Below are 121073 nucleotides of genomic sequence, written 5' to 3'. Positions count from 1 at the left end.
TTTCTGATAACCTACCCACTATCAGCTTTTGTATCAGAAAAAGGGTGTGTATAACCCTTGTGTGTGTAGAAAGTATTCTACACAGGGAATAGTTGAATCACCACGTGTAAGGTGATTGCAAGTGTAGAGGGTGTTCTACACGAATCCTTTGTAGCGGTGTTGTTCAAAGGTGTAATAGGTTTCTATCTCCACCTGAAGGAGGTTGAATAGTGAATTTGGGAATCCTCAAGGGGTAGCTTGAGGCGAGGACGTAGGCAGTGGGGCCGAACCTCGTTAACATACTGAGTTTGCTTCTCTCTTACCCTTACTCTTTATATTTATTGTTATTTCATATTTTGTTTATATTTTATATTATATATTTGATTTATAATTGTTATTTTTTTAATACAACTCAATTCACCCCCCCTCTTGTGTTAGTCATCTGGGCAACAATTGGTATCAGAGCTAAGAGCTCTATTATAAGATTAACTATCTTTTGAGTTAAGATCTTATGGCTAACATTGCAGCTTCATTTGGTGAAGGTCAATCTAGTAGTCGGCCTCCACTCTTTTGTGGAGATAATTACTCATTCTGGAAAGTTAGAATGAGAATATTTCTTCAAGCTCAAGGTAGAGAAATATGGAAATGTATTGTAAATGGACCTTATATTCCAACAAAAGTTGTTGGTGGAGTAAAGGTCAAAAAGGAAGAAGAAGAGTTTGATCGTGAAGACGATAGACTTTATACTTTAAATTTAACTGCTATGAATTTATTATATAATGCTCTTAATGGAAATGAGTTTAATAGAATAATGAATTGCGCTATGGCAAAGGAAATTTGGGATAACTTGGAAGTAACCTATGAAGGAACTTCGCAAGTCAAGGAATCAAAAATTTATATTCTTACTCATGAATATGAAATGTTTAAGATGAATGATGATGAATCTATTTCTAGTATGCATACTCGTTTTACTAACATCATAAACAGCTTGACAGCTCTTGGCAAAGTTTATTCCAAGGTGGAGATAGTAAGAAAAATTCTCAACTCTTTACCAAAACGTTGGGAATCAAAAGTTACAGCGATTCTTGAAGCTAGAGACCTCAAGAAGCTCGAAGTCAATGAACTCATCGGGTCACTTATCACCCATGAGTACACATTGAAAAGAGGAGAAGAAGAAGGAAAACCAAAGAAGAGCTTAGCACTTAAAGCTGTTCCTCATGAAAGTGAAAGTGATGAAGATGAGGACAATGACGATAAAGATGAAGAAGTTGCGATGATAACAAGAAGAATTCAGAGGTTCTTGAAGAAAAATAGAACTCCTCCGAGGAAATCTTTCAAAAAGTTTTCCAAGAAAGATTCAGGTAAAAACGACACTTTAATTTGTTATAAATGCAATAAACCTGGTCATATCAAGCCAGATTGTCCTCTGCTAAAGAAAGATCGAAACAAGGGCAAGAAAGCAATGAAAGCTACATGGGATGATGATTCAAGTAGCTCAGATAGTGAAGCAAGCAATGAGGAATCAGCAAATCTTTGTCTTATGGCTAAAGATGACATTGAGGTAACAAATCTTGATAATATTGAAAATCCTTCATATGAAGAATTGCAAAATGTTTTAGAAGAGATTTATGAGGAATTTGAAAAATTGGGTATCAAGTATACTGCTTTGAAAAAGAAAAATTCTTCTTTAACAAACGAAATTGAAATTTTAAGAAAAGAAAGTATCATTTTGAAAGATGAAAATCTTGAATTGAATAAGAAGAAAACCGATTTAGAAAATATTATTGAAAACTTTACGAATGGAAAAAGAAATTTTGAAAAACTTCTTGGTAGTCAAAGATGTGTTTTTGACAAGGCAGGTTTGGGATATATGCCAAAACAAAAATACAAACCTTATAAAAATTTCTTTGATAATCATTCTACCTCAAAGACTAATATTCAAAATTCTTTTCATAAAAATAATTTTGTCAAAAAAGGATATTATTATAATCATTCAAGTTTTTCATATATGTCACATGCTATTTGTAATTTTTGTAATAGAAATGGTCATAATTATCATACTTGTCCTATTAGAAGAAATCATACAATGACTATTAGGGCCATATGGGTACCTAAAAATCTTGTTTCTTCTAATACTAATAAATAAAGGACCCAAAGAACTTGGGTACCAAGAAAAATCATTTTAATTGTTTTTATAGGTATGCATGAAGTCATCCACAAGCAAAAATAAGTGGTTTTTAGATAGTGGATGTTCAAGACACATGACGGGAGACAAGACTAAGTTCTTTGATCTTAGATCTAAAGAAGAAGGACACGTGACATTTGGAGACAACTCGAAAGGGAAGATCGTGGGAATAGGTAAAATTGGTAATGAATCTTCTCTCATAATTGAAGATGTTCTACTTGTTGAAGGTTTAAAACATAATCTTTTGAGCATAAGTCAATTATGTGATAAAGGATTTACAGTTACTTTTAAAATGGATAAATGCATTATTTTGAATGATCATGATTGTAATATTTGTTTTATTGCTTTTAGAAACAATAATGTTTATACAATTGATTTTGAAGAAATTACCTCACAAGATGCTATTTGCTTGTCAGCTCAAAATGAAACTAGTTGGTTATGGCATAGAAGATTAGGTCATGCCAACATGGAACTTATTTCCAAACTTTCAAAAAATGATCTTGTGAGAGGTTTACCAAAAACATATTTTCTTAAAGACAAAATTTGTGATGCATGTCAATTTGGTAAACAAACAAAAACTTCTTTTAAAACTAAGAAACATATTTCCACTACTAGACCATTGCAACTGATACACATGGATCTTTTTGGACCAAATAGAGTTGCAAGTCTAGGAGGAAAATATTATGCATTTGTTATTGTTGATGATTTCTCTAGATATACTTGGGTCATCTTTCTTGCTCATAAAGATGAGGCACATAATGCCTTTACCAAGTTATGCAAGAGAATTCAAAATGAAAAGGGCTATACTATTTCAAGTATCCGAAGTGATAGGGGAAAAGAGTTTGTTAATAAAAATATTGAAACATTTTGTGATGAAAACGGTTTTATTCATAATTTTTCTGCTCCTCGAACTCCTCAACAAAATGGGGTAGTAGAGAGGAAAAATAGATCTCTTCAAGAGATGGCAAGAACAATGCTCAATGAGAACAACTTGCCTAGTTATTTTTGGGCCGAAGCGGTAAGTACTGCATGTTATGTTATAAATAGAGTTATGTTAAGGTCTAAATTAGATAAAACCCCCTATGAGCTTTGGAATGAGAAAAAGCCCAACATTGGTTACTTTCATGTATTTGGATGCAAATGTTTTATTTTGAGTGACAGAGATAATTTAGGCAAGTTTGATGCAAAATCTGATGAAGGTATTTTTCTCGGGTATTCTACTAATAGTAAAGCTTATAGAGTATTCAACAAAAAGACTTTAACTGTACAAGAATCTATGCATGTAGTATTTGATGAATCTAATTCTCCACTCTCCAAGAAATCTATTGATGAAGAAACAGAAGGTATAAATAACACAGAAAGTCTCAATCTCAACAAAGAGAAAGCAATAGAGGAAGTTCAACATGGAGCCATCAGGAAAGATCATCAAAATTTAATACAAGATGCAACCAAACAGTGGAAATTTGTGAAAGATCATCCAGTTGAACAAATTTTGGGAGAACCTTCACAAGGTGTAAGTACTCGATCATCTCTTAGAAATATTTGTAATCATACTGCTTTTCTATCTCAAATTGAACCCAAAAATATTGATGACGCACTTCTTGATGAATCTTGGATTCTAGCTATGCAAGAAGAGTTGAATCAATTTGAAAGAAATGATGTTTGGACACTTGTTCCTAGACCCAAAAATTATACTATTATTGGAACAAAATGGGTTTTTAGAAACAAGAAAGATGAGTCTGGAGTCATTACTAGAAATAAGGCTCGACTTGTAGCCCAAGGTTTTAATCAAGAAGAAGGAATCGATTATGATGAGACATATGCACCTGTCGCAAGATTAGAAGCTATTCGAATGCTACTTGCATATGCTTGTTATAAAGATTTCAAACTTTTTCAAATGGATGTTAAAAGTGCTTTCTTAAATGGTTTTATAAATGAAGAGGTATATGTTGAGCAACCTCCAGGTTTTGAAAATCATATTTCCCCAAATCATGTTTTCAAACTCACAAAAGCACTATATGGACTTAAACAAGCTCCTAGAGCTTGGTACGAGAGACTCAGTGGTTTCTTGATTGAAAAAGGTTTTTCAAGAGGAAAAATCGACACAACTCTTTTCATTAAATATGAAAATGATGATATTCTTTTGATTCAGATTTATGTTGATGATATAATATTCGGTGCTACTAATGAAAATATGTGTCAAGTTTTTGCTAAGACTATGCAGGAAGAATTTGAGATGAGCATGATGGGTGAACTTACATTCTTTCTCGGATTGCAAATTAAGCAAACAAAAAGTGGGACATTCATCAATCAATCAAAATATATTAAGGAATTACTGAAGAAGTTTGGGATGGAAAATGCTAAGGAAATTGGAACACCAATGAGCCCATCAACTAAACTTGATAAAGATGAATCCGGTAAGCCAGTTGACTCGAAGATATATCGAGATATGATTGGTAGCTTATTATATTTAACAGCCAGTAGACCAGATATTATGTTTAGTGTGTGCTTATGTGCACGTTTTCAATCATCTCCAAAAGAATCACATTTAATTGCAGTTAAGCGCATTCTTAGATATCTTAGTGGTACAATTAACCTAGGGTTATGGTACCCTAAGCACACATCTTTCGATCTAATCAGCTACACAGATGCAGATTATGCTGGCTGTAAAATAGATCGAAAAAGCACTAGTGGAGCATGCCATTTCTTAGGTCATGCATTAGTTTCCTGGTTTAGTAAAAAACAAAATTCTGTTGCACTATCTACTGCTGAGGCAGAATATGTTGCTGCGGGTAGTTGTTGTGCTCAAGTTCTCTACATGAAGCAACAACTTGAAGATTTTAAACTCATATATAATCACATTCCAATCAAATGTGATAATACAAGTGCTATAAATCTTTCAAAGAACCCAATACAACATTCTAGAACTAAGCATATTGAAATAAGGTATCATTTTCTTCGAGATCATGTGCAAAAAGGTGATATAATGTTAGAGTTCACAAACACACACGATCAGTTAGCAGATATTTTCACAAAACCTTTACCAGAAGATAGATTATGTATGATCAGAAGAGAAATAGGTATGATGCATGCTATGAATATCTCTTAAAAGATAGACCAGAGTCAATAAAAATAGAGATAGATTTTTTTTTAATACTTTTACATAAATTTGAGATTCTTAGCCTCATGTTTGAGACGCTCATTCTCTTCATACAATATCATGTCATTCTTATTCATGGGAACCGGCAAGCGGAATGAAGAATCTAATAAAGATTTCAACTGTTTATTCTTCTGCCGAATGATTCCTTCCCTTGTGTGAGACTCTTGAACAATTTGTTGAAGTACAACAATTTGTTCTTTGAGCTTTTCAACTTCGTGATTTTTGGCTTGTAGCCGCTGAGAAAAAGCCACAATAGAGGAAGAGTAGCGAGTCCCAAGACTCACCAAGTCATAAATAGCATCAGAATCTGACTTATTAGTCAGATTATTATTTTCTTGCTGCAACATGGCACCAATGGTAGCTGCAGAAAGAACAGGAGGTTGAGATGTAGAATGCCTCATGGATGGATCTAGAGAAATGTTAGAAGAATGAGCCATTGAGAAAAGAATAGAAGGCTTAAAACGAGAATGCTGAAGGAATCCAGATGAGTTATAGAGATGAGATGAAAACTTGATGCGGATTAGATGAACTTCAGGACTGATTTTATAGAGATAGCATAAAGAATAAGACAAACTATTTTATCTTCAAATCTTATTTAGTCAAAAGAAATACAAGATATGCTGGACACACATTGTCAAAAGTTTTCTTACTAAGCCAGCGAGATTAACAGTAGATTGTCCCTATTTTTCTAGTAAACGATGAACCTCTGCTGTTATCTGCCGATGTTGACCTTGTATCTGAACCCTTTCTCGTTCCAGCTCTTCTATTCGTGGTTGCAGATCATGAGCATACCAATCTGCAAATTTTTTCAACTCTTGGTTTTCTTGCTTTAGCCTTTTATTCTCACTATCCTTATTAGCAAGCTTCTGTCGTAACTCAGATATTTGCATGTTAAGATGATCAATCTCACTCACCCTCGCCATTAACCTTCGAGACATGATCGTAACAGAGGCAGCATATTGATTACTGAGCATTCTTGATTCTGCAATAATCTCAGAATCAGCCTTACTAGAAAAACGGTTCACTGCTCCTATCATGGTATTGACGGCCTCAGGAGAGAAGATTGATGATTGATGCGTCAAGGGTTCCTGATTCAGGTCTGGAACATTAGTGGAAGAGAATTGCTCAGCCATTCTATCGTTGTGGAAAAACAGAACTCAGGTCAAGAAGTGATTATTTTTTTGGCATCCGATAGATGAAAATGATCATTTTTTTTATAGAAACTCGGAGCCTTCAATCCCGTTTGTCAACAACATCAGGCGATTGTTTAAATCTTCAGCCGTATTAAACTCATAGAGTTAGGCCTCGAGGCTTTGCAGCACTTGTCGGGTCACGGACGGCTCCATTTTTCAACTATCTACAGTGACTATTAAACGCATCGTTTTCTTCAGTCCATTTACTTGTTGCGGATCCTTTTTAATGATGCCAAAAGGGGGAGAAGTGTTAGACTAGAACATTAACATTGTTTAAATTGCTAAACTTGTTATATATGCTTGGAATTATATTTATACTTTTGCTTGAAAAACTAACGCATATTTTCAGGGGGAGCTTAAGTATTAATATAGGTTTCAAGTTCTATCAAATATTTGTCATCATCAAAAAGGGGGAGATTGTTGAACTCAAGGTTTCAAGTTTCATGTGATTATAAATCTACACATGGATTTTGATGATAACAAATGAATTCAAAGAATAAAGAAGTCTCAAGCTCAAGTTGTCTACACAATGGAGTCAAGCACATCAAGGAAACAAGCATGAGCAAGAAGGGAACAAGTTCACATTAAACTTATAGAGTAATGTTGTAAATCTCTTCAAAATTCGAAATTAGGATTAATGCTCAAAATTAATATTTTATCATAAAGCATTAAAATACATTTTCCACATGTGCATGAATATTTTTGAAAATTAAATTTGAAAATTTTGAAAGATGATTGATTGTCATCTTTTGCATATGCATGCCTTGATTAAAGGGTTGAACTTTGAAAATATTAAAGATTATTGATTGTCATCTTTCACATGTGCATGTTTTATTTGAATATTTTCAAAAGTGATTGATGCTTTTTTAGACTTATACAAAAAGTAAAAGATTAGGTTTGAATTTTTTGAAAATGAAAGTGTGCTCATTTTGTCATATGCCAAAAGTAAAAGATTAGGTTTGATTTTTTTGAAAAAGTGAATGATGTTGTCTTTGACAATTGATAAAGAAGAACCTTTTATTTGAATTCTTTGAAAAAGTGAATGATGTTGTCTTTGACAATTGAAAAAGAAGAACCTTTTATTTGAATTCTTTGAAAAAGTGAATGATGTTGTCTTTGACAATTGAAAAAGAAGAACCTTTTATTTGAATTTTTTGAAAAAGTGAATGATGTTGTCTTTGACATGTGAATCTTTTTAAATTTGAATATGAAGTCTCATATGCCTATAAATAGATCATTTGAGAGCTTCACATTTACAACACCAAGAGCATACAACATTCATTCAAAGCTTTCATTCTCTCTTCTCTAAACATTGAGCCTTAATCCTTGTTCATTTTGAGAGATATAGCTTGCGCTGTATTGTTCTTATTTCACTCGTTGAGGAGTGTTTTCTGATAACCTACCCACTATCAGCTTTTGTATCAGAAAAAGGGTGTGTATAACCCTTGTGTGTGTAGAAAGTATTCTACACAGGGAATAGTTGAATCACCACGTGTAAGGTGATTGCAAGTGTAGAGGGTGTTCTACACGAATCCTTTGTAGCGGTATTGTTCAAAGGTGTAATAGGTTTCTATCTCCACCTGAAGGAGGTTGAATAGTGAATTTGGGAATCCTCAAGGGGTAGCTTGAGGCGAGGACGTAGGCAGTGGGGCCGAACCTCGTTAACATACTGAGTTTGCTTCTCTCTTACCCTTACTCTTTATATTTATTGTTATTTCATATTTTGTTTATATTTTATATTATATATTTGATTTATAATTGTTATTTTTTTAATACAACTCAATTCACCCCCCCTCTTGTGTTAGTCATCTGGGCAACACTTCCTCTTGAGCAATATTCATCCCATCACCCAGTCTAGCATCCATTTCTTCTTCGCTCAAATGAGAGTCTACCCCCCCAATTATAGCCTCTTCAACAATGGAGTCAAAACAAAGGGTGACCACAACATCAGCACTCAGTTCATCATCCCCTACCAGATTTTCAAGCACAAGGAACTCAAAAACAGGACTAGACGCCAAGATAGGAACCTGGTGAGGAATTTCAAACTCAAATGTTGCAGCCAAGGTGGAGAGGGCTTGGCTTGCTAAACCCTCGGCATTGCTAAGGCCTTGGGTAGTTGTGCAGGCAGGCAACTTGTTGAATGTAGATGGTGGAGTGCTGAACAAAGGAGTAGTGTGGGAAGAGCTGTTGACTCCCTTCTCAGAAGCTTTCTTCTTTTAGCTGGAGAGGAGGCATCTTTGGAGCAAGTAGATTTCTTCGAAACTTTTTTCAAAGCTTGGTCCAATGAAAGGGGTGGCACCATAGCCTTGGTCAGGAATAGACGACCTTTGACGTGTGAAGGGTCTGGTGCTGTCAAGAAGCGGTCTATGTGCGCAGGAGTTAATAGGTGTTCAATCCAAAGATTGTATGGGTGGCTCTTTGCCCAGGCGCGAACCGTTTTAATTCGGGCCAATTCCCGTTCGGACAAGGGTTCTAGGGCTGCCAACAAGCCTTTCTCCTCAGGAATTTTGCCCTAATTGGCCCTAATGGGAAAATCTCATTGAAGAGTCTCCAAACTCAGGAAATCCCTTACCAAAAATAAAGAAAATTTCCCCGTCCAAATCTAAGCGTTCAAGTGGCGGGTCTCGAATCGGGCTAAGGTTTGTCCTTTGTCTTCCTTCCGGAAGCTCAGAACGTTTCCCATAGCAGACAGTCGCAGATGGTAAAAGGCCAAGAACTCCCTAGCAGTTAGATAGAGGTATTCTTCCCCAATGGATTCAAGAGCCATGTGAAATACAATGTATGCACAGAGAAGAGCCATCCATGCAAAAGAATGAAGTTAGGCAAGGGCAATGCGAAGAAGGTCTAGAACATTGCGTATGGGGCAACAGAATGAGAGCCTTAGCCCATGTGTCAAAGCACAAACAGTTAGGGCAACCTTACCACTAAAACCTTCTTCGTCTACACAACCGCGATCAAGAATATCCAGGAAAGCCGTGTCTAGGATGCCAAAATCTTCACACAGATTTTTCAGATCACGAGGCCTGAGAGAAGATCGCCACCCATACCCTTCAAAGGTTGGGACATCCAGGAAAAGTGAAGATTTAACATCAATTAGGGGTGCTACTCGCACCATACGGTGCGAGGTAGACCCCTCCCCGTCCCACACCCCCAGTGTGCGGAGGCGGGGTACCCCGTCCAACATAACAGGGTGCATATTGGGGGGGCAATTCGTCTGCCCCCCCTCCCCCTCCCTCCGGCACCCCTACTAGGCCTTGGGCCCAGAAGCAGTTTCTGGGCCATTTTTTGCCATGAAACCACTGAAATGGGCCTAAAATGGCCCACAAGCTTTTCTTTTAAGCCCAAAAAAGCTTCTAGCCCATCTTCAGCCCATAAAATTATAAGTAAAAAGAAAAAAAATTTAAAAACCAGATTAAAAAAAAAGTTACATGAATAAAAATTGATTTTATTGCTAATAATTACTAGTCAATCTAGTCTACTAAAAAAAAAAGTTACATGAATAAAAGTTACTAGTCTAATACCTAATAAACTAATAATAATAACTAAGCTATTACAAAATTGAAAGGCTAAACAATTACAAAATTACAAACATAAAAGTGTCCAAGGGACATTGTATCAACATTACAAATCATTTAATACAAAATATGAACAAATTATTCAAATTTTGAATATTCTAAAGAGAGAGCTATGGCTTATCTTTGATTGTGACACTTGGGGAGGCCCGGGCTTGAGCACATATTCATATTGCAGTGGAGCTAGACGTCGTCTCAAGTGTTGCTACAAGAATTAACACTAAAATTAATACCGATGAAATCGAAATGAATATAAATAAATCAAAATAATAAAATAAAAACAATTACCAGGTGGTCCAAATCCAAATTTATCAACACCCTCCTCCTCATCAGTCTCCTTAAAATCTAAAACATCCGGAACATGAATATCATTTCCTATCGTCCAACTCTGTGTGCATATCAATGCCTCCACAGTTATAGGAGATAATGAACTACGGAAAGGATCCAATATGCGACCTCTGGTACTAAAGGCTGACCCTAAGGCAACGGTGCTAATAGGGATAGCCAAAATACAGTAGGCAATCTCAAAAAGGATGGGATATTTCTTTGCTGCATTCTTCCAATATCATAATATATCGAAATTATCATCATCATCTTAGACCATATCCGCTGACAAATAGTTGTCTAACTCCGAAACCACCTCCATAGATTGATGGACTAGTGTGGGATTCTGTGCGAGGATCTTAGTCCACGGCATGCTACTCTTTTTTGTAGGAGGCCCGGTTAAGGTGTCTATAGAAGGCGTTGGGGTAGGTGTATGTGTCTTGGATGCAGTATCACCCTTAATTGCATTAAACTCATCATACAAGTTAGTCAGGGTAACTCGAGCCATTTCACCAATAAGATCAGCCCATGCCTGATCGTGAGAAAGTCCCAAACCATATAACATGCCTGAAACTTTCAGACGGGGATCAAGAATAATAGCCACATATAACAAAATATTCATTCTACTCAAATCTCCCTAATACTTGTTATATTTTATTATCATGGTCACTGCCATCCCCCTTATCCTTTCATTGGAACTCCTACACATATCTTCTAATTCTTCTTTCACCCTACATATTTGTTGAAAAAGCCCATGGGATGTAGGGTACAAAAAACCAGATATATTCAATGTGACATTGTAAAAAAGTCTGAAAAAATCAACAAAAGTATAAACTACCACCCAATCATCATCATTAGGCTTTCCTAATCCCCCGTGCTCATCAAATTATTTGACATATTGGATTTTTTCATCACCCAATAATTGAAAGGCTACCTTATATTCTTGGGCCACTCCAACATCAAGAATATTGAGTTCTATCTGGTAGGAATGTCAGTACAAAGACCCTTCTTCGATGTTATGCCTGCAGCCTTTGCAGCAACTTTGAATTTCTCCAATCTAGAAGGAGAAGACCTCACAAATTTCACAGCCATTCTAACTCGTGCAACCGAGTCATCAACATCCTCCAACCCCTCAGTCACAATTAAATTCAAAATATATGCAACACATCTAACATGCAAATATTCACCACCCAAGAATGTCTTATTTGCCTCTTTAAGATAATTCTTTAGATATCCCAAGGCAACATCATTAGACAACACATTATCAATCGAAACAATCAAAACCTGTGCCAACCCCCACTCTTTTATTGCGGCCTCCAATGCCTTCTCAATCATGTCACCCTTATGATCAGTTATTTGACAAAATTTAATAATCTTTTTGTGAAGAACCCAATCAGAATCAACAAAATGCACAATCAACAACACGTAATTCATATTTTGGATAGAAGTCCAAGTATCGAAAGTGAAACAAACTACCAAACCTGCCAATTGGCCCCTCAAAATATCTTTATCTTTTTTGTACATATTTTTAATATCCTTTGCCACAGTGTGGCGAGAAGGAAACGTAAATCTCGATTCCAACTCTTGGACAAATTCTTGGAACCCTTTACCCTCCACAAACTGAAAAGGTAGCTCATCCATGACAATCATACAAGCTAACTTCCTTCTACACTTATTGGAATTATACTTCGTATACCCCTTCAATGTTGGACCCCCGGCCCCACTACTCCCATCTGCCATTTGTCTTGATCCAATATCTAGTCTAGATTGACCCTTCTCTACTAAGGATTTTAATATTGGGCTCTTCTTGCATTATTCCTCTAAATGGACCTTCAGCTGGGATGTATCATGTTTCCTATAGTGACATCCATATACTTTCCCACAGTGATTACATTTAGCTTGTGGGATGTTGGGGTCACCACCCTATAGTTTGGTACAGTGAGACCAAACTGTGGACACAGGTTTCTTGCCCTGTGTGGACTTGGGGGCAGGGCAAGGTGTACTCCCTGTAGGGGTAGGAGTAGGGTTAGGTTTTAGAGTAGGGGTATTAGTTGGGGCAAGAGAGCTATCACTGAAATCTGGATCCATTTGAGAAGACATTCCTGATTCCCTAACAAAATAAAAAATTTTCAAAAAGCAATCAAACACAAGACCCAAAAAAAAATGTAATAATACACCAAACAATAAACAAGGCAAAGTGCAATGATTGAAACTAGGGGTGTAACCGGTCCGGTTCGGTCCGGTTTTGGACAAAATCTAGAACCGAACCGGTAGGCACCGGTTTTAAATTTTTCAAAACCGATTACGTACCGGTTACCCTCCTAAACCGGTACTCCGGTTTTATCGGTTTCCGGTCCGATTCGGTCTAATTTTTCGGTTTTAATAAAATACATATTTATCATTAAAAAAAAAATTGCTATGTCAAAAATTCTACTATAAAAAACTGCTATATAAAAAAATTGTTATGTACAAAAAAAATCTGCTATGTAAAAAAATTATGCTATTAGTATAACTTTAGTATAGCTTTATATAAATTATATGCTAATATATATAATTTATATTTATCTACTAATGTCTTATGTACTTATTAGAAAAAATATAAAGAGTTTTAAGTGTATTAGGCCATCAAAATTTAGTAATAATATTTGAGTGATTTTATTTCTTTTTTGGTTCTATAAATCTATGATAAAATGTTATTAATAAATAATATATACTTATAATATTATATATTTAAAGCATATGATCAACTAAATTTTCATGTTTAAGATTAAACTTTTATTTTATAAATTATAATAACATTATCTTATATATAATTATAATTTATATTATTATATATTATATATAATATAAAATATATAATATATAACATTAAATAAATAAATAATATATTAAATAGTACCAGTCCGGTCTGGTCCTGGCCGGTCTAAAAATGACCGGAACCGAAACCGGACCGGTTCCGGCCGGTTTTCCATTTTATGAAACCGGTTCCGGACTGAACCGATACAAAACCGGCACAACCGATCCGGTCCGGGCCGGTTTTCCGGTTAAAATTTACAACCCTAATTGAAACCAATTTAAAAAAGTTCATAATATTATTAAGCAACATTTTCTTAATCACCAAATTTAAAAACTAAAAAAAATAATTGTAACTGTAAGTATTATAAATTCAAAGGGTAAAATTAAAAATGCATAAATATTTGTTTATTTAAATCGGCTTTTTTATTTATTTAACTATTAGAATCATTGATTTAAGCACACGAAACTTAGCATAATTGTGCTAATATAAACTTTCAATAAAATGGCTAACACATTAAACTGTAGGATGACAAAAACAAAAAAGGTAGTGTCATGAGACTTGGATATTTAAAATATAACAAGACTATATTTTTGTACAAATTTTAGTGTCATGAGACTTGGACATTTAAAATGCAATTTAGGGTTTCTAATCACTAAATAAAATTAGGATTTTAGATCGGAACCCTAAATTAATTTAAGGTTTCCAATCATTGAAACCCCTAAAAACAATTAGGGTTTAATCCGGAACCCTAAATTCCCTAAATTAATTTAGGGTTCCAATCCAAAACCCTGATTGATTTAGGAGTTTCATCAATCAATTTAGAGTTTCCAATCATTGAAACTCCTAAAAAAAATTAGGGTTTCGGATTGGAATCCTAAATTAATTTAGGGAGGGTTCCAATCCGAAACCCTAGATTGATTTAGGGGTTTCAATCAATGAAACCCCTAAATCATTTTAGGGTTTCCGAAACAATAAAAACTACAAAAATAAAAATCAAACAAATTCACAAAATCAATCACAATCACAAATACAATACAGTGAATACACATGCACAATCCACGAATCTAGAGCACATAAATTCACAAATTCCCATCCTCCATCTTCGATTCAACCCATCCTTTCTCCAATCTCAAATCAAAACTCAAAAAAAGAAAAACAATGGAGAAACTGAAACTGGGTTGCGGAGTGACTTACCTCTGCGACGAAGAGAGTGGAACTACGGAAGTTGGATAACGTGCGTCCAGCGTCGTATGAGAGAGAGGAGAGAACGAGAGTGAGAGAGAGGAGAGAACGAGAGTGCGACTGAGAGAGAGACAGAGAGATAGAGAGGAGTCTGAGAGTGAAAGGAGAGTGTTCGAGAAGAAACCAGAAAGGAGAAGGGGGCGAGGGGGGGAACTGGAAGGGAATTAAACATTTAATGAAACGGAGCCGTTTTGTCACAAGAAGAAATGTCATGTTCAACCATTGAGAATCGAAAAGGATGTGGGATGAAAAATGCGGAAAGAATAAAAAATAGCAAGAAAGAAGCAGCTAGGGGTGTAAAAATTAACTGAGAAACTAGAAAACCAGATCGGCCTAAACGGGTGGAATAGTCCAATTTTGGACCAGTCCGGTCCGAGACCAGTTCCCTTAGTTCCAAAACTAGCCAGTTCCAATTTTGTACTTTTTAGGACCGGACCGGTTCGCTATATTATATATTTTAATTTAATTTTTTAAATATTATATATAATATTTTTTATATTATATATAATATAAATTATAATTATATATAAGATAATGTTATTATAATTTATAACATAAAATTTTAATCTTAAATATAAAAATTTATTTGATCATATGCTTTAATCATAGAATATATCTATATATATATATATATATATATATATTAATAATGATATAGTTATACTAATACTGTCACTATCAATGATATAGTTATAATAAATTAAAATCCCTATAACAAATATTAATATATTGTTAATCTAATCACTATAACCAATACTAATATATATACTAATACTATTAAAACTGAAAAATTGAACCAAATTGGACTGGAACCGGTAAAACTAAAGGTACCAGTTTAGTAGAGTAACTGGTGCATGCATAATCGATTTTCAAAAATACGAAATCGGTACATATCAATTCAGTCCCAAATTTTGTCTAAAAATGTACTAAACTAGACCAGTTACACCCGTAGAAGCAGCAAAAAAGGAGAAAATAGAAAGGAGAAGCAAATGAAAGGCAAATGGGGAAAAGAGAGTAGTGTGCAAACTGAATGGGAAATACGAGGGGACAATAGCTCCCGAATTATGGCCTGAAAACGGGATGCGAGAGAAGAGGAATGATTGTACATTACCCAGTAACCGTTGCCACATCTTGATTCTTGAAATCCCATTTCTTGATTCTTGAAATGTGAAATTGGTGGGATAAAATACTTAAGGAGCCAGTGGGGTGGCCCATCAGGTTCAGCCAAAAAGGCTAGTGGGGTAATTAAAAAGCCCAAAGTCCAATTCGAGTCGCAGACAGCCCAAGAAGTAATTTGGTGACTTTGGAATAAGTGAACACAGTTGTAAGGATGCATTAGCTAATAGTGAATTCCCCACGCCTATGAGTGAAGGCAATTAGTGGGGTAACTAAAGGGTCCAATAGTGCCTCAGCCCGACCATAAATTATGATGATGAATATGGCCCAAACCAAAGGCTAAAGACTCTTGAAGACCTGATATTCTGATGTTTCGTAGACTGGATAAGCACTAGTATGGCGAGCAGATCACTCCTATTATTTAGGGATAAGCTGCACGGCTAGATATCATATGAAAGTAATCTAGTCACAATGTTGATCCAATATATCCCTATGCCTATATATAGGTATCAGGTAACCCTAAACTGACTTTGGATGATATATTCAAGTCGTTATACACTACGCCTTCCTGACTCAAGCATCAGAGTGGCCACAGGTATCCAACACCATCAATCTTTGATTTGTAGGCTAACGATTACGTTCGATGGTGGGACACATCCTTGACCGTAGTCTTTATAACATATTTTAAAGAATTTATTATGTCCAAATGATTGAAAGAATATTCACCGATGCATACATTTCAATAATAAGTTAGTGTCTAGCCTTCACCAATACCTAACCCGGAATTCCTAACCACTTCTAGATTTCGAGCAGTTTGTTATCCTATAACCATTTCCCATTATTGATCATGGCACTACGAGGCTTGTTATTAGCAACAAGAGAATGAGCGTCTAGCATGAAAAGTGCAGAACTTAATAGGAGAAAAACAAGGAAGAAGTTGAGAGACTTGAAGAGTTTGGCTTTGATTCTTGCTTAAAATTAGAGCATTAAATATTAAATAGAGTACAGTGTAGACTTTAAACTTAGACCTTTTTGGTACTATATGAAATCATCAACTATTAAATATTAAATGGAGCATTAAAAGCCCTTTTTTTTTTCTTTTTTAAGATTTAGACTTGCTTTTTTTAATATTTTGGCTCTACTAGGGTTTTGGGTATACAAAGCTAGGGTTTGTGGGCTGCGTGGCAGCAGACGTAGAGGCAGGTTGACGTCCTTACATTGATGTCGTCTCGGCGGTGCCTTAACCAATCTCGGAGATGTCCGTGTCTCATCGTGGGCCTAAGTATGTAGATGGCGAACTGTGTTTTATATTTTCTAAGAAGAAGCTTGCTCGATCCGCTGAACCTTTCCATTTCTCCATTGTTCTAAAGTTCCTACGGCAGAGGCCTTCTCTGGACGCTATAAGTTTTTACATTCACAATCGTTGGGGTCTATCATGCTTACCAGTTGTTTCAATGATGAGCCATCCTAGAAATGTGTTTGTCCGTGTGTCAAATGAATCTGAGTTTTGGAAAGCTCTTTCGCGTGAAGACTGTGAGGTGAATGGTGTCCAATACGTTGTGTTTCACTGGAAACCTAATTTCAATAAAGATGAAGAACCCTCATTGGTCCCTGTTTGGATTGTGTGCCCGGGCTCCCCCCCAACTTTTATCAAGAATCCTTTTTAAAAATTTTCACTGCACCGATAGGTAGTTATATTTGCAACCCGATAGTTTGTGCAACTCGTACGAATGGTGCACATCTGTGTCTGGAGATGGATGCAGCAAAGGAGCTAATTCCTTATTTTTGGATCGGGTTGCCGGGGATTGGTCACAAACAGGAAGTGATCTATGAGAACTTACTAGCTTTTTGTTCTCAGTGCAAGATCCAAGGGCATAATGTGCGTACCTGTAGAATGAAGACCCTGCAGAATGGTGAAAACATTTGGGAGAGGAAGAGGAGATTGGAGATTGAAACCTTGAAGGAAGTTAAAGATGCTCCCCTGCTGGATGACATTGGAAAAGGAAAAGGTACACTGGTTATTTCAAACTCTGATATTGGTAACACTAGTAAAAACTTGCCTCCCCAAGTTGTGGATTTGGTGGAACCAATCCATACTCAGGAGGAGAATATGTCTAACGGTGGAATGCAGGTTTCTTGTAATATTTCAATGGAGGAAACCAACGTTGATGATAAGCCGGCGGAAGAGAATTTTCCTAAAGAGGGTACACAGCAGATTGAGAGGGTTGAAAATATTTATGAGGTTGTAAGAGAGGGACTTCTGGCAACCAGTGGTGATGATGATGCTAATGTGCCAGCTGTTGCAACCTTTACATTGGAAGACTTTGTTTCTGAACCCAACTTGGAACTCGACACTGAGATCTTTGCTAAACATAAAGATTATGCCACTGAAAATGAAGACAAGGAATTTAAATAGAAAGGAGCTCAGAAGATGTTTGCAAATGTTCAGAGATCGTCTCAGGTGTTAGCAAGACCCAATAAACTTTCTCTATAATTGGTCCAATTTTATCATGGAACATTCGAGGTCTAGGCACCTCGAGATGGAGATTAAAGAAGTTGATTGTTAAAATGAAACTTAAGATTGTTGCTTTGATGGAACCTTTTACATTGTCTGAGAAATCTCAGGGTCTGTTGCATCTCTTACAATGGATCAGTTTATTACTAATGAAGGGGTTGCAGGGAAAGTTTGGGTGTTTTGGCAAGATGATATCTTAGTTCAATTGGTTTTAAGTAGTGAGCAATTTATTTTACTTCATGTTGGCGATGGTCTCAGTAATTTCCTTTGTGGCTTTGTTTATGCCAAATGCACTATGATTGATAGAAGAGCCTTATGGGAGCAGTTAAATAGCCAAGTCCTAGGCTATGAGACATGTCTTATTGCAAGAGATTTTAATATCATAAGGGAGGATTCTGAACGTCGGGGTGGGAAACCTCGTCCGAGAGCAGCAATTGAAGATTTTAATTCTTAGATTCACCATAGTGGTCTTATTGAAATGAAGTCTGTGGGAATGAGGTTCTCTTAGTATAATGAGCAAAGTGGTTTATTGAGGAGTTGGGCGAAACTAGATAGATGTTTCTTGAATGCTAGTTGTCTAACCAAAGTGCCGAATTCAACCAACAATTATTTACCGAGATCAACATCAGATCATTCTTTGATGCTAATGGAGTTTCAATTTGATCCTTTCTCTTATGGCCCTTCTCCCTTTTGTTTCTAGCAAATGTGGACTAAGCATGCAAGTTTTTATTCTTTTGTGGCTACTTTTTGGCAAAAGGGCGTAGGTGGTACAAGGTCTTTTGAAGCTAGCCCTTAAACTTAAAAAGTTGAGAGGGGGCTCCAAGAGATTGGAATACGTGCATCTTTGGTAGAACTGATTTGCATATTCAGGATCTTGAAGAGCAGGTCGATGTTTTGGAGTCAACCTTGCTAAATGAATGGGACCTTGGGATTGAACATGAGATGTTGCAGAACAAATGGAGTTGGCTTAATGGAGGCATCGCAAAGAGATTAGATTGGCTCAAATGTCGAAATTTAAGCGGCAACTTGAAGGAGACCAAAATTCTAAATTTTTCCATGCCTATTTATCATATCAAAGGAATAAATGAGTTTTGAATATGAGACTTCAAGATGGTACCTATTTGGGTTCCCCAAAGGAAATTCATGTAGCTATTGTTAATTATTTTTTAGAATTTTTGCAATAGGCTGTCAGATTTAACTAATCTCATTTCGCCGATTATATCTATGGCCGATAGTGATGCTATTTGTGCTCTTCCTTCTAGTGTAGAAGTTCATCAAGCTTTGGTTTCTATCCTTTCTAATAGTGCACGGGGCCTGGATGAATTTGGATCAGGATTCTTTAAGAGATGTTGGGATATTATTCAACCTGACATTATGGCCGCAATCTCAAAATTTTTTTGAGGTAAGTTGTCCAGATTTTATACCTCTTCTTATGTGGTTTTAATCCCAAAGATTGATATTCCTACATGGTTTGATAAATTTAAACCCATAAGTCTTTATACAGTGTTCTATAAAATCTATTCAAAGGTGATAGTGAATCGTTTGACTCCTCTTCTCTCTAAAATGATATCTCTGAAACAAGGTGCATTCACCCCTAGCAGAAGTATCTTTGAGAACATCAATCTTACTTAGGAAACGGTTCATTCTATTCACAAGAAGGTTCATGGGGGGGAGGTTCTTCACTCTTTTGGATATGGCGAAGGCATATGACTGCGTTAGTTAGGCCTTCCTGTCTGAGGTTCTTAGCTCTTTTGGTTTTTCTCCTCAAGTCTGTTAGTTGATCAGTGAATGTATTTCTACTTCTTGATTTTCTATCATGATGAATGGAACTACTAAAGGTTTTTTCAATGGTAGTCACAGATTGAAAGTCCCCTTACTTGTTTATTTTTTAGTAGGAAGTCTTATCTAGACTTATTAAGCAGAAAGTGGATGAGAAGAGACTTGGCCAATTTTCTCAACCTTGAGGCACTTGTTTGATATCCCACCTTATGTATGCAGATGACGTGGTTATTTTCACTAATGGTGGTCAGAACTCTATCCGTTGTCTTTTGTAAATTTTGGCTACATATGAGGAGCGGTCTGGTCAATCAATTAGTAAAGAAAAAACTGCTATTTTTTTCCAAATAAAATCTCCATCGCTCGTAAATGTCGTCTAAAGAGAATTACTGGTTTTTTTTAGGGTATTTTTCCTTTCAAATATTTGGGAGTCCCCATAGTTTTGGGGAGGCTAAAAATTGTAGATTTGGAGGAACTTGTAAACAAAGTTAGCAAGAAAATTAGCGGTTTGAAAATGAAATTATTGTCCGCAGGTGGGAGATTAATTTTACTGAGACATGTCCTTACTAGTTTGGCATTGCATTCTTTTGCAATTTTGTAGGTTCCCAAAGCCATTATTTATTCTTTAAATTGTTTATTGAGCTCTTTTTTTTTTTTTTTGGGAGAAAGTGAAGGAAGAGGCAAGCAAAAATGGGTTGCTTGGAATCAAATCTATTGTTCTACTGCAGAAGGGGGTTTGGGAATTAGAAACTTGGATGATATGGATAAGCCCTCCATTTAAAATTTGGATGGAAAGTGATGCACAAGGATTCTCTCTGGGCTAACTTTTTCCACTCCAAAGACATTGGGAATAGACCTTTGTTGCTATTAGGCCCTCAAAAAGGTACTAGATTTTGACATATGATCAGTAATTGTCTTCCCCTCATTTTGAATAACTCCAAATGGAAGATTAATGATGTTAATGTTTTCTTTTGGTATGATAAGTGGTTGGATCAGGGGACTCTTGCTGAAAATTTTCCTGTGGGTGAGCAACCTCTTTTACAAGTGAAGGATTGTTGTCTTGACAATGGATGGAATATAGATTCATTTGATAGGATGGTGGGAATGGAAACAGCTGATAATGTCCTCAATGTGTTTGCCAAATGTAAAGAAGGAGCAGATGTGTTAATTTGGACTAAATTTGAGAGTGGTATGTTTACTACTAAATCGGCTTAGGACTGTATTCGGGTTAGAGGTTCTGTTTTGGAGGGGCATAAATGGATTTGGTACAAATTGCTTCCAAAAAAAATTTCAGTCCTAATGTTGAAGGCCTGGCAAGTTGCTCTGGCTGTGGATGATAGAATTAGAAGAATTTGGATTCCTCTGACTTTGAAATGTGACTGGTGCCAACAAGGTAGGTATGAAGATCAAAATCATGTCCTCTTCACTGGGGAGATTGCGGCTGAGGTATGGAAGAAATGTGGTTCTTTATTGGGCTTGCTAATTGGTAGAACATGGTGTGAAACAACTCTTAGTTGGTTTCGGCGTGCGTCCAATTCATCTCAGATGGGGATTATTCTAGGTTTGTTGCCTTCAATCATATCATGGAAACTATGAGAGTGAAGGTGCTTAGCATATATGGAAGGCATTTTAGATTCGGCTTAGGCAGTATGGCATTCTATCAAACATTGGATTGGCGTGATTAGTCATGGCATTTCATGGGTACAGAAGTTTACTCAAGCTGATAGATACATTTTAGATAGTTTAAAAATTCCTCCAATTCCACCTTAACAACATCAACTTCAATTCATTTCATGGACAAAGCCTTTTCAGGATCGAGTAAAACTCAACACTGATGGTAGTAGTCTTGGAAACCCAAGATCTTTGGGGGCAGGAGGTGTTATTCGGGATATGCATGGATCCGTGCTGCTAACCTTCTCTATTAATCTTGGCTATGGCTCTAGTACCCATGCTGAACTGATGGCCTTGTTGGAGGGTGTCAAGCACTGCAAGCAAAGGCATTTTCGTGTGATAGGCATTGAAATTGACTCCAAGATGATCCTTTCTTGGTTGCAACGTGATCGATGAGGCATCTGGTACTTAGAGGACTACTGGGAGGAGCTTAAAACTTGCTTCCTGAGATGAACTTCACAGTCTCTCATATTTACAGGGAATGTAATGAAACTGCCAATTGGTTAGCTAGATTTGGTGCAAGGGAAGATGATACTGAATGGCCTCACATGACAGACATGCATCTTCCGTTGTGTGGTTTGCTTAGAGTGGATAGATGTAGTTTCCCAATGATTCGGTGCAAGGGTCCAATGTAGTGGTGACTGGCGATAGTGCAGTCCTCGGTTTTTATTCTGTCTCAATTTGTTTTGCTTTGCTTTATTATCTTGTTTGCACAAACTCTGTTTTGCAGGTACTTCGTTGCAAGTTCTTCTGTTATATTTCTGTTTGTTGCTTCTAGCCCTAGTTTTTGTTTTCGGGTTTTGGTTTTAGTATTTTGACTCCGGGTTTGAGTCTTATTGAATATTGTTTGTAACCTCCAGGAGTCTATGATTGTATCACGGTTTTCCTCCGTCACAAGTTAGAGTAATTAATAAAATTAGGAAAAGGTCACTTGTAGACATGGGGCCCTAACTCTTATAAATAAAAATTAAAAAAATTAAAAACTATTACTCCAAAAGCTTAAACTTATAAAAATAAATCAATTTAATTATTTATATTATATTTTTAACAGGTCGAGATGTACTTTTGGGACTAATGTTTGACAGGAGAAAGAAAAAGGGCACTGACCCATTCAAACATGTGGGTGGTTCATTCTGAGAACGTTGCCGCAATCTCTACCTATATATTCTACAAAGAATGAGGAACAGAGAAGGAATTTCATGGGTAGAAAGGGAGAAGGCAAAGGAGAAAAAAGCTTAAAAAGTAGTTCGGTGTGAAGTGACTAAAAACGAATTATGCAGAAAAACAAATGTCTAAATTTGTTCTCTTTACGTAATTGTTCTTGTGCTTGGGTGTGGGATTCAGAGCTTGAACTAGGAATTTCGCTTCAATTCTCTTCGTTTTCATGATGTGATTTGAATAGAAGCATGGCTCTTATAAAGTATGGAGAAATTAGAAAACCAAAAGGAATGATGTGTAAATTTAAGCTTAATAAGTGGGTGGAAGGACCATTGCATGAAAATATTATTTTTTATAAAGAAATTGAGATTTCTATATAATTTAATTTTAAACTTTGCATAATTGCCGTTCATTTTACACAAAGTTATTAAATAAATAACTGATGTTGAGTAAAACTAGATATAATTATAAGGTATGCAAGCTTTTCACACTCCATTTAAAAAAAAAAATCCGCCATTAAAAATAATTTTTTTCATATAAAGCTTATATTTATCCCCTTTTTTTTTAATGGGTGTGTGAGTTTTACACATTCTAAAATTACAAATATTATTTTTTTTAATCATTATGGCAATAGTTATTGGGAGTTTGTTGGGACTCCATACCCTTCTTAGTTCTTATACATGTATCTTTAATTTATTTGTAATATTATCATGTTTTAGGGGAAAAAAATGCAATTGAGGCCCATATAAGATTGAATTAGACTGGGCTAGTTGAGTTGGGTCAAGTAGTTGATGAAGAATCGAGGGCCCTTTGCTATGTTGTGGGTTTCACCCTGTGAGTCCATACAATCGTGGATGAATTGCAACAAAAGCGAAACTTGTCACACACTTCCAAAACAAAATGGATCATAAAAATTACCCATTCGGTATAAGGGAAATAGAAATAAAGTGTAATAATAATAGGTAGATACGAGAGATCACAAGAAATACAAGAGAAGTACTAAAGATAATCAAAACTCTATCTAATCTAATCTAATAAGCTCGTGCACTCCAATATGATATGTGTAGGCCTAAGAGGTAAAAATCCCGTGTAATTCTTTTGAAAAAAATAAGACCCACTTAAAAATATCTGTTTTTGTAAGATGGATCTCATATTTTTTCAATGAACTCGGCGGAAATGTCTGCATAGGGTGAAGTGTGGAGATCGACCACAACCCCTAAGCTCAACCTAAATAAGTCCTAACAACTAACAAACATGTAGTTTTATCTGCCACATTCTGCATATCCTTTCGGAATAGAAAGCATGATTGTCAAAGCACTACACACACAGCATGCAAGCCATGCAAGAAGTGACGAATAGACCCTGCAGCAGACCATGCAAAGGATCACGTCCTTCATGCAAACCATGCAGACATACACAGTGCAGACTCTGCCCAAGCCATCCTGCAGAGCAAAACAACATCCTCCAGAGGAATTCCACCCACAAGAATGCTGTCAACAAACCACCCGTTATAGCATCATTTCATTTTGTTTGTATTAGCTGTATTGAGGGAATTATATTGGACCTGTGCATTCTTGAACGTGTATATATATTTGTTTCATTTCACTGTAAAAGCAAGGAAGTAAATATATAGAGGAATTATCCGAGTTTTACGGAGTCTTTAGAATTCTAGCAATTATCAACCTAACAGAAGCACCAACCGTGTCAAGATATATTCAACGAAAATGGGAAAGCGAAAATTAGTCTGACCCTGCTAGGCAATGGTGGAGAACAAAATGCCTTAGATATCAACTAACGGGTTTGGCTTGCATCCAGTGCAAAAAGAACAGGACATTTCCTGTTAAAGAATTCCGGTTTGGATTCAAGAGTGAAATGAGATGAGATAATTTTAAATGAGTTGAATAAAATATTATTATTATTATTATTTTGAGATTTGAAAAAGTTGAATTATTTATTATATTTTATATAGGAATTTGGGAAGTTGTAATGATAGATGAGATGAGATAAGATGAGATGAGTTCAAAAGGTTTCCAAATCCAAACTTGATAAGCCAGCCACTTAATAATTTTCAACTCTTACATGTCCAACACATTTCATCCCCTCCAAATATTTATTTATCAAACATATTTATTCATTAATTATAATAACTTGTATCAAATATATTTATATCTTTTAATTTTATAATATTTATAATAAATAATATATTATATACCAACACGTAATAAATAACCTAACAAATACAAGTACATTCTCATTGGTATCTTTAAACTCATTCTTAAGAAAATTTTGACAAAATATTTATATGACTAATGCTAGGTATATTTTAGAGTGTATAAATTTCGCATATTCCTTTAAAAAAAACAAGTTTTAATATTAAAAATGTAATTTTTTAAATAAATCTCAAATTTTTTTTTTTTTTTAAGAAAATGAAAGATTTACACATCCCAAAAATTAAAACCGCAAATATCATTTTTAAAGTTAGAGGGGGGTGAAACGTGTTGGGCACTTCTGAGATAAAATTTATTAAGTGACAATATAAAAGATTTTGATTTGACTGAAATGAAAGTGCACATGAGAGGAAAAAAAAAAAAAAAAAAAACAAACTTTGGAAGGCTAGGATTGCTTGTTGGTAACCAATCCTAGCCACTAATTCTTTAACAGGAGATTTCCTGTTCTTTTTGCACAGGAAGCAAGCCAGACCCTTAACTATAATACCTATAAAAAAAAAAGAAAAGATATTAACCATAATCAAGGTAATCTCTTTAGCCTTCTTTTCTCTAGAGAAGCAGTAAGGCGGTGTATCCTTGTTTGAGCCAAGGCGATTTCGTTAATTCAAACCAAGGGTTTAGTCTCTTTTGATGAGAGTATAGTGCAGAAATCAATGGCATTGATAGAGGAAGAACTGTCGAAACACTAGGAAAAATTGAATCTGACGAATGAAGAAAACTCAACTTACCATGTTGCTCATACAAAGGAACTTGGAGTGCATGGACAACACTGCATAACTGGTAAAATCCTCTCTGAAAAAGGTCTCAACAATGAAGCCTTTAGGAAAACTATGGCCTTAGTATGAAAGCTGAAGGGATGGGTGAGATTTAAGAAACTGGGGGATCAGAAATTCTTAATTGAATTCCAAAACATAGCTGATAAAAAGAAGATTCTTAGTGGGAGACCTTGGTTTTTTGACAGAAATCTCTTGACCCTTCAAGAAGTGGATGAATCGGATGCTCTTAACACACTTCAATTTAGATATGAACATTTTTGGGTAAAATTCCATAATATGACCCTAGCAGCTATGACTAAAGAGATGGGAAATCAATTTGGAGGAGGCCTTGGACATGTTATCAAGGTCGATGCAGAATCAGATGGCTCAGCTTGGGGTAGATGCCTAAGAGTAAGTGTTGTTATAAACATTCACAAACCTCTACTAAGAGGGAGATGGCTAAACTTTCAAGGAAAAAAATATTGGATATACTTTAAATATGAAAGACTACAATCATTCTGCTTTCATTGTGGAATTCTTTTCCACCAAGGGAAGGGATATAACAGACAAAGAACTGATCAAAGGGGAGAAAGGGAAAAGATCCAACAGTTTGGACCTTGGCTTCAAACTCAACCTATGAATACAAATATATTTGACTGCAAGAAGTATGGGGATGCAACTGAACAGGACCAAAACCAAGAGAAGTAGGGGACAAAGAAAAGGAGTTCTAGTCACGAGGAATCTAAGGCAGAAGAGAGGAAAACACCACAAGAACATAAAGTTACAAAGGAAAACCAAGATAAAAAAGGAAACAATCACATACTGAGAATAAGGATAGTATGGACATAGAAGAAAAGAATCATGAGTCTATTGCCACAGAAAAGACTGCATAAGTGAAAGGGAAGTCAAAAATAAAAGTAGAGACAGAAGGTATAAACAAAGAAAGTAAAGAGGGAAGGATGGAACTGGAATATCACGTGGCAGAAATGGAATACAACTCAAAAACTGATGGCTTGACCCAACTCACCTTAACTAGCCATAAAGAGGAGTCAGTGGTATTAAATACAGCAGAACTGGACATGAAAGAGACCAAACCTACAGGAAACACATGGAAAAGAAGGACAAGAGAAGCAAACCGCAAATCTCAAACAATTTTTGAAAATGAGACCCAAAGTCATAAAAAGAGAGAAGGGGACAATATAAGAGGAGAGAAGAATCAAAGTGGCAAGAAACAGAAAACAAAAAAGGAAAAGGAACAAGGCAATTGTGAGACTGGGTTGGTGGAGGCTGCTGTGCAGCTCCACCAACAGCAATGATGGGCTTTAGCTGGAACTGTAGAGGGCTTGGCAACCCTCATATAATCCAAGAACTTCACTTTTAGGTGAAGACAAAGAGGCCAAAGGTAATATTCCTAATAGAAACCAAGTGTGGAAGAAGGAAAGTAAAAGAAGTCAGAAACTCAATGGGCTATGGCAGTAGCTTTGTAGTTGAGAGTAAAGGACTAAGTGGAGGACTTGCATTTATATGGAATAGCACAGATGAGATCTACTTAGAAAATTATTCCCACAATCACATCTCCTTATCTTATAAAAGGGATGGATCCCAAACATTCCTACACTTAACTGGGTTTTATGGACACCACTCAACCTCACAAAGAAACAATACATGGCAGCTGCTGAGAGTGATCAAACCCACCAATGACAAAGCCTGGATTTTTTTTGTAGATTTTAATGAGGTACTACACCAACATGAAAAACAAGGAGCAGCTTCAAAGCCTTATCAACAAATGGAAAACTTCAGGGAAACAATGGAATTCTGTGATCTAAGTGATCTAGGATATGAAGGGAAAAAATTCACATGGAATAATGGAAGGGAGGGAGCTCAATTTACCAAGGAAAGACTGGATCGAGTCCTTGCTAACTCAGCCTAGATCAACCAATTTTTTGAGAATTGGATTAATGTCCTGGCAACACAAGCTTCTGACCATTGTCCTATTGTTTTCAACATGGAAAATGGAATGGATAGGAGAAGAAGAGAAAGAGGAGGCAGAACCAAGATATTCAGAATATGAGTCCAGTTAGGAACTAAGGGAACAATGCAATGAAATTATAAAATCGAGTTGGAACCAAAACACTCCATGGCAGGGATCTTATGTAAGATATACACAATAAACTTCAAAATTGTAAGGATTCCGGGAATGAATTGGAAGAAACACTCTATTGACAAACAATGGAGACAGACTCAGGAGAAGATGGACAAACTTACTAAGATGCAGAATTCTAACATGGGAAATCTGTCAGCAGCAGTCAAACAAGAGCAAAAAGAAATAGAAGCCCTATTGGAAGCAGAAAATGTTAGATGGAAACAAAAAGCAAAACAAGCATGGCTCAAAGGTGGAGACAGAAATACAGAATTCATCCACAGAACTGCAAACCAAAGAAGAAAAACCAATGAAATTTAGAAAATTGTGAGAAAGGATGGAACTGAAGCTTGCATCAGAGAGGATATTGCAGAAACATTCGAGATTTATTACAAGAAGCTTTTTTCAACTTCCCAACCTGACAAGATCCTTGAATGCTTGAAGTTTTTAGAGAAGAAAGTTGATGACCAAATGAATAGGCACTTAACTAAAGAATTCAATGGGACTGAGGTAAGGACAGCATTATTTCAAATGAATCCATTAGGTTCTCCTGGACCCGATGGATTTTTAGCTGTGTTTTATCAAAACCATTGGGATATAGTGGGAGAAGACATAACTCGAGTTGTCCTAGATATCCTAAACCATGAAGGAGACCTGACCTGCATCAATGAGACTTATATAGTTCTGATTCCTAAGGTCAAAAATCCCCTTTCTGTCACTAAATTCAGGCCAATATCTTTATGCAATGTCATATACAAAATAGTCTCAAAAGCCCTAGCCAACAAACTGAAAATCATATTGCCTCAAATAATATCTCTCACTCAAAGTGCCTTTGTACCAGGCAAATTAACAATGGATAATGTAATTGTGGCGTTTGAGGCCATGCATGCCATGAGAACTGAAGGAAAAGGGCAACAAGGATACATGTCCTTGAAGCTTAACATAAGCAAAGCACATAATAGGGTGGAGTGGAAATTCTTGAAAGCTGCAATGAAAAAGATAGGTTTTAACCCAAGATGGATTGAATTGGTAATGAAATGTATTTCAACTGTGTCCTACTCCCTACTCATCAATGGAGCTCCACAATCTTGGTTTCAAAATACTAAGGGAATAAGACAGGGAGACCCATTATCTCCCTATCTATTTATCCTGGTAGCAGAAGCTCTGAGCTCACTATTGTACCCAGCTGAAGCCTCAAAGCAAATTCATGGATTCCAATTTGGCAGGAGCATGTTGTGCATTAACCACTTATTTTTTGCAGATGATAGCTTGTTATTCTAATGTGCCAATGCATTTGAATGGGCAAGGATGCTTGATTTGCTGGACCTATATGAAAGAAGATATGGACAGAAACTCAACAAGGACAAAACTTCAATATTCTTCAATGCAAATACAAAGAAGATAACTAAAGATCACATACTTGATATGGCAGGCCTTAGAGCTACTCAAAGACATGAAAAATACCTTGGCTTACCTACCTTTATAAACAAGTCAAGGTATCAAGCTTTTAAAGGAATTATGGACAGAGTAAGAGGTAGAGTGAGCAACTAGAAAAATAAACTCCTATCACATGCTGGAAAAGAGGTATTACTCAAGGTCATCATTCAAGCTCTACCAACATATTGCATGGGTGTATTTAAATTGCCTAAGACCTTTCTTCAAGGGCTGAATAAGGTTATGAGAAACTTTTGGTGGGGCCAACAACAAATGGAAAGAAAGACACACTGGGTATCATGGAACCAAATGGGAAAGGCAAAAACTGCTGGAGGAATGGGATTCAGAGACTTTGAATGCTTCAACACTGCATTGTTAGCTAAACAAGCATGGAGGATTATGCAACAATCTCAATCACTAGCATCACAGGTCCTTAAAGAGAAATATTTCAAAAAAAAAAAAAACAGATTTCTTGAAAGCAAAAGTAGGGTCCAGACCATCATTCATATAAAGAAGTATTTGCTCAACTAGACACCTAATTGAAAAGGGATCGGTTTAGAGGATTGGCAATGGACAGAGCACATACATTTGGCAACATAGGTGGTTTCCTAGTCCATCATCTTACAAGGTCCAATCTACAAGTCAGATGCTGTCGAGGGAGGCTAAAGTAGCAAATTTTATCAACCAATCAGAAAAACAATGGAACAAGGACTTGATAAGGGAAGTATTTGAGGAAAATGAGACTGAAACTATTCTTCAAATCCCAATTAGCTCCTTTGGTGCTGAAGACAAATTAATTTGGCTAGGAACCAAGAATGGAGTCTTCAATGTGAAGAGTGCATATCATCTTCAAATGGAGTTAAAAAAAATACGAGTGAAGGTCAACCATCAACTTCTATTACTAAGAATGCAGAATGGATCAACTATTGGAAGTTTAAAATCCCAAATGCAACAAAGAACTTCATGTGGAGAGCCTGCCTTGAGTCATTACCCACAAGATTGAACCTTGCCAAAATGAAAATTTCTAAATCTCCTAAGTGCCCTATATGCAAAAAAGAGGAAGAAAATGTGGCACATATTCTATGGAATTGTCCCTCAGCAATGGATGTGTGGAGTCATGCTTCATCTAGTCTACAAAAATGTTCTATCGGGTCTGTAAAATTCAGTGAATTGGTCAAGGCACTAATGTCAAAATGTGATCAAGATACAATGGCACTATTTGCAATAATAGCAAGAAACATATGGTATAGGAGGAATCAGTTTGTATTTGAAAATTCATTTATTCACCCTAATGCTTTAGTCAAGACAGCAAGGAAAACTCTTGAAGAATTTAAAGCATCACAAGAAAAACCAACAACACAAAATCGAAGGACTGCAGAGATCAACAAAATATGGCAATCTCCACCTTCATGGGTAACCAAAATTAACTAGGATGCAAGTCTGAATGAAGGAAGGGGAAAAGCAGGATTTGGTCTAGTGGCTCAGGATCATGTAGGCAGAGTGTTGGCTACCAAAAAATTCTCAAAACCATGTCTAATGGATCATCTACTTGCTGAAGGAATAGGTGCCTTATATGCGGCAGAAATGGCCAATGAGATGGAATACAAATCAGTCATAATAGAGGGGGACTCTCTAACCATTGTAAAGGGAATAGAACAACAAATAGATAGATGGGACAGAGTGGGAATGATCATTAGTGATATAAAAACTAGACTTTCATCTTTACCTAGTTGGAGGGTCTCACATGTCAAAAGATTAGGCAATGTTTATGCCCATAATCTTGCCAAATAAGCAATATCAATCTCAGATGATGTAGTAGAAAGGTTTGTCTATTCAGACAACATGGAACTTGTAACCCCTTGTTAAGTGAATTATAGTCGATGTTTTCTTCAAAAATAAAAAATAAAAAGGTAATCTCTTTAGGAGTTGGAACTATTGAGCTCACAACAGACCCAGCTACCCAAGGTTCCACCAGATAAAAGCATAGTGGTAAAATAAACGCATGTCACTCTCATTCTGTTAGGATTGTTACTGTCAGAATATTCTTTATTCTTTATTGCACATTGTAATATATAAATAGTACATACCGTGTATATATAATTACATTACTCGAATATACAATTAAGTTTTCCCACAGCTCTGTTTTTCGTCTGTGCCACTCTCAATAGGAACAAGTGGTAAGTTCGTCTTGCGGACATTCTCTCCGAGGTAGCATCTCTTCGGTGAGAATCATTTCATCGTAATTTATGTCATGTGGATGGAACGAATAAAAAGACATCTTGCGTTTGTAATATCTCGAGATTTCTTGTCGTCAAAACTACAGGCACGGAATGAATCCAAAGAGATACAGCCATAGCTGCCAGTTCAATACTGATGCATTCCTCAAACGAATAGGGACTAACAATAAGACAACATGGTCACCCTATGGATTTTGGCCCTTTTTGCAGATACAGTCTATGACGAACTCATCTGGGTGTCCTTAGCAGACTAGGCTATGGGAAATGCCAGAAAGCTTGGCCAGTTCCGGACATTTTGGTACCCTCTCTTTGTGGGTATTCGGAAAATGCATCCACAAAATCCTGCCTAGCCTCCCCCTCCACCCTCTCCACCTCACCCCATCCCACCCCACCAACCACCCCCCCTCCTCTTTCCCCCAAAAGCAAATCGACATCTACATTGCCCAGTTTGCTCATGTTGTTCCTCTCTTTCTTTCTTAGCTTCCAAACACAAATTTCCCAGCAACCCAATGAATCAAGAACGAGAATATAACAGGATGTGGATGATCCTCGTTATGACATAATTATGCACAAATTTGACAATTCCATTTCAGTTTATACAAGAAGCTCAAAAAGTCAACGAGGAAACGCTAATACATAGCATACGGATCTAGATATCGACCCATGTGAAAAATCAAAACCATAAAAGAAATCAAATGCTGCACTTAGTGGCACCAAGGAAAAAGAAAACTGCAATTAGAAGTATTAATGGATGATAGAAATCATCTGCCTCCGTTCTTGAAGTTCATCTTCTCGTAGTAGCGAATAGAGAAAAGCGAGAGCGAGAGATGAACCTCGTCTTTTCCCCACCGAGTTGGCAGCTTCGATCCCATCATCGGTCCGAAAGGGGCACAAGACGACGATGATGGAAGGGAAGAAGACGAGCCGGACGACTGGGACTTATAAAGAGGCCAGATGTAAAGGGAATAGAGACGACGGAACCCCCCGAGAGCGAGGACCACAGATCGGAGCTGTTGATTGGCGCAGCCGATGTTAGCCCAGTCCCTGGTGCAGATCAGCTCCCAGAGCCGCTCGTCCTGCGCCGTCCTGTGCCAGAGTTTGCTCACGCAGGACGCCACCGCGAGCGTCCTCGCGTCCACATGTTTCAACACCTCGTACAGCAGATTCTCATCCAGATTCACAAACCCAATTCCTTTTTCCCCATTTTCTTCCTCTTCGTCAACCCTAATCCTCTTCATCTTCTTGTCTTCCCCAGTATTCGCCGCTGCATCGTCAGCCATGAGTGCACGCTTCATAGCAGACGCTCTGTTTGTGGGTCTGAATTTGGCTATGTGGGTTGTGCTGAAGAAGAGAGAAAGATGATAAATTGAATAACCGGCAGTACTAATTGGTAAAGTAAAATGAATAATGCTTTGGTTTGTAAAGGTGGGGAAGGGGAAAAGGAGGGTTATGGCCATGTGATGCGTGCATAATAGATAGGGGGGGTGGAGAGTAGGCACTCGCTGGTGTTTTTGGTGACGTTCGAAGACGACAAGATGAGAAATGAATGCTGTTTGAGAATTCACGACTTTGTCCCATCGTTATCTGTCTCCGCTCGCCTTGTGTTTGTTTTGTTGCCGCTGATGGTTGCAGCCATTTTGTGCGTCGTGTCTACAGCAGCAAATGCGTCATCTTTTCTTTTCTCTTATTTTCTCTTTTTAAAAAAAAAAAAATATGTGCGGTGATTTTTATATATCTTTATATATTTTATTAATTATAATAATTGATTACTTTATTTTTTTAATATAAAATAATTATTTTTACTAATCATTTCAGTTTAAGAAATAAGTAAAAGTAAATATATTATATATATATAACATAAATCTTTTTAAAACATTTTATTTAAACAAGAACACATGACTTAGATAGTATAAGACAATCTCCAGAGGTTCTGGTTTCGTCCTTCTCTCCAAATTCTTCAATATAAAAAATATATATATTTATTTGTAATTATTTTTAAAATATAAAATCAACTGTCTGGATCCCACGATTGTGGTTAGCATTTCTGTTTCATGTCAAACCACTCTGGCTTCATTTGCTGGCCGGCCTTTGTTTGCTTTTTCACCTCTTTGCTTCGAGGATTCCCAGGCTTTGTTTGGGTACGCAGAGGCTTGTGGTTTTGAGTAAGACTGGAAGCCCATTCTGCAGGTGGATGGAGTGGAAGCCCATTCAAGATTCTCGTTCGGCTACTTACATGATGTGGCTTAGACTTGGCATGTTTGGATTAGACCATTAATCAATCCGTTTTAGCATCTTTAAAGTTTTAAGGTTTGACTTTATATCATCTCACTAAAAGGTTAATCTTATAGTACTTAGTATTCTGAGTTTTGAGGTAGTCTCATAATTATGTCCATCATGAAAAGCATCTAATTAAGACTTATTTGTAACATTTATATATTATCACTAACACTGATAATCAAAGATATAAATAAATTAGATACTAACATATTATCACTAACATACATAAATTATAAATAAGTTAAGCACTAACATTTTAGTTGTTAAATAGTTATTGGTATTATTATATCCCTATCAGTAATCCACTATATATAAATAATTGGAAAATCCTTAAAATCGGTCCGTCTAAGATTCTTCATATAACAGCCCACCAATCACAAAGTGACACCTAGGCTTCCACAATAACTATCCTGTATATGCACTACATCAACTTGGCAAAAATAAAATAAAATGGCAGCCCCCTTCGCCTTCGCTCCCCCTCGAAGCTAGAAGAAATCTTAAAGAAACTTATTGGATGATGGAACCGAACTTGGTGGCGGTAGAACCAAACCATCATTCATATGGAGAAGTATTTGCTCAACTAGACACCTAATTGAAAAGGGATCGATTTAGAGGATAGGCAATGGACAGAGCACATACATTTGGCAACATAGGTGTCTTCCTAGTCCATCATCTTACAAGGTCCAATCTACAAGCCAGATGCTGTCGAGGGAGGCTAAAGTAGCAAATCTTATCAACCAATCAGAAAAACAATAGAACAAGGACTTGATAAGGGAAGTATTTGAGGAAAATGAGGCTGAAACTATTTTTCAAATCCCAATTAGCTCCATTGGTGCTGAAGACAAATTAATTTGGCTAGGAACCAAGAATGGAGTCTTCAATGTGAAAAGTGCATATCATCTTCAAATGGAGCTAAAAAATACGAGTGAAGATCAACCATCAACTTCTATTACTAAGAATGCAGAATGGACCAACTATTCGAAGTTTAAGATCCCAAATGCAACAAAGAACTTCATGTGCAGAGCCTGCCTTGAGTCATTACCCACAAAATTGAACCTTGCCAAAAAGAAAATTTCTGAATCTCCTAAGTGCCCTATATGCAAAAAAGAGGAAGAAAATGTGGCATATATTCTATGGAATTGTCCCTCAGCAATGGATGTGTGGAGTCATGCTTCATCTGTTCTACAAAAATGTTCTATCGGGTCTGTAAATTTCAATGAATTGGTCGAGGCACTAATGTCAAAATGTGATCAAGATACAATGGCACTATTTTCAATAATAGCAAGAAACATGTGGTATAGGAGGAATCAGTTGATATTTGAAAACTCATTTATTCACCCTAATGCTTTAGTCAAGACAGCAAGGAAAACTCTTGAAGAATTTAAAGCAGCACAAGAAAAACCAACAACACAGAATCGAAGGATTGCAGATATCAACAACATATGGCAATCTCCACCTTCAGGGGTAACCCAAATTAACTGGAATGCAAGTCTAAATAAAGGAAGAGGAAGAGTAGGACTTGGTCTAGTGGCTCGGGATCATGTAGGCAGAGTATTAGCTATCAAAAAATTCTTAAAACCATGTCTAATGAATCCTCTACTTACTGAAGGAATAGGTGCCTTATATACGGCAAAAATGGCCAATGAGAGGGAATACAGATCAGTCATAATAGAGGGAGATTTTCTAACCATTGTAAAGGGAATAGAACAACAAATAGATATAGATGGGACAGATTAAAGAGGCCAGATGTAAAGGGAATGGAGACGACGGAACCCCCCGAGAGCGAGGACCACAGATCGGAGCTGTTGATTGGCGCAGCCGATGTTAGCCCAGTGCCTGGTGCAGATCAGCTCCCAGAGCCGCTCGTCCTGCGCCGTCCTGTGCCAGAGTTTGCTCACGCAGGACGCCGCCGCGAGCGTCCTCGCGTCCACATGTTTCAACACCTCGTACAGCAGATTCTCATCCAGATTCACAAACCCAATTCCTTTTTCCCCATCTTCTTCCTCTTCGTCAACCCTAATCCTCTTCATCTTTTCGCCTTCCGCAATATTCGCCGCTGCATCGTCAGCCATGAGTGCACGCTTCATAGCAGACGCTCTGTTTGTGTGTCTGAATTTGGCTATGTGTGCTGTGCTGAAGATGAGAGAAAGATGATAAATTGAAGAACCGGCAGTACTAATTGGTAAAGTAAAATGAATAATGCTTTGGTTTGTAAAAATGAATATGTTATATATATATATAACATAACTTTTTTTAAAAAATTTTATTTAAACAAGAGCACGTGATTTAAATAGAATAAGAGGCAGCCTTAGAGCACTAGTAATGGTATATTTATCTTTATTTTTAAAGTTAAATTTGAATATACTTGCCACAATTTTATTTATATTGATTTATTTATCTTCATAATTTTAAATAACTATAAACAGTAATTATTCATATTTGAAGATGTCATTTTCCTTCTTTAAATATTATTTTATTATTTTTTCTCTCTCCTCCCAACTCTCTCTTTTCTCTCTTTTTCTCTCTTTTTTTTTCTCTTCTCTCTCGTTATTATTTTATTATTATTATTTAATCAAAAAATACATAATTTAATATAGAAATTTTTCTTCATATTCAAAATCAATCTTTAAAATATGTAATTTTATATATAAAAATAAATAAATCATCGACAATGCTCAAGACTTGGTTCTGTCTCGTACTCCTTTCCAAATTCTTTAATATAAAAAATATATATATTTATTTGTAATTATTTTTAAAATATAAAATCCACTGTCTGGATCCCACGCGTGTGCTTAGCATTTCTGTTTCATGTCAAACCACTCTGGCTTCATTTGCCGGCCTTGCCTTTGTTTGCTTTTTCACCTCTTGCTTCGAGGATTCCAAGGCTTTGTTTGGGTACGCAGAGGCTTGTGGTTTTGAGTAAGACTGGAAGCCCCTTCTGCAGGTGGATGGAGTGGAAGCCCATTCAAGATTCTCGTTCGGCTACTTACATGATGTGGCTTAGACTTGGCATGTATGGATTAGACCATTAATCAATCCGTTTTAGCATCTTTGAAGTTTAAGGTTTGACTTTATATCATCTCACTAAAAGGTTAATCTTATAGTACTTAGTATTCTGAGTTTTGAGGTAGTCTCATAATTATGTCCATCATGAAAACATAGAATTAAGACTTATTTGATAACATTTATATATTATCACTAACACAGATAATCAAATATATAAATAAATTAGATACTAACATATTATCACTAACATACATAAATTATAAATAAGTTAAGCACTAACATTTTAGTTGTTAAATAGTTATTGGTATTATTATATCACTATCAGTAATCCACTATATATAAATAATTGAGAAATCCTTAAGATCGGTTCGTCTAAGATTTTCATATAACAGCCCACCAATCACAAAGTGACACTTAGGCTTACACAATAACTATATATATCCTGTATATGCACTGCATCAACTTGGCCAAAAAAAAAAAAAAAATGGCAGCCCCCTTCGCCTTCGCTCCCCCTCGAAGCTAAAAGAAATCTAAAAGAAACTTGTTGGATGATGGAATTGAACTTGGTGGCAGTAGAACTTTGTGGTATGGAAATCCAAAACAAAATACTCCTTCAACCGCCGTCTAGAAGCTTCAAAGGGCACTGGAGAGTGGTGCTTATATCAGATTAAAATGAAAGGAAACAAAAACCAAAATTTGATTGATAGATTTTCACAAGAAAAACACAAAACAATTTTGCCACCAACCATTCCCAACTTTCTTTTATTTGCTCTCGTAAACAAAAACAAAAACAAAAAAAAATCAGTCTTTTCAAATCTAATCCCATATGTAAATATGCAAATTTAAACCTCTAAAAATTACCCTCCTAGCGAAATGCCATGAAGATTCACCATTGAAGAGGTCTGGTTGCTTTTGTAGCCCCATTCTCTAAATAGAAGATGCTAAAAAAACTTTCTTTTCTCCATTAAAATTAATTAGCAACCACAAAACAAAACACACAAGAATCATTGTTTCTTCTATACGTATATGCATATGGCTCTGAAACGCTATCGATTGTTTATTCTATATGGGATTCTGGGGGGAAAGTTTTGAGAAAGCAACGGCTTTCAGCTTCTGCAAAAGAAAAAGAACTGAACTTGCGTCGACTCAGATGGTGGGTAGCACTAAGGACGACAACGAACGCTCGGCGTCGAATTGGTGGCAATGGAAGAGAGGGGCAGCGAGGAAGACAAACCTATGAAAACACGAAGTGCTCTTAGGGGAAATCAGTGAGGGCTGCTTTTGATTAGAAGTGCTTCTGTGTGGTGGAACCTATTTCTCTTATAGTGTATTTTCTTACGTGGCAAGCAGTGATTGGAGGGCTACTCCTCTCTGTTTAGTAGCCCGACCATCCAAAAGCGTCTCTGTAAATAATTAAAGTCTTTTTCATGATGTCAAGCTTGCTGAGGTTGTGGCTTCTCTCAAAGCTGTCATCTTCTGTAAACAGTTAAGTATTCATAGAGTAATTCTTGAAGGGGATGCACTCAATGTGGTTCAAGATCTTAAGAGGGAGTCAAGGGACTAGAGCATAGCAAGGTTGATCATTCAAGACATCAAATCCGAGCTCAAGAACAAACCAAACTAGTCCCGTCATGCATGTCTCTAGAAATTTCAATTGTATTGCTCATTGTTTATCTAAAGATGCATTAAAACTCTATGAGGAGAGCATTCCTTTGGAGCAAGTCCGTCCTTGTATCCAACATTTGATTAGCTAAAGTTGAAAAAAATTGGCTATTCTTCAAAAAATATATATATAACTATATAAATGGAGATAACTATATTATGGTATTAGTATGGTATATAGTTTTAATTATTAGTATAGTAAATAACTATATATATCTGATTAACTATATATAGTATTAGTATTAGTATTAGTATTAGTATAGTATAGTTTTAATTTATTTAGTATTAGTATTAGTATCGTATATAGTATAAGTATCACTATAATATATAGCATTAGTATCACAATAATATATTAATATATTAGTATTAGCATTAGTATTATGTATAAATAACTATATAAATCACTATAATTATATATAATATTAGTATTAGTATAGTATATAGTATTAATATCACTATAATAGTATAATATATTGTATTAGTATATATATTTTATATACTATGTATATGCTATATATATATATATACTTAACATGGACTCGTATTAGATTTTTTTATAGTAGATTTTATATTTTTATAACAAATTTTTCTACAGCAGGTTTTATGGTAGCAGATTTTTTACATGGCAACAGTTTTTTTATGGCAATTTTTTTTTTTTTTTTATGGCAGATGATTAAAATTGAGAAATCAAATCAAACCAGACTAGAATCAATAAAACCGAAAATACCGGTTTTGAAGTATAACCAATGCGATATTGATTCTTCAAAACTCAAAACTGGTATATACCAGTTTGGTTCCAAAATTTATCCAAAATCAGACTGAACCGGATCGGTTACACCCTTAATTTTTAAGTTTATAAAAAGAGATCCAACATATTTTGCGATAAAACAAATTTAATAATCTATCATAATTTATCAAGTCACGTTAATTTGAATATGATTTTTTCTAATTCTTTTTAGAGCATAAGCATCAAAGAAATATATATGGTGTAGGTGTTATAATATTTATTTCGAAAGCATCCTATTTTTGTGAAACATGATAATTAAGAAAGCAAAATATTTTGCTTTGTGATTGCACACTTCAATAACTATGAAGCATTTTTATTATAGAAATGTATATTTAAAACATAAGAAGTGTTACAGTCAAATAGAAATTTTATAAAAGAAAATTTATAAACTAATGTATCTTTATAGAATACATTAAATTTATTTTTTTTAATAAAAATATTTTTACAATATAACGTATTACATCGAATTACATTAATTTATAAATATATATTTTTTTAAATATCTTTATAATTAAAATATTTCTCTTATAACATATATAGAGTAAAAAAATAAGAAATAAAAAGTGATCACCAAGAAATATATATAAAGAAAGTGATGTCTCGATGGAAGTAGTAATGTCGAATTCCAATTGGTTAGACAGCTTCAAGCTCAAACAAACCGAGTAATAATTTCAACCCAAAATTCCATGTCGAGGAACACGAGATGGAGACAAGCACCCTTTACTTTCTAATTTCAGAAATTAAAATATATTCGTAGTACTGCTCATAGTCGTTGTGCAACAACTACCGATAAATGGGAGACCAAGTCCAAACTATTCCTTCTTAACATAAATCAAAAGGGTGTTGCTTCAAAATTGACAAATAGATTTGCTATATATGTTTGAAATATTGGTTCAAATATAGCTTAAGCTTTTGGTGATATTGACAAGTTAGGCCTTTAAGATTAGAGAACTGCTACAAAATATATAAAACGTGTAGTATGGAATCACTGGTATGATGAGAAGCATCTTATCGTATCTAATTTAAGGAAATATTTAGTTACAAGTACAATTGTGCATTAATATATATATCAATCTAACATAATTGGTCAAAAAATAAATTTTATTAAAAATAGTATTAATTTAAATTTTAAATATAAAAAAATCAATATTAATATGCAGATTAGTACGTGACTTTATTTATACGTAACAAAACTCGTAATTTAATCTTAATAAAAAGTATGAAAGTCCAACCGTTCCACCTAGAATGAAATGCTCAACAAGGAATTAGGATTCAAGTCTATTGTTTAGGTGGGCTATCATACGGACTTCAAATCCTCCTTGTTCAACAGCATGAGATCAGAACGTACACTGCCTTTTCTTTGTGCCTCTAACTTTGTACATTCGTCCTAGTCTCCTAGCCAGATATGTGGTGCAGGGAAGGGAGGACCCATTAGGGAAAAGAAAATTTAAGACATCTTGAGATGAATGCGTCAAGGGTTTTCTCACCATTGCCCCCACTTATATATATATCTATATGCAAAAAACAGTTGTCAATCTGCAGTATGCACATACGCTGTCGGTACACGCTTTGGATGACCAGGAACCATGTGAAACCATCTGGGCAGAACGTGTGGGGAGGCAAAAATACACACATCAAAACCAGCTGATCGAGAGATATTGCAAGTGCAGTGAGCTTTCTTGCCTTTCTTTTCTGCATTTTTATTTTCCTTTGCTTTCGGAATTCTTCCCACATCATGAGTTCATCTATTCTGCTATAAAATACGAAGTCAAATTCCAACAGCATAAAGAATTTCAAAGTAAAATTAACAGGGTGCACCTGACCCCACTAACTCCTTCCTCCCAACTCACCCCTCCACAAGACCCAATAGCCTAAAAGAACAGAAAAAACTGAAAAAAAAAAAATGAAAAGGAAAATAAGCCAAGTCAAAATTATACTGTAAAGTTGCCACGTTGAAATGCCTACGCTCACCGTCCTCCCCAAGCAAACCTCGTGTGTATATATATGTGTATCAGCACAAGCGTCACACAGGCCAAAAACCACCTTGAAAAGCATTGATTTTGAAAAGTGGAAGATAGATATACATAAGATCAGATTACTATAGATATGTACTCGATGAAGAAGAGATCAACAACAACATCAATGAAGAGTAGTTTGCTTGTTCTGGGTATGACAATATTGGTCATATCGGCACAGTTTAGTGTTGGCGAGTGCAGAGCCCTCCGAAACACGACGGGCGACACTGCCATGGCGGCGTGCGAAGATGTCCATGGAGCTGAGTCGGTTGGAATGGGTTCGTTTGTGGTATCCTCTAACAACTCGAGCAGCACGAGTAGTACTCGTCCTCCGCTGATGAGGAGCTTGGGGACTAGATTTACGTCTGGACCCAGCAAAAAAGGCCCTGGTCATTAGTCCTTTGCGTCCAATTCATTTTCTGTGTTCTTGTATTCGTTTTTTGGTTCTTGTCGATAGGACTCGCATCAAAATTTTTTGACAGGACTTTCTTAGACACAGATGATCGTAATCTTAGTTGATAAAATTAGAAACGTTTGAATACATGCGTTAGGGTTTTTTCAAGCATCTGTTCGTTCGAATTATTGTTATCGAAGTATTGTAGAAACCATATATACATTACATCAACCAGGTGTTTTCTGAATCTTGATGGCAGCAAAATGCAAACTTGTTCAGTGGGATCACCGGCATACTCTCTCTCCCTCTCTCTCTCTGAGCTTGATTTTTCTATCTGTAATTTGTTGTTCCACTTAGAGATCAAGGTGGATTCTTCGTTTGAGTTGAATTTATTTGAAGATCGATTCACAAGTGCTCTTCGATCATACGATCATGGTTCACATGAATATACTACGAAAAGAGAATAGATCTAGATGATCATCAAACAACGGCACTTCCTTTTTTCCAACGATAATGAAATTCTGTATAGACTCGATTCAGAATAATTACAGGGATGATCCAACCTTGCCAACCTGTTGTTAGACTCTTAAGCACTGTTGGGTACATCTTTTAGCTAATCCGAAAGAAGATGATCTCCTTCGTTGAACTCAAACAAGAATATGATCTCAATGGACATGCAGAGGAATTAACAGACATTCTCCTACCTGCTAACGCTGATCTCACTTCGATCGTATACTGCTAATTGATGGAAAAAGGAATGTTGCTTTTCTTTTGTGGTGGATGATAATTTATTTTGCAATATTTCCTACATACATATATATATGTATGACTAATTACTATTTAAATCTTCTAAAAAATGCTGAAAATATCATTTTCGATTAATTTTCTAGAGAATACCTAATAACCATTCATACAATTACCTATTTTTTAATGGAATCAATCTTATTGCAATGATCTACAGAAACTAGTTAGAAAATCTGCTTATGGGGCTATTAATTAATTAATTAATAACTTTAGAAATTGACCTGTCAATGTGGACGCGCCTTTTTAATTCTTGCTGTCGAGTATTTGGACTTTAGCGTAAAGAGAATAAATTCAACGTACCAACAGCTTCTAATGCTATCGATCGATTTGTATAAAGTTCGGTTTCGCCGTCAAAATTTTTATTTTAAATTTAAAATTTTTATTTTATTATTATAATTTTTTTTAATTTTTTTAAATTTTAAAATAATAATAATATTAATATCTCATCTTAAAATACAAAATTCTTATCATATTACCAAACTATACCTAAATACATATATACATATATTTATATATATACACATACAGAGTAATGATATATACCATATTATTATCTCACTTATATTTCATTATATCTTACGTGACGTATATATCACTATTTAATAATAAAAAAATATGTATTAATAAATTATCATTTAATAATAATAAATATAATATATTTTACTTAATAAGATTTAAGTAAAATAATAATACGATAAATAGAATTTTTCTTATATAATATTTTAACTATTCAAAAAAATGAAGCATTCTGGTCAAAGGTAGAAGCATTCAGCAGCAGAAATATGAAATTGGAGGCAGAAATGTTAGTTGGCAGTCACAAACGTTGAAATTCTCAAGAGAAGTAATGAGAATTATTAGCTGAAGTAGTACTCCATTGGTGCACGAGAAGCAATATGAATGAGTCCAGTCCAAACCAGCATACAGCTGCACCAATCACCACAAGACACCCAAGAAAAGAACAAAGTTACACAGTGATCGATACCAGTATGTGACGAAGGGGTAGATCAACGTCATAGAAGTCTTCTTTTTCGTCAATTATAAACAATAACCGAAAGGAACAAAAATTCAAAAAAATAAAAAACAAAACAAAAGCTTTATATGTTAGCTAGGTTGCCTAAAGTATGTATAAATATGAATGAGTCAAGCCCACGCTGTAGAACAATGAATGAGAAAACCATCCCCCCCACCTACCTACAATATCCTTAAGGCTTCGATGTCATCGAAGAAAGAATTAAAAGGCAATCGGTTAAAACAATAATAGGGACCGGGCCCTTTCCATCTAAATTTATTTATTTTTTAAAAAAAAGTACATAAAATTTACAGAACTTAATACTACAAATATTATTTCTTTAATTAATATTAGTGCCGTATTCAATAGATATTAGTACACACAATAGTGACACTACTCTATCCAATAAAGCACCGCACAAGAAGGTTTAAAATTTTGGACAATGCTAAGCTAACTATCAAATGTGTCCACCAAATATACACACTAGTATAAATGAGTTTTTTTTTTTTTTTAATCATTTTTTAAACATCCTTAACAATAAGAAAAAAGAAAAAATATATAAATTCGCTAATAGTCATTTTCTTAACCATTAAAAAAATATAAAAACTAAAAAATATGAGTGGATATATTTAGTGGGCATATTTAGTAGTCATACTATCATTTTCCTAAAACTTTAGATGGACCCACAATCATGTGAGGATTGAGAACTGCTAGACTACACAGTGACTAACCTTGTCAAATCCAAACATTGATCGAGTCATAACCCAAATCCAAGTCCATCCATATTAGTCCATCCATATTGTTTCTGCCTTAATTTGGAAAACAGGCCAAAACGGAGAAAAGAGTCATCTACGACCCACGATGATGGTTCGGGTTTCGATACGATGTTCTTCACGTTCATCCATAGAATACTTAATAAATAAGTAAATAAAGAGAGACACAAAAATTTATATAGTTCGGCATAATGTCTACATCCACGGATTATTTGGGAGTAAAATCCACTATGATAGATGATTTTACAATATCTCATAGTTCACATATCGCTCAATACAATGGAGTAATTGTTGTGTTTGGGTGTTAAGGATACATCAACACTTCTCAACATACTCAATTACTATTTATTACTTTATTATAACTTTCCACCTACTTTTTATTACTATTCATTACTTTTACTACTATTTAATATTCTATTATTACTTTTCACCTACTTTTTCACTATTATTCACAACATACATTAACATTTCTCAACACTAAAACACAACCTTAAGTCTAAGCGTAGAGAAGTTGTTGGAGTGATTGGGTTCAACTTGCCTTACGAAATATTTTCCTTTTAGGAGCCTGAGTCTCTTATCCTATCTCTTCTTGGTTTTATCTCCTAGTTTGATTTTTGGTCTTATCCTGAGACTAAATTATAGACTGCTAATTTGACCCCTACAGATACCCGCGATTCTTAAGGGCGATTTACTGGTCAAGAAAGTCTTAAGAATCTTCAAGCCAATTATCTACATAATAAATTTTGAAAATTGGTCCCTGGTTTTCTGTTTGTTTTATGTTAAATGATGAAGAGCTCAATTTGGGGAGATAGGCAGGAGATGTACTCAACCGCATTAGGTGTGAGCATGGAGCTCTACTCTAACGAGAGATGTATTCAACCACATTAGGTATGAGCGTGGAGCTCTGCTTTGGGGGGAGGTGCACTCAACTGTATTGAGTGTGAGAGTGGATTTCTGCTTTGGTGGGAGGTATACTCAACCGCATTAAGCAAGAGCGTGGAGCTTGGTTTTGAGTTTATTTATTTATGTGGTTGTTTGCCAGAGAGATTGTTTATTGTCGACGAAGAGTGCATTTTTCTATGATTGGTTTTTTGTGTGTATTTTCGTGGTCGTTTTTGCTATTGTTGGTAATAGTGGATTTTTTTGCCCTTTAGTATAAATTGTTGTTGGTGTTCTCGTTTTGTTATTGTAGTTTGTTTGCAGTAACTCATGCTCAAAAGGTCCGGAAGCATATCGACTCCCTAGGTCCATCTTAGGCTATTGTTGAGCCCGACGACTCATTCCTGAAGGATACCCGCGCAAGCCGGTTGTAGAGCTCGGAGGTACGTTTCCGAAGGTAACCTACTGGTGGCAGTTGTAGTACTAGTATAAACACTCAGTATTTGCTGGCGAAAGTGTTGTGCGAGGGTCATGAAGTTTGTTGGCTTGCGCGCCCGTTTCATCACTGCAAGTCGCTAGGCTCAATTTTGGTGTTTAAAGAGGGGGTCGTGAGGTCTTTTGACCTCCACGCCCATTCCACCACAAGTCTTTGGACTCGACTTTGGTGGTTTAAAAAATGGGTCGTGTGGTCTTTTGACCTCCATGCCTATTCTACCGTGAGTTTTTGGGATCGACTTTCGTGGTTTAAGGGTCGTTGTTCACCGCTAGTCTAGGGACACGACTTCGATGTTTAAGGGCAGTTGTTCACCATGAGTCTAGAGACTCAACTTTGGTGGGGCCATTGTTCACTGCGAGTCTAGTGACTCGACTTTGATGGGATCGTTGTTCACCGCAAGTCTAGGGACTCATCTTCGGTATTTGAGGGGATGCTTGACTGCATTCTTATGGCAAGAGGCTAAGTTTGACCAACCTGAGGGGTTTTCACCAAAAATCACATAGGTTAGTGTAATACAAATTACAAGTTTGAGATTAGCGAACCTGCGCCATTCCACTTAAAGTGTGGTGAAGGCTGGTGACACACGGACGATAGCCGGGGTTAGCCATGCTTTGGCATTGATGAAGGCTCGAGATGCCCACAGTTATCGAACAGTCTATTCTGATGAAAACAGATTAAGATGCCTGAGAATGGCTTTGTAAACGATGTTCCACGCTGGGTAGGTTATTTCCAGCAAAGTATATTTCAGAGCAATCTTGTTGATATTTTTCCTTACTAGGATTCTTCATTGATGATATCTTTTACTTAGGGAAGTTGTCCTTTCTTTGCAGCAATGGAGATTGTCTGTTTTCAAATGATTCTCTTTCTTCTCTCTTTCTCTCTCTCGCTTTTTGAGAGCGAACAACTAAGCGTGGCGAGAAGGACTTACAGTAGGTGCCCAAATTATTTTGGGCTAGAAACTTACCTCAAGTGAGCACACGAGGGCTGGCGAAGAGCTTCTAGTGCTTGAAGCTTGGTCTCCATGGGACGGCAAGGTGGTACACGTTGGTCGCCACAACTTGGTGTGGTGTTGCCGCTGCGGCTCCACTCGGTTGTGGAAGAGTCCCACGTCTGCTTGCTTCATAGTTGTTGCCTGCCACAAGGGTGGAGAGGAGCAATGGGTGTGGGCAGTGAACTTGCACACTGTTTGTCATCTTCGCAAAAGCCCATTGGCAGCAGGAACTACAGACTGCAGTCTTTGTATTTGGTTCGGTGGCTGGCAAGCTTCAAAGCCAAAAGGGACTTGGAGCAGTGGAGGGTTGCTATCGTGGGTAGTGGAGGTGGCGAGGAGCTCTACTATAGTTGAGTGTCGGTGCGCTGGCGATAAAAACTGCGGTAAGGTTGTTGCCCACTAGGGGTGTTGCATGCTTCTTGTCCGCTAGAAGGTGACAAGCTCGGTAGGGGTGTCACTGACTGCCAAGGGCCACATTCCTTTAGGTGAGGTCGTTGCTCACCATGGGGGTGGTAGGGACCGTGGAAATGCCCCTCTTTTTGGCATTGTTCCCCGCCTCTGTGGAAGCCCGCCGATGGCAGGAATCATCATCCTTGGTCTCTATAGCTTTTCATGGTAGGTCGGTGGGTGACTGGGCCGCTGTGTAGTCGCTTGCAAGAATACAACCATGGGTGGTTTATGCGCTAGCTTCCAACTTCTATGGTGTGCCCAAGACAGGTCATAGACACAATACAAGCTCTCTGGTGCTTTTTGCTGGAGGTGCGCCAAATTCCTCATTAGCGACATAACACAACGACTGCTCAAGTGGTGATCAGTTTCTCAACTTCTGCACATGCCCAGCAGTGAAAGGAATGACCATCTTCAGCTTCTAAGCACCTTGCCAGTGGGCTTCTAGGGGCTAGTAGTGTGGGGGTGTCTCCACAACTACCTTTGGTGGTGTGCTGTGTTGATGGTTACGAGGAGCTTTATGACAGACTCGGTTTGTGGGCAAGAGCCACCATGGCGGCAATAGAGTACGCCAAAGGTTCATGGTGTGACCGTGGGTGACTCCACAAGCTCACAGATGGGCTGGGCTGGCAAGCATGTTGTGGTGTTGACATCGGGTAGCTCCTGCAGCAAGCTTCAGTGATGGCGGCAAGGGCTAACCATAGAGCAAAGCCTCTGTGGTCGGGAACCATATCGCCGATGGCAGAAAGTGTCAACAGGTCCAGTTGTGGCCCTCGTGGGCTGTGCGCAGCAAGTAGTGCTGTAATGGTTACTCTCCCGCCAGCTTCTAGGTTCTCGGTGACTATGATACGGTGGTAAGACACTAGCCGCCTCTACTTGGCTGGTGGCGGCAAGAAATGGCTTGCACATTAAACGACTGGGTGCTCGTCGTCGTGCACCCTTTACATGATTATATTCAACATGCACTCTAGTTTACTTATTTCCTTTTTATTTTTTAATTTTTAACATCATATGTGGCCTGCAAGCATATGTGCACACACTCTTCTTCTTTCTCCTTTTTTTTTTACAACAAAGTATTAATGAAATAGAAAATAACAAGAAAATACTTGACTTGATAAGAAAAACTTATTTGGCTTTTGGAGACGAGCTCCATGGCCAAGGATTCATCCTTCTCCTAATTTCGGTGCAAAATATTAGTCAATCCCACAGACGATGTCAACTATTTCTGTCTTAATTTGTGCAACAAAATGGAAAGGAGGAAAGAGTCATCCCCGACCCACGATGATGATTCAGGTTTCAATACTGTATTATTCACGTTCATCCATAGAATACGTAATAAATAAACGAATAAAAGTAAATAAAAAGAGATATTAAGATTTACGTGGTTCAGCATAATGTTATGACCAGAGGTTATTTGTGGTATAGAATGATGAATAGCGTCCCTCCAGTATGAGATGATGAGTAGCGTCCTCTTATAGAAATAAGGGATACTATTCATCATCCCACATCACACATTTCACATATTTTAAAATTATTTTTTATTATTTTTAATTTATTTTATTTTTGTTAAACTAATTGAATTGTTCTACTTATCATTCATACACCACATACTTTTTATAAGAAAAATTAAAATAGATCTCATTGCATTTGGTATCCAAACTCATATGAATTAATCTCAATTCATTTTATCTAATTATTACAACTTTTTCAAATTCCAACACAAAATATAATAAAAAATTCAAGTTTTTCAAATTCCAGAATAATAATAATAACATTAAAAAATAATATTTTATTCAACTTTTAACTTTCATTTCAACTCATCTCACTATCAAAAATAATAATAATAATAGTGTGTTGTGAGTGGAAATGATAAGTAGAATTATTCTTATAGAAATAATTTTATTGAGGAAACTAATTTTTATAATTTTTTTCTCATATAAAATACCAAACTTTTCTGTCCTTTTTTTTTTTTTTTGGGGTGTGTGATTTTAGAAAATTTTGGAGGCTCCCCAAAAGCAAAGGCTAGTTCAGTTCCGCCCCTGCTACCATACGCTTACCTCTTCACATTTAAGATGTGGGCTTTGTATTCTGGTGACCAGCAGACATGATGACCGAGACCAGATTTAGGATGCTAAAATGTTGCAATACTTGGAGAGAAATTGATAGCACGAATGCCTTATTTACAGGGATTATGATTTCTGATACAAAGCAGATAACATGAGTATTGAGTACCCTCCCAAAGAACCCTACCCATGTAACATGAAAAATATAAACCATCCATAATACACTTCGAGAGCTTTGATGAGATACATCCTAAGGCCAAAGGAAACAACCAAAAAGGTCAGTAGCATGTGAGAAGAATTGTACAAGACAACAAGTAAAATAACAAGTATTTCTTTAAATGCCAGAGACCCATTTACACTCCAGATAAATGGTGTTTGATGAGATGTGGAAGCATTAGAAAGAAACTAATCATTCCCAAGTCCAAAAGGCAAGCAAGGGTGGTCATAGAGGCAAATACCAGATGATGGATGACAGGGAAAGCCAAACTATTCCATCAAAATAAAAGAGAAAAATATATACCTGGAGTTATGGAGTACGTAGATCGAGCAACAAGCAGGTAACAGGTGCACACAGATTACGTTGCACTACTCCAAGCCAAGATTTGGAGAATTGCAAGAGAATAAGTTTGGCAACCCATCCATATTATTAAATCAAATCAAATACCAAGGGAAGAAAGCTGCAAACTAAACATATCAGAGAAGGGAAAGTTTTGGAACCCTCAGGCAATGACATGATCCATATTATAAGACATCATTAGCCCCTCTCCTGACAAATCCCGAACAAGATCCTTTCAGGAAAACGGGGAAGCAAGATCTTGATCATCGGCACCCTGTAACTAACCAAAGCACCGTTTGCAAAACGAGCTTATCTACTTCCATTCTCCTGATTGGAATCAAAAGGAACCAGACAGAAGTATCTTTATAACTGCCCGTATATATGAATGTGCACAAATCGTGTGCATGTATGTGATGAAGATTAGTATGATTGTGTTCTAGCAGGATAACAGTCAAGGCGGTGTGCAAGTATCTTTATGAATGTGCACCCTGTAACTAACCAAAGCACCGTTTGCAAAACGAGCTTATCTACTTCCATTCTCCTGATTGGAATCAAAAGGAACCATACAGAAGTATCTTTATAACTGCCCGTATATATGAATGTGCACAAATCGTGTGCATGTATGTGATGAAGATTAGTATGATTGTGTTCTAGCAGGATAACAGTCAAGGCGGTGGTCACAGAGAGAACCTAGCAAATAAGTTTCATCCATTGTGAAGAACTTAAAAATGGATGAAATAATGCAATCATCATGAGATTGAGGAAGAGAGAGAGAGAGAGTTTTAAAGACAATAACATCATCAATTTTAAAAACTTAAAATTAACTGAACCGTATAGAACCACAGTATTTACGGAAGGAATTCAACCAGGTAAAGAGCATAGACATATCAACCAAGATGTAAGAACGGGTGGTAGTAATAAAACCATAATTCACATCTTGGATGTAAGAACGGGTGGTAGTAATAAAACCATAATTCACATCTTGCCCATAACTGATCACCTTCTATCCCAAGAACACATCATAATATGATTCTAAACCCAAACAGGAGGGCATTGTCCCTGGTCAAGTGTCACCAAACATACAACGCACATTGCACTAATTTAACCGATGCATCAGGACACACATCCACTAGCCAGAAAACCCCCATCTCTGTTCCCTACAATCCACTAGAAACAATTAGATAGTAAGAGATAACAATGTACATTTAGGCATATCATCACCGACGAAAAGCAGAATTTGAACTTGACAAGAAAGACCCATACAAGATTAACTAATTTCATTGCGATAGCGACAGAAAGATCCATATAAATTATATATAGCCACATAAATTAGTTGCAGTCCGGTAAAAGAGTAATGTAGCAACAGAAATGAAAAGGTTCTTCAAAATGTGAGGAACATCAACCAGATTATCAGAACCATACAAGTTCCAAAATGATAAACTAATGTTCAATATGACCACTTTTGGTGCCTGTGGAAAAAAATAATTGAAGAATAGTTCCCGGACTTGCCTTCATCCTCCACTTTCTCCAAATTCCCAATCCATCCACTCTTCTCATACTCTTCCATACATCGTTCAAAGCTCCTAAAATACAATACTAAACAGAGTAATGACCTATTTCCTAAGAAAATTTGGAAAGACAATGGCTAACACGGATTATTATTGACTTACAGGTACATCAATGAAGAGACCAAATCATAGTAAGAAAAATAAACAAATTGAACAGCATAACCATCATTAAAGAGGGTAATTATCATCAAATACGCATCAAAATCCATAAAGAGTACAAGTAGGTCTGAATGTAGCACATACTATCCCAAAAAACAGGAACCCTTACATAATATAAGCTCTAAACTCTAAAGATAGTTCAAGATTCAGTCTCAGCGGACAAGTTCTCCTCACTGGCAATAGTGGTGGTGGGCTCCACGGACGGACTTGGAGTCTGCCGCGCAGTGGTATCGACCGTAGAGCCAGTAGTGGCACGGTTCTTGACAGTCTCGAGCATACGGCGGCTGATGTCCCTGGAGTAGACCTGGAGGACCTCGATGCCGTCGTCTTCTGCGGAGCCGGAGCCGGATGCGGCGGAGAACGCCTCTTCCTCAATTAGGCGGGCGGCCGCGGAGGCCTCGTCGTGTGGCAGGGTGCCATAACGCTTAGAGAGAACGGAGACGGTCGAGAGGGTCTCAACGAGGCGGTTCACCACGGCCTCGCGGGTGCGCTGCGTCGGGGGCCAGATGGTGAAGGTGATGCTCTTGTTGCCCGGCTTCTTGTCGGGCTCTTGCTGGTGCTTTTCCTGAGTTTGAGCTTCGATCTCCGGCGGCACCTCCGCCGGCGGTGCGTCGATGATATTCGAATCGGACATTACGGACAGCGAAGTTGAAATGGAATGGATTGAATCGGGGGATTCGAATTGGGGGAAGAGAGAACGCGTATGGCGATAATAAAAGCTTTGTGGGGGAGAGAGAGATAGGAAGGGTTGGCGTAGAAGTAAAAAGCTCCGATAGACGTTGACGTGTGATATAGAATTAAAAGGACGGTACACCTTTTTGTTCTTATTTTCACTCCCAATTATTCGTGGGTTGAGAGGTTGGGATCACATATTTAATTTAAGAAAATTTGATAGTTACGTAAGTGAACGTGTAATTATTGTATAATTATTTAATAAATAAATAAATACAGAATTTATATAAAAAAATTAATTTTTTAATAATAGACTCTACTTTTTTTTTAAATGATTATACGGTTATTGCGCACTCTCTACGATTGTATGTAACATTACTTTTAATTTAGATTGATGTTAAATATAATTTTAAAATGTGTAAATTTTATGTAAATTTTTAGATATATTAGAGTGCGTATTAAATACGTAAAAATAACTGTAAATAAAATTTTTCTTTTTTAAAAATTATAGTTATTTTAAAAAAATAATAATTTATTTCATGTAGATCTCACATTTATTCAAATAAATTATGCAAAATTTATACATTTTACACATTCTAAGAGTGCAAATAATATTTCTATTTAATTTAAAGAGATATTTTGCTTTAAAGCAAATATTTTGAATTTTAGATTTTGAAACAAATAAGTAAATCCTACAAGACTTGTAGGCATAATTAAACATAGCAATTTCATATTATAATTATCATGTCATATTCTCAATAAGTGAATATTCTAGAGTCACAATATAATTATAAAATATATAGTGGAAATATTTATCTCAAAGGCTAATTTGGATTGATTAAGGTTGTTCCACCAGTCGGACTTCAAGCAAGATGGGTGTGAAAAAACTGACCAATAAACAGGTGCCACGTAGGCATTCCAAAAAGATATGAAATGAACTTGGATACTCTAAAACACCTCCCTCTCATTCTTTCTCTCCCCCTTCCTCCCCCATCTACACTCAATGTCGAAGCCCTAGCCCTTTCCTTCTTTCTCTCCCTGTCCTCTCCTTCCACTATCACCACTATCGGCCACCTCAACTTTTACTTGGAGGAAATTCCCGACGAGCTAATCAAAACTAGCACTCATTGGCAAGGTAATTTTATAGCAGTAGAGAATTAAAGTTTTTTTATCTCCATTTGAAGGAGTGGACTTGCAGGGGAGGGGGTATTCTAGGATGAAACCCACTATTTTTTTTCATGAGTGATCTCTTTCCAATTTTATTAAAATCCTTTACTTATGCTGGAGGAATACTGTGGGGACAAATAGGTCACCTAAGGGAAAATTACCCAGGTATCAAACCGAAAAAAAAAAAATACAACCCAAAACCAAACCATCTTAGAAGAACTAGCAATCAACCAAAAAAAAAGGAAGGAAGAATTATTTCCTCCTCAAATATGGCAAACTTTAAAAAAAAAAAAAAGGAAGAATTATTTCCTCCTTAAATATGGCAAACTATCTTTGTCAAGTCTAAGAAAACATTTAGCCATCTGTGAAAGGTCTAAAGCAAAAGAATAGACAACATTACTCCCTTTAGTAACAGACTTCACCCAAACATCTGCAACCGCATTGCACTCCCTATAAATATGCCGACAAGAGAAAAAAAATTGAGTTAAGGAATTCCACAATATCTTCCCATAAATCTTCTAGATACTACAAACCACATCTACGAATATTAATCCAATCAATAATCAATTTTGAATCCATTTCAACCTCAATATCAACAATCCCCATCCGCCGAGCATACCTCAAACCATAAAGTAAACTCATAACCTCTGCCACTATTTTAAATATTATTGGAGGTTTTGTTTTTACTCTTGAGTTGTGATTTTTTAGTGTTTACATGTTCAAAAAATTTTTAGAGCATTCAAAGCGGTTCCTACAATTTTTTGGGCTTCAAGAATGCAAAATCTGCATCGTATTATATCCCCTTTTTTTTTTCCACTTTAGTAGGCTCAAGCATGACTAAAGCTAGAGTTTTGACAGAAAGAACCAACACCAAGTTGAGAAAAGATGGAATCAACAAAAGGGGATTCTTTGCAAAATCTGGTGAAAATGATGGAAAGATGAATGGAATAAGAATATGGAGGGATCATTTGATGGTATGGCATCGGGTGATTTGGGATGGGATTTTGTGTTTTCTTGGTCAACCGGGCTGACCAAGGAGCCTTTTGATGGTGGAGGGAGAGGGAGAGAAAGAAGGAGAAGGCTCGGGCTTCGGCATTGAGTGCAGATGGGAAAGAGGGAGAGAAAGGAGAGGGAGGTGCTTCGGTGTATGCAGGTTCATTTCATGTCTTTTTGAAATGCCTACGCAGCACCTGTTTATTGGCTGATGTGAAAATAATTTTCACACCCATCCAGCCTGAAGGTTTTGAAAATAATTTTCACACCCATCCAGCCTGAAGGTTTTTCCTTATTCCACAAGTGCTTATTGTTATTCCAATTATGTCTTTCTCGATGATGGAGGATGCATGGTAAAAATGATGACAATGCTCATATATTTCACAGCCTAAATATTAAGATTAGAGAAAAACAACACACTTAAGAGATATTTGTGTTTGTGTCTAAAGTCTACCATTACACCGTATTAGAGCACGTTTTTCTGCCTTAGAGGATAATACCTCACAAGAACCTTCTAGTGCCAAATCACAACATAATGAAAAATTCGAATATACTCAATTGGAATATTGTGGAAAATTCTAGACTGATTTTCTGTAACTGTGTTTGTCTGTCAAATTCTATAAATACTATACAGCACTAAGTGCTATTGTATTGAGGATGAATTACAATTCAGAAATGCATTTATGAAATACAAAATCTGTTTTGAGGCATTTCATCAAATATTTCATCCGCACTCTATTTTTAGCTTTCGTCACGCTAAAAGGGACTATATATAGCTGCTCCAATTTGTAACTCTCAACTAGCTATAAAAGATTAGCCTTCAAGGCACTTCATATGTTAATGTCATGCATAATGCCTAAGTATATGAAGAGGACTGGGTGCTTATTATGGATGCAACATTGAAAGCAATTTGTTATATATCTTATTTAAATAAAATATCTTATATTATGCTATTAAAAGCAAAAGAGCTTGATTTACATGTGTCGCCTTAGGTCTTGGTTTATATTGAGCAATTCCTAAAAGTAAATTTAGTCACATACTCATGAATCTAAAGTTTTAAGTCTCGTTTGAAACTTGGACTGAACAGTTTAATTTTAAACTGAGTCTAACATCCAAATATTCAACTCTTAAATTTCTAATCTCATCTCAACTCAAAACCTTTTTACATGTAGTAACTACAACCTTTTTCAACTCACCACCTTTTTATACGTGGAACCCACAACCTTTTTCAACTTTTTATAAATACATCAAACTTATCTTAATATCCAAACACATCTAAAGTCATTTTAGGTGGACACCATTAAATTTACTTTACCATTTTCACTCACTGCTATTAATAAAAAACTCAACTAGACTCAACATCTGAATGGAGCCTCAGACATTATATTATTGGAAACATAAATACCAAAATAAATGTTAAATTCACGGAACCATCCGTGACATGTTTGGTTGGTATTAATTAAAGTCTTTATATATATGTACAATCTATTTTATAATTATTTTATAATTTTAAAATTTTGTTTATACAAAAGTAAAAAAAACTTAGGAGTGTGGCAGACAGTTAAGTTTGAAGAAACCGAGAGCTCTGGTTCTAGAAATGGCGTGTGGCGGCAACAGGAGCTTCCCCATATAGTGGCGCATGGAACTCACGCATACTTTGACCCGCACGTGTGACTCACGTGCCATTCCGTCCGACAAAATTCTTTACTTGTTTGAAGGATTGGTTGCTTGAGAATCCTGTAATGGGGCGTGTGGTAGACGTTAGGCTTTGCATATCACAAATTGGCTTTTTGCCCTATTTTAGACAGAAAACAAACAAAAGCTAAAAAAAAAAAAAAAATTTACTACACAATTTTGATCTAACTAGACAGGGAGGAGGAAGGAATGAGCCAAAGCTCCACCCCTTGGCATGGCTTTTTCTCGAGCCAAGGCTCTAGAGAGAAAAGAGAAAAGGGGGAGAGAACTTTATGGAGAAAATGGAGGAAGGCCAAGAATTAAATAAATCCTTTTCCTAACTATGTATAGCATATTATATTTAATCATAGTAATTTATGAATTTATTTTACATATCTTTTAATTAATCTCATAATCACGTGAATTGAACCCTATCATTCCTGTTAGTGTTACATATTTATTTAGGTGAAAAACACATTTTCATGTTTTCTTTTGCTTAATTAATGCAAAAATGATATAAATACTCTTATTCCACAACTTTCGCATAATTATTTAATAATTTTTTTTATTTTATTTAAATTTTGTTTGGATTAAAAGTATTAATTAAACATTTGTGTAAAAGTTGGGCAATAATTTATTTGTATTATTTTTCTAATTAATAAAATAATAAATATTGTTAAGGAAATATTTAATTGAAAAATAATTATGAAAATTTGAACTTCACAATATTCTATTAATTCTAAAAACTATGTTAACATAGGGTTTTTAAAATCCCAGTCGTTATTTTTAAAGCAAACAGTAGAGATATAAATAATTATAACTTTTGAGATGAAAATTCATCATCTTCATATATCATGTATTATATTCTTTTTATTTTTTGACTAAATATCTGCTATATTAATAATAAGTAGAAGAATTTCATTAATTTAAAAAATTAAAATTAAAAAAAAAAAAGCGTCGTATAGAAATGAAATTTTTTTAAAATAATAAAAAAAATGATCTGATAATTATTTAATTTTGATTTTAAAGATAGTAATGGGCCAATGGCAATCCTTTTGTTCAAATTTAGCATCCCCTACCAATCTCGACAGTCCCCCCTCTCTCTCTCTCTCTCTCACAATTTACCCACCAGAGCTTCACGAAGATGATCTCCATCACTTCCGCCGAGTTGAACTACCTTGTTTTTCGTTATCTCCATGAATCAGGTTAGAAGCTCTTTTCCATTTCACTCAACATGGCTTTCTTCTCTATTTTGTTCTTTTTCTGTTACATTTACAAAAGACTCGTTTTTTTTTTTTTTTTTTTCTTTTTTATTTCATTCCATCTTGTTATAGAAAGATTAGGTTACCCAAATGGTCACCCAGATGTTGGCTTTATTACAATATCTCATAGTTTTGGAAACTAGGGCATATCGACTGTGGTTGTAAAATATGACACCCAGGATGTTAATTCCTCCTTGGTGGTTTTCAATTATTATGGCAGCATTCGATTTTTAAACTCTATATATGCACTATTTTTTGCATGAATTCGATGTCTAAGTTATGAGGCAAAGCAATAGAAAGATAAATCAGCCGCTGGAAGTTTTAAAATATGTAGTATCATAACCCTCCCTGAGGGGCAGTTCAGTTGGTCAGGCTTTGAATTTGCTCTCCAATGGTCACCAGTTCGGGTCCCCTCAGGACCACTAGAGATTTACCTGACCGTTAATTTCAAGGCCCTGTGGGATTAGTCGAGGTGCACGTAAGTTGGTCTGGACACGCACAGGAAAAAAAAAAATGTAGTATCATGTAACCTTATGCTTAACCAAAATTAAATTCCTAAATTTGCTACATGAACTTTAGCCTATGAAGTGTGCCCTTCAATGAAGTCTTTCGAGCTACATGTTTAATAAATACTATAGAACCCACTTTAAATGTCTCACCTTTCTCATTGTACGCCTAACCTATAGTAACTAGCAAATATGGTATGTGTCGAGGTGTCAGATTCATCTGCTTTCCTTAGTTATTCCTTAACTATGTCGTCTTATATTGACACGGGTGCAGAAGGATCAAGTGAATGTTCCGGGTGACGCAAGTGGATGGTATGTGCTAGTTCTTTTGGCTGGTTTGAGCTGTTACGGTCTTGTATACTCGAAAAGTTGACGGTTTCAGTTGCTAGTCCTACGGGAATTGAGTTATTACATATTCTACGTGGTGTTTGAATGTATTCATCCAGAATCTAGAACAGGGGCTGTAAAGAAAATCTGTTTGCTAACTATGGCTTTTGCTTTAAGTACAATGTGCAATGCAACCTAAATCAGATGGCCAACCTCCAGTTAAGCTTTCTTGAAGTAAAAGATTATGTTTTTAATAAGTAATCAATAACTTTGTTAATAAGGTAAGGTATAGCCCAAGTATACGGGTCATATACAAGATAGAGTTAGAAGCTGATACAAGGAAATTGTGGACACTAGGCCCATTAAATCTTCGCTTAAGCCCAAAGGAACAAAGTGTTAACGAAAGAGTTCTTTATTTCATTTGTGATCCACTCGCGATCTTTGAAACTTCTATTGTTATTCCCTCCAAATGCACCATATTAAAGAAAAGAGATTGTACAAGGCTTGCACATCCTAAGACTATATCTTGCATTACTCATTAAACATATAGGAGCCATCTTCCATGTTGCTGCAATTTGTGGGCAGCCGTATGGGAGTCTCCAAGATGCAAGGAAGTCTACTAACCTTCTTGGCATGACCCAAGCTAGCTCCACTCTTAAGGGAAAGATTATTACTGGGCAAATGGCATAATTTTATTTTTTATTTTTATGATGGGGGAACCACCCCATGGCAAAGCCCTTAGGACTTATCCATGGAACCTAAACCCCTGGGGAGACTAGCATAGCAACCCACCGGCATGGCGTCCCACTTAAATCACAGTTTGATCCCAAGGGGAATCAAACCTATGACATGGGGATGAATGTACACAAGTTTGCTCTTACCACTTGGGCTACCCTCGGGTGGGTCAAATGGCATATTGGTTTCAATGTTAAAGATTTTCAAGGCATCCCCCATGTGATAGGGCCTGGTTAAAAGCCTTAATTGTTGTACTAGGCAAATGCTGGCATCAAGCTCCGTTGATTAGTGTTTTTTAGGGTTGCAACCCATGTCTTGATAGTATTTTTAACTGCTGAGAAATAAATCAGGACGCCCTTGTACAGAGGTAAGGGATGCTTAGGTTTCCCCAACCATTATTTGCCTGACTATTTTGTGGTTTTTTTTGTTCTTGGAATGGAATAAAATTGCTATGATGAACTTGGAACCAAGATAAAGGAGCAACCCAAAAACCATATCTGATTTTTTTAATGAATAAGTTTTTACCATCCAGCGTGAAGCATTGCTTAGCACTATACTTCAATGACTTATGTTAACTGATTTTATAGTAATATAAGTCAAATGTCTAAACTGATATCAAGTCTTTGATATAATATAACTTTAATGATTGTGAGCAGTTGTGTACTTGGGCTTTGCCTATTCTTGGGAATAAAATCTCTTATTACTTATAAAAATAAATGATTGTGAGCAGTGAATTTATATGGCTTTCTGGAAGCATAGGTATGGTAACTGTTAGTCTAACAAAGGAAATCAAAGATTTACTTGTAGTTTAATGTTGGCCTTGGTTGACTTGAAAGTGTTAGTATACCTGGAGCTTTGGATTTAATTTATGTAATTATGGTAATACACTAATGTGTCTCACTGTCTTTATGGTAATGCCCTCTCAATCTCTGGATAAAATATTTGGATTTTAATGCCATTTATCAAATTAAGAATTGGGGCGGGTAATTGTTGGGCTTGCATGAGTTATGCCCGGGAGGATGGTTGATCTTCTTGCAAATTAGACAGCCTTCAAGGTATCCTGCCTTATGGAAGATAGTTTCTATATGCCTACTGTGGTGCATTTGGCAGGATAGGAATGATTGTCACTTTGAGGGGAGTGCTCATTGGAGAACTCAAAAGTTTCTTTATGAATACATTATTTCTCTGGACAATTGCTGTAGATATCAATCAACTTAGCTTTCATAATTTTCTCATCTTTATTTTTAACTAGGTGTTTTCTCTTGTATATATCCTGTGCACTTTAGCTACGCCTATTTATACATCTTTATCAACAAAATTTCTCTTACTTATTAAAAAAAAAAGGAATTGGGATGGAGACACCCATCCCAACTCATAAAGAAAGTGAGATGGAGAAATTATTTATGTAGTTTTACCTCTTAATAAAATCACATGCCTTATATGATGTATCTGCATGTTTTTTCGATTGTTTCTCCAGGTTTTACACATTCAGCTTTTGCTTTTGGATATGAAGCAGGGATTAATAAAAGCCCAATTGATGGTAACTTAGTTCCACCAAGTGCTCTTTTTACATTTGTCCAAAAAGGAATTCAATATCTTGAGCTGGAGGCAAATTTGAGTGGTGTAAGCATGTTTATTATGTCTTTATTTCATGTTTTTTAAACTGATATTTATGTATACTTCAGAACTTTCTGCTGATTTAAATCTTGGTTAGTTCTCCAGACGAATGCCGATGTGGATGATGATTTCTCATTTCTACAACCTCTAGATCTTATTACGAAGGATCCCTATGAACTACAGAGAATCATAAAAGCTAAAAAGGAAAATCTACAAAAGGATAGGCTTGAAGAAAATGGGAAACATAATGAAGACACTCAAGTAAATGAACTGGAACATACACAAGAAAGAGAAGAGAAAAAAGGAAGAGAAAAAGAACAAGAACTGGGTAAAGAGACAATAGAGAAGGATAGGGAGCTCGAAAAGGGTAAAGAGAAAGAGAAGGCACACCAGGATCACATCATCAATGGAGAAAAATGTGAAGATAAGTTCGTAATGGAATATGAAGAAAATGGAACTTTAGGTGGTGATCTACCCTTGCTATTGCTTTTGCTATTTTATTTACAAAATTATGTTGTCATTCTGAAAGTATGTATGGCATTACAACCACCAATATAAATCACTTTTACGTTGAAGTTTGAAAAAGATTTGAACAATACTTTTGGATGAGAAGTCTTATGAAATTGGTATTGGTTATTTTCAAAACTTGTATTTTGTGCACAGAGAATAGGCATATTTAGTTAAATAGGACAGCCATGTAGTGGTTGAAATTGTTCTGTGATTTTTCTCATATTTTTCTGTTTTGTGCTACTTTTAGCTTGTAGTTGTATTTCATATTTCTTCTGCATTCCAAATTTTAGGAGGCGGAGACACAGTGAATCAAGGTTTTTGTTTCATACAACAAGTTAGAATGTGGTATGTTGTCAGCCTCTGAGATTAAGGCTTGTATTACTTGCCGCTTACGTGTTCACTTGCTTCAGCACCTGTAGGCATGCATCTTACGACATGTTTGTGCATGTCAATGCAGAGAGATGTGTAGTATGCATTTGGCCCAAAACTTTTTCCTGGGATGGCTATTCACTTCTAATGGCACTGATTTAAACCCAGGTTTATCCTGAGACTATTGCATTACTATAACAGTGATCTCGTGAATAGTCCCCATATTAGTGATCTTGGCTGGTTTTGTGGGTGTATGACCGTCCTATAGACTAGTTAATTGCAGATCTTCCTTCCTGATGAAAATGGATTTCTGCACAGGCAATGCAGCCTTCAAGATGCTTCAGATTTGCAGTTTTGCTTGTGCTTCATATCTAATAACCGTTTCCTTTTTTTCTTTTCTTTCTTGGTCTGATGGTTTTACATGGGACTTAAATGCATTCAATGTCTTGTGCAAAGATGTCTCTTTGCACTATATGGTACAATACTTGAATGTCATGCAAACATGGGCTGTGATAGTTTTTGAATACTTATAGCTGTTTTATGGTCTGCATTAACCTTGCATCTTACCTCATTTTTCATGTGATGGAATAAATTTGCTTAGGATTCTTAAGAGAGATCACTCCCTATCTGAAGCGCACATAAACTGTCACAGACATCTTCTGTTCTGTTAGGATGGCTAATTGCATATTGGTTTCTGGTTAAGTAATTAATATGTCTGTGGATATGCAAAATAGGGCCAGAACCAATGGACATTTCCACAAACACAACGACCTTGCCTTGTGACATTTCTAGCCATGATGTAACAATTCTAGAAGGCCATACATCAGAGGTTTGGGCATATCCACATGTCATTCATTTATTTCTCATTCTTACATGGTTGCGTTGTATGGCCTGAGCTTTTTCCTCCATTGCTGACAGGTTTTTACTTGTGCATGGAGTCCATCAGGTTTGCTGCTTGCGTCTGGGTGAGTCTAATGTTTTAAAAAAAGATGCTTCTGATAGAATAATTTCATTGGTGTGTCTAGATTATATTGAATTATTGTTACAAGTTGGTATTCTAGTTCTTGTATCCTGTAAATGTTTCTCCTTTTAGTTCTTCTTTGCTGTATATTGACTGTTCCTTGTTTCACCTTGGAACCATTAAGGTGTGTATGTTGGGCTGCTCAAAATTTATTGTGGTTATTAAAACTTTAATTTCCTCTAAGCTGTAATTATTTGGTAAGAATTTGCTGAATCATGTGGAGCACAAACGAATAATTTTTTTAACAAGCAAGCTGTCATAAACCAAACAAGATGCAGTGGAGCAAATGCTTAGCTGTTGTAGTATCTGTGATTTTGTCTTCTTTCTCCTTCGGATACCAACTTTGGTTATATCAGATCAATTTGATTTGGCTTCCTTATATTGATTGTAAAGGAGGGGCTATAGGGTTGGCTGAATTGCACTGCTCAATGAGTTATTTCTTGAGTCAGTGCTTCAGTTTGATATCCTTGTTTTTAAATGTAATCGATAAGTTATCTTTGCCAAATTATAACATGTTATTATATTTCCTTGTACCAATTTTGAAATTCTTGTTCTTTCTCCAATTTTTGTATTCTTTATGGTGTTCAATGTGCCTGATATTGAATTCCATACACAAGGCGTGCACATGTGTGTATGAATGGCAAGGTTCTAGCTTGCATCTGAACCATGTTACTTATCAAAATCTTTTCAACAAGTGTAATTAACTAAACTAATGCAGAGGAAAATAAATGTAAGTGGTATTGTGGCCTGCTTTAAATTGGCCACATGGATTAGGGAGTAGCATTTGGATTGGACTTTCTCATTAGGTGCTCTTAGTGTGGAGAATTGCATGGCGTCAACAACAATCCGAGGTCTAGAAAACTGGCATAGATCCCCCAGAGGTTGACCGCCAGCTGCCATAAGATGAGGCATTGCATTGCCACTTATTTCATTTTTTTATGAGTGCATTTTCACTTTTTTTTTTTATAAGTAAAAATATTATATATATCAATAGGAGTAACCAAGTACACTAGACGTATACAAGAAAACACTTAGCCCATACTAGAGAGCTCTTAATGACCCCAAGCCTGAATACAATGGAATACACCAAGCCTGAATTGGAATAGAACACACCTCCCCAACCCCTTGTTTCCCATAAGACTAATACTCCACCCTAAACTCCCTCTACGAGAATGTCTTCATAATGCCCTCCCTTTAGTCTTCCTTCGACTTGAGCTACCTCCCTTAGCGTCGTAGTTGATCACCCAAGAAAGACGCTTTAACTCCCTTCTTTTCTTAAAACTTGATTTGGTTTCAAGCGAGTGGGCCGCCTTAATCGCAATGAGTGGCATTTTAATTTGGTCTTCACATCCTCCATATGAAAGCTCCACAATATGCTGAATCTCGTTAACCTTATGCATAACCCAATCCAATGGAGATATGGAGAAGGCGTATGATCATGTCAACTGGGAGTTCCTTCTTGATCTTTTGGGGAAATGCAGGTTCAGAGAGAGATGGTGCTCGTGGATTAGGTGGTGTATATCAATGGTGAAATTGTCCGTCTTGATAAACAGAAGCCCAATTGGTTTCTTTCGTAGCACACAAGGCTTAACACAAGAAGATCCGTTATTACTTATCAAAAAATAAAAAAAAGATCCATTATCCCCATTATTCTTTGTTATTGTGATGGAGGCACTGAGCAGAATGTCCTCACCCTTGGTTACGAATGGGTTTCTCGCTGGTTTTAAGATTGGCTCTCAGAATAGGGGATTTGTTAACATATCTCATTTGTTGTTCACAGATGATACTCTTTTCTTTTGTGAAGTAGATCCTAACCAGATTTGAATTTTGAAGGCCATTCTCCTTTGTTTTGAACTAACTTCTGGACTGAAAGTCAATTTGGAAAAATCCGAGATGGTGCCTATTGGATGTGTTCGGCATATTAGACAATTGGCTAGTATATTGGGATGCACGACTGCATCTTTACCCATGACTTATCTGGGACTTCCGCTGGGGGCGACCTCGAGAGCCGCTTCATTATGGGACTCAGTTATTGAGAAAGTGGAACGTCAACTAGCCGGATGGAAGAGATTATATTTGTCAAAAGGTGGTCGGATTACACTAATCAAGAGTACTCTTTCTAATCTACCCACCTATTTTTTGTCATTGTTTCCTATTCTAGCAAAAGTTGCACTTCAGTTGGAGAAATTTCAAAGGGATTTCTCTTAGGGTGGACTGGCGGGGAACAAAAATTTCACCTTGTTAAGTAGGAAAGGTATGTAGCCCTATCTTAAATGGGGGTTTGAGCATTAGAGATATTAGAATCTTCAATCGGGCGTTACTAGGTAAATGGCTGTGGAGATACCATAAGGAACCTGAAGCCCTGTGGAAGACGGCAATAGAGAGCAAATATGGGGACCTATGGGGGTCTGGTGTACAAAAGAAGTGAGAGAAGTGTATGGAATGGGTTTGTGGATACATATAAGAAAAAGGTGGGAGGTCTTACTCGTTATACCCGATTCCGATTAGGAAGAGGAACCCGTATTAAGTTTTAGTATGACACTTGGTGTGATCATGTGGCTCTAAAGGAATCTTTTCCTTCATTATTCAGAGTTGCAAGAGATATCGATGCTTTAGTAGCTAATGTACTGGAAAGATCAGGGCAGCAAATTCAATGGAACATCAACTTCAGTAGGGCGGCACAAGACTGGGAGATGAGCAGTATTGAAGCCTTTTACAGCCTTTTGTATTCTATTGAACCAGGTAACTCATAGGATAGTTTATGGTGGATACCTACAGTTAAAGGTACTTTTTCGGTGCGCTCTTTCTGTAAGTATCTTACCCAAGAGACACTTATTCAGTTTCCATGGCAAAAGATATGGAGACATAAGGCGCCACCCAAAGCAGTATTTTTTGTGTGGACAGCAGCATTGGGTAAGATTCTTACAACTGATAATTTGAGGAAGCGCAGGGTGATCATCGCAGATTGGTGTTGTATGTGTAGGAAGGGAGGTGAATCGGTGAACCATCTCTTAATACACTGTGAGGTAGCGATAAGGTTATGGAATGAGGTTTTTGGCAAAGTGGACTTGGCTTGGGTTATGCCGGAGACGGTGGTAGGGGTTTTGGCCAATTGGAAAAATCTGAGAGGAAATCAACAGGTAAAAACAGTGTGGAATATGATCCCTTTATGCATCATGTGGTGTTTATGGCAAAAGTGCAATAACAGGACGTTCAAGGACAAAGAGAGATCGATGGAGGAATTGAAAGCTTTTTTCTTTAGAACTCTTTGTACTTGGACCATAGCGGTCGATTTCAATGGTTTAGGGTCACATGATTCCTTATATCCATTGATCATACCTAGCTATGGCAACTAAACATTGTATTAGGCTTTTGCCTACTTTTGATAATATAATTTATTTACTTATCAAAAAGAAAGTGAACCCTGGAAAAATGTACTAACCCCATTTGCAACTAGTGAGGGTAGTTAGACGACAAGCTGCTGATGTCCGACTACCCTATCTGTGACGACGTTGAGATGCCCTATGCTGGAGCACTCGAGGCCTTCAAACCCATAGGATATATACCCCCCCTGGTTCATTTTCGATCCGCCACCCAAACCTGTGACCTGGTCTAGCCCCTTATCCACTCTAGTCATAAGATCTCTCACATACTTCATAACTCTTATCAACTGAGCTCTGACAGCCCACAAGACCCCCTCAACTTCTCCCACCCTCAAACACCTGACAAAGGTAGCCATTCCTCCCCACAACACATGGTACTTACCTTCCACTTTTCCCAATGTCGCATGACAACCTTTGTCTCCTACAATTGCCTTACCCTTTCCTTCTACCACGGAGCTATTCTCTGCCGTACTTCCCGCCAGTGACCTCAACACCGAGGTGTTCAAGGCACCTTTGACTGAGGGAGGCCTTCCCACTGTCTTTCCATCAACAAACTCCCCTTTGTTTGCTTGCTTCAAAACAACGGCTTTGGATCCAGTGACGCTTTGAATGGAATGCGAAAAACCTTTCCATCCAATACCATTTGCATCTTCCAGGATCACCAACAAGCCTTTCCTCCTTCCATTTTGGAAATCTGAGAGTTGTAAAAAACTGCCCCTTGCGTTAATATGATGTTGAATGATGATAACTACATTACCTATCCTTAGCTCCCTGAAGAATCCCTCATGACAAATGAGTTCTAAACAATCCTCTATCCTCTTAGCTACCCATGAAGCTACCGTCCCACATAGACACATGAACTTAGCCATCCTTTTACTCCGTTCAGAGATGCGAAAAATATTTCCTCCCTCTTGTAAAAACAAAGAATCATCTCGCTTCATCATCACAAGGAGAGATGTTATACGAGAATAAAATGCAGATCTAAGATGTTATTCGAGAAAAGAGTTATGGAACTATCCTAGATCTGTGCCGACGAACCAAAGGAGTGGAAAATCCTGGTCGCTGAAGGGAGGATTGATGCCGGAGTGTCCTCAGAGGAGTCGCTAGAGCCCATTGGTTAGGAGCACGGCCTAGAATGGAGGAGGCGCTTTCTAAGCATGTTGTTTGCAGTTACATCCGGTGTAAGATAGTCAGATAATGTGTTTTTAAATGTGATTGCCTAGAAGTTAGGGCTTCCACTTCATTGGGATGGTGAAGGATTGTTGTTTGGAGAGGGACTCGCCAAGCTTCTTGTTTCAGCAGTTATTGTAATGTTTAGAGATGATCCTCCATTTTCTTCTCTTTTCTGTTTTATAAAATATCGGATGATGATGTAACCCGGGCACATGGGCAGCTCTGGTTTCTATGACCGTAATGGATCATGCATGTTCCTGACTATCAATGCTCAAAGAGGCAGCAACTTGGAAGTTCTTTTTTTTTTTTTTCCCTTTCACCCAACTGTAGCATGCTCAAAAACTGTTATTTATTTTCAATATATAGGTCCGGAGATTCAAGTGCCCGCATATGGACCATTGCAGATGGGCCTGGTAGCTCAAGTTCGCAAAATGGACCTTTAAATGTTGTGGTGCTGAAGCATTTCAGAGGTAGAACCAATGAGAAAAGCAAGGATGTAACAACACTGGATTGGAATGTGAGTGTCTATAGTATGATTATACTTGATATGCTTCCTTTATATACCATTTTAAGTTTACATTGAAGCTGGATTTGTACTTCACATCTATTGTCACAAGGAGTAAATTTGACCTGATTTGTTAGTTGAACACCTGTGTGTGAGTGCACATGTTCATCTGTGTGTATTTATTCTCATTCTTACTAATGCCCTATCCATTGTGTAGGGGGATGGGACTTTACTTGCAACAGGATCTTATGATGGGCAAGCTAGAATATGGGGTGGAGATGGTGAGTTGGTTCACTTTGTAGCACTGTTGGCATGTACACCTGCATGGAATCCTGTCAATGGTTAAATCAACGGTTTAAAAAGCACACGGGTCCTTCGTTCTTTTTTTGTAATGACATTTATTTTTGTATTAACTGGTGGGATCTTTCGTAGGGGAGTTGAGGAATACATTAAACAAGCATAAAGGCCCAATATTTTCTCTGAAGTGGAACAAGAAGGGTGATTATCTTCTTAGTGGCAGCGTGGATAAAACTGCAATTGTGTGGGACATAAAGACAGGGGAATGGAAACAAGCATTTGAATTTCATTCAGGTGCTACTTGGCAATTTCCGTTTTAATAGTTTTTGTTGGCATATGGTATACTGATACAGTGACATCATTGAATCTCCTCATTCCTCTCTCTCTCTAGAATGTATGCTAGTATTTAAATTGATATTGAAGAACTATTCTTGTTTCAGGTCCTACTCTTGATGTCGATTGGCGAAACAATGTTTCATTTGCAACGTGCTCCACTGACGGTCTGATAAATGTTTGCAAGGTTGGAGAGAATCGACCAATAAAAACTTACTTGGGGCACCAGGTTTGTCCTAGTAATCCATCAATTCGTCCATGTTCTGATGCCTTCTTTTATGGGTGCATGTTCTGATGTCTGCACGTTTAAATATCACGTCATCACTTAAATCCAACTCATGATAAACTATTTACACTTTTTTTTTTTTTACAAGAAACTATTTGCTCCTTTTATCTTAGCATTCTTCCAATATTAACTGATGCTTTGGGAAACAGTTAATGAGAAATGACATATTTGCAGCAGCATATCTTATAAACTGTCCTAGTTCTTTAGATTACCCAGGAGGCGGCAGGATTTGAAATAATCAGATTCTGAACCTCTAGTATTGAAAATACTCAAATTTCAGGCTATGTTAATGTTGGAATTTGGTATGTTAAATGCATTATGACTCAATAGTTTAATTTATTTTTTCTCTTTTTAGGTTATATTCTTGATGTCATCTAGTATCTCAAGAAACTACCATCAATCAGTAAAAGCAAATTAAAATTGAATAGATTGAGTATCACCAATTGGCGGCACAGGTTAGGTTCCTTCGTGGAAACTGGTGGGAAAATTTGCTAAGCTTCATTCTCTTACTTTCAACTTTTACCTATCAAAAAAAAAAATTTGCTAAGCTTCATTTCTTGCCTCTGATGATGCATTTACTTGAGTGCTTCTCTTCCCACATTACAATCTGGATGCTCCTAGCACTTGGTTCAGATTGTAAAGGGGGTGGATAGGGTGGGTCTTGGGTTGAAGCTTGCCTAGATAAAATGGTTATTTAAAAATAAAAAAATTAGCATTTGCAGGGTGGCTTGTTCTTCTCCGTCAATTTTTGCATTGAGTTCTCTCTGGTTATAAATTTCGGTATCAAATTTTCCGTACAGGATTTTCAACTCATGATTTAATTACCTTCAGATCTCTGTACTTGTAAGTGTAATTACTGGAAATGTGTTGAGGAAAAAAGTTAAAGCTTGGTGGAAAATTGTTATGGAATTGATCTTGATAAGATGACTTTTCCTCAAATGTGTTCTTTTTGGGTCATTTCAGGGGGAAGTTAATGCTATCAAATGGGATCCAACAGGTTCACTGTTGGCCTCATGCTCTGATGATTACACTGCAAAGGTGATTGCCCATGATTATTAACCTTGTCTTTTCGGTATTACTTTTAGGCTCATTCCCTGCGAAGAATTAGGAGGAATTGTTTACTGATACCATTACCTCCATTACATGTTTTGTTCAACTCTTCTAGAAGTACTGATTTATTTCCAGCCAAGCATATTTTGATACACTTAAGATGCCTTTTTCAGTATAGAAAAATCTTGGTTGTTATTCAATAATTGTTGCTTGAGATTTTTTCTGGGACTGGATTGACAACCATAAGATTTTGATAGATATGGAGTTTGAAGCAGGACAAGTATTTGCACGATTTGAAGGAACACACCAAGGTACTGTTATCCTTTTTCTATTTGTTTTCATGTAATTTCTACTGCCTCCTCTACACTCTTTCCTGTATTGTGTGCCCAGATTGTTGTTAGTGATCAACTGAATTTTTTTAGGAGATATATACTATTCGATGGAGTCCTACAGGACCAGGCACGATCAATCCTAATCAGCAGTTATTGCTGGCAAGGTACACTTAACTATGGCACTATGGTGAATGGGCTGGGGGTCAAAAAGGACTTAATGCTACTTGCGTATTTATATTTTTTTATGGTGTTGGCTTCCCTTGATATTCAATGATAGTATACCTTTACTCTAATGAGTAATTATACACACACAACACTTTTCACAAAACATGATGGAAAATGAGGGTATTTTTGTAAAGTGGTGTTATTTTTATATGGTATTTTACAATAATACCCTTCATTTTAAAACATGATTGTGACATATGTTATGAAAAGTATTGTGCGTTTATCATTTTTAAAAAATAAATGGGACACATCTCAACTAAAAATTTCAACAATTTTATTGACGAATCTGCTTTCATTGAGACTCCTATTGTATCATGTAGTTCTCTATTTCTTTGTTGATTGTCAAGCGAATACACAGGCTCACAAACAGTGAATAAATTTAATATTTTGTTGCATTTGCATTGAGCCTGTTAGCCATATTGAACTGACTATAATATCTACTTGGAGGGAGGATGCCTAATTATGAAAAATGTCATGCTAGGATGCCTGTGATCTCTTAAATTGAATGATACCATGTATATATGTGTAAGCCATGTAACCTTTTAATTTGTTAGAATATACGTATTGCCTTATTTGGATGGAGAATGCTGCTAATACACTAGATGTTGGTTATTAGATTTTTCAGTTGCCAGTCATATTTCTGTTTGCTTTGTTCGATTGTTTTCCTTTTTTTTTCATGCACTCCTATGTGTCAGACACTGTCCCCATATTTTTTTTGCCTATTTTTTTGTTTTTCTGCTGGAGAAGCGCTTCATTTGACTCCACAATAAAGCTTTGGGATGTGGAACTCGGGAGACTTATCTGCAGCTTGAACGGTCACAGGTAACAAACCTAAAACTACAATCACTTCAATTTACACCACATTGCAGTTATTACTTGTCAAAAAATTAAAGAAGCAACATCATGTCATTGGAAAATCCCACTTGTAACATCCTGGGTGCAAATAAAGCATGGACAGAACGATTGCACCATCTAGTGCTGTTCATAAGCCAAACTGCACATGCACATCCTGTTGTGCTTTTTCATTTTTAAGTATAGCTTTGATGGCTATCATTATTCATGTTCTAATTGAAAGTGTGCACCAACCCGAACTTTTTTTTAATTTTTCAGTTGCCTGTATTTGCAGAGGTACATTAAACAATTGTTTTTTCCACAGGGATCCTGTATACTCTGTTGCTTTCAGCCCTAATGGCGAATATTTGGCCAGTGGATCTATGGATAAATGCATGCACATATGGTCTGTGAAAGAAGGAAAGATTGTGAAGACGTATACCGGGAATGGTGGGATTTTTGAAGTTTGTTGGAACAAGGAAGGCGATAAGGTTGCCGCCTGCTTTGCTAACAATGTTGTTTGTGTCTTGGATTTCCGAATGTAGAACTTGAGTTTTTGTTATCAGGTTTTTTTTTTATAGGCTAAATTAGCTTTCCCTTTCATCTCAATCTTTATAATACTGCATTGATATGTAAAAGGCAACATTGTTTATTTCGAACTTCTAATATAAAAATAGTGGCTTCAGTTGACATATTGGTTGGTCTTGAAATGAGTTTTGTTATGTATAGTTACTTTTACGTATTCATTACACACTCTACTGATGTGATTGGTCAAAACAGTTATTTATATTAAAAAAAAGTAATGTAGCCAATCATAAGAAAATATATCAACTTGTAAATTTATTTTTACATAATTCTATTCTTTTGTATATAGAACACTTCTTGAATAAAAATGATAGCATGGATGTGCTTGATAATCTTCCTACCTTTATACTATAGTTTTCTTTGTTCATTGTTGCTGTAATAATTCTTTTTTCATGCATTTTCCTTCGTTTTTTCTTATGATTCATTACCACAATCAATCAATAGATTTGTTTATTTCACTTGGATAAAAGGAAAATCAAATTTGACAATAGAACTCCGTACATGCCATTCTGCACTTGGAAATTATTTAAAGTTCACTCTGAATAGCCAAAGTTCTCGAGTCAATCCCAAGTTTTAACTAACATGTCATGAATTTGCTTGTCATTGAATTATCTATTTATTCTTTATATAATAATAGAATAATATTAATTTAATTTTTTTAAAATTTTAATTAATTTAATTTTATCATATTTTACTATTCTACTAATTATATGTTAATTAGTAATAATATTATAACCCTAAAAAAATTCCATTACCAAAAAAAAAAAAAAAAAGAACTCAAGCCAACGTTATAACTACATTATATAAAACTCACATCATTCTTCCCAAATCAAGTTTATCTTCTACCAAAAACTTGTGAAGTCAAAATAATAATAAAATATTCTTAATTTAATAATTTTTTTAACATTAATTTTGCTATTAATGTTCTTTTTCTAAATTAAGAGCTAGAGGGAAATATTAATGTTCTACAATTAATGTGAAAAAGAACACATAAGATACATAAGAAAAGAAAATATTTTTATCCTTATAGTTATGCCACAGTAACTATCAAATTTAATCCAAAAAACTAATTTACCATAACAAAAAGTCATCTACTTTTACATTCGCATATTTCAATACAGCATATTTTGAGACTCTATTAGCCAAACGGTCCATCGGTTTTGCATTTGTATAATCTAATAAGAATGCTCGCCATATTATGTTTTGATATAAGATGAGATCAAAATTTATATAAAAAATATTTGTAAATAGTTGTAAGATTTTTTTAAGATGCTTGATGATGGTTAAAAAGTATATTTAATTTGAAATAACTTAATAAAAGAAAATAATTTAAAAAGAAAGACATTATGCAAACTGGTGGCAAGTGCAGCCGTGTTAACCGAGACCGACCGCCAATGGCCAAGGTGGCCACCCCGTGGTAGCAACCATCACAAGGTGATTTTTTTTTTTTTCATGGTTTTTATGTTTGAAGGAAAAGATGATCTTTAACTGAAAAATATTTTTAAGTTTCACCTCGGAGACTAAACATCCGTGGTTTGATTTGTAAAATAAAATAAAATAATTTTAAATAAAAGTTAAGTAAAATATTATTTTTTTAATATTATTAGAATATTGTTAATAAGTTATGCATATGTAAAGAATAATTTTGATGAAAATAAAATGAATTTAGATTTTAACTATTCTATTTATATAAATCTCCATATTAAAATAGTTATTTTTTTATTATATAACAATAAAATAATATAAAATAAATTTAATTTTAATTATTCACATCAAATTTCTACATTGAATATCCATTTATTTATTATATAGTAATCAGTATTTAATAATTTAAAAAATATTTCATTTTTTAATTATTAATTTATTTTATTTTATCATATTTTAATTATTAGTTATTAGTTTATTTTATTTCATCACATTTTACTATTTAATTTAAAGAAACTTATGAAAGTCTGTAAATATAGATAGAGACAAGAGAAAGAGTTATAAAAAAATAATAAAATAAAATTTGCTACTTGTATAGTGTAGATCAAATTTGATCTTTTCTTTATCGATACTATAGCTAAAAGTTACCAATTTTGTTAATAGATAATCCATTGCAAGTGTGTTTTATATCTAATAATCAAAAAGTACAATATATTTTGGAAATGCATAATCCGATAAAAATGCTCTTATTATTTTAAAATTTAAAAGAATTAAATTATTTATTTAAAATTTTAAAAAAATTGTAATAATAAAATAAGATCCATTAAAAATGTTTTTCAATCCAAATGGCCTTTTAATTGATGCACATATGATCCAATTGGCCTAGAGACCTATCCATTAGGTTGAGGCCTTCTCAATTATATGTTGATTAAAAAACAAAAAGAAACATAATCTGCAATTGTGGATGAAAAGAAAAAATACGTTTCTTTATAAAAGAGAAAAAAACATCACAAAGTAAATATCGTCTGTCAAAATGATCAACTATTCAAAAACTTAAAAAGTAATCTCCCTTTAAACAGGAGAAAAGGAAGACCAACCAGTGTTGGTGGAACTTCATGTCATCCAAAGCATTCAGATACTATCTGGAAATCACCAACAATCACAACTACATTAGACATTAGTAACATCACTGCAGTTCATAGCCAGATTTTCACTTTGCAGAACCTCCAATCAATAATGACAAACCACAGCAACAGAAATCCAATCTTCTTCAGTTAAGGACACTTCCTTCCACTTGTACGGTTGTCTCAAGCAGTTAAATCATAGCCCATTCTTTCAAAAGCCATATCCTAATTGCCAATCTACCTGTCATTCTTTAACATCCTCAAAAAAAGAAGCTGGTATTTCTGGAGATGAAGGCATGGTTGCCACACATTTGAACTGTAACCATAGAAAACAATACGTCAAAATCAGATTTCACATTTGGGTAATGCGAAAATTTTAAGTCAAAGACATTAAAGCATCTTTCTCCCCCTTTCCATTTGTGTTTTCTAAAAAACTGGAAGCACATAGAGCTACGGCAACGTAATTACCTTATGCCGTTTATATTTCTCTCTTACTGCTTGTAAAGCACCTCCTCTTCTACTTAGATACAAGTCATGTATGGTAAGAACACATTCTTTTAAGTCAGCCGGTCTGTATCCGGAGTTTTTTTCCAGGGCCGAACACTGTCAAACGTCATTACCTAATAAGTATCTTCCATAAAATTATTAAATTAAATAATGATTATTAATGAGTCTGACTACAATCTTACCCAAGGATGCGTCTTTGGCCGAATTATAAATCTTGCCACAAACATAACAGATGCAGCAACCAAAGAAGGCAAAAATTTGACGCAATTGTAATCTAACAAGCTTAGCTCAGCAAGGTAGTAGCCAAGGAATTCCAATTGAAGATTGGGAGTCTGCAGAGATAACAAGAAAATAATTCATCAATGATGGAAATTCCCATTATTTATTAGCTTTTTATGAGTGATTGATTGTGAATATTGATATAAGAACTGAAAACGAGAGGATATTGCTTACTTTATAAGTCTCTTGAGCAACTCTAGTGAATCGTCTGCAAACCAAAATGGATGGAATTGACAACAATCAGTCCAATGTGCTTCTTGAATCATTGATATGAATGAATCTACATATCACCAATGATAACAAAAGAGGAAAATATTATGTTGATAGTGTTCTTGCCTTAGAAATGTCTTTATTGTAGGGTTGCCAACTTCAAACTTAAGGGACTTGAGTATATCAGCCTCCATGTTCACCACCTTTACAACCAAGATAAAACTACTCTTGGTAAAAAGAGCATGAATACAATAAACCAAGGAAATTTTGAAAAAGAAACAGCTATATGGATATTACCTCTTCCTTCTTGTAAGTGTTATCCGTAATGTAACAAAATTCTTCCACATGCGGAGGACTAATCTCTTCATACTTTCTACTTGTCACAACAAATAATGAAATTAGGGAGTGAGAAAAACCCATAATATTTTAACAATAACCTCCTTTTTCACATAAAAAGAGAGAGTTACAAAGTTTTTGGGGGCTTACGAGGCAATAAGCATTGCAGAAACGCCCAATAGCTGAAGCTTTTGCCTGTTAAGAACATGCAAAGACAGGAATCTATCGATATAGGAAATGGAGAGATACAAAGTGTCTGAAACGAGCTTGTACTCTTCTGAAACCTCCACCAACCAATCCACTAGAATACCCCTCATATTAGCATTGATATCCTTCTGAACGCTTTCGATATAATTGGGTAAAGGTCTTCTCAGCGGATCCGCCTGAATTTTATAATTTCCCATCAGAACATTTATCCCCAGTTAATAAAAAAACGCAAAGCCATAAAACCCCAATGCACCCAAACCAATATCAGTTAACCAATAACCATCATGCACACACCCATTAACACATTGCACCGAAACTGGCTTTGCCAATAAGCAGTCACACGGATAGCTTAATACTAATTGCCGTAACCCGATATCCATCAAGAACAAAAATCCTGGAGTCACTGTTCGTTTCCACAAACAAGACTCCCTGGATTATCATTCAATTTTCTAAGGGAGTATAAGTCAATGTAGAAATAATTTAGAACCTGATTCAAATCTTACCCAATTGACACTAAATGAACAGAAGTAAGAACAAATGCGAAGTTCCCAAATAAATAAATCGAAGTAACATCAGAGGCCCATTCACCTCCAAATCGCGTAGGTACTCATATATCTCGGAGCCGTAAGAATGGCACATCTGTGGATCGTCTGATTTTCCATCCGAATCCGTTGCCACCGTATCCACCGGGTTTTTAGTAGTCTTCGTCGTCGCCACCGTCACAGAATTCTTGACTTTCTTTGACTTGCTTCGACATTTCGGCTTCTGTTGCTCTGCGCCAGAAGTCGTGTCAACCGGAGCGGAGATGTTCGAGACATTCTTAAGCTCCCCCAACACCACTCTCTTCTTGGTGTACGTCTGATCATCAGACATGGCAGCCGCGGCCCTCTTCTTCGCAGCGCGAGTGATGCGCACACTTGTCTCCTGATCAGCCATGGCAGTAAGCAGACCCAGTTAATCCTTAGTCCGGCTTCTGGGTCCACACAGAGAGAGAGAGAGAGAGGGATAGAATAGAGAGGGGCTTGAAGGCTGAGGCGGAGAGTGGGGGTGGCTTTGTAGTTTGTAGCGAGCGCCATTTCAGTCGTTTGAAAAGCGAACCTTGGCGCTTCTCTGCATTTCCCTTTTGAGGCTTTGAGTTTTCACAGTTTTTGGTGTCATTTTCCGAAATTTTGGGCGTTTAAATTTCGAAAAACAATTTCGGGGTTTTAGGATTTGGGCTCACTTGCTTGATTCCTTCGTTTTACTTTTCGGTCTTTTGCTTAGGCGGGCCCTCAAAAATATTTGTAACCTAAAAAAAAAATCAATATTAAAGTAAAAGATAAAATGATATTTATTGTTTTGGAATGGTTAATTTTTATATATATTTTTTTTAAATGAGTAAATTTGATATTTATGTTAAAAAAATATAAAAAATTATATTTTTTAAATAATAAAAAAAAAAGACATATTATAAGGACTAATATAATAGAATAGTGCTATAGCCTAAAAAATATTTCATAAAATTAAATTTATAAATTAACGTAATTTTATGTGATACGTTAGATTGTAAAAATATATTAATTTATAAATTTAAGTTTGTGAAATATTTACGAGTAAAAACTCACATGAATTCTAAAACGAAGCTAATACCTCATTCATCCCTACAAGCACTTATAAATGGAGTCCAAGTTTGTAATTCATATGTTCATGGTAGGCTAGGGAGGGATTTATGATGGTGTTGACATCATTCCATATCCATACAAAGAATGCTAACACTTGGTATATCATCAAGTGATACATAACCTTATGCACATAGAATTTTATTAAAAAATATATATTTTTGAGTAATATCACTGATAATTTTATATAAAAAATAATATTTTATTATATTTTGGACCACTTATACACGTGAGATTAATTTTACAGCAATTCCATTAAAAAAATATTAATTATTATGATAATAAACCTTATTTATGCAAGAAGTATAAGGACAGATGAATGTACACTTATATCTTTAAAATGATTTATATAGTCTTAAATATATAAGTCTTGTATACTTATTTTAAAAAAGAAAAAAATTAAATCTATTGATACATTCTCTCGATTATTCTTACCAACTGAATTTTTTATTTTTTATTTTTATTTAATAATTAAGTTATTGTTTTTAAATAATGTTGTGAATCTTTTTTTTTTTAAATATTTAAAGAAATTAAAAAAATACATGAAAAAAATAACTTAAAATCTATGACCCACGTAAAAATCAACTTCTTTATAGTAGACTTTACTTTTTTTTTTTTAATGAAAGGACACAAAATTATGTATCCTACTACTATTAATAACATAATTCTACAAGAAAAATGCCTCAAACCATATATAAAGTTAGTAATATCTCATGAAGTAGTATTCTTTATTAGAATCAAATATTGCTTCATTCACTATTCATGAACAGATACATTGACAGAGAGGAATGTAAATACATTGATTAGTCTCGGCATTACACCATAGAACATCCCTCTGCATCCACTGCTAAGCTCGCTTGAATAAAATCAGGAGGATTAAACCACCATTGGAGAGTATCTACAATAGACCATGCATTCCATGCCAATATGTGCATTGTCTTGTCTCCTTGTCGTCCAACATAAAGAACATTAAAAGATTGAAAATGAAATAATAATAACTGAATCTCCCAAATAATAAGAATGTAGCTAAATTCTTGGTCATTGGTTGATCGAATAGCTTCCACAATAATAAGAGACTCTCCCTTCAAAATCAAATGAGAGACCCCCATGTGAGAGAGATTCTATAAAGCTGCTAACGTCTCAATGTCTTCCACCAAAAAAAGGCTTTCTTCCTTCCTTGACCCACAATCATACTACATTTTTCATCCCGCAAGATTGCACCCACCCTAGACTGATACGGAAAATAGGCCCATCAAAATTCAATTCCCACTATCCACTTGGTGGAGGCTTACAACATAATCTAGATAAATGTTGATTAACTTGTTGATATTACCGAGCCAACAAATAACTTTTAACATAGGAAAAATAATTTCTCACAACATCAGAAACAAAAACTTCACTATGTTGGAAAATCCTTAAGTTTCTAAATTTCCAAACACCCCAAATAATAATCACAAACCGTGTAAAAATATAGGGGTCATTGAGATCCATCACTGCCCCAACCACTCTATCAAACCGAGTATGCACATCCAGAAGATACACATCCATTTCCAAAAATTAGCCCAGATTTTTGAAATACTCGGACATTTGCATAATGCATGATAAACATCTTCATTATCTGCAAGATAGAAATTGCACATACTATAAGCAAGTATCTTGCGATAATATAGTGGATGATATAGCTAGTGTATCAAATCTGTATTCCATTGACCCGGCTATGAGGAATCCAATAATTCACTAACACATGTATCAGCAGCAAGAACATTACATGTAGTAATAACTTTCTTGTCTGGTGAATTTAGCAACCAATTATTTGACCAAATCTTCACTTGTTCTCCTCTTGCAATATACCACAAACTGCCAGATTCAACAATAGGTTTAGATTCGAATATATTGCGCCACATATAAGATGAATTAGAGCTGATATTGGACGATACAAATCACAATTCGGAAAATATTTGGCCTTGAAAATAGAATAGAAAATGGAACTTTGGTGCTGCTACAATCGCCAGCCTTACTTAGCTAGAAGTGCCGAGTTAAATTTGGAACGGCATAAACACTTCTAGCTCATCTGGTGAACCCTTATCTCATGATGTCTTTACCCCCACCAGAAACGTAGGGCTGGGCAACCGGGCCGGATTTTTTTCTGGCCCGGTCCGGAACCCGGATAACCGGGTTTCGGTTACGGGCACCGGCCCGGAAATCACCCGGGCCGGTACCCGGGTGAACCCGGGCCATACCCGGGTTTTAAATCCGGTACCCGGGTTTTTTAAAAACCTAAACCCAGTGCCAAAACGACGCCGTTTTGGCACGGGTTAATACCCTACAGCGTCCCGATTCCCCCCCAATCTCTCTCTCTCTCTCTCTCTCTCTCTCTCTCTCTCTCTCTCTCTCTCTCTCTCTCTCTCTCTCTCTCTCTCTCTCTGTGTGGAAGAATTTTCCCGAAACCCTAGCCTCATCCCGTCGTCGCCGACTCGCCGTCATCCACTCATCCCGTCGTCGCCGTCATCCCGTCGTCGCCGTCATCCTGTCGGTTCATTTCGGTTAGTTTTTGATAAAATCTTCTTTCATTTCGGTTAGTTTTTGATAAAATCTTCTTTCATTTCGGTTCTTTAGTTTATGGTGTGGTTTGTTTAGTGGATGTGATTTGTTTGGTGTGGTTTCTGATTTTGGGTGAGATTTGTTTTGGGTTTCTGATTTGGGTGTGATTTGTTTAGGGTTTCTGATTTTGGGTGTGATGTCTTCAAGAGCCTTGATTTTAGCCGTACAAAGATAATCACAGGTTGTAGTGTGACAAACTTTTGAAGGAACTCGGTGTAATTGGCTTTGTGCTTTTATTCTCTCACTCTTATCTTTCTCCTTGCGATTGGCTTTGCGCTGGTTTTAGTAGTTATAGCAACAACTGTTGATTCTGGGTTCTTCAGATATATTCAAAGAACTTTATACTAACGTATGTAGAGGTTGAAATTTGTTTTGCACCCCTTTCATTTAAAGGGGCCATCTCAAGAACAACAATGATATTTTGTTTGGCTTGGCTTTCCTATGTTTCCTTTTGATATGAGATGGTGATTGGGGGTGGTGATGGTTGTATTTATTTTGATGTTATTATAGTTTTTAGTAAAAAAGGATAGTCAATGATAAATTTACAACATCATTTTATCTATTTATTAATTTACACTTTTCTTTTCAAGTCTTCCACTAGCTAACTTATTAATTTAGATTAGATTTGTTAGTAAGTACATATATATTACGGTTGAATTAACAATTAGGAGTAAAGGCAAAGATAAAACCACATAGATAATTTTTATGATCTTTTGTTTATTTAATTTTTATCATTTTTTTCAAAAAATCTCAAATATATAGTTACTTATATCTTAATTTTTATCGTTTATTTGAATCCGATGGAGCTCAAGTGAAGGTTCGGATTGGAAACTTTAATAATTTAGTTTGCCCTTAAATAGCTATTTTATATGGTTAATATTAAGTGCCGGTAACACACTTTACTATCTTAAATATTGGTTACTATTAACCCCTCATATGACACACTTCACTAATACCCCCACACACTAAATTCTAGTTCTACCCCTGCCTATATCCTTATGCACATCATAATTGATTGAAGTTTATATGTCACAACCTGAGTCTATAGTATACCACGTATATATGCTCCAACTCGAGGGAGAAGATTCTAACTCTAAATGTAAGCTGAAGTGTATAGAATGATAATGATTGGGCATGATTCTAAGTCCTAACCTACCCTCATTTTCCCTTTCTCTATATCTTATAATTTCTTCCTTTTCTCTAAAATCTAACTTCTGGTTCTCTGAATAAACTGCACAAGTCTGCATGGTAGTACTATCTTGTCGAGAGGATGGCCTTAATGCAAAACCTGCCTTTTTAATGACCAATTTTATCCATGTCTGGATAAATACAAAAAAAAAAAAAAATGCTAATTTTATTTTTTCAAAAAAATTTAGAAATTTTTTTTTTCATGTCTCAATTATTGATCATATGCTAAAAACTAAACCCGGGTTTTTTAAAAACCTAAACCCAGTGCCAAAACGACGCTGTTTTGGCACGGGTTAATACCCTACAGCGTCCCGATTCCCCCCCCCCCCCCAATCTGACTCTCTCTCTCTCTCTCTCTCTGAAAATTGCAACACCAAAAAACAAAATCAGAATTTTAAAAACTGATCTCTTGTATCATCTTTTGAAAGAGCTAATTTGCATAAAATTGCATGAATATTCACTAGAAACTTGGGACCGACCACACATCAAAAGGCACCAAAAAACCGTGATATATATATATATATATATATATATATATTAGCGAAAACGACGTTGTTGTATTGTGTTGATTCGGGTATCGGTTATTTGCTGTGTATTTGGAACGGTGCGGTATTAATATATTTTTTTGTTCAGCCCTTGGCACACATATATGTAAATGCACACGCCTTCCATGCAGTGAAGATAAAAAAAAAAAAAAAAAAAAAAAAAAGAAGCTTCCCCGCAATTAATAAACAGGCTATAATGTAATAGGTTTCTGTACATTAATTATAGGGTTTCTCAAAGATTACCAAGCTTGGCTGAAAGTTATAAATTGATGATTTGCTTCTTAATTAGGCTATAATACGTCTTATACATCATACTTCAAAATTAAAACTCTTGACACCTGGACTGAGTTTTCTGCATGAATTAATTTCCTGTTTTTTTTTTTTGTTGTTGTTGTAACTTTAACAGATGGAAGAAGATTCTGTGAGCTGTAATGTCGGTATAACCCAAGGGGTTGGCGATTCCTCTTCTATTCCATTGGATGTAGAGGAGCTTGGGACTCTTCCAACCCCTTCTTCATCCACACATACACAAGAACCTACCCGTTCCATCCCACCTTTACCCAAGAAATCCAAAAAAAAACCTAGCAACCAATCTGTGGTATGGGAACACTATACTAGAGTGCAACCTATTGACCACGATAATCCAAAAGCTCAGTGCAATTATTGCGCTAAGCTATACAGTTGCCACTACAAAAATGGCACTTCATCTATGTTACACCACCTCCAGAATGCATGTGAAACTTCCCCTCTTAGAGTTAAAGGAGTTGGAAGAAGTCAATCCTCTAGTGTTAAGAGGGATGCGGAGGGAAGAGTGTGTAGTCCACAAGTCCTAGTAAAGTACGATGGAGAAAAACTTAGGGTGTCAACCGCTAAGTATTTTATTAGATGCGAATTGCCTTTTAGGCTTGTGGAGCATGAAGGTTTTATTGAATATGTAACGGATTTAGAGCCTCGATTTACTTTGCCATCTCGAGGCACTTTAAAAAGGGATTGTATTAAACTGTATAAAGAAGAGAAGATACAGTTAAAAAAATTGTTGGATGGTCAAAGAATTTGTCTTACCACCGATACTTGGACGTCGGTGCAAAATCTGAACTACATGTGCATTACCGCACATTTTATTGATTGCAATTGGAGATTGCACAAAAAAATACTTAAGTTTTGCCAAATTCCTGACTATAGGGGCGAAACCATTGGGAGAGTGTTAAACTCGGGATTGCATGAATGGGGTATTGATAAAATTTTAACCATCACAGTTGATAATGCATCCTCAAATGATGTTGTTGTTGATTATATGAGGAGGAGAATAAAAGACCATGATCGTACTATACTAGGTGGTGAATTTCTTCACATGCGATGTGCTGCCCTACTAAATTTAAGATCATGTTTACCAACTTTCTTAAGGAACGGTGTGTTACGGAGTTTAGATCGGAGCTAGATAGATATTTTTCTGAGACGTGTATAGACGACTCGCTCGGTTTTGATATCTTAGATTGGTGGAGAATTAATGCCGTTAACTATCCTGTCCTTGCTGAGGTAGCACGTGATGTGTTAGCCACTCCCATTTCCACTGTTGTCTCGGAGTCCGCATTTAGCACTGGAGGACGAATATTGGATCCTTTTAGGAGTTCCTTGTCTCCAGAGACTGTTGAAGCTCTCATTTGCACTCAAAATTGGTTAAGGACCAAACCAATTAACATTCGGGATTTGGAAGAATACATACAGTCGATAGACCTTGAAGGTAAGTTTGAAACGTGAAATATTTTTTTTAATATCTATCTAATTCGGTTTATTATCCATCTAACTCAATTTTTAATTTTTTTAGACGATCATCTAGCTTCGTCTTCAACCGAGGCTGATGTGAGTCTCCATTCCCATTCATGCTGAAAAGTTTATCCTTGGTTAATCTTCAATGGAGGTAAGAGATTTTGTGCTTGTCCTTGGTTGAGTTCCAAAGAGTTTATTGATTTAGTTAAAAAAAATCTGTGTCTAAAAAAATAATATTATGCTTTTCATGCATTTAGTTAAAAAAATCTGTGTCTAAAAAAATAATATTATGCTTGCATGCATTTAGTTAAAAAAATCTGTGTCTAAAAAATCTGTGCATGCTTGCATGCATTTAATGACTTCTGCTTTTATATAAAAAAAAAATTATGCTTTTCTAAAAATTGTTTTTTTTCTTGAAAAAATTTAATAACATATATAAATCTATTATCTAATGATACTTTGTAACTAAAATTTGGTCCTCTTATATATTATCATGCATATGGTCCTCTTATATATTATCATGCATATGGTCCTTTTGTAAATCTATTATCATGCATATGGTCCTCTTATATATGATCTAACAACCGAGTATGATAATGTTGCTTCCAGAAGCTTAAACATATTTATTGATGATTATGGCTAGTACTATTCTCGAGCTCAAGCTACAATTTTTTACACCTTTCATTTTGAGTTCTTTTTTCTTCATTATTTATGAAGATAAGTCAATTTTAAGTTGCCCAACCACTCTTGCATGGTGCTTGTTTTGACTGGAAAACATTTTAAGACTCTTAGGTATCGAAGGAACTGATACAAAGTTACAAAGGTTGCAATGTTCATGATGTTTGACACTAAATAATTTTCATGGTAATCACATTCAGATAGCAACCCTGCTACTTCTTTCCATCATGATCAGCATATACATCTGTGCATTTTTCAGATGCTGCTGAAGGGACTGCACTAGATCTGTTGGGACTACCATATGTTGGAAAAAATAGACCAGAAAATTCTAGAGTAAAAATTAGAGTTGGGTTGCTTTTGTAGGGTTTGCACTTATTCTGTTAGGACTGCCATATATTAGGAAAACTATATCTGCTGTTTTGATGATGCATATGTTTGGAGTCATAATTCATTAGTTATATGTTGGTGAATTGCTGATTTTTTTTATTTGCACTGTTCATCTATATGCTGATGTTGTAGGGTGTGATCATATGATTTATGCATATGAGATTGCGAATGTGCATAAAAATTATATGGAAATGCTCATAGGCAATGAATATGTGTATGTGTTGGGTGCTTGTTTTGTTACATGCTTTTGCATTGGGAACTGTGATATAACAACCGAGTTGGCATTTTATGTTGGCCTTATTTTCATGCATGGAATTGACTATAAAATCTGTGTCTTTTGTTTAGTATGGACTTTGTGGGCACAAGGCATTTCTTTGAAGTTGATTCCTATCATTCCATGCATGGACGTGTCAATGATGGGTCAAGAGCGCTCAACTTCTACAGAATTGTTGGTTGGATGCACCGAATTATTGATCATAGGAATTTGTAATCTGATTTATCTTCTTATTTTCACTTTGTGTATGTTTTTGCACGAATTGGGATGATTTTGGGATGATTTTGGGATGATTTTGTAATGAGGAATGCTGATCTGAAAAAGAAAAAGAAAAAGAAACGTTATGTGCAAGATCTGAAGGAACAATATTTTGAAAGAACATTAATAATCAGGCTTTGTTTTAAAAAAAAAAAAAAACCCGGGTATAGGCCGGAACCCAGATTTCCGGGTTGTAAAAACCCGGATCAATCCGGGTTCCAGCCCGGGTCGTAACCCGGGTATATCCGGGCCGGACTCTGGCCCGGATTTGGAATCCGGGTTCCGGGCCGGGTATACCCGGATACCCGGTCCAGTACCCGGTTGCCCAGCCTTACAGAAATGTGCAATCAACCCTTCTAATTCACGATATGTTAAAGCAACTTATGGCATATATGAGAATGGCCTGAACCACAACCTTCATCAAAATCTCACGACCAACTTGTGATAATAACTTCTCACTCCATCCTTATAATTTTGTACAAACCTTTTCTTTAATATCCCTAAAAGTGTGTAATTTCAATTTGCCAACAAAAGAAGGTAATCTAAGGTACCTATCATGATATTGGATAGAATGAACACCCTATAGTTCCTTTATGGCATTTCTTACTTCTATATTCACATTGTGGCTGAATAATAATTCAGTTTTTTCCTTATTCAATTGTTGGCTTGAAGCAGCCTCATAATAGACAAAATATTCTAAAGATGCACATTTTCTAACACAGAAGCTCGACAAAAGATAATGTTATCATCGGCAAAAAATAAATGACTAACTCATAGAGTTTTATTGCAAACATGAACTCCCTTCACCAAATGTTTTGATTCAACCTTCTGCAATATTGAAGACAAAGTCTTGGCACATATGACAAATAAATAAAGGGATAGTGGGCAATCTCGTCGAAGACCACGAGTGGGTATATATAATCAAATCTGAAGGAACTCTATTGATAAGAATCTTATAAGAAGCCGTGGTAATGCACATCATAATCAGCCAGATAAATTTAGAAGCAAAGCCCATTTTTAACAAAAGTTTCTCCAAGAAAATCCACTCAACCTAGTCATAAGCCTTACTCGTATCTAATTTAATCGACATGCATCTTTTTTTTTTTTACTCATTTTCATTCTTTGAATTGCATCTACTATCTCATAAGCCACAATAACATTATTCTTGATAAGCAAACTCAAAACAAAAGCACATTGTGATGGCGAAATAACCCTTGGTAGAATCAACTCCAGCCAATTGGCTAGAACCTTGGCTATGATTTTATAGATCACATTACATAAACTAATGGGTTTATAATCCTTAATATACTCTAGCTGGCTTTTCTTCAGAATCAACACAAGATATTTGAGATTGAATTCGGTAGGCATAACTCTTGAATACAAAACCTCTAACACGACAATAGTAATAGTTCTTCCCACCACAGTCAATATATCTGGAAAAAATAATGGAGGAATCCCATATGGGCCTGGTGCATTCCGTGCATGCATCTAGAATAATGCATCCCTGATCTCAATCTCACTAAAGTGTCATGTTAGATCTTAATTTTTTGAATCCAAAACACATTGATGCATAGAACTCAAGACAACATCAACAACAATGGGATTAGTGGACTTGAACAGTACAACAATGTAATTTGCAACCATAGAAAACAAGTTAAAATCTTCATATAATATGCCTTGATCATCTTTAAGACAAGACATCAAATTACGCTAACATTGCTGAGAAGCCTTAAAATGAAAACACTTCGTGTTTTGGTCCCCAGCTCCCAACCAATTCACTCTAGATCTCTGTTCCCACATCAGCTCCTCCTATTCCAGCAAAAAATTAATATCCTTTTTGACATTACACATGGCTTGATAGAAATGTGTGGGTAAAGCCTATAAAAGCTCGAACTCCCTGCATTTGACAACCAAATTTCTCTGCACATTTCCAAAGTGGGGATGACTCCAAGCTCTTAGACTAGACCCACATTGCCTCAATATCTCAGTTAGGGGCTACATTTTATGCAAATCCCATGTATTTTCAATTGTCTCCTCACATCCCTTGTAACTATCCACATTACCTCAAATTTGAATAGTTGAACAGGATTATATGCATAACAGCCCACATCCATAGTATTCAACATCAAACAACTGTGGTTTGATATAGACGTAGCAATGTTTCAGATTTTACGCATGGGATATTGTTCTAGAACAATCAACAGTACTTGTAAAGCGATCTAATCTCTGATGTATTAAGTCTCCCCCTTCTCTTAAATTACTCCATGTAAATAATGGCCCCACTGTATCAATACTCTTCAAATGACAGTAATCTAGTGCAGACGAGAAATCAAGCATCTACTTAAAAGGCCTTACCCTCGCACCCAATTTCTCAGAATGCTTGAAACATGAAGCATTATTAGTTTACTCATATAATAGAAATTTCCATCAGCGCGTGCAGGAGTTTGCTCATTTCCCCTTCCCATATCTCCTTTCAAATTTGTTCCTTGTTTCAACTAATTTTGCTACGTCGCACATTCTACTTTGAGAAATGCTGTATGTCCCAATAAAGTGTCCCGATTGTGTGTCTTAATAAAATATTTTTATAAAGTGATTAAGAAAGAGTTTTTTTGTGATTTGAAATTTGAATTACTAATTGTTTTGAAAGCGGCTGCTTTATAAAGGGTATTGATTTGAGAAGAGAACAACAAAGGAAAGACAATATGATATAGACTAGTTTGGATTCAGAGACGAGAGAATGTGATTTTAGATAAAAGATGAAAGTTGAATAAATTATTTTTAGAATATTATTATTGTTTTAAGATTTAAAAAAGTTGAATTATTTATTATATTTTATATAAAAATTTAAAAAAACTATAATGATGAGATGAGATAAAATAAAATATTTCTGAATCCAAATGGACATAATTTACCTATAACAGTTACCTCTTTTATGAGATGACGTGGGATTATAAAGATTTTGGAAGTGGGAAACGACAAAGAAATCAATATGATAAAGGAGAGTCTTTTCAACAAAATGTTCGTTTAGTTTATAATGAAATGGTAAGTGGGGGTTGGGAACCTAGAAATACTTTTTGCAGTCGGCAAATGCAATCGGCGTGCAGTCGGCTGTAAAAAAGTGAATTAATACGGGACCTACACGAAAAAAAATTATTTTTATAACTTTTTTTTATTCATATAGGTCCCCTGAATATAAAAAAAAAATTTATAATTTTTTTTTATTTATTTCGTATAGCCGACTGCACGCCGACTGCATTTGCTGACTGTATGTAGCAAAGCCCATCTATAATTGCCCCAAAATCTTTATATATAGATGCCATATAGTTAAAGAAAGTGTAAAAAGAATATAAATGAGGATTAGTTGAGACTAACGAAGTATGAGTGGTTTGTGTTGGCAATCCTCAAAGAGATTAGTTAAAGTTTTCCATTGCAAGCACATCAAGTGGGCATATTAAGAGAGCATAGCAGCACTACCGTTCTAAAAAATATTAACAATTATCATAATTTTATTGTCAAATATCGTTAAAATAAAAACATTTTTTAGTTTATAATTTTTTTATCTAATTATCACTTAATTATTATCTAAACACAAAATTAATACAGCTTTTACAAATCTTAAAATAAAATACAAAAATTAATACAATTTTTATAATATTTTTATTTTTCAAAATTCTATAAAAGAATAATATAGTTGTGGAATGTTCAAGCGCCGTATAGTCATTTTAAAAAAAATAAAATATATTATTAAAAAATTAATTAATTTTTTATATAAATTCTGTTTTATTTTTTTAAATAATTATATGATACTTACACACTTATAACTATAACTATAACTATAATTTCTCTTCAAATAAAAGACGTACATCATGTTAAATGCATGGTCGGTCTCGTCAATGGATCGAATTTGAGTTTAATGAAATTATGAAAGAATGAGATCGCTCTAAAAATATTTCAAGGGCATGAACGAAGGCGCCGAGTCCAAAAATTACGCTAGACCCGGGAACTGAGTTTTGCCCAAAATCTCTCAAACACCCGAAATTACGACATCCAAAAATACTCCCACTCTCATCCAAAAAAATTGTGTTTTTGAAAACACAGGATGGCGCTCTCTTTCTCATTACAAAATCTCTCACAGCTCAGCTCCAGTGCCGCAGCGCACTCTTTCTTTCTATGCTCCAATACCCAACTGAAAGCAAAGAGTTTGTGGGACTAGGAGTAATGGCGGAGAAAGAGAAATGCGTACATTTCACTCGCGCAGCGAAGAAGAGGGCAGCTGCAACCGAGGATCAGTCTGCCAACAAGAAGCGTGTGGTTTTGGGGGAGCTCCCCAACCTTTCAAACGTTGTTACTGTGAGTCCGAGCGCTGGGGTTGAGCTGTTGAAGCCGAAATGTAAAACAAAAGCGAAGGCCAAGAAAAAGGGATCGACGAAGACCCTAGCAAAGGCAACAGAGGAAATCTCTGAGAAGTTGGACATTAACGGCAAGTCGGATGATCCGCAACTGTGCGGGGCTTATGCATCTGATATTTATGAGTATCTACGCCAAATGGAGGTAAAATGGTGTTTTTATTCGTGGGTTATGTGACAATTTTTAGATCAATTAAAATTTTTTAGGAAATTTGTCCCATGTTCTAGATCCAAGTCTTTTGTGATCTGGGTTTAGCTTGATTATTGGTGTTGGAATTATGGGCTTGGTAATTTTGCATTTGGGGCTCATTCTGACGATGGGGTGGTGTTTCAGATGGAATCTAAAAGAAGACCTTTACCCAACTACCTTGAAAAGGTTCAGAAGGATGTTACTGCCAATATGAGAGGAATATTGGTGGATTGGCTGGTTGATGTTGCGGAGGAATACAAGCTTCTACCAGACACTCTATATCTTTCCATTTCATACATCGACAGATTCTTATCCTTGAATGTTCTCAATAGGCAGAAACTTCAACTGCTGGGAGTTTCTTCAATACTCATTGCCTCGTAAGCTTCCAAATGTTTGCAATTTCCGATACGAAAATTCTGTTTCATTAATATGGGCTTTCCTCTTAGTTGCAATTTTTTGGTTTTCCTATGCTGGTGTGTAGAAAGTATGAAGAGATTACCCCTCCGAAAGTGGATGAATTTTGCGATATTACAGATAACACATTCTCTAAGGCAGAGGTGATTACTTTTTGTAATATCTTTTGATTAATACTCATCCTTCTATCCCATATTGGTCTTCATCTTTTATTAATACGAATTTCGTGGTTATCCTAAAGGTGGTGAAGATGGAAGCTGACATACTCAAATTGCTAATGTTTGAAATGGGCAATCCAACCACTAAGACATTTCTGAGGCAAGGATACTCTTGGGAATTTGTGGATTTTTTTTGTGTTTTTGTAATTGATGATGCGTAAAGGACTAATTTTAAGAATTAATGTATACGTTTGGCTAACTCTGGTTCTTTTTCTTTCCGTTTTGGTTAACAGAATGTTCAATAGTGTTGCTCAAGAAAATTACAAAGTAAGCCAAGTCTCTCTCTGCTCTTGTAAAGGTCTCCTTTATAAATTTCTATATTTGGTTCATTAATTGATTACTTGTTTCCAATCTTCTACAGACTACCAATTGGCAGTTAGAGTTCCTGGGCTATTATCTCGCAGAGTTGAGTTTGTTAGATTATAACTGTGTGAAATTTTTACCTTCCTTGGTGGCTGCATCAGTCATATTTATTGCAAGATTTATTATCCAACCAAAGATGCATCCTTGGGTAAGGGCATGATACTTGAGGCTCACTGATGATTTTATTCTTCTCTTGTTTTTTGGGAAGTACTTACATCTTAAATGCTTTTTCTCAGTCCCCAAAATTGCAAAAGTATACTGGCTATACACCAGTTGATTTGAAGGAATGCGTTCATCTCATACATGACCTGCATCTAAGGAAAAAAGGAGGTTCTTTGCAAGCCATAAGAGATAAATACAAGCAGCATAAGGTATTTATAATTTTATAGTTAAAACTTTATGTTTATAATTTGATATAAATTTGTACATTGTTGAATACATAGTCTAATTTCATCAAGCAATTTTCTTGCGAGCAGTTCAAATATGTGGGGTCTCTGCCTTTACCAGACATACCGACTTCTTACTTTGAGGATATAAAAGAATGACACTGGACTGGCGTTTGGATTGATAGAAGACATTGTAGCAGGAAAAGTTTTGGCTCGTGGGACGGAAATGGGTTTTTTCAACAAAAGTGATAGAAACTGACCAAAAAAGGGTAAAACCATGGGGGGACTCTCACAGTTTTTACTTTTTACCCCTGTGAGAGCCCCATGTGTTTTTACCCCTTTTTTGGTCCGTTTCTGTAGCATCACCCTTTCAGTCTCTGGCTTTTAGTTGCATGGCTGATGTTGATCAATACAAGGGTTAAGTGAACTATACACCACTTGCCATGACTTCTGGCAAGTGGTAACCTTCTTTAGAATGAATGCATAGTTGCAGTGAAAGCAGGATTTCAGATGGCCAAATTTCTGCAGATGGCCAATGAGTGCGAAGTATATTGATATGGCCCATCGGGCAATCTTGCTGGACCTCTCTCTATAACTGGAAAAGCCTGTGAAAGTTTCATGCTGAAGTTAAGCTTAAGCAGATAGATAGATGCCAGTCGGCAGTCAACTATCTCAGCTCATGCACAAGGCCTAAAGCTCCACGGAGGCCCTTGTTGGAATATCAAGAGTTTCCACCTTTTAAACTGGAAACTGTTATGGACGCCACATATATATTATGAAAATTAAATTCCATGTAAATGTCATCCCCTATATGTTCCCACCAGTCATGGATGGTTGAATCCGTAGGTTATTTTTGGTTGTTAAGCTCTACTTCGGTGGGAGTTATGGAGAGCATGAGAACTCAGCTTATAATGGTTTATAATATTATCTAACCGTTTGTATGAAATTGTAATTCAAAGAATTTTCTATTTAGCTCTTGAAAAATTCTATTCATCATTCCTACACTATATACTACATATAATTTTTTTTAATTTTTAATTTTTCTTTAATAAATATGTAGTATATGAATAATGAATAGAATAATTCAATTAGTTTATTAAGAATAAAAATAAAATAAAATAAAATATGTAGTGTGTGGAGGTGATGAGAAGTAAAATTCATAAAATAAAAAATTATTATAAACACAATATTTAATAAAATATTAATTTTTTACTTTAATGGATTTGAATTTAAAATATAATAATATTTTATTAATGAGTTGCATAAAATATTAAAAATTATAAATAGTTGTATTTATAAAAATTATTGTTATACTAAACCAATTCATATGGTGTAAAATTGATTTATAAGATTTAAATTTTAAAATTTATCTTTCAAATTCAATCATATCATTTAAATAATATGTGGTGTAAAAGTTTTTAAACACAATTAAAGTTTTTTGGGATAGATGGGTCTTTGGGGTTTTCAAATTTTATCTAAAGAGTCAACAACAGATAAATAGCCATAGCATATTGGGTATGTCCAAGTTCTGAGTTTTACTTAAGGGATCGTTTGGTTTCATAGATAATATTAATTTATCTCAATTTAATATTTAAATATAAATATTTTTTATTTTTAAATGTTTAACTTTTTTATTTAATTATTATAACTTTTCTAAATTTTCAAATAAAACATAAAAAATAATTCAAATTTTTAAATCTCAAAATAAAAATAAAATTAAAAAAATAATATTAAAATAATATTTTAATTTTATAATATTTTTACTCAATTTTTGCTCTATCCTTTCCCAAAATTCCATAAAAAATTTTAGCTTAAACTATTTACATATTTCTCATCTCATCTATGTAATCAAATGAAGCAAAAAATGATTGTGAGTTGATATTTTGCCAACATACTTTAAAACGAACAAAAAAAAAAAAAAAAACCCTAACTAGATAAGTCATGTAGCATTATAAGTTCATTTTGAAAAATAATGAAATCCATTATTAATAAATTAATCTTTTTATATAAGTCTCATATTTACAGTTATAAAATATATAAGCGTTGTACACTCTTTTTTAAAACTAGGTGGGAGTAACGTGCAAAGCACGTTTATCTAATTTTATGAAATGATTATTTGTAAAAAATAATATATATTTTATAAAAGTTATTGATGTCACTTAATAATTTAAGGCATATTGGAGAAAATAAAAAAAATTAGTTCAAAGTATCATATAATCCAATACATGTTTATAACATCTATAATTTTAGCAAAGATGTATACGAAAAATTTAATAAAAGTCTAACACAAATGATAGTTCAAAATATGTGTCGTTTGATGTTTGTATTATAATTCATCAATTTATGTCATCCTGTAGACAATCAATAGAGACAACATTGAAATTCTTATTTTGCTGTTGGTTGAGTCGATCAGGGACAACATAAAGTTAAAACATAATCTTTTTATAAAATTTGTGGTATAATATTTTCTATATATAGCATATATATAAATCATAAAATATATTTTGAAATTGTTGGCCGAATTTACTCTTTCTTAATTAGCTCAAGGATCACGGCCTTTGTCACGTGCCTATCATAGCAAGCCCACGTATGGAATATGACTTAGCGGAAGCTACGTCCTACAACCATGGGGAAAAAAAATACTTTGATTAAACACACTTGTATTATATATTATATGAGATTTTTAAATTTGGAATACTCAATAATCTGAGTTAATGAAACGTATAATACACGTATATTATACTTAGGGATTCACGTCTTATGCATCTAATACACGTGTATATGTTAAGGAGAAAGAGAAAAATATAATAACTAATCTTTAATTACTTATTATTATATAAACTATTAAGTATTATAATTATTGAGATTAATAAATCATATAACAACATTGAATGCTATCTCTCTCAATATTTATGTCTTCATTTATATGCCAAACCGTTAAAACAAACGGTGTTAACTTTAACGGAAAAACAAGAAAAACCGTTAAAACAAGATTTTCCGTTTCATACACACTTTTTATATATAGAAGAAATAAATAAATACTTTTATATTGGAAGCTGTTGTGGAAGCCATATATAAATTATGAGCATTAATTTCCTTGCAAAATGCATCCCCTATATGTTCCCACCAGTTATGGATGGTTGAATTCATTCTATAATAGAAATTGAGGATTGAGAAGGAGAGACTGAGGAGAGAGAATTTAAGGGTTACATTTTTGCTATTTTTAATTGTTATTAAATACATAATATTTGTCTCTATTTATAGGTAAATAAAGCTAAACAAAAAATGAAAACGTAATAAATCAACGATATTAATTGAGACCAATTGATTTAAATAATAAACTAAATATTGTAGATAATAATTATATTACTATGCATAATAGAATATGAATATATTAAATCATGACTACGGTAATATTCTAATACTTTAAAAAGTTATTTTTGCATAGCATATGTAGGTTGTTAACTCACACCCAACATATTATCCATGTGGAAACTTTTCACATTAGCTATCCTAAAAAATGATTGATGTTTTAAAGTTATAATGAGTTCCATTATAAGTGATGTGTTACACTCTTTTTGGACGTTGAGTTAAGTTGAAATGAGTTGAGTTCTTTATGAATAGTAATTAGTTGAGATGATTGAGTGAATTTTATAGAGTCCACCTAAGATGAGTTTGGATGTTAAGATGAGTTTAGATGTATTTATGAGAAGTTGAAAAATATTGTAGATCCCGTGTGTAAAGAGATATTGATTTGAAAAAGGTTTGTAGGTCTTACGTGTAAAAAGATTTTGAGTTTAATAATTTGAGAATTAGATATTTAGATGTTAGACTCAACTTAAAATTAGACTGAATGAAGTTGATTTTAGTTGAATTTGAGTTCCAAAATGGGCCTTAATACATCGACTTATGAGGAGCTATAGGCAAAATCATACGAGCACAAAGGAAGAGAATATGAAATAATGACAGAACATAAGTCTATCGTGATGTTTTAATCGAGTTTCAAGAAAGGCGCGTTTGTATCTCAAAATTTTGTCAAAAGAGCTATAAAACTGTAGTTTGAGGAACCTGTTTTGCGGAAAAGTCTCAAATTTCAATAGCGAGACAATAGGCCAAACGTGTTAAATAACTGACACCTAACGTTCAAGTGTCGTTGGTTACCCGCCAATCATACTACTAAAAATAGGTAGTTAAACTTCAACTGACACAAATAACATAGCTTGTGCTCTTCCAAACCTACTAGTCTTCCTCTCACACATTCTTCACTCCAATAGACCAGTAGCTCTCATCTTGCTCCTCTCTCCGCCAAAGTTTTCTCTCCCATTCTTAGAGAGAGAGGGCAATGTACCGGCAGCTCCTGACGACGATGCCTTCAACGAGCCATTATCGCCGGTGGCCATGGTGGCGAGAGACCTGGGCTCACCTGCTGGCTCCTCTGACCATTTGGCTATGTGGCATGTAATTTGACATCTTTGACGATTTTCTTTTAACAGACTACTTGAATCTCAAAATGGGCATTTTTTGCAGTTTCCGTCAGCATCCGATATGGGTTTTATGGGGATTCCCGGATGGTGCTTGGACCGAGCTCCTCACGGTTGATGCAAGCAAGCTCTGTTTTTGTGGAACAAGTGGAAGTCAGAGATGATGCTAAGAAAGGGGTCCTTCTTTATTCCTTCTCCGAGAAACCTAACTTGAGCTCCCAAGCAAATTGGAGTGTATCAAACTACATGACTCTTACATCCCACAGCCGCAAGGTAGGAAATTAACTTTTTTTTTTTTTTTTGTGTGTTGCTACAATATTAACGCTCTGTTTTGTTCTTTTTCTTTTTCTTTTTTCCAGGGATTTTTCTTGTGGTTGAACAAGGGATCAACAATCCGTATAACTTGTGAGGCTCCAACTAGAGCTTTAAATCGACTGCAAGTGGTTTTGAAAGGTTTTTTCAGCTCTAACGGCATTTTCTCCTACATTTCATCTAGAATGTTGAACCGACCATTTACAGATAAATACATCTAATACAGGAGAGCGGACAGTCAACACATTATTGCCAAAAGCGACAAGTTCCCCTGACGCCCTTGCACCCCATGAAGCAATAGAAGGTAACCAATCTACTAAATCAAGATATACTTGAGCAACTTTAGTTTAATCCAGTGCAAAACTATGCATTTCGGCTGAATTTGGGCTGTAATCAGTTGCTGTTGTATTGATAATACTGGAAAAATGTTTACCCAAGCCGGATAAGAATTGAGGGCTTTAAGTGGGAGAGAGATGCATGGAGTGGGTCATATAGCATTTAACTCGGTCACTGAAACACACGGGCAACAGTAAATGTGTATGACTTACTTCGTGTGTCTATCGTCTCCTCACTTGAGACTTCTAGTTTACTTGAGACTTCTAGTTTCAGGTAAGAAATTGAAGAGATTTTGATTCGACAATGCTAATGGATCTTAAAGGGAAATAAATTGCTTTCTGAAATTTTTTGATTGCTTGATTGCAAAACCAGTCACAGAAACTAGAAAATAAAGGTGTTGGATCGAGACAGGTTGACAAATCCATGAATGATTCATTGCGTGAATACTACCTTGGCAGGTGAAGAGGCAGAATACAGCATCGAGGAAGATGACAAATACTACCTTGGCATCATCAACACGAATCCTAGAAGCATAATTATAAACATGAGAGTGAATGTTTCAGCTAAGATATATGATACTTCTAAAGCTAAGAGCATGTGCTCAACACTAACGGGTTCGTGTCGGATCAACCTTCTATTCCCCGATACTCAATATGTCGTACTCGCCACACCTGACGATGTGAGGCCTCATCACTTAGCTGCCAATACAATTTTCTCAAGTTATTAACAAATTGCCCCAAACTAAACTCATCAATTCATTGCAGGGGGGCGGTGATGATTGGTATATTGACCTTTCTTTTGTGGCACGACTGGTAACATACATTGCAATTTTAGGTACAACACCAAAGAAGAAGAAGGAAAAAAAAAATAGATTCACTGGTTAATGGTTCCACTCTTTAAGAAATCTCACCTTTGTCTGTGGTCTTGTTTGTTACATTGCAGGGTTTTTAGTAATCGTAGTATATCTGATATTGAAATACCTTGGAGCCTGTGATGGAGAGAGTACCACAGTAGATATAGCGGTACCAGAAGAGCGGGAAGTAATCGAGACTGACCATATAATGCCAGTGAAGCCGAGTCGGAGCACATATGGAACAGGTGAAGAAGGGGAAGATTCAGAAGCAGATAGTAGCTGCTCGGAGGAATTATATGATGCAAAACTATGTGTAATTTGTTACGATGAGCAACGCAACTGCTTTTTTGTTCCTTGTGGCCACTGTGCCACCTGCTATGAATGTGCATCAAGGTAAATATATCAGGTGTTTCATAGTCTCTAAAGATGTAAATTTTTCTGGAGGTTTGATTGGATTCAATCGTGCAGGATTATGGACGGGGAGAGCAAAGTGTGTCCAATATGCCGGCGGCTTATTCACAAATTGAGAAGATTGTTTCACTCTTAGAGCTAAATAAATGAGCCAGTGAATCTGTGATCGCCCTTGTAACGAGATTTTATGCCAGGAAAGAAGAATTTTACATTTTGCAACAACCCCCAAACTCTGTGATTACCCTTGTAATTGAGAAGATTGTTTCACTCTTACATTTTACATAAATGCCGATACTTTTAGTATTCAAGGTCATGTATACTAACTGCTACAATTTGCAACAACCCCCAAACTCTGCCGAGTAAAAATTTGTAGCAATCTGCTAGGACTTTATCATGCTAGCAGCCGTTTGCCACGACTCTGGCAGCAACTACCGCATGCATGGCTTCAGAGTGCACACCTGGTGAACCGAGGGAAGCACAAGCCTCCATCCGTCGTGGTAGTCGCCAAAGCCTAAAGTCAAAGCTGTTGATCTAGTTATCGTCATCATTGAAGGAGACTCACTAAATGTATCACTACCATCCAAGTCTCGTTAATGACTTTCAGTATTTCATTGCTTCTTCTGCCTGCAAAGTTTTCTGCACAAACGAAATTGTAGGAAACATTTCCATTTAGCAGTTCCATCTCATGTCTTCCAACCACCGCATCACTGTCCCCTTGAGACCCTTGTAACCATTTTATATTCTCTTTTACTCGTTAAAAAGAAATGATTATCGCATCCAAAACACGTGAACCTGAATGAGAATATCAAGCAGTGGCGTGTAGACTTTCTCAAGGCTAATAAGACGGAGAAACTCATCAAGAAACAATACGATTTATTATGTTATCAGAGAACCACTGATACAAATAGTACATTTTTATTTTCGATTTCCATTCAGTAACCTCCATCTGTTATGGAACAGTTAAAGCACAAATAAATGATGGCAAAATACCTCAGTGATACGAAAGCAATAACTTTGTTTATGAGCAACAAATTCTGTGTGTGTTTGCAATGGAACTAATTCCAATATACCAAAATTTCTTATTAACTCATTGTTCTAAAAGGATGTTCCCCGAGGTTCCATATCTCATCAAAGAAACCACATCTCAAATTTGGTAGCAACTTGAACACATCACCTACAGAGGTCCCGGAAAGCTTCCATTCTCCCTTTGTTCGTTCCATCTATCAACCTGGCAAAAAAAAGAAAAAAGATTTTAGAATCTATGAAACATTGTGATCAATTGACCAATCAATGCATCTTTATACTATCGCCAGTTCATAGTTGATCTAGCTGCAAACCCTGATCGGAAAGCAATGCCTTCTTGTGCTAGTTAATGAGTATGGAGACCATTTGTGCTTATACTCCCGTTTCTACTGTGTAACTAGATACTAGTCTCTCTCAGCAGCATCAAATTCTCACTATTTGATTCAGAGGTACATTACCACTCAAGAAATTGTTGATGTTTATACAGTACATAGTGTCAATCAACAATACCAAGTCCAGATTCTGATACACTGCATCAGCTCTACAAAAGCCAAACCTCCAGGTAAGAGGTGTTAATTCTTACAATCTAGGTGTGTACCCTCCTCCACCCAGGGCACTCCCCCTCCCCTCCCCTCAGGAAGTCAAGACTTCCTGGACACCCAGAGCCAATAAAAAAACTTTTGCAATAAACTTTCTCATTGGTTTCAGAAGCAATTAAACATCATCAACACAAAGTGAGTATACCAGGACCTCAATCAGATTGGGTTTAAGGTACAAGACATATAAAAGCAGTTTGGAAATAAAACCCGTGGAAATTTATCTAACATCTAAGCAATTAGAACATACCTTAAAGATGAATGAAAAGAAAAGATAAAATAACAGTGTTGTGTGTATGCAAAAGGATAGAAGACACATACCCATTCACCTGGGCAAAGGGCACGATAATATTTTGCAAACTTATCACACTCTGAGGCACCTTCCCCCTTTGCAGCTATGCACCTATAAAAGATCAGATGAGATGAAATAACCAAAATAAGTTAAAAAAGTTAACTGGAAATCATAGAAGAAGTTTTAACTTACCGATGATACTCAACATATCGAGTAAAGCAATGCCTCGTTTGATTCGTGGTGGGGAAGCGAAAATCTGCAGGTGCTGTCTCAAGCTGGATAACCACAATTCAAAGTGAACAAAAAGGAGACATAAAGATGGAATACCGTGCAAATGATGCTGTTAGGTAGCAACAGAAAGAAATTATGACTTAATGATCTAGGCATGGTAACCTTAATCTCTGGTGTTTCTTCAATAGCATCTTGATCACCAGCATTCTCCTCCTCAGAACTTTCACTGGTTGCTTTGGTTGCCTCAGAACTTTCACTGGTTGCTTCGGTTGCAGGTGGAGCAGCTTTACTAATGTTTTCAACAATATCAGAATAATTGGCTTCAGGGCTCTCTCCAGCAGGAGGGGTTACTTCACTGCTTGTTTCAGTGGCAACCAGGTTAGCGTCAGTACTTTCTTCTGCAGGAGCAGGTGAATCCTCAGCTTTATTGGGGACAACTTCCTCAGCTGCAGTAGCTACTGGGTTCTCAACCTCTTTTTCTTTGTCTGATATTTTTTCCTCCTTCAATAAATATTGCTGTAACTCAAAGGTGTAAGTCAGAAATGTTTCCCTTCCAATTACGGAGGAAAGGATTCCACAAAATAGGCTAAAATGGGAATTTTTTTATTAGTGAAATCAGAAATTGCATGGCATGAAAATATGATGTCAAGCCCAGGAATTGAGACTCTGAAAAATATCCAATAAATCCTTTTAATAAGTAAAAAGTCCAATAAACTTAATCAGTCCTCCTAAGCTCATGCTGGAATTTAAGCAGAGGAACTAGAGTCAAAGTTATTGCAATTAGTATTCTGAAGCAACAAGACCGACCAAACATGTTGGGAATGTCATTGCAGCATTTTTTTTTTCTCCTTTTTGATTGGTAAGCAAGATTTCATTGATCAAAAGAATAGGCAAAAGCCCAAATATACAGAACAAATACAAGAGCAACGCCTAAGAGTGCTTAGTTTAAAGATACAAGACAGTCATGAAACCAAGCCATGAAAATCAATCACAATCAACCAATGGAGTAAAGTATTGAAAAATAGACTTTTAAGCTCATCCATTAACTGCACTTGAATCTTCAAGACTTCTTTCATTCCTCTACCTCCAAATACACCACCATAAACATATTGGAACCATCTTCCAAATTGAGGCGATCTGAAAGTTACCCTGAATGGCTTTCCAAAAAGATAGGAGGTCCACTACCCGTCTTGGCATCACCCATACTAATCCCACCCGAGCAAAAACATCATTCCACAATGTCCTAGCAATCTCACGATGAAGTAGGAGATGGTCAACCGACTCTCCACTCTTTCTACACATACAACACCAATCCATGACTATGATTTGACGTTTCCTTATATTGTCTAGAGTGAGGATCTTCCCTAAATAAGCCGTCCATAAAAATTATTTTGCCTTTAGGGGCGACTTCACTGGTGTGAGGATTGTACACCCAAAATCTTACCAACATCAAAATGAAACCAAAACATCCTACAAATTCACCCCATATGTAACTGCTTCAAATGATATCAAATTTTGGATTAATTGTTATTTAGTTAGGTTTATTAAAAGGTGATGTCCTCCTTATGAAGGAAGCCAACATAGATAATGAATGAGTTGATGTCTTTAGTGACCCCTCAATATGACACAACAAATTTTAGAGTTAAAAGACAAACTACTGTTTCTGAGCATCGTTTGCCAAGATTTTCTTTTCCCCCAAAGTAATAGAAGTAGTTCTAGCATATCACTGGACACTTATGCTTAGGTGTCGCTCTTGTATATGTCCTGCGAACTTGGGTTATGCCTACCTTTACCATTAATAAATCTCTTTGTTTACTGATAAAAAAGGAAAATAAAAAATTATCCAAAAAAATGGAAAGAAGAAAGAAAAAAGCTCAATATTTTTTTTTTTTTTTTCCTTTAATTTCTATTGGAACTCCATGGTTTTACTGAGATTAGTATTAGGGTCCCCCGCCCGCCCTCAGCCCACATATCTGTTTCCTATTTTGTAGGATGAAATTTAACTTTCCCAGAAAAAGGAAAGTCTTAGATCCTATCATGATGTTCTTAAAATATATCATGCAGTTTTTAACAAAATCTTGGTACTCTATGATCGAAGCACCGATATGTATCTCACCTGATATCTCATCGAGGTGCAAAGAATAACGTATCATCAGCAAGTAACTATGCACTCACGGGGCTTAGTGTAATTGACCAAACACAAATTTGAAAACTTTGATTAATTCTAAGAGTTCACTAAATCGAAAATCTGAAACAATAATTTTTTTTTTTGGGCACTAGGTGTCCAGGAACCGACTAATTCCAGGGGTGCATAGGCACTCGGTAAGGAGTTTCCCGCAAATATACCTCGGATAATTCAAGGAAAAAATCCTCTAATCAGATGGTGATAGAGATTGTTTGCCCCCAAGAAGATTTGAACCTTAGTTGCATTTCATATGGAAAAGATGGTTTATCAATGCTCAGAATCGAGAGCAAAAAAATTATGCTCCAACATTCACATTATGAAACAAACATATTTAATCAATCAACTTACTTTCGGAAGAGTACAAATTAAAAAAAAAAAAAAAACAAAACAAAACTTGGATCGTTTCCCACATCCATCTGAACAGATCCATTCTAGTCTAAGAACCCAGTGCACAAGATCGAAGATCCATGCATGATTAAGAGAAAGAATTCACCCGAAAAAAAATACAAATCAAGAACCAAAACAGATCCACCTCAAGCCAATTTTGACGTTTGTTTCACTCAATAAGGCTACAGACTTTGGGTAGTTTAGAAAATAAAAGAAAACATAAGAATATTACCTCAGAAAGGGTTGGGATTTCGTGGCTTTGGGCTTCCGCCATTTCGATGGAAGAGAATGCGATGTGTTCCACAACCACAGCTAGGTGTGTAATGGGTCTGCGGTGTGTCGGGGGGGGGGGGGGGGGGGGGGGCGGGATCGGCGTCTAGGGGTTAGGTTGTGAAAGATGGTATTTTTATTTTCGTAACTGGTTGTTTGTTACGGCGATTGGTCAATCTTCTTTCTGACACTCTAACGGGGAAAGTCCACTCGGTTCTTCCACGTGTCAACTTTGTGACTTCACACACTACCTCGGGTGGTCCATTTTTTGCAGTGGATCTAGGACCATTCTCAGTAGACCTTTAACTATGGAGTTTTATTGGTTACATCTATACTTCGTCCATCAATTCACGATAATTTTTTTACTAAAAAAAATATAAAAAAATTTTTAAAATAGAAGAAAAGTTTTTATCTCATAAAAATTATTTCTATCTTCAATTTAAATAGTTTCATTAAATATATACATTACATATCAATATTGGTAAAAAATTGGTATACAAAATGTACTTACAAGAAGATTTTTCATTATCCATATTTCATTTGATTTGGAATGTATAAATGATAAAGAAAGTGTTGGATAAAAGTAGAAAAAAAGATAAATAAAGAAGGGAGAGGGAGATAAATTTTGAAAAAAAAGTATGCATAGCTATGTCAATCTACATTAAGATTGTTATTGCAGCAACCTTGTTTGTTTTTACAGATGAAATGTAATGAGTTAAGATTAAAGTTAAAAATTAAATAAAATATTATTAAAATATATTTTTTTAATATTAATTTTATTTTAAAATTTGAAAAAGTTGAATTGTTTATTTTATTTTATATAAAATTTTAAAAAAGTTGTAATGATTAGATAAAATAAAATGAGAAGAGTTGTAAAAACAAACGAATCTAATTTGATAGAGTTTTTACATAACATAGTCCTTTGCAAAATTTTATAACAATAAAAATTTTGTAATGATAGATTACATTAAACTATGTTAATGTATAAATTTTTTGTCTAAAAGTTATATATTGATCAAATATTTCTCATTTTACACATAAATATAAAATTTATAATCTATTGAAAATGCTCAAAGAGCGGGTTTGCAAGATTCAGAACTATGTTGTGTTGAGTGCAACAACATGGGATTCATTTGGCTTCTAAGTTCGAAAATTTCTCACATGGCTCTTTGGAAATCATAGATCATGCAATCTTTATTAATGATTTAGTAAAGAAAAAATATAGTTGCAAGTACAACTGTGCACTAAATATGTGCACCAATATAATGTGATTAGTCAAAAAGTAGATTTTATTGAAAACAATGTTAATTTAAATTTTAAGTATGAATAAATCAGTATTGGTACACATATTAATATGCAACTGTGCTTGTATATAGCAAAACTCTTTAGTAAATGCAGTTTGGAGACATTTCTTATCGTTCTTTGTCGGGTTGGAAGGAAATGATTACAACCTAGTGGAAAATTTTCGTACTAATATTGCGAATAAGTTTTAAATAGATAAATTCCTTGCAAATTCTTTATAAAAAGTTGAATCTAAAATTTGATGCCTCCCTCTATGTTGTCGAAAATGTTTAATTTTGTTAGAAAATGTTAAGAATATAATATAAATAATTATATATATATATCTTCTCATTAGTTTAAGTTTTTGAATATAAATAATTTAATTTTTTTAAATTTTAAAATAATAATAATATTAAAAAATAATATTATAATAATATTTTATTTAATTTTTAACTTTTATTTAAAACCATTTCATTTCATCTATGAATCTAAATTAATTTTTAGTATTATATAATATATTAGATTTTTTTATAATAAAAATTAATTTTATAATATAATATATCATGTTAAATTACCGTTAATTTGTAAATTTATTTTAAATTTTATTAAAGCCTTATTTTTTGTTTGATAGTGAATCTTAAATGAGTTTTTTTTTTTCCTTAAAAAAAAAAAAATTAATAAACAATATCGATGCCGTGTACCAATTTTGACCGCACGTTGCAGGAAACGATGCCGTTTCTTCTGGTTTACGTTGACGGCGCAAAATAGGAAAATTAATAAATATTCCATCGTGTCGCTGCGCTCGTCCCCTGAGACACAATTATTCTTGCTTTCCCCTTCTTCGGATCACTGACTCGGCGAAATCTTGCTGTCTCCCTCTTCTTTTTTTTTTCAATTTGAGATTCTATTGATCGGAATATAATCTCCATCCATCGATCTGCTTCGTAGCGGGGTATATTCTTTTGAAATTTTAAATGGCTTCGAGTTTTGATCGGTGGGAGAAAGATCCTTTCTTCTCTGCCGCAGATGAAGTTCAAGAATCGGCCGACAGGTACTCCATTAATTTCATCTATCAACCATTTTCAATTTCTCTGATGGGTTTTTTCCTTCTATCTTTTTTTTTTTTTTTTTTTTTTTTGGGTTTCCTATTTGCAGTCTGTAGTTTGCCCTAAAATTTTTATATTATTTGTTTGGTAGCCAAGAAAATGTTCTGAAATAATAAGTAAAATTAATTTTAATTTTTTTATTGTTAAAAAATTTACGCGAACCTGTTTGTTCCATCGGGCCCCATATATGATTAAGATTTTTATTTTTCACAACCAAATGTAGCGTGTTCGGTTCTTTGCCTATTGTCTATATATGTGGCTCTTTGTTGGACTCAATCACAGGCTGAAGTATGGCTATTCATCGAAGGTTCCCTGTCACTTTGAACGTTAAATGCTGAGTTTGGGCTTGGTTGTCTGTAATATTATTTAATTCGTATTTCTATTCTTGTGAAGGATGGAATCTACGTATAGAACATGGATTCACGCAGAGAAAGACGCGTCTAGCATGTGGGATTCTGAAGAACTCCGCCGGGATCTTCATACCGCCCTTGGCACTACCAAATGGCAGGTAGTCTCTCACCTTCTGTGTGTGCCTGTGCATCCGCACGCATACTCAGCTCATTTATATTGGATATTTAAGTGATTGGTGCTGTACTCCTATCAGTATATTGAATATTTAATTGAAACTTTTGGGGGAGCAATGCAGTTAGAAGAGTTTGAACGGGCTGTCCAGTCCAGTTACGGGAAAAACTCAAGTGATGATGCAAGAGGCCGGCACCATGAGTTTATTATCGCAATTGAAGACCAGATTTCAAAAATTGAAAATTCCTTAAGGGTATCCAATCTTTCAGAGGGCAAGGCATCATTGCCTTGGGTAAGATTAGATGAAGGTGAGCGCAATGAACTTGCATTGTTTCTTTCAGGACCTTCAACCTTTGTAGACAAAACCACCGTAAAAAGTACTACTCAAAAGGATATTGAGAATCCGCGAGTGACAGATAAAGGGTCAGAACATGATTGTTCAAAGAACTCACAGGATTCAGCTGAGCGGGATTCTGTGGAGGCTAGGGAAGACAAATCGCATGGGCATAGGAGGACTGCTAGTGCTAGTGCTGACATTGGTGCTTGGAAGATTGTGGTTCCCGATGTCAAATGCCAACAGAGTTCTTCCAATGGGCAGACTGTATTACCTCTTCGAAAGATACCCAGTTTGTCAGGAGTTCTAAGTTCAGTGGAATATGCTTCCAGGTTGAAGTGGTCAAAGAATGGTTTCAGGACGTGGAAGGCAATGGATCACCAACAAGAAGCTGATACGGCATTTTTGCAATCTCCGCAGTTGTCCAGGGTGTGTGCTCAATGACTTCAATCTGTTTCTGAGCTTAAGACAAAGTTTAGTTGTTGATTTTTATATCTGCAGTTTTGTCTTCATTATGATTTTTTCAATTCTTTTCTTCCCCAAAAAAGGGCATTAATGTGTGCTATGAAAGAAGTAAGAGTTGCCTGGATGGTTGCGATGATTGTTATGATAAGCAACTTTATGGCTGGTATGGAGCTATTCAGAGACAGCTTCAAAGATCTCAGTACCAGATGCAATATAGTCGGCCTGTTCAAGTGATTTTTTGGATTGCTCTTCTCATCTTTTTGATTGGTAAGTTTTGCTGAAATCTTTCACAATTTTTTTTGTTCATGTTTAGAAAAAGTTCACGTCTGCATCTTGATCCTATGTTTGTTACCCTTTATCCTGTTTTGTTTTGGTTGATCAACATATTTATGTTGTACAACTAACAAGCCAGGTCTGGTGATCTTGAAACTTTGCCACCACTGTTGTAATATTAAAATTGCATGCATAATAATAGTCTCTCTTGTATACTACCTGTGTACTTGGTTGCACCTTTGCGCTTATTAATGAAGATCTTATTACCTACCTATATATATTTACACCCATAAAATGCTGCTGTTTTTCTTTTTACAAACTTCCACCACTTGTACATTGTCTAGTTTTTTTTCTCCTCTTACATTTATCTATCTCAAGCTTCACTCATGACTTAGAAGGAAGGCAGATTTGATGATGCATTCATTCATAATTGGGATTGGTGATTAAGAAACACCATTTCCCATGGTTCCACATGATATGAATAAATGATATATAATTTTGCTAAACAAATAGATTTTTGCATGCCAGCTAGTGGAATAAAAATCATTGTCCTACACTTGCCGCCAAGTACTATTTCTTTGCCAAGTTTTTGTTGAGGGAAGATGCTTGAGGCATGTGGCACTAGCCTAATATGGCACGTTTCAACAAGATAGATGCCTTCACTCATGTCTACATCTCCAATTTCGTCTTCATTTGGCCATCTTTTTATGCACGTTTGAGTGATTGCTTAAAAAGTTTGTTCGAATATGTGCACCTACTAATCTAGCAAATAGAGAAATGAAAGTTGCAACAGAGTGGGAGAACATAGAACAATGGTGAGAAAGCAAAAGATAATAGGACTAAATGTTCAAGAACTGTTTGAAAAATCCAGTCTGTCTCCTGAATTTAAACAAGTCTAAGAGAATTTATTTTTGGTTATTCACCTCAGATTTTTTTTTTATTTAATTTTGGTTATGTAATTGGTCTTATGATCATAAATGAAATGCATTGTCGAAATGAAATTAAGTTGCCTTTAGAGTTCTGCATAATATTAATGTGTCAAAAGGGATGTAATAACTTTAACATCTATTTTAATATCTCTGTTCAAACTTCCACGCCATACAATTCTGTTTTAGATTTTTGCTCTCTTATGATGATCAAAGGGGTTTCAAATCGAATCAAGTTGCCTGACGAGTTTTCCTTCTCAATTTGGTATTTATGAATGATGTTACCTTTTATTTTAAATTTTAGTCTATGTCACACTTGTTGATGTGGCAAGTTTTATATGACTTCATATGCTTACTACTTAAATAGATAGCTACTTAACATGTACCGCAGTGGCAGGTGTGAGTGAGAAGACAAAAATCTAAGATAAAGAACAACATTTGTCAATATCAATTTGTGTCAAAAGAGGTGTAACTTTGGACTTGAAAAGTGTAACTTTTGCATCTATACATATATATTTTTTTCTTTAAATTGATTTTGTTACAAATGACTTCATCTATTGAAAATTCTATGTTGTAGCGTGATTGTTCCAATTTCATTTAAAGCTTATACTTCTGTAATTCTAAATCGAGCGCCCTAGGATGGAGTTATGTCCATGTTATTTTCATTCATGGAGGCTTATGCTTTTGTTTCTCCCCACAGTTATAATATCATGTGCGCTGTAAAAGGGATCCATCGATATTCTCCATCTGGGATTTAGTAGTGGATGGCTGTCTAGAGGATCTCGGGGAATTTGAATGAATGAACATTGTTTGGCTGTCACTGGAGTTCCAATGAAAGGTAGGCCTTGTCATTCTTTCTCACATAATGCCACGTTTTAAACCTGTAAGCTTTTGAGTGATTACAGCAGAGTGACACCCTACCACCCACCCCATCCCCCACGCTTTGATTATGCTTTTTATTCTCTCTCCAATTTTGATTTCTTATGATGGTTAAACTGTCATAAGAGGCAAGGAGACGGCAAAAGAAAGTTGGCTTAGGGTTGTAATTCAGAATATGTTAGTTAGCCTTCTGCTTCTGAAGATGTAAAATATATAAATATTTTAGTGGAATTTCATTTGAATTTCTAGCTGGGTGTAGCATGTATATATCTATTTAAACTTCCTCATTTACTTTTATTTATTTTTGTCATCTCTCCCTTGTAATTGTTGTAAAATGTAAGACATTATAGGGACTTGTGGGATGTTGGTGCATGCATGAAACAAATTTTTTTTTTTTTTTTAAGTAAGATTTTTATTAATGAAAAGATAGGGGTATTGTCCAGAGTGCACAAGTTGTAGATATGCGGAGCACCTAATAATAGAATGAAAAAAAGAGTTGCTAGAGCAACCAAAATGTGTAAAACACCAATGATTAGTGTTAAAAGAAAACAATCCATAACATTCGCCACCGTCTGTTCCTTATCCTCAAAGATCCCATTGTTCCTCTCTCGAAATGCACAAGTAACAAATGTTTGGAATATTCTATAAGAGATCGTACTGGTTAAGGCATTAGAACGATATATTTTAGTACTGATATTGTTTTGTATACTTTTTCGAAATAGTCGATATTTGAATAAATTATATATAAAAATATATATAAATTATATTTTAAAATAATAGTTTATTTATGAATAAATTATATATAAATATATAAATTATAAATAGTCTAATTTAAATTGAGGGTAAAAGAATAATCTTGTAGTTTAAAGAAATGAAAAAAGAAAAAGCAAAAAGGTAAACGCTAAAATATCGATATGGTCGAAACGGTTGAAATTTGACGGGTAAAAAATTATATTTCTAATTGGTTCTGTTTAGCTATTGAGAATTTTTAAATGAGAATTTTGAATTTTAAAATTAAATATTAAAATATTATATTTTAATATTATTATTATTTTAGAATTTGAAAAAATAAGAAAAAAGTTAAATTATTTATTATATTTTGTATTGGAATTTATAAAAGTTAAAATGATATGAGAATTTTATATTTGAAATAAAAATTTTTTTTATAGTTAAAGAATACTAAGTCAAGTCAAAAAATTTTGACCGTACTTGTTGGTACAGTAAAAAAATTCAAAACTATGGAAGTGACGCCCAATCATCATACACAAAGCTTCAGCCTCTCCCTGAGAACAACCTAACATTTCCTTTAAGTTAATATAGGCCTGAATACTGTTCTGGACATAAAGTTTGAATGAAATGAAATATGATATTTTAAATAATAATAAAATTTTTATATTAAAATAAGATAAAATAATTTGTTAAAAAAATATGTTTAAATATTGAGATAAGATACGATAATTTTTAATTTTTAGAATTTAAAAAATGTGTGATCTCATTATTTAACAAGAGTAGTCGAATTGTCTACTATTTATATACTGTTTACTTACCGTTCATATCTACTATTTGTATACTATTTATATACTGTTTATGTATTTTTCATGTCACATTTTTACTGTTTATTATTATTTATTTAGAGTTATTTTTAAAATTTAAAAATTAAATATAATATTTTTAAATAAGAAAAACTAATTAACGGTAGAGATGATATGAAAACATCTCGTTTGTGTTGGCCATCCAAACGGGGCAGAACTAGGTAAGTCACGTTGCAGACGTACGGAGTCGACTCTCAGCACTATAGACTACAGTTGTACCTTGTCAGATGTTAACGAGGGAGGAATGATTGAGATAGGTGTAGGGCTGAGTTTTGGGTAATATGGCATTAATTTTTCTGTAACTTCATTTATATTGAATATACAAATGATAAAGACAGTGGACTCCACAGACACATGTATAGTGAATATTCATTTTGCCTCACGTCAATTTTATCGTTGATCGTGCCGTTTGTGGATGTGAAGATTTGTTCGTGGCTGCAGATTATGTACATATCGACTCAAGTCACTGCCTGGACATTTTTTTTTAATTTCTTATTTGAGAAGTGATACTCTTACAACCGGTTTATTATCTATTTATTACTCTTAATAATATAATATTTTTTTAATATTTAAATCGATCACATCAAAAGAAAAGTTAAATTAAAATTTAAAAAATATATTACTTTAATTTAAAGTTGTACACAAATTGTAAAGGAATTGGTAGTTTATCATTTTTCTTCTTATTTTACAGTCTAAGTGGACTTTGGATTCTTTGTCCAAATTCATCTAACGTAAATCCATATTAAGAAATTCTTTATTGAATAATGTTAGTCCCACCGCTCCCGTTGGAGAGCTACTGTTGGCATTTTTTATTTTTATTTTTATTATTTTTTATTTTATAATTAAGAAAATATTTTTTAATAATATTGTGATTTTTTAAAAAAAATTTAAAAAATACATATAAAAAAAAGTAAAAAATTACATCAAAAGAATTAGTGGTAGCTCCTGCTTTGGGACCTAGAGCGGGAGCTATTAGCAGTGACTGTAATGTCAATCATAAAAATTTTATAAAAATAAATTTTTTAATTGATGTGATATGATGCATCATATTAGATTATAAAATTATTTTTATTATAAAATAAATTTAATATATTATATAAAATCACATCAATTTTTAAATTTATTTTTATAAAATTTATTTATGATTATAGTATTTTTTTTTTTTTTTTAAGGCGATTGTAGCACTTCTCTATGCATGTTAGAGTGTGCAAATTTTGTGTACTCTATTTGAAAAACGGAAGATTAATTTGAGATTCCCTTTCTAATATGCATCTAACGTGGATCTGGAATGAAATGTTATATGCTAAATCCAAGAAATCTTTGCCAAAACAGCAGACCGACAGTACAGATGGAAAGTGGTTGAAAAAAATATCAATCATATTTTGATCCATATTGTTATATGTCATATTTAAGACATGATGGATGACTGACGAATAAATTACTTAAATTAATTAGAGGAAGATGATCGGATTGGCGATCTAGGGTGCTCTGGTGAAGTATCTGTAACAGAAATAGGAGGCACCAATCAAGAAAGGGACGAAGTACTCGAGGAGAAGACGCAGAAACTTGGACAATCGGTCATGCTTTATCACAACAGCAGTCATCTCAGCTTTGTTCTCGTAGGCAACTTCCTCGGAGTCTTCGTCTTCGAATATGTGTCCTTGAAGAACACCCACCTGGTACTTTCGGAGCAAGCTTTGGGCTCCCTTGCTGTGTCCAACATCCTCAAACTCCTTGGAGGCGTCCTTCCCTGCCGACTCCATCAACACCTCCTCTCCTCCTGGGTGTTCCTTCAAAAACTTTGTCACGTTCAATACCTGATGAAAAACATGAATCAGTTCTCACAGAGAGAGAGAGAGAGAGAGAGAGAGAGAGAGAGAGAGAGAGGGATTTACTCTGCCATTGATGACAAGCCAGCAATCTTTCTTTGATCTGTGTCGTTCAACTTGTGAGAGGGTGAAAATTCTACCTGCCATGGTTGCTGAATAATGAGTAGATTGGTGCGTTGGAAGCGAGAAAATTTGTCTAGATCTTGCACCAACGGAGTGAGGGGGCAGAATTTTATAGAAGAAAGGTGGGGGCCGCGCGGTTGTTCAGCACAAAGCAAGAGAACCAGGGAACAGAGGGAAGCCACGTTGCGGACGTTCGGAGTCAACTCTTAGCACCACAGACTACAGTTGTACCTTGTTAGAGCATTGGCAATGATTGCCAGGTACAAAGTTTAGGTACAAAATTTAGCTAGAATTTCTTAGCTATAGTATCATATTATCAAGTTTTAACTAGATCAGTTAATATTGGAATGGACTAATTATTTTAAAGATAAAATAATAATATAATATTATATATTTTAATAATATTAATTTTTTTTGATATTTTACAAATACACTTTCTAAGAAAAGCATTACATATTTTATTAATTATATATACAAATACACTTCCTGAAGCAAATACACTTTTTGAAGCAAAGCAGTCCAGATTTACAATTATATACATTATCAAATTGCCAACACAATATTGAGCAACACACAGCAGCAACACAATCCACAAATTCCCTCAACATTCTATAAAAATATCTCAAGATAATATCCACTTCACAAATAGTACAAAAGATAGTATTTAGTTCACAAAACAGTCCACAAAAAATAATATCTAGTTTATTTTCTCTTACAAAATATAATATCCAATTATTGCCTCAACAAAAGATAGTATCCATGCCAGTTCACAAAACAATCCACAAACTAAGTAGACCTATTATATAGAAAGTTTGCTCTCTGATTTAGAAGGTGAAATAAGAGAACCCAACAAACCTCAAATTTAGGAACTTTACCTAAGTTCTACCCTATCTTACAAGTTCAATAACATTACTTCTTAAAGAAAATAAATTAACATCTGGTCGTGCTTGGCACTTAAAAAATAATGCCTCAAACTTCTCCTAAAACTTTTGAGAATAGCCCTCCTTTAATGGATGTAGCAGCTTGACAGCCACTTCATGATATTTCTCAAAATCATGACCCATTTGGTGACCCAATTTGCAGTATACTCCTACGTACACCACTGGATCCTTAAAAAAAAAAAAAAAAATTCATAGGCTTGAAACAGAGTTAGAGAGCTTAATGCCATCATCAAACAAACCTTCCCCCTATCATCCTCAAACAAACCTTCCTCATATCAATTCGGTTATTGCTGAAATCGAAACTTTGATTTAAAAACAGAAAAAAAAAATGTTTAATTCCCTTTTTAGTTTAGTTTACAAATAAAACCCTTTTTAGTTTTCCTACGAAAACAGAGACTTATCTGTAGGTTATGTTATTTTCTTTCTTTATAGGTATGTCATTTTTTTGTTTATCATTTGTTTTCATTATGCAGAACAAGCAAAGATATCATATCTTGAAATGCTTTTATATTAATAGTTTTATTATGTGGAGCTTCACATCTATTGAATTTCTGAAATACAGAATTTGGTTCATTGTGAAGACAATTGTAATAATTAGTTCATAATCAACTACAAAAGTATGAAGTAAACAATAGACCACAAATGTAGGATAGGTGAATACAAGAGCATCATGCGGTGCATAATGCAACGTGCAACGGAAGATATTAGATAAAGAAAAAAAAATTGAGAAACTCCTAATTATATTGGAGGGCGAGTGCCACTTCTAGTATCAATGAGAAGAAAAGATGTTGTAGCATATAACTTGGGATTAAAGTGCATATCAACAATTAAGAGGAAAAAAAAAACTACCAACCAGTCTCTTGCTTGTCCATTAATTACAATAGAAAGACTCCGGGGATAAAATTTTAGGGATAAATCACAATCCAAAGAGTGGAGTTTCATACCTTTGCATCTACCTTTGCTTTTGTTGCAAAAGTAGTATGCCTTTCCTGCCAAAGAAACTAGCGACTCCTACAACCAGAAACACATGCAACCTACTACTATAATTGATTCTAGATAAATCAATATCCTCTTCAAACAGTCATCCAACTTGAAAGAAGGTTATTCAGCTGATAAAACTCAACAGCAGTGATGGGATGATGTGAAAAATTTCTTCCTCACGATTTCCTTTATCTGTTTCTATTTTTACCCATACAAAAAACACGTCATCTCGTCTCCATTTCAGGAACCAATGCATGCCAACAACATGGTTGAATGAATTTCAATACAAGTACAGATCCACAACCACAGAACGACATCAGGGAAAACCCAGCACAGATCCACAGCCACAGAACGACCCAGGAGCAAAAAGCAAGTTTAGAAGGTATAGTAATGGAATTTCGTCAATAAGAACACAATGAGGCTAAAAGGGTAGGAGAGACAAGGCCCGAAAAAAGGATTACCTGATTGCAAGGTTCACACACTTCAACGGCTTTGTTGTGGTAGTGAAAACAAAAGAGAAGAGCACTGTCCAAAAGGGGAAAGGAAGCTGTCTATTAACACCACAAACAAGTCAGAAGAAAACTTACCTTGCGAAGAATCAAACGGCTACCTCCCATACAAAGAACCAACGGCTACAAGCAAGATTACATCCACAAATTATGGAATAACCAGCCCATCCTCCAGATCATGCAACGGCTAATATCTTTATTGTAATATAATTACTTTCCTTTACCGTATGTATCCTAGGCCTCCAATCAGTACAAACTCTCATGTATTGATACAATATACGATGTGTATAAATAAAATAAGACTCTCAAAGACTCTCACGGTTGAAGAGGTTTTACAAAGCTCCTTTCTGTAATTGTTTTTATGGTACCAGAGCCCTTGTGAGAGAAGAGAGTCTTCCTCCCATGGCCACCATCGCTCTCAATGTCGGTAACTTTGTTACCTTGCGATTAAATGCCACCAATTATCCCCTTTGGCGAGAACAAATCCTGGCCTTGGCTGAGAGCCAAGACCTTGTAGAGCATCTCACCGATGCATCTCCACCCACTGAAATCATCACTGCCAGTTAATCAGCTCCTGGTTCGAGCAAAACCGAACCTAGTCCTGCCTTCCTTCAATGGCGCAAATCGGATCGATTGCTCCGTGGCTGGATTATCGAGACACTATCTGAGGAAGCTCTTGGTCTTGTTGTAGGCCTTGATTCTGCCCATCATGTCTGGGTGGCTCTCAAAGAGGCGTATGCTCATGATTCCCAAGAACGGGAATTCCATCTTACACAACAGTTAACATATCTGCGCAAGGAATCGTCGACACCGCTGGGTGACCATCTTCGCACGTTCAAAGGCTTGTGCGACAGCCTTGCTTCCATTGGACGTCCAGTGCAAGACAAAATGAAAGTGTTCTCTTTACTGAACAGTCTCGGCGCCAAGTATGAGCCCTTCACAACGGCAATGTTGAAACCCCCCATGCCCTCCTACGCCGAACTGCTTCCTCTGCTCCAAGGGTATGAAATTCGCTCAACTCTTCATGATTCCACTAATAATTTTGCTTTCTATGGACAGAGACATTCGAAGGATTACCGAAACAACAACTGATCTCAGCATCGGTCTTTCTCTTCAAAGGGTCGAGGGTTTCAGCCCTCTAACCAATCCATGAGGCCTTCCTCTGGAGATGGCTCTCAAACCGTGCGTTTTGCACCAAACCCCAGTGGGTCTAACCCATGTGATACTCATGACCAACTCCCTAACAAAGGCCCCACTTCCAACCGTAATGAAAGCTGTCAAATTTGTGGAAAAAAAGGCCATGTTGCTCTAAAATGTTGGAACCGGTTCAATCACTCTTATCAACCCGAGGATATTCCTCATGCACTTGTGGCGATGACTCTTGAGAATTTTTCTCATGATGCTGAATGGACGGCTGACACCGGTGCATCTGCTCATATGACCGGCGACCCAGGTATACTCGCAAATTTACGTCGCTATTTTGGTAATGACGCTGTTATTATTGGAGATGGTAGTTCTCATGCTATTACTCATATTGGTGATACTTATCTTGATAATGGCACTACTAAAATTAAATTATGTGATGTTTTATTAGTTCCTGCATTGGCCAAAAATCTTTTATCTATTAGGCAACTTACCACTGATTATCCTTATAACTGCGAATTTTACGGTGTTGGTTTTGTTGTTAAGGAACGGGAGACCAACCGCGTCCTGTTGACTAGACGCCGGAAGGGTAACCTTTATGTCGTTTCTCCTTCGTACGAAGCTCACTTTTCCACTCGATTCCGACGTGTCCCTGAAGATGTTTGGCACCAGCGTTTGGGACATCCTCAGGCATCTTCTTTACAAGTCTTAAAATCAAAAGGCCTTATTCAAGTTTCTGGCTCTTCTAAAAATTCTTTTTGTGATAGTTGCCAATTAGGCAAACTTTGCAAACTTCCTTTTTTACCATCTACCAATATTACTCATAATGCATTTGATAAACTTTATTGTGATTTATGGGGTCCAGCTCCTGTAGTCTCTGTTGGTAAATTTTATTATTATGCATGCTTAGTTGATGCTTTTTCTAAATTTATGTGGTTTATTCCTCTACCCAAAAAATCTGATTTTTCCCTGCATTCTTACTTTTTGAGAAATATGTTGAGCGACAATTCTGCAAAAAAATTAAAATTTTTCAAACTGATGGTGGTGGTGAATTTGCTAATCGCCAATTTACATCCCATTTACAAAAACAAGGTATTATTCATCAGTATTCTTGTCCTCATACTCCTGAACAAAATGGTATGGTTGAACGACGCCATCGTACTATTCGTGAACTTGGGATGACCATGCTTTTTAATAGTAGTGTTCCAAAACGCTTCTGGGTTGAAGCTTTTGCCACTGCCACTTTTCTTATTAATCGCCTCCCTTCCACCACCATTGATTTGCAAAACCCAAGCAGAGAGAGCCAAGAGGCAGAGCTGAGAGAAAGAGAGAGGAACTTGAAACGAAGCATAGAGAAGAGGGAGAGAAGAAGGATCCCTAACGACGGCACAGAGAAGAGCGAGGAAGAGAGACTTACTTTGGAGAGCACGAAGAAGACGACAACCATTGGAGAAGGCGACTGCTGGAGAGATTTGAGGTTGTGGGCTGAAGAATGGCAACGGGTTGAAGAAGAAGGGCGTTCGGGACAGAGAAAAGAAAGAGTGGAGTACAACAAAAAATCGAGGGAAGCAGACGGGGTAGGTAGTAGAAAACAAATAAAATATTATTTGCTTCTTATACAGTGTCTCGTCAGACATAGAGAGGTCTTAAGAATTACTATAGCAGTTATATCAAACAAATGAGTTTTGACTAGGCCGTTGCAGATGAATTTCTACAGATATGTAGTTATTTTGGACTTGCATTGGGCAATGGCCAATGCTCTCAGATGTTAACGAGGGAGGAATGATTGAGGTAGGTTTTGGGCTGAATATGACACGCTTTCCACTGTTTTGCTCTGGTAACACAATTTTTTTTTTTGATAAACAACATCACATTTCATTAAAATCAAGTCCTTACAATAGATTGTTTATCAAGCCAAACAGCTTGAGAAGCAAAAGAAGGACAATCAGCCCATAAAACCAAATCTAAAAAAATTACAAGCATTTCTTGCCAAAAGATGAGCCATAGAATTCCCTTGCCTACTAACATGCAGAAATTTCACCTCTTGAAAGCCCTTCATTAATCTTTTAATATCCTCAATGATGAAAGCAAAGTCTGTTAAAATGATCTCATCTAAATTCAATATGTTCACAAGAAAGAGACAATCCGTTTCCACCATCAGTTTTTGAATACCCCAATTAGAATAGAGTTGTAGACCCCTTAATACCGCAATGGCTTCAATAAATTCTGGAGAGGAGACCTCATTTTCAGATTTACTATAAGCAGCAAGCACATCCCCGTGACAGTCCTAACTCCAACACCAGCTTTCTGAAGATTAAAAACGTTAGTGCCATTCACATTCATCTTAATATAACCTAGGGGTGGAGAGGACCAACTTAAGACATTATGCATTGCCTGTCTATGGCCCTCAAAAATCTGCACTTGTCTAAAATCAGAAATCATAAACAAAGCTCTATCAATTACATGACTAACACTAAGTGCAGAATTTTCATAAATAAAGTGGTTTCTTCTATACCACACTCCCCAAGTCATAGTAATAAAAGTAAGAAGACTTCCCTCTCCCCCTTGTGCTTTAACCAATAATGCTAAATCCCAAAAGGACATATCAGGAGGTAAAGATTTCAGTACAGGCACATATTGTAAGCAAATACTTTGGACAGCTGAACAAAAGAATAAAGCATGGGCTGCATATTCATTGGGCTTCTTACAAAAGGTACAACAATCTGCCACAACAATACCTTTCTTGACCAGGTTATTAAAAGTGGGCAAATATTCATTACAAGCCCTCCAACCAAACACCTTCAATTTATGAGGGTTTTCAAATGCCAAAACCCTCTCCAAAAAGAGGAAATCTGAGAGGCATGAGTCTTGACAATTTGAAGCTGCTTATACCCACTCTGCATAGTATAAAGTCCACTTTTTTTAGAAATCCAATACCAAGAATCCGGTTGGGACACTAAACACCTTCAATTTCAAAATTTGATTTATTAATCTTGGATTGAAGAGAGCTCTCAAAGCATCAATATTCCACCAGCCAATATTCATATCAATCAGAGTATTAACAGTTTGATGCAAAGAAGAGACACTTGGCATAGCTACTTAAAGTGCCTCCCTTTGAATACCCAGAATCCAAGGATCATGAAACACCCTTACCTTTTCCCCATTACCAACTCGCCACATACATCCAGATTTCAATAAGCCCATTGAGTTGAAAATACCTCTCCATACATAAGAGGGGTTGAAACCAATTTTGGCTTCAAAGAAAGAGGTCTTAGGGAAATAACAAGCTTTAAAAATCTTATGAAGAAGAGAAGACTCTTTAGTTAACAAATGCCACCCTTGTTTGGCAAGAAGGGCCAAATTAAAATCATGAAGATTTTTAAAACCCATACCACCCCTAAACTTAGAATCGCATAGCCTTGCCCAGCTTACCCAATGACTTTTCCTCCCATGAGACTGATTTCCCCACCAAAACCGAACCATCATCATCTCCATCTCATGCAATAATTGTTGAGGAAACAAGAAACAACTCATAGCATAAGTCGGGATAGACATTGCCATTGCTATCAAGAGAACCTCCCTTCCTCCTTGTGATAACAAAGTCCCTTTCCACCCTTGCAGCTTTTGCCATAATTTTTGCTTAATTTCTAAAAAAGCTTTCTGTTTTGATCTTCCAACCATAGGTGGAGGACCTAAATATTTCTCATACTGCTGAACATTACTCCCACCCCACAGAGACATAATGTCAGCCCGCACAGTATCCTCCACGTTCCTACTAAACACCATGGAAGTCTTTTCTTCATTAATACACTGACTAGAGGCCTTCTCATACTTGCTCAAGAGGGGCTGAATGTGCATGTTTGTAGAGACAGTTGCTTTGTAGAAAATTACACTATCATCAGCAAACAATAAATGGTTCACACGTGGGGCTCCTCTACAAATTTTCACTCCCTCTACTAAATCTGGACCAGCGTGTTGTCTTAGTAAACTAATTAAGCCTTCTGTACAAAACAGAAACAGGTAAGGAGAAAGCAGGTCTCCTTGCCTAAGACCATGAGTAGGAACTATATGGCCCTTTGGGCTTCCATTGATAAGGATTGAAAAAGACACCGTAGAGACACACTCATAATGAGATCAACCAGCTTATGAGAAAAGCCAAGCTTCTGCATCATCTTTGTTAAAAAACCCTAGTCCACCCAATCATAAGCTTTACTCATATCAAGTTTAATGGACATAAAGCCTTTCTTTCCTGTTTTCTTAGACCGAAGATAATGTAATAGCTTATAAGCAACTAAAACATTATCCGTAATTTGCCTACCCGGAATAAAAACACATTGAGATTCAGAAATTACCAACGGCAGAATTTTCTTAAGTCGATTGGCAATACATTTTGAAAGAATCTTATATAATACATTACAAAGAATAATGGGATGAAAGTCAGCCATAGTAGAGGGGTCATTTTTCTTAGGGATTAAAGTGATGAAAGTAAGATTCAAGTCTTGTGGAAAAGAACCAGAATTCAGTGCCGTTAAAAGAGAAAGAACCACCGATTCACCAATAACATTCTAGTATTTATGAAAAAACACAAGAGACATACCATCCGGACTCGGGGCCTTAGATGGATGCATTTGCTTAACTGCGGCTTCCACTTCTTCAGCCACATATGGCCTAGTCAATAGCACATTCATTTATTCAGTGACCTTACCCTCAACCCCAGATAAAATTTCATCCATATCACCTGAATCTATTATTGAGAATAAATCCTGCAAATAATTAATAATCAGAGTTTTCATCGGAACCCCCTCTCTCCATATTCCACTTTCATCTTTCAAATGATAAATTCTATTTTTACGTCTTCTAATAGTAGCCCTGCTGTGAAAAAATCGAGATTTGCTTTCTCCTTCTTGAAGCCATGACACTCGTGATCGCTGTTTCCACATAATCTTGTCCCGTTCAAGACATTTCTGGACCTCTTCCCTAGCCAATTTATGAGATACCCCTGTTGAAAAGTATGATCAGATGATGAAAGCTCTTGCAACTTCTTTTGCGCAGCAGCCAACTTCTTCTCAATATGACCAAAAGAGGTCCTATTCTAGCGAGATAAATCAGAAGAACAGTGAGATATACAAGATATTACTTGACTCAAAGATTGAACCCCTTCCCCTGCACTCCACGCTTTCTCCACCAGAGCCGTGCACTCTCGGTCACCCACCCACATCGCCTCAAATCTAAACGGTTTGAGGCCTTTATTTTGAATGCAACCCCTATTTGTATCAAGCCATAAGGGAATATGGTCAGCATAGGCGGCGATTCCATGTTGAACCCATAAATTAGGAAAAGCATCAGTCCAAGCCAGGTTACCCAAAAACCGATCCAACCTTTCAGAAATAATCCCATCCCCTTCCCGTTTATTACACCAGGTAAATGGGGCTCCTGCAAAGCCAAGATCACACAACCCCCCTGTTCCAACACAGCACGAAATCCATGAAACTGCCCTTCACTTCGCACATTACCCCCATATTTTTCAGATTGGAAGAGAATTTCATTAAAATCGCCAAATACTAACCAAGGACAACACACATTGAGACTTAAATGTTTAATCAAAGACCATACTTCCTCTCTACGGTCTACTTGGGGGTGACCATACACCCTTGTGATTAAGCACTTTCCCCACTCCACACTAGGTATTTCGATCTCAGCATGCACATGATTGACAGAATAATTCAAAATATTTAATGCAAGTTCAGATTTCCATAACATAGCCAAACCATCACTATGGCCAACAACATCAACAATAAAGCAATTTGAAAAGCCAAATGTATACTTACAGGTACTCCACTACCGAGCATTTAGCCGAGTCTCCTGTAAGAACACCACGTCGATAGCTTCCTTTGCCAATAGAGCAGGAAGAGTTCGAATACCCCATGGGTTCCCAAGCCCATGGGGATTCCAGCTAAACATTTTCATGAGATCCGGCGAGGCTGCTCAACAGCCTCCGCCGATATCGTTGGAAGATGGGTCCCTGACCCATGTCATTTCTTGCGTCGGGTGGTAGCATCCTGTAGAGCAAGTGTAGATTTTTGTTTGGTCCTATGCCTAGGACTCGGTGATACACCGCCAACAACAAAAAACCCTAAGGATTCAATCAGG

General features: G+C 35.7%; 10 protein-coding genes and 1 long non-coding RNA gene across 16 annotated transcripts; 5 read left to right on the top strand and 6 right to left on the bottom strand.

Annotated features, from left to right (window-relative positions):
* Window positions 1-32048: 32048 nt before the first annotated feature.
* Window positions 32049-33052, bottom strand: LOC122298441 (F-box protein GID2-like). Its single transcript, XM_043108170.1, has one exon. The coding sequence runs from the start codon at window positions 32937-32939 to the stop codon at window positions 32244-32246; it is 696 nt and encodes a 231-aa protein (XP_042964104.1). The 5' UTR covers window positions 32940-33052; the 3' UTR covers window positions 32049-32243.
* Window positions 33053-35182: 2130 nt separating this feature from the next.
* Window positions 35183-35959, bottom strand: LOC122298483 (F-box protein GID2-like). The gene has a single exon (XM_043108245.1). It carries the CDS (start codon window positions 35844-35846, stop codon window positions 35493-35495), a length of 354 nt encoding a protein of 117 aa, XP_042964179.1. The 5' UTR covers window positions 35847-35959; the 3' UTR covers window positions 35183-35492.
* Window positions 35960-51374: 15415 nt separating this feature from the next.
* LOC122298376 (MFP1 attachment factor 1-like) lies at window positions 51375-52138 on the bottom strand. The gene has a single exon (XM_043108097.1). It carries the CDS (start codon window positions 52000-52002, stop codon window positions 51508-51510), a length of 495 nt encoding a protein of 164 aa, XP_042964031.1. The 5' UTR covers window positions 52003-52138; the 3' UTR covers window positions 51375-51507.
* Window positions 52139-56919: 4781 nt separating this feature from the next.
* LOC122299370 (WD40 repeat-containing protein HOS15-like) lies at window positions 56920-71328 on the top strand. Of its 4 annotated transcripts, none has more exons than XM_043109611.1 (15): window positions 56961-57079; window positions 57917-57954; window positions 60182-60244; window positions 60419-60784; window positions 61935-62029; window positions 62119-62165; window positions 67144-67294; window positions 67500-67563; window positions 67715-67873; window positions 68020-68141; window positions 69162-69236; window positions 69506-69559; window positions 69671-69744; window positions 70553-70627; window positions 70962-71328. In XM_043109611.1, the coding sequence occupies exons 2-15, from the start codon at window positions 57930-57932 to the stop codon at window positions 71179-71181; spliced, it is 1590 nt and encodes a 529-aa protein (XP_042965545.1). In that variant the 5' UTR covers window positions 56961-57079; window positions 57917-57929; the 3' UTR covers window positions 71182-71328. The 4 variants fall into 4 exon arrangements, with proteins under 4 accessions (XP_042965544.1, XP_042965542.1, XP_042965545.1 ...); XM_043109609.1 differs by having other exon boundaries at window positions 56962-57079; window positions 60182-60327; window positions 60427-60784; XM_043109610.1 differs by lacking the exon at window positions 57917-57954 and having other exon boundaries at window positions 56920-57079.
* Window positions 71329-73611: 2283 nt separating this feature from the next.
* LOC122298560 (putative cyclin-A3-1) lies at window positions 73612-76464 on the bottom strand. The gene is made up of 8 exons (XM_043108366.1): window positions 75898-76464; window positions 75253-75485; window positions 75064-75139; window positions 74893-74969; window positions 74731-74764; window positions 74460-74609; window positions 74239-74373; window positions 73612-74086 (listed from the first exon to the last, which is right to left on the bottom strand). The coding sequence occupies exons 1-8, from the start codon at window positions 76243-76245 to the stop codon at window positions 74015-74017; spliced, it is 1125 nt and encodes a 374-aa protein (XP_042964300.1). The 5' UTR covers window positions 76246-76464; the 3' UTR covers window positions 73612-74014.
* Window positions 76465-82920: 6456 nt separating this feature from the next.
* On the top strand, window positions 82921-84602 carry LOC122299162. The gene is made up of 3 exons (XR_006239613.1): window positions 82921-83042; window positions 83127-83219; window positions 84479-84602. It is a non-coding gene; the product is annotated as an uncharacterized LOC122299162 (long non-coding RNA).
* Window positions 84603-88648: 4046 nt separating this feature from the next.
* LOC122298526 (putative cyclin-A3-1) lies at window positions 88649-91588 on the top strand. The gene is made up of 8 exons (XM_043108319.1): window positions 88649-89216; window positions 89406-89638; window positions 89743-89818; window positions 89917-89993; window positions 90127-90160; window positions 90255-90404; window positions 90493-90627; window positions 90733-91588. The coding sequence occupies exons 1-8, from the start codon at window positions 88836-88838 to the stop codon at window positions 90799-90801; spliced, it is 1155 nt and encodes a 384-aa protein (XP_042964253.1). The 5' UTR covers window positions 88649-88835; the 3' UTR covers window positions 90802-91588.
* Window positions 91589-94882: 3294 nt separating this feature from the next.
* On the top strand, window positions 94883-97343 carry LOC122299349 (E3 ubiquitin-protein ligase APD1-like). Of its 2 annotated transcripts, none has more exons than XM_043109571.1 (8): window positions 94883-95096; window positions 95170-95396; window positions 95483-95576; window positions 95662-95739; window positions 96230-96450; window positions 96536-96605; window positions 96714-97017; window positions 97093-97343. In XM_043109571.1, exons 1-8 carry the CDS (start codon window positions 94985-94987, stop codon window positions 97169-97171), a joined length of 1185 nt encoding a protein of 394 aa, XP_042965505.1. In that variant the 5' UTR covers window positions 94883-94984; the 3' UTR covers window positions 97172-97343. The 2 variants fall into 2 exon arrangements, with proteins under 2 accessions (XP_042965505.1, XP_042965506.1); XM_043109572.1 differs by having other exon boundaries at window positions 94883-95100.
* A 545-nt stretch (window positions 97344-97888) lies between these two features.
* Window positions 97889-102135, bottom strand: LOC122299350 (cytochrome c oxidase subunit 6b-1-like). 2 transcript variants are annotated; one of them, XM_043109575.1, is made up of 6 exons: window positions 101982-102135; window positions 99340-99693; window positions 99139-99221; window positions 98976-99057; window positions 98170-98263; window positions 97889-98137 (listed from the first exon to the last, which is right to left on the bottom strand). In XM_043109575.1, exons 1-5 carry the CDS (start codon window positions 102021-102023, stop codon window positions 98210-98212), a joined length of 615 nt encoding a protein of 204 aa, XP_042965509.1. In that variant the 5' UTR covers window positions 102024-102135; the 3' UTR covers window positions 97889-98137; window positions 98170-98209. The 2 variants fall into 2 exon arrangements, with proteins under 2 accessions (XP_042965509.1, XP_042965507.1); XM_043109573.1 differs by having other exon boundaries at window positions 97889-98263.
* Window positions 102136-104098: 1963 nt separating this feature from the next.
* Window positions 104099-108206, top strand: LOC122299658. Its single transcript, XM_043110056.1, has 5 exons — window positions 104099-104351; window positions 104800-104914; window positions 105053-105691; window positions 105811-105994; window positions 107627-108206. The coding sequence occupies exons 1-5, from the start codon at window positions 104275-104277 to the stop codon at window positions 107647-107649; spliced, it is 1038 nt and encodes a 345-aa protein (XP_042965990.1). The 5' UTR covers window positions 104099-104274; the 3' UTR covers window positions 107650-108206.
* A 2458-nt stretch (window positions 108207-110664) lies between these two features.
* LOC122298599 (cytochrome b5-like) lies at window positions 110665-111516 on the bottom strand. Its single transcript, XM_043108418.1, has 2 exons — window positions 111293-111516; window positions 110665-111214 (listed from the first exon to the last, which is right to left on the bottom strand). Exons 1-2 carry the CDS (start codon window positions 111371-111373, stop codon window positions 110876-110878), a joined length of 420 nt encoding a protein of 139 aa, XP_042964352.1. The 5' UTR covers window positions 111374-111516; the 3' UTR covers window positions 110665-110875.
* Between the last annotated feature and the right edge of the window lie 9557 nt (window positions 111517-121073).

The sequence above is a fragment of the Carya illinoinensis genome, chromosome 16 (genome assembly GCF_018687715.1).
Source record: "Carya illinoinensis cultivar Pawnee chromosome 16, C.illinoinensisPawnee_v1, whole genome shotgun sequence".
In the NCBI taxonomy this organism is placed as follows: Eukaryota; Viridiplantae; Streptophyta; class Magnoliopsida; order Fagales; family Juglandaceae; genus Carya; species Carya illinoinensis.
The sequence above is the reverse complement of the archived record's forward strand: the minus strand, read 5'-3'. Positions and strand labels throughout refer to the sequence as shown.

Excerpts from the sequence above, each read along its gene's own strand:
- LOC122299370 (XM_043109608.1), top strand. The coding sequence starts at position 57,019 with ATGATCTCCATCACTTCCGCCGAGTTGAACTACCTTGTTTTTCGTTAT. Across the intron at positions 67,295-67,499 it reads TAACAACACTGGATTGGAAT|GGGGATGGGACTTTACTTGC; the intron begins GTGAGTGTCTAT and ends TCCATTGTGTAG. Across the intron at positions 68,142-69,161 it reads AAACTTACTTGGGGCACCAG|GGGGAAGTTAATGCTATCAA; the intron begins GTTTGTCCTAGT and ends GGGTCATTTCAG.
- LOC122299658 (XM_043110056.1), top strand. The coding sequence starts at position 104,275 with ATGGCTTCGAGTTTTGATCGGTGGGAGAAAGATCCTTTCTTCTCTGCC. Across the intron at positions 104,352-104,799 it reads GTTCAAGAATCGGCCGACAG|GATGGAATCTACGTATAGAA; the intron begins GTACTCCATTAA and ends ATTCTTGTGAAG. Across the intron at positions 105,692-105,810 it reads AATCTCCGCAGTTGTCCAGG|GGCATTAATGTGTGCTATGA; the intron begins GTGTGTGCTCAA and ends TCCCCAAAAAAG.
- LOC122298526 (XM_043108319.1), top strand. The coding sequence starts at position 88,836 with ATGCTCCAATACCCAACTGAAAGCAAAGAGTTTGTGGGACTAGGAGTA. Across the intron at positions 89,994-90,126 it reads ACCACTAAGACATTTCTGAG|AATGTTCAATAGTGTTGCTC; the intron begins GCAAGGATACTC and ends TTTGGTTAACAG. Across the intron at positions 90,628-90,732 it reads ATAAATACAAGCAGCATAAG|TTCAAATATGTGGGGTCTCT; the intron begins GTATTTATAATT and ends TCTTGCGAGCAG.
- LOC122298560 (XM_043108366.1), bottom strand. The coding sequence starts at position 76,245 with ATGGCTGATCAGGAGACAAGTGTGCGCATCACTCGCGCTGCGAAGAAG. Across the intron at positions 75,486-75,897 it reads AGTACCTACGCGATTTGGAG|GCGGATCCGCTGAGAAGACC; the intron begins GTGAATGGGCCT and ends TATAAAATTCAG. Across the intron at positions 74,970-75,063 it reads ACACTTACAAGAAGGAAGAG|GTGGTGAACATGGAGGCTGA; the intron begins GTAATATCCATA and ends TTGGTTGTAAAG.
- LOC122298441 (XM_043108170.1), bottom strand. The coding sequence starts at position 32,939 with ATGGCCATAACCCTCCTTTTCCCCTTCCCCACCTTTACAAACCAAAGC.
- LOC122299350 (XM_043109573.1), bottom strand. The coding sequence starts at position 102,023 with ATGGCGGAAGCCCAAAGCCACGAAATCCCAACCCTTTCTGAG. Across the intron at positions 99,694-101,981 it reads AAATCCCAACCCTTTCTGAG|CAATATTTATTGAAGGAGGA; the intron begins GTAATATTCTTA and ends TTTGAGTTACAG. Across the intron at positions 99,058-99,138 it reads CGATATGTTGAGTATCATCG|GTGCATAGCTGCAAAGGGGG; the intron begins GTAAGTTAAAAC and ends GATCTTTTATAG.
- LOC122298483 (XM_043108245.1), bottom strand. The coding sequence starts at position 35,846 with ATGAAGCGTGCACTCATGGCTGACGATGCAGCGGCGAATATTGCGGAA.
- LOC122299349 (XM_043109571.1), top strand. The coding sequence starts at position 94,985 with ATGTACCGGCAGCTCCTGACGACGATGCCTTCAACGAGCCATTATCGC. Across the intron at positions 95,577-95,661 it reads ACTGCAAGTGGTTTTGAAAG|GAGAGCGGACAGTCAACACA; the intron begins GTTTTTTCAGCT and ends CATCTAATACAG. Across the intron at positions 96,606-96,713 it reads AACATACATTGCAATTTTAG|GGTTTTTAGTAATCGTAGTA; the intron begins GTACAACACCAA and ends GTTACATTGCAG.
- LOC122298376 (XM_043108097.1), bottom strand. The coding sequence starts at position 52,002 with ATGTCCGATTCGAATATCATCGACGCACCGCCGGCGGAGGTGCCGCCG.
- LOC122298599 (XM_043108418.1), bottom strand. The coding sequence starts at position 111,373 with ATGGCAGGTAGAATTTTCACCCTCTCACAAGTTGAACGACACAGATCA. Across the intron at positions 111,215-111,292 it reads GGCTTGTCATCAATGGCAGA|GTATTGAACGTGACAAAGTT; the intron begins GTAAATCCCTCT and ends GTTTTTCATCAG.